Below are 107,500 nucleotides of genomic sequence, written 5' to 3'. Positions count from 1 at the left end.
AGGGCCTCCTTTTGCGGCCAATACAGCATCAGTTCGTCTTGGGAATGACATATACAAGTCCTGCACAGTGGTCAGAGGGATTTTAAGCCATTCTTCTTGCAGGATAGTGGCCAGGTCACTACGTGATGCTGGTGGAGGAAAACGTTTCCTGACTCGCTCCTCCAAAACACCCCAAAGTGGCTCAATAATATTTAGATCTGGTGACTGTGCAGGCCATGGGAGATGTTCAACTTCACTTTCATGTTCATCAAACCAATCTTTCACCAGTCTTGCTGTGTGTGTTGGTGCACTGTCGTCCTGATACACGGCACCGCCTTCAGGACACAATGTTTGAACCATTGGCTGCACATGGTCTTACTGGTGCAATGTGGAATTAATGAAGATTGTCCACCAGGCTGCTCCAATTTAGCCATGAAACCTCCCACACTAAACTGTCAGGTGTTTCAGTTTCATTGTCTAACCCCTGTATATAAATTTATACAGGCACCACACTTACTGAGATGGCATTAATTTAAATATATATAAGTTCTCAGCTTATGACTGTGGCCCTCTAGATCCATCACTTAATATAAAACAGCTCTTCTCTTTAAATAAATATGCAAATTCTTGGAAAGTGTAAATGAAATGACTTGGGAGAATATCAATGAAATGACACTTCAGCTCGAGCTGGAGAACGTTTAACAGCCCGCATTGTAAAAGCACAGAGTCCCTCCTCTCACACTGTTAATATTTATCTAATATTTTCCTGAACCACATCCGAACATCTCTGAAGCCTATGGAATGTTCCCTGGTCCCTGATGGACACTGACCATGGCTCTCAGTCTTTTCTGGGCCGTCCTCAGTAGGGTTTCTAAAGTTGGCTCGTGAGTGGACATTCTCCTGGTTCTCTTGACCATGGGCCATACCGTCCACTGCCAGAGAACAGCTTCCTCCTCATGCGCTTTCCTGGCTCCCTCTCGCCGCTGGAGAAAGACCTGAAGAGAAAATCCTCTCAGTTGTATTTATTCTCCATCCAGTTCTCAAAGAAATCCCCAACCTCACCCCCCACCCATCCGGCAAAATGTTTCACACGATACCTTCAAACAATTATCTACAGCCGCTTACTGCTTCTGGGAACGCTTTCCATCACTCCTCTCTCCATAAGCGCTCTCTCGTGATTAGAGAGAGAATTTACTAATTATTTATAAATGTAATATTGTATTTAGCCAAGCTCCAAGCTTATGTGCTTGGTGGATTTACTATAAATAAATTCACTATGAAACTCATTCATACTTGATTAGAAACACCAACCTTGTAGGTGGATTGTCAGTGAGCTCCACTGACCACACCAGGAGAGCACTGTGGTTCTACAATTACTCAATTACTCAAGCAACCCTGCTGTGTCTGATCCACTCGTACGAGAACAACACACAGTAACACATCGCCAACATGTCACCAGTCTGAGTCATACCTGCTCTGTGGGGGTTCCACTACTCTACATTTCAGTGTGTTTTGAGTGTGTATAAGGCATTCATTCATTCATTCATTATCTGTAAGCGCTTATCCAATTCAGGGTCGCGGTGGGTCCAAAGCCTACATGGAATCATTGGGCGCAAGGCGGGAATACACCCTGGAGGGGGCGCCAGTCCTTCACAGGGCAACACACACACACACACACACATTCACTCACACACTCACACCTACGGACACTTTTGAGTCGCCAATCCACCTACAAACGTGTGTTTTTTGGACTGTGGGAGGAAACCGGAGCACCCGGAGGAAACCCATGCGGACACAGGGAGAACACACCAACTCCTCACAGACAGTCCCACCCCGGAGCGGGAATCGAACCCACAACCTCCAGGTCCCAGTGTATAAGGCACTGAAATGATATTGTAAGTAAATCACTGTAGAACACACTGGAGTGTATCAGTAGACGTCAGGAGACTCAAGACATGTTTAAAATGTTTAAAAGCACCTGCTTTCTAATGACTCTCCAGACCTCAACTTCATTATTTCATCATTATGTAAACCTCAGCCTGTTTAATAAGACGCTGGTTCCAGTTTGATGGTCCTAATTTATCACTCCCTGACTTTTGGATAGTTGGGTATTATCTACTTAAGGAATGTGTAAGTGCTAATACGCTGTGGTGGTTAGTCCTCTGTTTCAAAGGCAGTTTTTAAAAAAGACAAATAAACTTCCATTGCACAGTGAGCACTTCCTCTGAACCCTGCGCTCACAAAGCATTATCCCTGCCTACATTTCACTTTGTTTATCCTCACGGTTGTGCTGAATTTTCTAATCAGTGGAAGGTATTATATAAACAGAGGTAATGTGAAAATGTTTTTTTTTTTTTTTTTTTAGAAAATCATTTTTTTATTCTCTATCATTATTTAGAAAATGCTCAGTATGACAATAAACGCATGGTCTGTTTAAAAAAAAAAAGATATGTGACTACAACTGTTACAGATAATGAATGAATGAATGAATGAATTACTACAACGGTCCTCTAGCTCTGAGACACCTTAGAACACAAGATTCTCTTTTGATTCCCTTTTGCTCCCCTGCTCCCCCCCCCCCCCCCTCTCTCTCTCTCTCTCTCTCTCTCTCTCTCACTGTTTCTCTTTTGCTCTTATATAACAGGGACGTGGGAGACAGCTTGAGGAGGACGCGGTGAGCTCATCATTGTGATGGAGGGATTAAAGTGGTGTGTTGTGCATGATGTGTTCACTGCTCATGGACCAACAGGAGAGGAGAGGTGTGGAGGGAAGGAGAGAGGAGAGGATTGAAGAAGAGCAGAGAGGAGAGAAGATGAGAGGAGAGAAGATGAGAGGAGAGGAGAGGAGAGGAGAGGGGTGAAAAGGAGAGGGGAGGAGAGGAGGGGAGAAGAGAGGAGAGGAGTGAAGAGGAGAGTAGAGAAGGGGAGAAGAGAGAAGAGGAAAGGGGTGAAGAGGAGAGGAGAGGGGGAGAAGTGAAGAAGAGAGGAGAGGAGTGAAGAGGAGAAGAGGGGAGAGGAGAGGAGTGAAGAAGAGAGGAGAGGAAAGGAGAGGTGAGGGGAGAGGAGAGAAGAGGGTTGAAAAGGATAGGGGAGAAGAGGAGAGGAGAGGTGAGGAGAGAAGAGGAGAAGAGGGGAGAGGAGAGGAGTGAAGAAGAGAGGAGAGGAAAGGAGAGGTGAGGGGAGAGGAGAGAAGAGGGCTGAAAAGGATAGGGGAGGAGAGGAGTGAAGAAGAGAAGTGAAGAAGAGAAGAGGGGAGAGGAGAGGAGTGAAAAGGAGAGGAGAGGAGAGAAGAGGGCTGAAAAGGATAGGGGAGGAGAGGAGTGAAGAAGAGAAGTGAAGAAGAGAAGAGGTGAGAGGAGAGGAGTGAAAAGGAGAGGAGAGGAGAGAAGAGGGCTGAAAAGGATAGGGGAGGAGAGGAGAGGAGAGAAGAGGCCTGAAAAGGATAGGGGAGGAGAGGAGTGAAGAAGAGAAGTGAAGAAGAGAAGAGGGGAGAGGAGAGGAATGAAGAAGAGAGGAGAGGAAAGGAGAGATGAGGGGAGAGGAGAGAAGAGGGCTGAAAAGGATAGGGGAGAAGAGGAGAGGAGAGGTGAGGAGAGAAGAGGAGAGAAGAGGGCTGAAAAGGATAGGGGAGAAGAGGAGAGGAGAGGTGAGGAGAGAAGAGGAGAGAAGAGGGCTGAAAAGGATAGGGGAGGAGAGGAGTGAAGAAGAGAAGTGAAGAAGAGAAGAGGGGAGAGGAGAGGAGTGAAAAGGAGAGGAGAGGAGAGGAGAGGAGAGAAGAGGGCTGGAAAGGATAGGGGAGGAGAGGAGTGAAGAAGAGAAGTGAAGAAGAGAAGAGGGGAGAGGAGAGGAGTGAAAAGGAGAGGAGAGGAGAGGAGAGGAGAGGAGAGGAGAGAAGAGGGCTGAAAAGGATAGGGGAGGAGTGGAGGGGAGAGGAGAGGAGAGAAGAGGGCTGAAAACGATAGGGGAGGAGAGGAGGGGAGAAGAGAGGAGAGAAGTGAAGAGGAGAGTAGAGGAGGGGAGAAGAGAGAAGAGGAGAGGGGTGAAGAGGAGAGGAGAGGAGTAAAGAGGAGTGAAGAGGAGAGGTGAGGAGACGAGAGGAGTGAAGAGGGAGGAGGAGAGGAGTAAAGAGGAGAGGAGAAAAGAGAAGAGGACAGGATAGAAGAGGAGTTGAAGAGGAGAGAAGAGAAGAGGAGAGGAGTGAAGAGGAGAAGAAGAGTGAAAAGATTCAAAGAAATAGAGTGAATGAAATTAGAGAAGAGAAGAGGGATTGAAAGAATAAAAAAGACATTCATGTGGAAAGAAAGATCTGGCCTGCAGCAGCCGTCTGAGCTTAGCAAACCCCCTTAATACACATCACTGAGGGCATTGGGCATTGTGTGAGTGTGTGTGTGTGTGTGTGTGTGTGTGAGAGAGAGAGAGAGAGAGAAATGGAGGGGGGTGGATACTTAAGCTAGAATCATTCTGATGATTGTGTGAAGTTAATCATGTGAAAACATGTCTGAACATGCGTGTACTGTTTGTGTGTGTGGAGACATGCAGCTCTGAAGATGTGTGCAGCAATGCAAGTGTGTATTTGTGTTTGCGTGTGTGTGTGTGTGTGTGTGTGTGGTAGGGGGGTGCATGGATCTTCACACTCGTCGGCCTACTGATTGTTGTAGATGGAGAAGAGGGTCAGGGCACATGCTGCTCCAAAACACACACACACACACACACACACACACACACACACCTCGGTCTCTGACAGCACGTTGCCATGACAAATGGGAGCGGACGTGTTCTGCCCCGCCGGCCCTCCCTCCTCCCCCAACCACAATGACACACAGCAGAGACAAATAAATAAATAACACACACACAAACACACACGGGTTGCTGAACCCAATCTTATCTTTTTCTCTCAATGAGCACTGTCCATCAAAAGTTTAGGAGCACCTCCACTTGCTCTTAAGCATGGTTTTCTCAGTGGAATGCAAAAAAAAAAAAAAACACTGTCTTCTTTCCTTTGCTACTCAAAAAAATGGCTGCGCCCTGTTGCTAAGCTACAAAAGCAGTAGTGTTGTAGCTTTCAGTCCACTGAACTAGCTGAGCTCGCTGGGCTCTGTAAGATAAGTGATTGTAAACAAACTAAGAAAATTAATTCATCCACTATTTTTCTGTAACTACTTTATCCTCCTCGATGTCTCAAAGGGTCCTAGAGCCTAGTCCACAATCACTGGGCAAAAACACACCCACGACAGGGCGCCACACACTCACACAGTCACTAACACCTATCAACACTGCAACACACAAGACCCTACTCACAGACAGTGGCTGGGCTGGAACCCAGGTCCCTGAGACCACCACCCAATGCTCTGCTTCCCCTCCAAAGATTCCACAGTAGAGTTTCTGCAGTTGCAAATACACAGGTTCTCTTCTGTCTATTACAGGGAGGTGAAGCAGCATAATTATATTGAAGCTGTAATTTTAAGGTTCAAAAATAAAATATTGCTTTAACACATCCTCCACAGAGGCCCTTGTGCACACTCTAATGCATAATTCAGGTTTGTTTACTCAGTTTTACCTATGGGAAAATAAAGATTAAAAAAAAGTGTGCTGTCAAAAGTAAAGGCACATTTCATATTTTATCCCCCCCCCCCCCCCCCAAAAAAAAAAAACATTAGAAACTCTGCAGTAAAACTTGGAGGATGCTTTTTTAGGTTTGCTCCCCATTTAATTTCACCTCAACATTGACAAAATGGATTATTTGACTAGGGTTATCCAAACTTTGGCATACAACCATGCAGACTGCAGAGTGCCTTGGGGAAGTGTATAATGTACAAGTGTGTGTGTGTTTGTGTGAGCAGGATGTTGACTGATGGTGTTTTCCTGGTCAGATGATTGGGAATAGGGGACAAACTGGTCACTGGCTTTGGCTCAGAACCTCCACTGCAGTGTCTCTGAGGTCGTAAAGTGTCAAACCTGAAGCCAGCAATTCTCTGCTTTTCTAGAAGCTCCTGCACAGCAGCACTGCTCGGGGTGACTTTGGATGCCCTCTTCTCCGTTCTGTCGTTCAATTTGTGCATGACCGCTTGATGTCTGCTGTCCTTTCCCTGAGTTAAATGCTCCTGTCTGTGACCAATCAATCAAGCACACGGCTTTACAGCCAGTAGAACAATGCCTTCACAGGTATTAAAGCCCCAATCCAGAAGAGATGAAATGACTCTGTGGCAGCATAGGAATAATCCTCCCTCTGTTTCCACATCATATAACAAACGTATATTTGCCATAAGATTAAAACCACTGACAGGTGATGTGTATACAACTGCTACTGTATTCAAAGCAGGACGAATGGCCACTCAGAAGGTGATGGGTGATCAAACCAGTGATTTGAGTCAGTGACTGCTATCATTGAGTTTACATCTACAAGGTGAAGCAACAAGGGAGGTGTGTCTAATAGTGAGTGGAAACTCCCGCAGCACTGCTGTGCCTGATCCACTCATATACACACTAATTTATCACCTCAATGTCAGTGTCACTGGAGTTAATGAGCCATCGCCCAAATCATAGCTGCTCTGTGGGGGTCCTGAGCTTTGAGGAGCAGGGTGACATGGGAATAAAAAGTATGCAGAGAAACAGGTGGACTACAATCTGTGATCGTAGAACTACAAACTTCTCTGGAGCTGATAAAACAGGCAATGAGTGTAGACACAAGGTAGGTACCTAATCCAGTGATCATTTAGTCAACATCTGGCCAGATGTGTGTTGCTAATTCGTAGCTAATGCTAATTCGACCAGCATTTTCAGCGTTATCGGTAGGGGTTGTAGGTCTTTACAGTAGCCGCATTCTGCCACACGATCACTGGTGAGGTCAGAGGTTATACAGATGTTGGATGGTTCAGCTCTGGATCTCAACAATCTCCAACTCATTACAAAGGCATTGGATGGAGCTCCATCACTTCAGAGAACAACTGTGACAGCAGCTATCAAGCAGATGTTTAGAAACGCTCATTTCACTGAACCTTTCCATCAGGTTATGTCTGATCAAGTAGGAATTATAGATCGCCCCTCACTCTTTCCTTCTCTCCAGCAAATCTCATTTTGACAGTCTCATCTATGTGAGTGCACTGTGGGATTAATGTAAATGTAGTTATGCAATCCGGTGAAAAATGTTCAGTCAGCTCTTTACAGCACCCTTGATAACTGAGTGAAAAATATGCCCAGTACAATACGACCAGATGAAGCAGACAGTTGGAGGTTCTTTGACAGACGGCACTAACACTCCAGTCTCTGGGGTTTCTTTTTCCTGTTTTGACTCGAAGCACAGTGTAACTTGTTCCTTTGTTTCTCTGCATTTGCAGTTTTTTTTCCCTTGTATTCATCAGCTCGTGTACCCAACTCTCTCCATCTCCCCTTTCATTCTCACACTCCGTCTCTCTATCACAGCTTTATCCAGCTCACTCTTCTCTCATTTGTTCTCTTTTATCTCATTTTGTCTTCTTTCTCTTGCTTTCATTTCTCTCTTTCTCTCCTCCATTATTGTCTCTTGTCTTTTGTGTCTCTCGGTTGTCTCTTAGTTTCTCAGTATTCTGTCTGCTCTCTCTCTCTCTCTCTCTCTCTCTCTCTCAAGGACACTTCTTAAGCAGTTGGGAAATGCAGTCTGTTTGAAACTTTACACATTTCATGAAGCATTTAAATACAATTAGATTTACACTTGTTCAGTTACGATAAACAGAAAACTGCACACACTCTTGTGGTAAGCTGTCGTGATTACAGAACCCAGTGTGTGTGCATGTGTCTGTATGTAGGAATCCTAAACACAAAAGCAGGGAGTGTGGGCACTGTAGTGTGTCTGAATGTAAATTCTCCAGACAGATGGGGTGAAGCTGGGCCTTCTGTATCTAAATCTTTATCTAGTTACAAAAACAGACCCATGCGGTAGAGGAGGTTAGTTTTCTCTAAATTAGTATTGTCCAACACCACCGGTTTCCTTTCTGATTCAATACTGAGTAAAATTCAAGCTGGTATCGGCAACACCGATCCAATACTGATACTTTGTGCAAATACACCTGATGTGTCGGGTAAATCTAAAAAAGAGTAGTATATTTCAAATCATGGCTCTGAAGTGTATTGAGGTAGCGGCCTTATTTAAAATTCAGCCGTGCAATAGTTTAATGACACGTAGTTATGTAATTCACTTTAAATGTTCAATTATTGGGCGGCACAGTGGTGCAGCAGGTAGTGTTGCAGTCACACAGCTCCAGAGGCCCGGAGGTTGTGGGTTTGAGTCCCGCTCCGGGCGACTGTCTGTGAGGAGTTGGTGTGTTCTCCCTGTGTCCGCATGGGTTTCCTCCGGGTGCTCTGGTTTCCTCCCACAGTCCAAAAACACACGTAGGTGTGTGTGTGTGTTGCCCTGTGAAGGACAGGTGCCCCCTCCAGGGTGTATTCCTGCCTTGCACCCAATGATTCCAGGTAGGCTCTGGACCCACCGCGACTCTGAACTGGATAAGGGTTACAGATAATGAATGAATAAATTAATGAATGTTCAATTCTTTAGGATACCTTACCAGAATAAATATAGGCTGTGTGAGATTATCTCAGTGATACACATTATTACTCCAAGATGAACTCAGTTATTTGTTAAAGCATGTATTTTTTTCATTACTAATTTCATAACCGTTTTTATTAATTTGAACAACTCCAATAGCAACAGTGCTTAGTGCCGCTTAAAGCTGAAATACCTCCACACACGAGTCCATTTACGCTCTGCCATTGTGTCTGTCTACAGTGTGAGTGAGTGAGTGACTGAGCAGCGTGCTGGGGTTATGCATTACGCACATAGCCAGGCGGAAGAAAGCGTAGTTCCCACCAACTGTGTATCATTTAGTTTAGTTACTTTCCACTGTGTTCCTGCTAATGATTCACTTTACCTCAAATGACTGAAGTATCAAAAGTCTCAGTATTTTGATTTGAGAATCGATTTTAGAGCTGGTATCGGAGTCCAGCATGGGACATGGGGCCATGTGTCTCTCCTACATATAATTCAATTATAATTTAATAATTTCATTTACATCATAGCTATTCCTAGCAGTACTATAATCACTGATAAATGCATTTGAAGCTGGTATGTGTACTTCACTGTGTTTTTGTATGTCCAATTTGTTGTTTATCCTGTTGTTTACGTATGGAGAATTGAAACCAAATTTCAGAACAGTGGACAAAAGAATTCTATTGTGTTCTGTTAGTTCTATTATTCTTTTCTAACTTCAGTATTAAATGCAAGGTCTACAATTGTAGGGAATGCATATCTTTCATGTGTTTACTTTCAGAAGCTCCATGTCTTTTAGGATGAAATGGTATGTTTGAAGGCGGAAAGAAATGAAAAAACAAAAATGAAAAACACAGATACTCGTTTGTAAAGTGAGTAGATTTGTAGGACTTTTGGCCTGTGTTTAATTGAATTAGTTTCATGCAATCTCCTGAATTTAGAGCCAGTTCCAAATAGAGCAAAAATAAACCTTCATTACCAACCTGTGGAGAGTTTGTGCTCTTCAAAATCTGCAGTTGTCTCTGTTGTCTGAAAACCTCCAGATGCTGTTTCTCTGCAATGAGCAGAGAGAAAGAAAGCCTAGCATAGCAGACTGAGACGCTTTGTTTTATTATTTTTACCCATTTACAGACAGAGTCCAATTAGACACACCACTAAATCTCAAGAGGAGACACGTGAGATTACTGACGTCTTCATCTCAAGAGGCAAATAAGGTCTCCTTTGTTTTTCATCTGATCTCATTGTTGTTGAGAACAAACTACAGAGACATTAAGGAGATCTCAATTTTGATTCTTCTTTCCTCTAGATTCTAGAAGAAATAAATAATTTAGATAAATTTGTTATATTGTTGTTATTTATTTGTGTGTATAAATATATGTATATATATATATATATTTATTTGTCTTACTTTCCTATAAACAGGAGCTTTTTGTCTCAGAAATCACAAACACACACACATACTTATTCTGGCTTGATCACGTGGGTTGGATGTCCCTGGACACTCACATGCTTCGGACGCCAGGGGAGACGCTGCCTGTCACCAGCTCACTATTCACAACACCTCTGTTTTCCCCGCTGTCTCCATAGAAACCACAACAATCCTCAGCGGGCGTTAAGGTGAAGCCTGAAACAAACAAGCAAATCTGCAAACACATACATATGCATAGACCGCTCACACCTGGTGCCCCTCGCCCCAGTCACTCACTGCCACATTTAATTACACTGATGTAGAGTGTGTTTAGCAACCGTTAGCAGAGGGGGCTCTATGGTTAAACCTCCTCTAAGAAGTCAGTGTGCACTTGCAGCCGTACACTGGCATGGCATGTAGCATGGCATGGGAAATATGTTTCCTGTTAAAGAGAGCGATGGGAACAGACTGTACAAACCTTTATCCATTATGCCCTCACTGCAGCCCCTGCTATAAACCCACCTGTTACGGCAAAGAAGAGAGTGATGTCATGACCTTGAGGCCTAGACTTCAAGGCCTTACAAAGACAGAGCAACTACAAACACTCATGACAATGTTAGATGGTTATAGACAGAATGTTGGATTGTGAATTAAAATATGCTCTCCACATACCCAGCATGCTTTGAGCCAAAGGGGAGTACGACATAAAAATATGTTTATGTTATGCTTGCCCTGTGTCTGCATGGGTTTCCTCACAGAATCCAAAACACAAGTTGGTAGGCGGACTGGCTGTGTTTCATTGTCCATAGATGTGTGTATGTGAGCGACCGGGTGATGGACTGGCGCTGGACCTGGCCCATTGTGCAGCCTTCCCTTGGGTCCAATGATTCTGGTTAGGCTCTGGACCCGCAGCGACCCTGAACTGGAAAAAAACGGTTTGTACACTGTTGTAAAATGGCTCTAAATGAGTACTAACCTGTTGAATCAGATCTCACAGTCCGAGGTTCAGAGTGAGAGTTCTGAGCAGTGAGGTAGAGACAGGGCTTGAATAATCAGATTATGTAACAGAGCCAAAACTTTAGTCTCACCTCCAGCCCCAGGGGTGTGGCTCTGGGATGAGGAGGAGGAGCCTCGCCATGTGCCTGCCTCTGCAAAACAATCAAGATGGCAAATTAGCCACTGCGAATTAGACTGTAAGTGTTAGCTAATGCTAATCTCCAAGCGCACTCATCCTCAGCGCTCCTCTTAGCCTCCTAATGTCTCCTGATCTGAGCCGAGCGTGCTGCTGGAGATAACGCAAACAGCTCCTCAGGCGGATTTAAGCTAACGCTGAGTGCGAAAGGCCAATCACAGGAGGTTACTCCATACTTCGCTGAAGGTAAAGAGAGCAGTCAGGCCCAACTCTAACTGACGGGAAGAGTTATTACAGTGTGAGGGTTCACTATGAATGGAGCTGGAAATGGAGATAAGCTCTACACAGGATATTATACCCTTTTTTGGTAGGACTCACTGTTTTCTGTAAGGACCAGTTGTTTGGCTTAGATTTAAATAGGGAGGTGGGGTAGTGCATTTTTCATCAGTGTTTCAGTGATTTTAGTTCCATCAAAATCTCATTAAGCAATGCTCAAGCTCTAAGCTGGATTTCTCAATAGAATAAATATTTCCAATATCACTGTCATCATTTATTTATTCATTATACCATAATACCAACGTGTTATTTGTCTCAGTGAGGAAAACCAAGCACCAGGAGGAAACCCATGCAGACACAGGGAGAAAATACCAATTTCCTTACAGAGAGTGACCCAAGCAAGGGATGGAACCCACAACCCCAGGACCCTAGAACTGTGTGACAGTGCCACCATCATACACCACTGTTGAGTTGTATATGTTTTGCCATGTCAAAGGAGGCAAAATGTTGTGATGTCAGCAGAGGTGGAATAACAAGACTGAGCCATTACTGGGGTTTAAGCAACATTTATTGAACAAAAAACCCTGAAATTACTCAAAAAACGTCCCAAACTAAGGATAAGGGCAGCCACTGAGCGTGCTGGGAGCTTCCCGTTAACCCCTTCCATACTCTGTCCTGCCGCCATATGAATGTTGCTATGAGCAAGCTGACTTTTTATTTACCACCAAAGTGCTTCACAAATCGCATCCATTTCTGTCCCGCAAAATTCCAGCTTACACACAAGATTCCTAAAATCCCATGAGGCTCGTATGGGTGGTCTTCATTCGATTTGAGTGGACCTGAGTGGGGGCAGGGCTCATGGATGTGCACATTTCTTTTAGCGAATGTGTTACGATTGTAATTTAAGACATTTCACAGATGCAGTGAAGGGTGATTGACGTGAAGACAGTCATCATTTCTCCTTTAAGTTGAGTCTCTCATCTACAGCTTGCTTCTCTCAGACTCAGTTTCCTCTGAAGGAAATGTAAAGTGGGTGGGGATTCTGAGCGCTAATGATTTTTTTTCCCCCAATTTAGCACCCTTTTCTTTCCTTTGTGTGGCTTCAATGGCTTGCTCCCATATGCCATCTTTTTGCTGAGACACCACAGTGAGATTTGTGGTGGACCTGCTCCTCTGGTATTGTGCCTTAAATGACTTTTATGTGCTAATGACTCCATTTAATGAAACCTTGTAAAATTCCACGCACAGCGCTATGGAGGAAGTCTAAATTAGGGGCTTTAAAGATTTTTGTCCAGAGAGGTTTGAAGCTGTAGCTGTTTTACAGTGTTTTCCCCTTCTCCTCTACCACCCCCTACTCTTTACACAGCACAGTGTGTTTCCATATAAATCATAGATCTAATAAACAGCTCACGAGCATGACAATTAAAATGCACATAATTACACATAGGCATTGTTGTGTCTGACAAATCAAGGCTGTAGGGTCTCAGAACGTTACCCTTTTGTCTTAAGGCTTAATGCTGCAGATGAGTCTGCACTACTAACCCACAGCATCATTTATAGTGCGCAGCTGCCATATTGTTTGTAAGCTGAAAACAGATAACAGGCTACGCTAGCTTTGTAGTTCCTGTGAAGCAAGGCTTTGTGGCTCTGTAGTCTTTATGAATTTGAATCAATATCAGGTCAAGTACAGAAACGAGTGGGTTAGTTTCTTGTGGTATAGACAGACACTAAGCCTTTACACACTAGGGCTCATTTCCCATTTATGATAAAGCCCGCCCACCCTCAGGCCCATATCCCATTCATAGTAAAGCCCACCCATTAATGATAAAGAGCAAAAATTCCACCATTAAAGGACCAGTACTGCACTATGTAAACACTACGTTTTATGAGTTACACGTATTTGTCCTAAAAGGGGTAAATTATTAACCACAGAGGGAAGAAAAGTCGGAAAGTCGTTCTGAACAAGGCTCGAGATTAGAGAGTAAGGCTGTGGGATTTGATCCTTGTGGTATTTTGACCAAAGCATATTACAGGTATTTTATTAAGACGCCATAACTGTGTTCCCTTCTGGAAAAGTGGTAGAACATGACCCCTTTAAAGGGTACAGTATCAAATGGCTCTGTGAGTGTTTTCATTTACATTGTTCTTTCTATTCATAAAGAAAGAAAAATAAAGTGGAAAAACGTATGATATTTGCCATTTATCGCATTGGAAGAGCAACATCAAGCCTTTCTTTAGTGCTGTAAGATGTAATGTTAATTTGCTGAGAGTGAGTGCTGTGCAGCAGAGCAGGTTAGTTGAGGATTACCCCTGTCGTGGCTGGCGTGGAACCAGATGAGTTTGGATTGGCATTTTTTTTTCCTTTTTTCCTTGACAGCACGGCATATTCATGTGCTCAGTGTGGGATGAGTGGAGGGTTATGGGAGGATATAAAGCAGGATCAGAAGCACCTCAGCAGCTGGGGAACGTCTACAGCATTTAGGGTATCTGACTGAGACAGCAGAAGAACTGTGGATGAGATCCCCACCCGAGCACAGCTGAGCATCGCTGCCACCTAGTGCCAGAGACAAGAATCAACATCACAGCATCTAGAATCGATTGAAAATCCTCAGCGTGGTTTCTCCCCCTGTCAGAATCTCTAATTACATGCTGTATTGCTGGTCGTGAGCCCTACATCAAGTGGCACTGATGCTCGCATTAGTCTTTGTAATGATTCTCTTCGCTGCTAGTGGCGAAGGGCGGCTCGGAATGGCATCACTTTACCCCGGAGAGCATTAAAAGCAACAAGAAAACCCTGGCAAGAAAGCGCTTCTTCCCCATCCTAATCAAAGCCATTCGTTCTCCACAGACAGCAAGGTCTACAGCCAGCATCAGGGACTGTTTAGCATGCTTTAGGACAGGAAGGATAAGTCTCCGCTGTCAAAAAGCTTCAAGGTCCCACAGTGTTATCTCTACCTTCTAAGCTACGTTAGCAGCTGCTTAGGAGGCTAACAGCCAACAGGGGGCGTCCTATTGACTTATGGTTATTAGCATAGTATTGTGTTATTTAATGTAGCATTTACATGTTGGCGTAGATCATTAACAGCAAACTGGATGTTCAGTGGTGATGAATGGCAACGTTATGTGGAGCCGAATTTGTCGTCGGTAAATAGTTATCGCTAACTATTTCAGTCCGCAGAAAGAAAAAAACAAAAACAACTATATTAGAAACAAAACATCTGTTCAAAACACTGGCAGCACCGATGCTATCACTATGGCAACTCTGCATGGGTCAGTTGGTCAAGGGCTGTCATTTCTTTCGTAATGAATTAAAAAACGGCATTTTTTTCAAAGCTGAGATATCAACACACTCAAAAATAACCCACACACCAGACGCTGAAAACTGGAAAAGAATGAGACAATGCTTAAAAATTGTGGCATGGCATTCGCAAGTTTAGGATCGTCCCCAGGCTCCTGGGTTTGTGGGTTCAATCCAGCCCCCTGGATTCTCTCGATTTGAGGAGTGGTGTGTTCCCCCTGTGTCTGCGTGGGTTTCCACCTGGTGCTCTGGTTTCCTCCTGAAATCCAAATACACAACACTGCTGGGTGGATTGGCTTTGAGTATGTGATGCCCAGTGATGGACTAGTGCCTTTGTCCAGTGTGTGTTCCTGCTTGCCTTCGATGATCCCAGGTGGGCTTCAGACACACTGATCACTTACTTTCACTCAGAACATCAACAAAACATACCTTTTGACAATGGGTCTTCGAACATTTGCAAATTGAATGAATATCAATGCCCTTTGAGGTCAAATTCATCCATCCATTCATTCCTCTTCTTTAACTGCTTCATCCAGTTCAGGGTAATGGTGTGAGTCACTGGGCACAACCCTAGACACGGCACCAGTCCACACACACACACTCACAATCACTCAATCCTAAGTAATTTCACACAGTCTGCAGACTGAGAGAGGAAGCTGGAGCACCTGGAGGAAGCCCACTCAGACACAGGGAGAACACAGACAGTCATGGTTTGAACCCGCAACCCCAGGACCCTGGAGCTGTGTGAGAGCAGCACCACGGCGCCCCCTGAGGTCAGTAAAGTGTTATCTAAGCACTGTAGGTTAGTAGGCCCAGACGTAAAGCGACCCCTTGATTACAAACGAAGCCCTTTGCGCATCCTTCACGCTCCCCGCAATCCATTACCCACACAGAAGACCCCTAGAAAGCAGGGTTTAATAGCCATTAACAACTGCGATGGTGATGAAGCACTTTTCTCTCAGCCAAACTGGCACGAGCTTAAGTGATGAGAACAATTACGTTCACCTCGCAGTAAGACCCCCGCAGAGAGGCTTTCTCTCCAAGGCCGGCTGCAGGGGGCTACTTCACACTCTTCTCTTCTATCCCTCTTCTCCTTGAGTTAAGTGTCAGGGCTTTGATAAGCAGAAAATTAGATGTAGAAAAAAAGAAAGAAAAAAAAGAGAGAGAGAGAGAGGAATAAAAGTAAATTCCAGGCCTTTATTAGAATCCGGTGGTCTCCTCCAGGCACTGTCTGGGGTCTCCCAGCCTCTGTGACTTGCATTTGATTGGCAGCTCGTGCGCCTTCACAGTGAAAGAGAGAAAAAAGAAAAAGAAAGACAACAGACAACAGTTCCAGCAGGTCGTCTCAGTGGAGAGTGAGGCAGGATTTGGATGCGAAACGGAAGATGCTCACTCCCAGAGATCTCAGCTAAAGTACAAGATGCTCAAAAAAACCCAAGCCATCAAGCAATCATGTTGCATTTCAGGGAAAATTGCTTAAAAAAATAAATATGTAGCATTTATGCATTAACGTAGCATGTGTTCTTAATGTCTATAAACATAACGTTCACATCTTAGTTCTAATATGTAATCATATATAGAATGTAGGCTACCAAAAAAACCTGTTTGGAACTCCCTCGTTTTGTGATGTCACAAAAACCCCACTTTCAAAACATACTCTAAAATTTCAAAGTTAGCAAACGCAAACGAGATTTCTGTTGGTCCATCATGCCTATAAATAGTCATAGTAACACACAAAATAATGCAAGATGTGGGCGCTGAAATACCGTCTGATAAACGCAGGAGATTTTATTCCATACTTGACTTTCATTCCTAATCTTAAAAGGAGGATTTACACCTTTTCGTTTTTGCCAGCAAAATAATGACTGGGGTAGATGGAGGGGGGGCAACCTCAATTTAAATCTTGCTTAGAGCACTGAAAAGAAAGCCCACTTCACAGCTTACCAAATTAATAACTTATCAAGTGTTTGATTCAGGCCCTCATTTCATCGCTGTTCTGATGTAACAGTCCAAGTGAAAAGAAAAGTATTTGTGCGGCTCATTCGAAATTCTATTAGATCCTTATAAATGAACTCATGAATTCTAATAGCTGTTCCTCACATTGATTTGAAAAGGACAGTAGGACATATTGAAAGGATTTAACACACTCAGTTGCTCCTGTGTATTGAGGTTTTGCTGTTTTTCCGAAGTTTGATGAGAATCCTGCGCACACGGGTCCTTCTGCAGAGGTGAAAATGGTGAAAATATCTCAGACCTCTAAGCTCTAACAGCAGCGTAAAGAGGTCTAATGCGTCTAGCGTCGAGAGATTCATTCTCTGAGATTCTAAAGGTTTCTTGCTTTCAGTTTTTTCAATTCTTCAAAATTTAAAAGTTGGTTACATTTTCTGAATCCCATCCAAACCCAAATATGAAGAGGTGTGGCTTCTATCCCCTTCTTTGTTCAGTTGTTGCTTTCCCTCAGTATGAGATCAGTAAGCTCCACATCCTTTCAGACCCAGAGATATTATTCTAGGTATTTTTTAAAACGCTTTTTTTATTCTGACTTTGTTGTCCCCCGTGTAATTGGACTTTCTCTTTTCTTATTAAAGTAGATTATATTAAATCACTTCACAAATATCTCCAGACACTGTATAACTTGTGCTTGATGGCTGTTTTGACTGGAAATACAATAAACATAAGGATGGTCTCTGACTTTTGCACAGTACTGTACACAGTGTCACACATTTTACAAAAAACAATTCCTTAAAGGTTCATTAAGGAAACAAAAGTGGCTCTGTGGCAATTAAGGGTGTAAAGACCTGTAGAGCAAATACAGACATTAATTGAATCAAATGATATTTAAATCATATGTACAAGAAAGAGAACACAAATCTGCATTAAAACTTTAAAGCAACTTTGTTTATATTGTTTGGTTTACAAAAATTACCGCATACCGTACACAATTTCCTCCCACAATTGGTATAAACTAAAATGTGACATTCAGTGACAACATACAACTACATGTATTTACAAAGGTGAGCAATCATTCAGACACACACACACACACACACACATCACTCTCTCACACTGCACTCTACTGGCAGCCACTACAGTTCCAGAGGTAGCTTCCATGGCTAGACAATGCATCCCATTCTTGATTACACATTTCCTATACAAATAATTTACAACATACTGAAAGACCCAGACACACAGAGAGACATGTCTCAACACACACACACAGATTTGGAATTTGCCAGTTACACTAAACTTTACCTCCAAGGTTTCATTAAGCATCTGCTTTTGGAAGAGCTTATTTGACTAATACGAGTACACAACTAAGTTCAGCAAGAATGCAAATGTATTTTAAAAGGCCTGAAGGAACGTAATGCCATTTTGCATCAAAGCAAAAGCAGCGGAAACATGGAAATAATTTCTGTTCTCTGAAATTCCAGGGGATTCTTGCTATGCCATTACGCGATAGGATGATACGCCATAGGACGGTATCGACTAATTGCATGGACATGGTCCAGACCCACTGCAGATTAAACTGAAATGCCAATGTTTTTGTTTCTCTCTCCAAAATGTCAGATTAGGCCAGGTCAAAGGCAGGCACACACCAAACAATATTTGTAAATAATTATTTACACCAACAACCGATGGAATAAAAAGTACTTTTTGTTGTGTTTAAAAAAAAAACTTTTTAAAAATTAAACAGCAAATGATGAAACTCCATTTCTGAACAGTGAAAACAGAACAAATCTCCTCCTCATACAAGAACTGAAGCTCATGCACCGAACTGCACATAGCTCAGATGAACATACCCCAGTCTGAGCTGCTTTTGGAGATGCCAGCACCACACGTCATAAAGCAGAGGACAAGGTACTCCTACCGATATTCGTCAGAAACACAACTTGTTCATCGTCTTGTTTACCGTTAAAACCACAGTCAGCGGTGACTGGTCGAGTGACTGCTTGACCTCTGTATTTTACTGGAGGCCATATAAAATAATGCTGTGCTTTCATGTTGTTAAGCAATGTGAAAATGCAGCATTGTTTCCCACTGCTTCAGCAGGTTTTAATAAATGTATTCACGTCTGAACACAGTGCACAAATAAATTGTGTTGGTGTGTAAAAGCCTTAGGGCTTAATCTGCATCTGGGAATGTAGCCCAAAATGTTTTAATGACTTTCAAACACTATCCAACTTAAAACATCTTAATTCAGGACCAAGGAGAAATGCACATGAAGATCAGTAAAGAACGTGAATTTACTCTTTGGACCCGTCTGTGCTTCAAAAACAGGGCTCTAAATAAACTTGCACCGCTCTGAAAGTAATCTAGTCAGGATCTTTGGAGATACGGTGAGAGGAGGACATGGCATTACCCTGGGCATTCATCAAAAAAGAGATTACAATCTGGAGAATGTCCAGCACACTATCACTGGCAAATAGCATACGCAATGATTTCATAAATCTGCCTCAATTTATAACGAATTAAGTACCTTGATATAAAGTACCTTGATATTTCGTCAAATAATCATAAAATATTGTTTCTCTCTCCATAAATGTGTTATCATTGAAATAAACAGGTCATTGCTAATGTCAAACCAATGAATCTCCAAACTGAGGCAGCGCTGGAGCAAAAACGGAATTTTTGTGTGTCTTGTCCACACAATTTTTCCAAAATTTAACTTTAAACAATCCAGTTACCCTGAAGGCTTCAGCTGTGGAAGACGGGGTCCGCTGAATTCATTTGCAGTTGAATCCTGAGACAGGATGAACAGTCTGAAGGAATGGCTGCTGGGCAATTCTAAACATTCGCATGATTTCCAAAGAAGGAGAGTGAGTATCAAAATAGACGCATTCTTTTAAAAGCTTCAGCTCTATGTTACATTCTCAACTAAAACTCTGAATAGACTCATGAACGCTGCTACATGGAAGAGGATCCTGTGGTTCTGTCATGCATTGAGGTCATTAGGACAAGGAATGACAACAGTGAAGATCAGCATCATTACAAAAACCATGAACGGTTTCTCATCTGAGAGATGGCACATTTATCCCTGCTTAATAAGAAACATCTCTGCAGATCAAAGTCGTGTTCTCTGATAGAGCAAGAGGCAGGCACTAGCTGTTGGGGAAGGAGTGGGCAGTCAGCTTTTTGTAGCCAAGAATCTGGCTAAAGAAATAAAAACAAGAAAGCAAACCAAGTCCTTGGCTGACAACATTTGGCTCAACGAGTCTTTTGTGTATTGTCAGTTTCCCTTTGTTTTCCTGACGAGCGGTAAGTGTCTGTTTACACACGTGTGTTTGCAGTAAAAAAAAAGTGCTTCCTGACTGGCTGTGTGTCCCCGGCCATGCCCTGCATGTGGTTCTTCTATCTGCCCTCACCATGTGGGCAAAGTCCACTCTGAGTGGGAGAGCCGTAGTGCATGAGTGTGTGACCAAGTGAAGGGCGGAAATGTGAGTGTGTGTATTAGGGCTGTACGATATGTTGAATTTTATTGCTAAACACTGCGGTTGTGAAAATTCTAAGAACATATCCATGAACCCTTGATGTGACATGGTCTGCATTATCTTTCTGTTTGAGGATCACGTGAATGCCCTGATTATTTCAAACCCTCTGCAACTGGTCAGGACACTCCAAGCAAAATAATAATAATTAAAAAAAAACATTCAGTGATTGGTTAGAGGCTCATTTGCATATTGTGGACTTTGGGGATATCGGCAGGATGAAGGCTGATATCGTGTTAAAGACGATAGCAAACGATATATTGCGAGTCCCTACTGTGTGTGAACAATGGCGTGCTCAGTCTTTGACACGAGGGATGTTGTAGGAGTAGTGCACTAAAGGCAGGCCACGGCTCTGGCAGAAACAGGCTCGTCCACATGCTTGGACTTGCTCCGAACTGTCCGACACGAAGGAATCACCCTCGTCGGCGTATTCTGACTGTGCCCACAGTGTGCCGCTGTCCCCCCAGCAGCCCTCTGCAGTCGGGCACTGAGCCTCGGTACTGGCCAGTGCTGGACAACTTTGAGATTTCACTAAATGTCTGCACGCAGAGGAGGAGGATGATGAAGAGGCAGATGAAGATGTTCTGGCCAGGAGAGCTGCCTCGCAGTGCTCGCAAAGTTGAGTGTACATACCACACTCGTAACCCAGCTCTCCCGTCCCGGACGAGCACCCGTTTTCTCCTACGCCAGACGACCCTCCGGATGCAGTCCCCACTGCCACCGTTTTTCCACTTCTTCCATCGCAGACTCCACCTCTGCCCCGCCCTCTTAGGCGGAGCCAGTCGTGCCGGAAGGCGGGGTTGAAGCAGACGTACAGAACCGGGTTCAGGCAAGCTGAGAGGGGGAAGAAAATCAGAGTGACAGACTTGGCCATTTCTGGTCCCCCTGCCGCACTACCTGCACCAGCCAGCAGGGGGGCGAAGGAGAAGGCTGCTACTGGACAGAAGAAGATGCAGTTGGTAAAAATGAGCCAGGCCACGTGCCGCACAGAGCCGGCCTGCTCTGGGTCTGCCAGCCGTGCCCGTCCCAGGCTGCAGTAGAGGCGGGTGTAGACCACAGCACTCAGCAGGTAGGCCAGAGTGTTCAGCAGGACCAGTCCCACTGTGACCCCCAGGCCTGGTCCTGGACCTCCAGAAAATGGGAGGCAAAGTGGAGATTCTGTGGCTGCTCCATGATATAAACTAAGAAAAGCGGCTACCGCAGCCAAGAGTCCTAGCAGGGCAGCGGCCATTCCAAACCTTTTGCGTCCTTCTCTTCGCTCACTTCCACCGCCCCTCAGCACGCCAGCCTTGCCCATCAGAGCCCGAACGGCCAAACTACGCTCCACAGCAGCCAGCGGCAACAACAGGACGGCCCACTCCGACGAGAACACGGCCAGAACGCCCAGTGCCTGGCACCCGGCACCTGTCTCCCACTGGACCCCATAGGTGGCAAATGAACCCCAGGTGACAATGTCCAGCAGGGTGAGGGCAGCCATGTACAGGCCAGACAGCAGGTTGGAGCAGGCAAGTAGAGCCACAAGCAGCCGGGCAGGAGACAGAGGAGAGGCACGAGGGGAGAAGGTGGCAGCCAGCACCAAGCAGTTGAAAAGGAGCGCCACCAGGCAGATGAACCATACAGTCAGTCGGATCATCCAGCTACCCAGCAGGTGAGCACATGGCTTGAAGGCCCCTGAAAAGTCACCAAAAGACAAGGTTATAGTTTTCCTGTAGTTAAGTCACCGAAATTAAATCACAGAATAGAAATAAAAATTCACTATGGAATAATTAGTGACTAATGCAAATGTTTTTCTGATCTACTATTTTTATCTTCAAAATGCAGAGATGTTTCCCCACAAGTTGAAAACAACCTGAATTTACAGCCTGTAGAATCTGATCCACATTGAACATTCATGTCAAACAAAACATTTTATTAACAATAACATCAAATAAATTTGCACTTTGTAAAAGTAAGAGGCATTCCACTTTTTTCTTTACTTTCAAAATCTTTACTTTCACTAATGTTTTCTCACTGCTTCTTGAGAAAAAGCTCCTGAAACTTGCACTTACTGTCTGCAACATTCTGTTATTTTGATTGTAACTTACGTACAAATAAAACTAGGTATAGTGAGAAAAACTAGGCGCATGTTACGTGTAGCACAGTGTATCTACCTGGGGAAGGAGAGCAGTGCATAACCAGAGATACTCTTTCCATCTCCTCATCTCCACCTGTGCACACATAATAGGCAGAAGAAAAACTCGGTTTTGAAAACTGGTGCTGGCCATAAGCACATTCTCATGCTTCAACAATATAAATCACCTGTCATCATTTAGAAACATAAATTTGTCCACGGCACAGAAAAACTAGCTTTGCACTGAAACAATGTAATGTTTTGCATCATATTTCTCAGACACAGATGTCTCATACCGAAGGATTTTCTTTTTTCTTCACTTTCGGCGGGGCTGAGTGTGCTGTCACAGGCCGTAAAAGCGCAACACTGATAGGCATAAGGAACTGATATGGATCTACATACACACAAACAGACATACAGGGAGAGAAAGGGAAAGAGAGATTTTGAATAGAAGTAAAATGGACTTATTCTGAACAGAAAGGCACTGAAGTGCTTGTATAAGAAAAGCTGACTTTAGATGATGGGAGAAACTAATCATTATTCAAACTAACTGAACTAGGGCACCATGGAGCCCTGAATGAACTGTAATCAGTCAAAGCTACTTGGCTGAGCGCACCTTAGTTTGGGCAGGCTCTTGGCGGTTAGGCTGTTCTTCATGTCCGGATTGCCCGTTAGTTTGAGCTGGTTCAAGGCGTCAAGTCCAGCTGTTGGCACACTGGCTAAAGAGTTCATACTCAGATCCCTGTGAAGAGGAAGATGCTGTTAATGTTGTAATAGACTGCTGTATTAGAAAGATATAGAATTGTTTGCCATAGAATAAACCACATTGATATAAGATATGTAAGTTGATTTAATGTAAAAATCCAGATCTTGTTTTTATGATGAATATCACAGACTGTGAGTGGCTGGGGCTCATGGGGGACAGTTCCCCCAGGGACTGTTTAGGGGGTCTTTGGAGGATTATTTCTTGTGTTCGGAGCCTGTTGTTGTTGGGCTTGGTGTTTAGCAAAATGTGTCATCGTGTTGGGACTCTACATCTCACATAATGGTGTTTGTGTGTGTGTGTGGTGCCCTCGAATCTCACTACACAGCAAGCCCAAATGCTGTTGACATCACACTATTACAGCCTGCTTTTCTCCACTGTTAATCGTAAAAGTGTGCCACTCTGTGTATGAAACAATAAAAGGCTATAAGACAAGTGGCATTAAGCCTAGTCCTGGACTACTCAGCATTTTGAATTGTGGATTTTCAACAAAAGAGGACACAGTCAAGGACTAGGTTTAATCCCTGTCTGGGAAGCAGTTCCATGATCTCAATTTTGAACTGAAATCTTGAACAGTTATCTGCTATGTTTATAGTTTATGTTTTGACTGGTGTTTGGGCATGCTGAAGATTACGTGTCTATATTTAACTATTTGACATAACATCAGGTGTTAATGCAGTGTGAACAATGCTAACTGGTGTCCTATGTCTCCAGGACTCTTTGGCTGCTTGTCAACATCATTAGCTTTGTACATCCAGTGCCACACTGAAGCAGGAAATTTAAGGCTCTAAGCATTGTCTTGGTTGACTGACTTTACATAATGTAAAAGAAAATTAAATTGCTCAAATAGACAATGAGCGTCTGATGAGCTCACTATCCTGTCTGTATTAATGTATGGACACTGGGTTTATAGTCCACTTACAGATTGGTCAGAGCACTGAGAGAGAGGAAAGCATCTCGATGGATGAACTTGATCTGATTTCTGCTCAGGTCTCTGTACATATTTGAAACATACAGATGATGTTAAACACACACACACTCAGACAGAAATCTGTTTACTGTTAGAACTAACTGTTTTCTTACAGCACTCTGAGGTTGGTCAGACCCTGGAAGGTGTCCCTGTCTATCTGCTGGATTTGGTTGTGTTGTAGTGTTCTAAAAAAGAAATACATAAAAGCAACACAATGTTATTAAATCCAGTTAAAAACAATAATCAATTGTAAAAGATAAGAAAAAACCTCAAAAAATAGCAGCAATGAATAACAGGCATGCACCGGCATTTCTGCAACTGAACATGGTCAAAAGAGACACTAGGGTTTTCATGTCAGAAAAATATTTTGAATAAAATAAACGCTTATGTATTATAGGATGAGTCAACATTTAATTGGGCCCTGGACCCTAAACACACTGTAAAACTTAACTGCACGTCTTAATGATTGTTTCACTTAGGTTTTACAGTGTGCAAGTTAGCATAACATAAATGCTACAGAAATGTGGGATCACTCAATCTGACTGTCAGTCAGACGACCTTAAAATCTCCTGTTGTGCTTCTGTTTACATGTGACGCATCTGATATGCTCTCTCCCGATTGGCTCTACGCTCTGGCGGCAGTCTTTTGAGAGCTCCTGAACACAATACAACCCATCATGCACTGCACGCACAATTTAAATGAAAAGGTTCAGTCGAGGCAAAGTAAGGGCAGTTTGACTTTGATGAGTAAAACACACATCTTTCTCACTGGCTGGTTTTGTTGGTTGAAAGCCAGTGAAGGTTTTGCTCATGCAGAGCTGTGGTCAAAGTGTTTGTGGTTACTATTGATATTAATTATTAGAAGTGTGTAATTATAATTTGTAGTAATATTACAAGCAGAAACAACTACTTGTGATTTTAAGTAATGTGAACTTAAAAAGACTCCAGTTCACTTAATTCACTTAAAGTTAACCACATATAACTTCTTACAAGTGAGTTGTTTGTACTCAGTTCAGGGCGTTATTTTAACTCAAATGACCGAGTTATTAAACTTAAATGGTTTAATCGGCTTCCGCAATCCATTTGAGTTCACTTAACTCGTCAGGTCTTACAGGGCATGATGCAGTGTTTACAAATGATAAATGTAAAACATTGATTTGCTTAATAGATAAAATACATAAAAAATGTATGTTCCTCCGGGTGCTCCGGTTTCTTCCCACGGTCCAAAAAACACACGTTGCAGGTGGATTGGCGACTCGAAAGTGTCCGTAGGTGTGAGTGTGTGAGTGAATGTGTGCGTGTCTGTGTTGCCCTGTGAAGGACTGGCGTCCCCTCCAGGGTGTATTCCCGCCTTGCGCCCGATGATTCCAGGTAGGCTCTGGACCCCCCGCGACCCTAGATTGGATAAGCGGTTACAGATAATGGATGGATGGATGGAAAAATGTATGTACAGGGGGTCCTAGACTTACGACATTGATCCGTTCCTATGTCGCGTTGTAAACCGATTTTCGGTGTAAGTCGGAACATACGTACATACTGTACGTAAATAACATACTGTAAGCACTTATCTTATCCTAACACCTATCCTCCTCGGTCCCGAGCCGCGTAACCGTGTATTCTTCCGCCGCGCACACCACACACGAAGTTCACGTTACGACGTTTACGACACAAAAACACTTGCGTCGAAAAAAGGCTTTATACAGTAAATGGGAGATGTGTCGTAACCACGAAACATCGTAACTCGGGACTGACTTAACCCGAGGACCTCCCGTATGTGATGTTAAATTGAAAAAAGAAGAAGAAAAATAAATAAATAAATAAATAAATAATAACAAACACATCTTGTCAAAGATATTGGATTTTGTGGCGCTGTAATAATTTTACTAAAGTTTTTTATTAATGATATTTTTTTTCTAGTTTTCAGTTTTTTTCCAAATATGTTCGGAATTTCTCACTGTGGTGCAAGACTCAAGAATATGTCTAAAGTTATGCTAGCGTGACAGAAAAAGGGTCAATCTTACATGTCCTGGAGCCTCACACAGCCCTGAAACGATGGCAATTCTTCAATCTCATTGTACGAAAGATCTCTGCAGAGATATAAACCCACACACACACACATGCGCGCACACACACACACACACACACATTCCTTTTCATTATATTACACTTAACATCTCACATTACATACAATTACACACAGCCATTACATCTCAGACTTCAATGGAAACGAGTCATTCATACAAATAAAATCGGTTTCACGTCAGACAGGTAGTGTGTGCATGTCTGTGGGTGTTTGTATGTGTCTGTGTCTCTGCTGCTCCTCTGGGAGGTCATTAGAGCTGAGTTTATACCCCCTCACAGCTCTGGCTCTGCAGTGCCCCTGCTGCAGAGCACACTGCACTTCAGCCATTAGATGTGTGCCAATGAATGAATGTGTGAACACTGGGATGTGAAACCCAAAAGCAGAGTGTTTGATTATGTGTTTGACTACTCTCTGAATGCACTGACCATAACAGATATTTGATGTTCTAGTCAAACATTTTGTGTCCAAGAACAGAGGTTTTATTTTAGTAATGATGGGATTTTAAGGTGTTTATGAGATAAAGCTAATCTTATGCTTATTATCCCCTCTGTACAACAGTAACAAACAAACGATGACAGTTAAAATACTGTGGTACATCAGTTGAGATAGATATATATTTAGTAAATAAATGCATTGTGGTCTTGTGCTTGTTGATTACTGTCAATGGGTCTATAATAGAATATGCATTTAATGTTTTCTGCTTGTTTGCAAGGCGTGTTATGTCTAGTTTTAATTGACTAGGCTTTTTAATTGTGTGTGTGTGTGTGTGTTATAAAAGACGTCTAACCACAACGTGTTAATGGTCCTCTGAGTGACATTTAATTACAGATTGCTTGAGGTTCTGTCTGACATATTATGTACGTGTGTTCTCTGCTGTTTGACGGATGGCTGTTTGGAGGAGTTATGAGCGCTGGGTCAGTGTGTGAACGACTGTTTCTGTAATGTCAATTTATAACGATGTTGTTGTTAACTGAAGGCTGTTTTTTCAGCATGTGTTAATTTGTTTAGTAAAACTGGGTTTCAGAGTTAAAAGAACAGTCACTTAGACCAACAACAATTGTGATTATTATTTTTATTATTATAAAAAAATATATTATTTTTTACCTTTGGTTTATAAAATGCAAATATCCGTAAAATTTAATTACTCTGTACTCCCTTAAGAAAACAGATAATGATCCACAGAAAGGGTTAACAGCATAAAGGCAGCCATTATAAAGAATCTCTAATATTTCGAGACCACTGGGTGTGAGTAAAAGAATCACTGGAGGGAAATGGTTAGGATGAAAAATCACTCACACACAAACAGTCACACACACAACAAACAGTCACACACATATCCACACAAACAAATAGTCACACACACACAAACAGTCACACACACACACATCCACACAAACAAATAGTCACACACACACAAACAGTCACACACACACACATCCACACACACAAACAGTCACACACACACAAACAGTCACACACACACAAACAGTCACACACACAAATAGTCACACACACACAAACAGTCACACACACACACAAACAGTCACACACACAAACAGTCACACACACATCCACACAAACAAACAGTCACACACACACACACAAACAGTCACACACACATCCACACATACAAATAGTCACACACACATCCACACAAACAAATAGTCACACACACACAAACAAACTGTCACACACACACAAACAAACAGTCACACACACACACACACAAACCCACACAAACAAATAGTCACACACACACAAACAAACAGTCACACACACATCCACACAAACATAAGGTGTAACTCACAGTGTGCGGAGAACAGAGAGGTCCTCACACAGATCTTCAGAAATGGCACTGATCTTGGTGCCTGTAAAAGTTCTAGAGAATTCAAACATGTTTACTCCCTTATCACAATTCTAGAGAACACTCACATATGACAACTGTTACACCTATCAAAACTTTTAAAATGTTTCTACTTTTTAAACTATGATTAGTCAGAAGTATATATTACAACAAAGTATATTTTAATCTGTCTATTTACACTTATGTATCACATTATGTGTGATCTATTTGTGTGTAGAAAATACTCACAGACTCTCTAAGTTCCCTGTTCCAATCAGACTGGGAAAATCCTGCACAAGACTGGCACCACGCAGCATTCTACAACACAATCGCACGCACAAAAACAAACACATGATCATCATCATCAGAGGTTCATTCGTGTGTTGTAATATACTGCAAGGCACAATGCCACAAACTAACATTGTTGGTATTGCTATAGAACAGAAATGCTAATCAGAATATGGAACAACTAAGTAACTGACCTGGCCCTGCTCCACACACAAATATATGCTTCCACAGCAACTGTTGTGAAGTTGTGAAAGATTTACAGAATATTTACAGCCTTCCTGGAATCATTGGGCGCAAGGCGGGAATACACCCTGGAGGGGGCGCCAGTCCTTCACAGGGCAACACACACATTCACACACTCACACGGACACTTTTGAGTCACCAATCCACCTACCAATGTGTGTTTTTGGACTGTGGGAGGAAACCGGAGCACCCGGAGGGTGCCCACGCGGACACAGGGAGAAAACACCAACTCCTCACAGACAGTCACCCGGAGCGGGAATCGAACCCACAACCTCCAGGTCCCTGGAGCTGTGTGACTGCGACACCTACCTGCTGCGCCACCGTGCTGCCACCCGTTATTATAACAATGTTTATTATGATTTATTCAATTCAAAGTCGTTTCTCTTTAGGTTATACCCAATGATTCTGAGAAGGTTCTGGACCCACAAAGACTCTAAAGAGGATGGTAAATTAATGAACATATATTCTGTTCACGGTTGTGGTGGGTCTGTAGGCCCAATGATCTGCCATCACTGGGTGCAGAGCAGGAATACACACCGAACATGGCATCACACACTCACTAACCATATAGCTGGGAGTGGATATTTAAAACATAAAGTGCCAACTCACAGAGAGTGCAGGTCGGACAGATTCTGGAAGGCTGACCTCCCCACGAAGGACAATGGGTTGTCATAGAGATGACTGCAGACATACAAAAAAGTAGAGACATTCAGAGTGTTAAATTTGCAGAGTACTCATGAAACTCATGAAACTCACTTTAATTGCCATTGTTCTGGTTTGTACTCTGTACTCACATTGTGCGTAGCAGTGGATTCTTATGAAAAGCCCCCTCCGGTATGGAGTCTATATTATTGCTATGAAAGCCACTGTAAAAGAAAAAGAAAAATGAAATAAAATGTAAAATAACTGGTAATGTCTGATGCAGAGTTTGGAAGTGCAGCTTATTGATCAGTTCTTCAGAGATGAGTCATCCAGTAATACCACTCACAAACACTAGATGGCGTACTAAAACACAAATGGACAAAACCAGTGCAAAGGCCAGTGAAGTCCGTAAGTCCGTCCAGAAGGGGAAAAAAATCCTTTCCAAACTGCTGTGTAATTATCTCAAAAGGAAAGTAAAATAATGCATCACTTCATATTAAGACAAGCTGCTCTTCTATAAACCAAGGAAATTACAGTTTATCACATATAATGGGAAACATGGCCATGTAAGACACAGTAAAAATCGAAATTCTGATTAAATTCCCATGGTGTGGTGGACATGTAGGGACTGTGGTCTCTATTATTACTGTTGGCTTTTGTTCTGTGAATTACAATAACATTTTTATTCTCTCTGTAATGACATGTGAGATCAGTAACTATGCTACATTTTATCACAAAGATTTCTTTCTTTATTATTCAACTACTGCACTGTAAACAAGGCCATTTAGAATGGTTTGGTGTGTGATGGCTAATTATAGAAGGAAAAAAATGACACGTTTCTTCACTATGTTTTGGAATTGAGGCAGGGGCCCAACAACAAAAAAGGGTGCAAAAAATGTCCCAGGCATCAGGCAATATATTTGCTTCCCAATAGAATAACTGTCTATAAAGAGCATTAAACCCTCTGGACACCAGACTCCCATCACAACCAGTGTCTACAATGCTGTCTGTAGTTTCTCTACAGTGGGTGATTGCTTTGTTTACATATTAGTGATGGATTATACTGAATTGATTGATAAATGGTGGGACTTGTCCTTTAAGTCCTGGCAATCCATATTATTATAAAAATGCATTCTGATGTGACGTGACAGTTTATAATGATAGTGATAAACACTGTTAAACTGCGCCTAAATTTAGGCCACTGATTTACACATTTAACTACTACAAAAAAACCAAAAAACTCCTTTCTTTGTCATTTCCTTCATTCTTCAATCTTTACACTGTGTGAAAAAGGCATGACAAATGGTCAAATATGCGCTCCACAAACGCCTGGAATAAAAACCTGTTACATTACCCTACACATCAGCTAAGAATGTTTCTGTCTTTTCCTGTATAAAGTTACCATTTCTGTGGGACAAGTACATATTGTTGCGATTAAACTGTACTTTTTAAACCTACACTACACTGTAATTTTCCTCACTCTTTAAATGTCAAGAACACAGTGGTACTCCATTTCATGAGCCCGCCCCCATTCTTTCAGTGTGATTGACAGGTTGTGAAGGGGTGGGCGGGTCATGTGCACCTGGCCTGAGTAAACTCACACCTGCTGAACACCTACGGTTTGTTTCTTTTGTCTATTGTCAGGGGGAGGTGGGGAAAACCTGCTTTCTTTTGATCTGTGAGGTAATACGGTCAACCTCTTGCACTTGGCAATTTCCTCTAGAGACAGTGAGAGAGAGACAGCGAGATAGGACGAGAGAGAGAGAGAGGACAATGGAGAAAAGTTAGCAGCCATTACTTACAGTTCTTTGAGTTTGGGCAGTGTCTGGATGGCCTCTGGGAAGTGATTCAGGTTGTTAAAATTGAGGTCTCTGAAAGGAGCACGAAAAGTATGATTACATAACGTTAGCAAAGCTGACACTTCTGCTACTGTTGTCCTCCATCACCTCGTAAAGCTCAGCAGCTGCTTTATGGCCTAGTCTCTGTGTAATTCTAATTCTAATAGAGCACCATATTCCAGCTGAGTTGCTGCTTTTTAGGTAATGGCTTAAGTTTTGGGACCTGAGCTTCCATCCCAGTGGGACGCTCATAAAATTACACTTGGGTTCCTCATCCTTTTCATGTTTAAAACTCTTACAAAACATTTTAGTTTTAAAATACTGGTCCAGGACCATAATTTTCAACGGTTTTCTGTTAGCTGGTGTAACAGAGTTGCCGGTCAGTGTTCTCCAAGCATGTTGAGATGGTCAATATTGTTGCATTAGCTTCAGTTCACACAGATGTTGCAGCCCAAGTCCAACCCCACTACCAGGTCTCCATATCACAGGCAGTAAAGCAAATAGTCTGAAGAAGCTGTCAGTGCAGCTGCTTGCTGTGTTATTGTTTGCTTTAGCTGCCACACGATACTTTCTGGCACTTTGCCCCCTTCTCCCCGTTAATGCCCCCGTCCCCTGTCTGACTGCCCCCTCAAGGGACAGAGGACGTTGGCGTGTCCTTTTCCTGTCCTAATTGCGGCCAGAGTAAATAAAGCAGAGTCAGCGATAGCTATCTTTCTTCCCCTTCCCCTTCCTCCACTCGCTGAAGGGGACAGAGAGGAGAGAGGGAGAGAGAAATGTACAGGGCAGAGGAGGCCCACTATGTTTTTCATTAGCACTATTGGCTTTTCATGTTCATAAAAGACATCTCTTCAGCTCCATGGACAGAAAGTTCAACTGGACCCTCTCCTTAAAGGACACAAGGGGGGAAAAAAACAACAACTGTGTTCTTTCTATACAGAAGAAGACAAAGCCATTGTGACACATTGGGAATTAGATGCCAATGGCTGTGTGTAACTGCACCCAGCAGCAGTAGCCAATATTTTACAGATTTGCATAGCTGCTGGCTATGGAGTAATATATATATATATATATATATATATATATATATATATATATATATATATATATATATATTTGTAATTTAAATACCCAAAAATGATCTGAATGTGATGATCTCATAGAAAAAAAATACATCTGAGAGTAACTTACAGAGTCTCTAAATTTTCTAGGCCAGTGAAACAGTTCTTCCCAATCTCCTGGATCCTATTATTGTGCAGATGTCTGAAAGAGAGTTATCAAATAAAGCCAGTCATTACTTACAGGCTACTTAACATTTGAGGGTTCTGAAGCATTATTGTGTTTTGCAAATATTCACTCATTTTTAATTTGAGAGCTGCAACACGTTCCAAAAGAGTTGGGACAGGGGCAACAATCGGCTGGGAAAATTAAGGAATGCTCAAAAAACACCTGTTTGGAACATTCCACAGGTGAACAGGTTAATTGGAAACAGGTGAGTGCCATGATTGGGTATAAAGGGGGCATCCCTGAAGGGCTCAATCGTTCACAAACAAGGACAGGGCGAGGTTCACCACTTAGTGAACAATTGCATGAGCACATCGTCCAACAGTTTAAGAACAATGTTTCTCAACATATAATTGCAGGGAATTTAGGGATTTCATCATCTACAGTCCATAATATCATCAAAAGATTCAGAACATCTGGAGAAATCTCTGCCAGTAAGAGGCAAGGCCGAAAAAAAAAAAAAAAAAAAAAAAAAAAAACATTGAATGCCCATGACCTTCGATCCCTCAGGAGGCACTGCATTAAAAACCGATATCATTCTGTAAAGGATATTACCACATGGACTCGGGAACACTTTAGAAAACCACTGTCAGTGAACACAGTTCGTCATTCCATCTTCAAGTGTGAGTTAAAACTTTAACATGCAAAGCGAAAGCCATATATCAACAACACCCAGAAACCCGAGCTCATCTGAGATGGACTGACGCAAAGTGGAAAAGTGTCCTGTGGTCTGACAAGTCGACATTTCAAATTGTTTTTGGAAATCATGGACGTCGTGTCCTCCAGGCCAAAGAGGAAAAGGACTGTCATGATTGTTATCAATGCAAAATTCACAAGCAAGCATCTCTGATGGTATGGACGTGTGTTATTGCCCATGGCATTGGTAACTTGCGCATCTGTGAAGGCACCATTAATGCTGAAAGGTACATACAGGTTTTGGAGCAACGTATGCTGCCATCAAAGCAACGTCTTTTTCAGGGACCTCCTTGCCTATTTCAGCAAGACATTCTGCACGTGTTACAACAGTGTGTCCTCATAGTAAAAGTGTACGGGTACTAGACTGGCCCTGCCTGCAGTATAGACCTGTCTCCCATTGAAAATGTGTGACGCATTATAAAGCGCAAAATATGACAACGGAGACCCCGGACTGTTGAACAACTGAAGTTATGCATCAAGAACAAATGGGAAAGAATTCCAAAGCTTCCAAACCTTCACCAATTAGTGTCCTCAGTTCTCAAATGCTTATAGAGTGTTGTTAAAAGGAAAGGTGATGTAACACAGTGGTAAAGCCCCTGTCCCAACTCTTTTGGAACGTGTTGCAGTCCATCCATCCATCCATTATCTGTAACCGCTTATCCAATTTAGGGTCGCGGGGGGTCCAGAGCCTACCTGGAATCATCGGGCGCAAGGCGGGAATACACCCTGGAGGGGACGTCAGTCCTTCACAGGGCAACACACACACACACACACATACACTTTCGAGTCGCCAATCCACCTGCAACGTGTGTTTTTGGACTGTGGGAGGAAACCGGAGCACCCGGAGGAAACCCACGCGGACACGGGGAGAACACACCAACTCCTCACAGACAGTCACCCGGAGCTGGAATCGAACCCACAACCTCCAGGCCCCTGGAGCTGTGTGACTGCGACACTACCTGCTGCACCACCGTGCCGCCCACGGCTGTCCTCAAATTCAAAATGAGGGAATATTTGAAAAAAAAAACCAATGAAGTTTATCCGTTTGAACATTTAATATCTTGTCTTTGTAGTGTATTTAATTGAATATAGGTTGAAAAGGATTTGCAAATTGTATTCTGTTTTTAATTAGGTTTTACACAATGTCCCAACTTTATTGTATATATATAAATGCAAAAGAAATGTGCTTTTAATTTTTTTTACTTATTTATTTGAAAAGTGTCTGAGTTATATATTAATATAATTTCAAAAATGTACTCATGGAATCCTCTCTAATAAAACTAAAAGTGCAGAAGAGTACTGAGGTTGAAGTTGAATAAACCCTGCTTGTTACCACATGAACATTTTTTAACAGAGATGCAATTTATTTGAGGTACGTTTATTTGGGTTCAATTTATAATGTGTTTTGACTCAACAGGTTGTTTGGCAAGAAGAAAAGTTGGAGTTGTCTGTAATAACAGATCATACTCTCCAGATACTTAAACATAGGCTGGTATTTTGTAGGGTGTAAGACCACTGTCTCAGGTTCACTTCATAGCTCAGACCCCTAACACTACATGCTCCTGCCTGTGACCTGTAATAGTAAGTCGCTCAACTCAATAAATGTAAATGTAAGAACCAACAAATATAGACGGGTCAAAAAACGCTGGAGTTTCCTATTAAGGGTTTCAGTTCCTGTTCGTTCCTGATGTACTGTAGACTATAAAAGACTGACAACACTGCCTGGAAAGCCAAAAAAAGGACTTATGGGATACCTGAAGAAGCTGATCCTGATCTGTTCAGGATTACCTTAATATACACATACACAATTGATCGGCTTTGAGATGACAACAGATGTCTGTTTTCCTGTAATTTTCCAGTCATTAAAAAAGATGCACGGCTCAGCAGAACCCCTACCCAAACAGTGGAGCTCTGGGGCGGTCTCTCCGAGCGGAGAACTCATCAGCACTCGCGCACGTCTGCCTGTTTGTTCAACCTACTTAACGGATTAATTGGCCTCCACTCCTTAGACAAATATTTTCCAGAAGAAGGAATGTAATTGGTAAATCAGACCCACAGAGAAGCGTCCAAAAAAAGAGTGAGGGAGGGAGAGGGAGGGAAAAGGGGAGCAGAGGGGTAGAGAAAGAGGAGAAAAATGGGACGAATGGAGAGAGTCAGGGATAGAGACAGAGAGGGAATTGAGGAGAAACAGAGAGGTACTCTGATATCTAGCCTGGACACTTGGGTACATTATGGATTTCAGTTTACTTTTATTAAAGGAAAAAAAAATGACAGCTTTAAGAAAAGCAAAGGCTGAAAATCTAGGTTGTCTGGGTTTTTTCCTGACACTGAAACTTAAATAACGGGAGGGAGGTCTCTGACTGCGCGCTGTACTATCTTCCCTCTCATAAAAGATTCAGGACATCTACAAACAAACGTGGTTAAACGTACAGCACTGCAGCAGAATGCTTTAAAAACAGCTCTGTGGGGTCACTCACAGTACGACGAGGCTGGAGAGGTTGGCGAAGGCGTGGTCAGGGATGTGTGTGATGCGGTTCAGGGCCAGCGTGAGGGCCTGCAGGTTGCCCTGGTGCTGCAGGGGCCCCACAGGGACTTCACTCAGGCTGTTATCGTCCAGCCACAGGTGCCTGAGCTGCTGCAGGCCTTCAAAGCTGTCCTCTGGCACCACCGTGATGTGGTTGGCATCCAAGCGCCTGCAGAGAGTGAGAAAGAGAGAGTAAGACAGTGAGAAAGAGTGAGAGTGTGTATGTGAGAGGAGGGAGAGAGTGGGACAGTGTGTGGGTGAAATAATTACTTTGATGAAAACATGGGACAGAAACACATTTTTCTCATCCTGTAAACGAGTTTGTGTGTGATATCCACTGAAAGTCTATGGCAGTAGTCTGCCTGTAAAATCGTAGAGTGAGACGTAAATTAGTTTATGCTTGGGCGAGTTAATTTTACACTTCTGCGGTGTGTCTTGGCAAACTGGAGAGATCCAACACGCAGTGAGCAAACACACTATTCAAACACATGTAGTATGTTTGCAAAAGAATTTTTAAAAAGTGTTTTTAAACCACTGGCTGCATGGTCACAGTGTTGTGGATAGCATTACTGTAATTCTAAATAGTGGCATGGCATGTTTTATGAGGCTAAATGTTTGTTGTTTTTGGTACTCAATATGGAGCCCATGGGGCGGCACGGTGGTGCAGCAGGTAGTGTCACAGTCACACAGCTCCAAGGACCTGGAGGTTGTGGGTTCGATTCCCACTCCGGGTGACTGTCTGTGAGGAGTTGGTGTGTTCTCCCTGTGTCTGTGTGGGTTTCCTCCCACAGTCCAAAAACCCACGTTGGTAGGTGGATTGGCGACTCAAAAGTGTCCATAGGTGTGAGTGTGTGTGTTGCCCTGTGAAGGACTGGCGCCCCCTCCAGGGTGTATTCCTGCCTTGCGCCCAATGATTCCAGGTAGGTTCTGGACCCACCGCGACCCTGAACTGGATAAGTGGTTACCGATAATGAATGAATGAATGAATATGGAGCCCATGCTAATAGCAAAAGTGTGAAAGCAAACCACGGATAGCATTTAATGCATTTCAAATGACAGACACAGTTAATAGACCAAGTAAACCCTAAGATAATCAGTTTCTGTTGGAAAAATTACAGATAAAAATAATAACTAAACTTAAGATTACTTTACATAACTTCATAAAGAGTAAAGTGATCATCCCAAAGCATCCCATTACATTTTAAAAGAATTAGTCATTAATTATATATATATTATCAGCCCTGGACTGTATATGACCAGTATACACACACAGTAAAACACTTTCCTTCTTCCCATCTATCCACACACAGGCCTCAACATACACGCCATCAGTCAGGTATGTGTATGTGTGTGTGTGTGTGTGTGTGCACGCGCATATGTCCGTGTTTGTTTGGAACAACTGTGTTCTGTCTGCTAGGTGCTAAAGCATCATTTACCACTCGTCTGGGTGTCACTGAAGCAACGCAGGCCTTTTTCCTGTGATTTCCGTGGGTCAGGGGCCCTTTGCACCAGGCTTTACCAGAAAGGGGCCCACACCTTCTGGACCCCTGAGGGCTTGTGGCCAAAGCAATCTGAGCTGTGGCAAATACTGCAGGCACTTTAAAATGCTGTGAGTCACTGTTTGTGTATTTACTGGCAGATGGGTGCTTGAGCTCAGAGGTGAGGAATGTGTTCAGAAGAAGGGAAAAAGCTTTTAAAACATTAGCTATATGACCAAAAATGCTCCAGGAATTTCACAGCGCTGATTATACCTCACAAAAGCCACACAGCTAATGTTCCACTAATAAACACAGAGGTTTCGACCCTATGGACCATTGCTGGCCATGAACTTCATTTCATTCAGAGCCATTCAGGGTATGGAGCAATATCATTACTAATGTCAACTCCAAGTGTCATTACCATGTCCAAGGAAAATAAATCTCTCCTCTATTTGACCAGTATGCTCATTGGTGGTCTGCGTTTGGCTTCTCACTCAGCGTGGCTCCTCCTGTCCACCCACAGGGACCACTGTAACATCGGCCGATGCTCATATTGCTAGAGGCTGCCATATGCAAATGAGCACACGCAATAAACAAGGCAATCAAGCACAAATGTCTTGTGGGTGAAATATGTTTGGCTAATGTTTCAACTGCATCATAGAGCCAAAGGTTTGTGGGTCATCCACCAAGGGTTTTGTGTTTAATCAACAATTCTTCTGAAATGAAGGCTATTAACAGGCAGTGTGTCCCCTGTTTATCTACAGTAAGAGTCTACTGTTCTGGGAAAGCTACACTAGATATTGGGGCATTTCAAAGAGGATTTAATGGCATTAAGCCCTGAGAACCTTTATAAAGGTCAGGTACTGATGTTCCATAAGCACTACTGCAGCACCAGAGGACACAGGTCCACTGCTACACAACCCAGTGCTGGGCATGTGTGTGTGTGTGTGTGTGTTATATTATGCTTCTAGTGGGCATGGTGCATTGAGCATGGTAAACTTAGGCTTTTTAGGTTTTTATTTCTTTGTTTTATTAAATGAACACATTTTAAAGTGACTTTGTCCAAAATTGTTCCACCCTAGTAAAGTACATTGGGGTGGCGACATCCTGTTTATGAATGGAAGACTGGACTGGAGCTTACTCTCCCTACTCACGGAAAATTATGTGGTTTCAGCAAAAAGACCACCATGAGCAAAGATGAGGATTTTAAAACTGTTACAGTACTAACACATCCATCGCACTCAGCACGGGCGCACGCACACACACACACACACACACACACACACACACTACATGACAATATCATCAAAAATATAATTTCTTATTTTAGTAATTAAATTCAAAAACTGAAACTCATATAGATGCATTACAGAGTGATTCATTTCAAGCGTTTATTTCTTTTAATGTTGATAATTATGGCTTAAGCTCTTGAAATAGACCACTCTTTGTCGCAGTCACACACACAGCTCCAGGGACCTGGAGGTTGTGGGTTAGATTCCCGCTTCGGGTGACTGTCTGTGAGGTGTTGGTGTGTTCTTCCCTGTGTCCGCGTGGGTTTCCTCCGGGTGCTCGGGTTTCCTCCCAGAGTCCAAAAACACACGTTGGTAGGTGGATTGGCGAATCAAAAGTGTCCGTAGGTGTGAGTGTGTGTGTGTGACTGTGTTGCCCTGTGAAGGACTGGCGCCCCCTCCAGGGTGCATTCCCGCCTTGCACCCATTGACTCCAGGTAGGCTCTGGACCCACCGTGACCCTGAACTGGATAAGGATTACAGATAATGAATGATATTCCAAATTATTGAGGTAATGCTCTGTTTAAGTCTCCTTGTAATGCACAGGTAAATTACATTTTACTTTAAAAAAAAAAAATGCACAAATGCACATACCACACACACACACAGGCCTTGAAGGTTATCAATAAGCACAGTGTAAAACCCTTCATATTTTTGCTTAATCAAAACCCATTTCCTACCTTGAGCAAACACAATCCACAGTTGTTGACAACAGCCCATGTCTACAATGTTGTACAAACTGCACTGGTTAAACATTTCCTTGATGGGGAGATTAACACACACTCTTATTCTTCCAAAGCTTTCTGGGAAAGGAAATGTAAAAACTAAGGATATAGTATTTAAATGTTTGCCACTTCAACTGCACTTTTTCTTTTTTTGGATTGAGAACTGTGAGTTAAAATAAACAGATAATTATATCAATTATATATATTTATATTGAGCACATGCTACAAGAACTGTGTGTGTGCGTGCATGCGTGTGTGTGTGTACTTGACTGCAGGACTGTATGGCATTACCTAAATTGAGTGACACCTACTGTGGATAAGAGTTCTAAATCACGTTCTCTCCTCAGCTCAATAAAGCGTACTTAATTCCCTGCTCTATACACTCACATACGACAGAGCTTATACAGTTGGGGCAGAGTAGGGCTTACAAAATAAACTTTAAAAAAAAAATCAGTGACCTATACCCTATGGTAAAGTTAAGGGAATGTTTATTTTTACCCTTCACTACTAAATAAAGAAAAAAAAAAAGTAAAGTAGATTTGAGAGCCTTTGAGAGTCTATGGCTCTAGGAGGAACATTAATGGGTTAGCTATAGCTCAAGGCATCAACATACAGATCTAGACATGCCCTGGAAAGCCAGTCCCACATTGTAAAACACATTCACGCAAGCACATAACACACAATTTCTATACTATACATGCAGTACTGTGCAATCATCAGAGCCCATCTTTGGTTTACTTCATCTGTGCCATAAAACGACCAAGTTATTATCAAACCAGGGAAATCAGAAGACTTCTTTGACAGAAAACTACAAAAAATTCTCCCACACCAAGTGCTGCTCTAGCACTATCAAATCAGTCATTGCTGACCTAGCATAACTCTCACCTTCCGACCTTAAAACCAGCCAGCTACAACTGTATCCTCCAAACCAAAGCTGTTCCCGGAGACTCTGACATTATGTTACTCTCAAAGAGAACCTAATGTTCCCACAAGCTACAACCCACACACACCTCAGCTTCTAGAGTTTTCTTTTCTCTCCTGCATCTACAATGGCCAAAGGAGATATATTCAAGAACAACAGCCCCTAGCAGACGCTAGGCATTGGGTAAGGTGACCACAGACTGACATGTGATTGCTTGCAAGTGGTCTGCATAACTGGCAAAGCTTTTCTACTGAGATCTATGGAAGGCATGTGTTTTGTTGGAGGTGGTCTTACTGTGATCCATTTCTGTTGTTTGATGGGGAGGATAAAATGTGGTTGTCGTTTGGACTTGTACAGTAAGTTTTAATAAACAGGCCACTGAATATAGATATGAGAGAGAGAGAGAGAGAGAGAGAGAGAGAAAGAGAGAGAGAGCGAAAGAGAGAGAGAGAGAGAGAGAGAGAAAGAGAGGGAGAAAGAGAGGGAGAAAGAGAGGGAGAGAGAGAAAGAGAGAGCAAGAGAGAGTGAGAAAGGGTGAGAGCGAGAGAGAGAGAGAGAGAGAGAGAGAGAGAGAGAGAAATGGAATAACTTCATCCTTTTGAATAGTCTAACCTAATTTTCTTTGGCCGAGACTTGCATAAACACTTGATTTCAACGTAATCTAACATTACAGTAAACTCTCAGATGTATAATTGCCTTCTTGTCATAGGACTGAATTTTAGTCCAACCAATACTTCAGCAAATCACCGTTTCTGACTTGTTGACACGGGTGACACTTTAAGCGCACAGAGCACTGTGAAAGTCAAACTGTGGTTAAGGAAGCCGTCCCTGCCAAGAACATCAACTGTATTCAAATAATACGCCAAATGTCTCAGAGTCCTCAGATCTCTCGCTGTGAACCCCTTCTCTATGCGGGTTCACCCTGGGAGAAGCACTTGTTCACTGCTGGACTGGGTGAGACACTGGAGGGAAGAGGTGTGGTCAGCTGTGGCTAAACTTTGACAATAAATAGAGTCAGCTATAACTCGTACATTAATTATGTTAGCATTTTCACATTTTGCCCCTGACACAGGCGTTAGTAACATTTCTGTGTTCTTTTCTACTGCTATTTTATTATGTTTCCACTATCTACATCTTTATATACTGTGCTTTGCTTTGGTGTCTGATATCTCTGTTAATGTCCAGTGATCACACTGTTTTTCCAGTGAGCTGTGGTGCTATTGATGTCGCTGTAATGAGGCATTTTTTTCCCTCTTGTAAAATGATTAGAAGAACCAGCCTGTAGTGGGGGGGGGGGGACATTCCTGAGAGACAGACCCTCTCCTTCTTTCTCTTTTTCTTCTTAATTCATTTCATAAATACTTGTTTTCAGTCCTGTAAAGTGGCATGCAAAATTTGGGGAACTCCTGGTCACATTAACGAGTTAACACACACATCTCCTACAGGGAACACACTGCTGCGTGTTTAATGCACAAATAAGCAAAGAGGTGTTTAGTGGTGGAGTATAATATTTGAATAAATATAATAAACACTGACCTCATTAGGTAATTTACATAATATTTATGCAAATGACGCTTTGGAGAAAAATACAGAGCACCCTTGTCGAGGACGTGTTAATATTTTATCCTCATTTCTGAAATCAGAACATGTAGTTTGACTAAGATTGTCCCAACTTTTTCTCTGTCCATCTGCCTCGCTCTAGTCCCCGCGTGAGGGCAGAAGCCGTGTTGATTGACAGCTAGCTCAGAAAGTCCTAGTCCAAACTCAGGCCGAGAGTGTGTGCCAGAACACATTAGTTCGGCTCCAGAGCCTCTGCCCCAGCCCTGCGGGGACACAACTGCAGAGAAAAAGCAAAGTGTGCAGGGGAAAAAAAAGAAGGGGGAGGGAGCGGGCGATGGGGTCTGGTGATGTGATAACGACTCTGAGCAGCTTTTTCCAAACACACAGCTGGACAAACTCACACACACACACACACCTGAGTACATGGACAACACTCACCACAAACACACAACATACACACAAACACAACTCTGCAGATTTAATTCTGGAAGCCCTGTAATCAATCTATAGCATGATTTATCAAGGTCAACACTTAGGTCTTTGTCTTATTTCATTTGTGTATATCACATGGACCTTTCTGCAATCCTAGTATTGTGTCTGTATCATTTAGTGTGTGTGTTTGTTACTCACAGAGACTGCAGGGCATGGAGGTTTTTGAGGGCAGCACTAGGAACAGTCTTCAACTGATTATTCTGGAGCATTCTTGTAAAAAAGAACAAAAGAACTGTATTTCAGAAATGTCATAATCGTAAATCACCAATTTTCCATTTGCAATGAATTGCAACTCTTTTTAAAGTTACAGATAAACTATGATTCCTTAAAAAGACTGAATGATTGGTCTAACAACATTAACTATATGGGGTAACCATATTTAGGTTTCTCTCTCTCTCACTCTCATAACCACTGTCCAATTAAAATTACATCATTGGAACCCAACAGCTGTCCTTCACAATGTGTGATAATTTCATGGCGAATGGACCAATAGAAATGGTCCCTTCCACTGAAAATTAAGAAGTTGTTTTCCTTTTCCTGTAAAGTTACTATTTTGGGAGATAATTTTTTTTTAATTGGCGGTACAGTGGTGCAGCAGGTAGTGTCGCAGTCACACAGCTCCAGGGACCTAGAGGTTGTGGGTTCGATTCCTGCTCCGGGTGACTGTCTGTGAGGAGTTTGGTGTGTTCTCCCTGAGTCTGCGTGGGTTTCCTCCGGGTGCTCCGGTTTCCTCCCACAGTCCAAAAACACACATTGGTAGGTGGATTGGCGACTCAAAAGTGTCCGTAGGTGTGAGTGAGTGAGTGTGTGTTGCCCTGTGAAGGACTGCCGCCCCCTCCAGGGTGTATTCCTGCCTTGTACCCAATGATTCCAGGTAGGCTCTGTACCCATCTCGACCCTGAAGTGGATAAGCGCTTACAGACAATGAATGAATTATTTTTTTAATTGGACAGCGACAATATATAAAATACATCCTCTAAAATATGAAGAATTTGTGCACTATTTCTTCATAAGGAAAGGGCTGTCCATGTTTATCAAAAGCAGCTTGATGCAAGGTTTTGGTCTCCATTTGGGTTAAATGTGATTTATCCTCAGATGTTTCATGTTATGTTCCATACTGAGTAGCTATGGTCCCCAGATTCACCACAAATATATGTTTTCCAGTGAATGATTTAGTCCTGGTACATAATCAACATCCACCAGCTGCTAGTCATTAGCACCAACCTTCAAGCTACTGGTCCCTTCCTTCAAGCCAAACAGACCCAAGACGGAATCTGGCACCGTGAGAGCCTGAGGACTGACCAGATCTGATCCAATCTTTACATTTACATTAATAGCCTGGAGTTTCATACACACATTATCTCTCTCTCTGAGCAGGATGACCCTCACTCTCTCCCCTTTTACAAACTGAAGCATCTGTGGGCTGTTAAAGAATGAGGTAGTTAGTGTTCTCGCCCAACATTGTTGAGTTGATGCTTTAAAAGCAACAAGGTTCATTATGTGGCACTAGTTTCTCTGTGCTAGCCTTTGGTAGAACTGTGTGATAGGGAAGATTAAAAAAAAAGAGACTGAAAGGGGAAACTGAACTGCCCATAGAAGCATTCCTTCCATTCCTAGAACTACTCACACCAGCTCATCCAAGCCATCCTACCCAGCCTACTCTGCCACAATATTTACTGCTTACACACTGTACAAGGCCAATCAGATGAGCTCTCGAAAGGCAGCACATCTTTAGCAGATCAACATTTCCCTGCTGACCTGCTGCTGACTGGTTCTCACAGTGAGTACACACATTTCAATGAGGTTTAAGTGTGAGCTGGTCCTGAGTCAGTCTGTAGAAGCAGGGGAAGGTCTAGAGGCAGGTTAGCCGGTCAAAAGACAGGAAGAGGGAAGAGATCTTTATGCAAAGCGGAGCCGCTGTGGCGCGGCTGGTGGATAAGCAGCATGTAAATTGGCTCGCGAACACCTCAAGGACAAAGTTGTTGCATCATTATGGTCACATACCAAAAAAAGAAAGAGAAAATGTGTCAAGGAGCTTAGTCTTAATCAGCAGAAAGGCATGCTGGGAGGCCCTTTATCATCACACTGACAGAGCTGCTAATCCTGTAGCTGCGAGATTCCTGCCATTTTTCGTTATGGAAATCAATTATAAAGCTATTATTGGTTATTAACAAGCATTACTCACCGTTTGATCCTTGAAGTCAGATTTGGTAATAAATGGGTTATACTGTTAGAGCCCTAACTGATATGACTATGGAGATATATATATATATAGTGTATATAAAGTGTGAACAGATCTATAATTTTAATACAACAAACTAACAAAGCAATGCTCAGATAAAACACTCCAGACAAGACAGAAGACAGAAGAAGGATTAGAACAAAATTAGTGGCAGAAAGGATGAACAACTTATTCTTTATTCATTTTAATAAGGAACAGAAGGGAAACAAATGCTGATAAGATAGAGGCCTAACAAGGAAACATGTTCTAGAAATCCTGACAATGCCAGCGATGACGCGTGTGTGTGTGTGTGTGTGTACCTGCCTATCTAGTACTCACAGGACTTTGAGTTGGTTGAGTCCAGACAGAGCCTCAGGGTGGATGAAAGCAAGGTCATTACCTGCCAATCTCCTAAAGAGAGAGAGAGAGAGAGAAATATAATGACCAAAAAGCAACTTTTGCCCTCTTAGATTAACAGCAGGAATGAAGGGGTGGAATGAAGATTGTAACAAGAAACTCCACCCACTGAGGAGCAGTATTTCAGTAAGAAAGCCTTCAGTGAAACAGGATGCTCTGGAACAGCTGCACATGAGCTACACGAGTGACAGCCATAGGCGAGAGGAGTTAAAAACAAACTAATAATAATAATAATAAAACCCACACTGGGCCGATGAGCAGTTGTTCTGTGTTCTCTGTAGGTCTCTTGCAGACCCAGCCATTCTATGTTGATTTCAGTTATCAACCTCTCACAGACATTTTCCAACATCTAGTGTACACTCGTCTCATAATTCTAAGGTTGTAGCAGAAAAACTCATTTTAGAAGACATTTTTCTAAAAGTAGGAGAACTTTTTCAGGCATATGCTCTCAAAAAAGAAAAAAACTCATCATGATGCACAATATTTATCGTGGAAATGTCTTGAATTATCTGTAACGTTTTAACAGGCTCATGGTCAGATGATCAGATAGAGTCTCCAGCTCCAGTCACAGCTCGATGAGAGCCAGTCTGCATGGCTGCTATCAGTACCGGGCTGTCAGTGTGTGTGTGGCTGGGTGAGTAGTGTGCATGATAAGCTCCACACACTCCTAGGGCACAGACTCTTCTCTATCAGCGTAGTGTTCTACTCTGCTTGTGTCTGATTGGTTGGAGTAAATGCTTGGCGAGGTGGCAGAATGTGATGGCTCTATCAGCGCTGTGATGGGATCAGTGTGAGCAGATGTGTTTAAGGCCAGTAAACCGCCAGCTAATGAAATCCCGAGCGCACACACACATTTACGCACCAACACCTGCTATTCATAGAGAGGTGAGAAGAATTCTTTAAAGTATCTCTGCATGAGATATGAGTTTTGTTATGTACCCGAATGTGAGATTGTGTGTGTGTGTGTGGACATGTATATCTTGCTGCACAAGTACCACGAGCATGTGTTATTTCACATGTATGTGATGTAGGGTTGGGTGGTCTCTAAATTCCTATACCACGTTGTGGGCCCTAACTTAATTACTCAGTAAATCAGGAGAGTATGGTGAGTAAATAATATAAAAGCTGCATTAACGCAACATTGAACAACAAAGCTAAAGAGTATAGTGGGATATTAAAAGTGGTTAAAAATTATATGAGTACAGTGTCGCTGATTAAATGTGCAACAAAAACTGATTCTGGCTTCTTATACTGATGCAGGTTTGTTACGACAGTTACATTTGTGGTGATCAAATCTCTTACTTTACATGAGAATGCTTTGGAACCAAAAATTAAAAAGGTTCAGAATTTAAAATGATGTTTTTTCTCTAACCAGAGTAAAGTTAAAAACCATTTTCCTTCCAATATTAGGTTACCTTTTTGGAGATATTTGGGAAGATACCATTTCGGATGATATATGACTCTGTGTGTGTGTGTGTGTGTGTGTGTGTGTGTGTGTGTGTACTGGGGCCAGGTGGAGGATCCACATACTTTTGCCAAATGTGGCTTGAGAGATTAACAGCAGATTTATCACTTTTTGCAACTGGAGTCAATATCCACCCCCCCACCATCTCTCTTTAGTGGGTTTTCCATCCACCAAGTTTTCTGAATTACAAAAATGACCATAAAACCCCCCCAAAAAACGTTTTCACGCACGGACAAAGTAGCAAAATTTGAATATTGAAATGCTATAATGGAAAACGTTGTTTTCAAATAAACAACTATATTTCAGCTGGTTTGTACCTACACAACACACAGTACAGCATGCACCGGAGCCCTGGACTGACCCCAGGACCACAGGCTATTAATTAACGCTTCAGGTCCACTCTGTTTATGTACTACCTCCACTAGCTGAGCTCCTTATTTTAGTGCATGTGTAGATTATTGTACATTTATACAGCACTGAACAATGCTCAGAGACCACAAGGCATTTATTTACTTTCCTGTCCAAACATTAAGAACAGTTCTATTCGACAGAATCCACAGCAAATAAATATTAAATCAATCAAACTCCTATCGAAGTGTGTTTTGACATAATACAGCTGTACAAACATTCCTGATCAGATCAAAATAAATAAATACTCAAATCTAGATAGAAACATGATTCGTTTTGCATATTTATCCTGCCAGTATTCCGTTTGCTGATATTGTTGCACATAATATTTGTGAAATTTTTGGAGGGAAACCTGGCTCTTGTGTTTTTCCTCCCTCACTCACTCCATCTCCATCTCTCTTGCATACAAATAGGTCTTAGCAGTTTTATAAACTTGGGAGACTGCATATAGCATCCTTCTTGTACACCGCACACTTGAGTACAGCAGACGTGAGCCCTACATTTGAACTCCAGCTGCGCCATGTGCGGTATCCTCTGGGAATGGGAGCTGAGAGTCGGTGAGACACTCGCGAGCAGCATTTCCATTTAGAGGATAGCTCACATTGCCCTTACCCTTCCTCTGCGCTGCTGTGTAGTGTGCCATCTGGCCATCTGCCGACTCCAGCACACAGAATCTGTTTGCTGCGAGATGCCTGGGAACTGGTGAATATTTTAAAGAACAAGTCTAGAATACAGTGTGTCAAAATTCATACCGTTAACCCAGCAAAATATTTAGACAGCTCATCCAAGTAGTCCTTATACTCTTAACAATACACTTTCTATAGTGATATAAACAGAGGTATAGAGGAGAAAAAAAACATGTTTCTCCAAATATTCTTAGGGCAATGCAACTAGTAATTGTTTACACCTGATAAGTAACATAACAGACTTGGACAGTTAGCACTACAAGAGCGCTGAGTGATCGAGTTGTTGTGTTACCACAGTTTGAAAAGAAGCAATGGCTATATCTCTGAAAAAAGCATGTGTTTTTTCCTCCCAGTTATAGCACCGTGTGACTGCAGGAGGCATAGCAGAGCAGCACACTAACTCTAATCCATGTTGTCAAACACATCTGCATGATTCCTTATGTGCAATAACCTTCTCCTCACCTGAGGGTGTGTCTCTGAATATTCAGTATAGAGGGCAATTAACCTAAGCTACCATTTCTCATGCTCTGTCACTGGGCGAGAGAAATCATACTCCTCTGCTGCTTTGGGACTCATTCATTGGTGAAGAGTAAGAGGGGGAGACAGGGTGGAGAGGTGAAGAAAAGAGTGGAAAGAAGAGAAGACGGCTTTAATTGGGTGAGTGAGGACATGACAGAAGCGCCTTATCAGCTTGGACGATCATAGAGGTGCAGCTCTACAGCAAAGCACAAAGAACCACACACAGAGAGAGAGAGAGAGAGAGAGAGAGAGAAAGAGACAAAAAAGACTCTTCAAGGGAAGTGCACAGAGTTTCCATGAGCAGCCATGATATCTGGAAAGTTTTGTTTATATGTGTAGGAGTAAATGTGGATAGAACACTAACACATCTGGTGGTCGGACCCGTGTTGTGCACTGCTCCCATGCATTCAGCAGAAATTCCACCACAGAGTGTCTATTCAGCCCCAGCGTTAATTTACAAAGAACATGTGCACAAGATATTAAGAGAAATAGAGCCAGCGTTCTGGATGTGGTCCAGACTACTTCCTGTGAACTAACCTGTAATGTCAGAGTCAATCTACCATACATACCATTAGGGCTGGACGATAATTCAATATTGATATATATCGCAATATAAAATGTTTCAGTAACAATGATATATTCAAGAATATTAATGATACGACACATTAAAAATGCAGTTTAAAAATATTAATATTGACAACACCAATAGGAGGGTGGCACGGTGGTGCAGCAGGTAGATGTCGCAGTCACACAGCTCCAGGGACCTGGAGGTTGTGGGTTTGATTTCCACTCCGGGTGACTGTCTGTGAGGAGTTTGGTGTGTTCTCCCTGTGTCCGCGTGGGTTTCCTCTCGGGTGCTCCGGTTTCCTCCAATAGTCCAAAAACGCACGTTCGTAGGTGGATTGGTGACTCAAAAGTGTCTGTAGGTGTGTGTGTGTGTGTGACTGTGTGTCTGTGTTGCCCTGTGAAGGACTGGCGCCCCCTCCAGGGTGTATTCCCACCTTGCGCCCAATGATTCCAGGTAGGCTCTGGACCCACCGCGACCCTGAACTGGATAAGCGCTTACAGATAATGAATGAATGAATGAATGAACAACACCAATAGGTTTATGTTTGATGGTGATGTCATTTGTTTTTCAGTGGATTCTTTTTATTGTTCTTATTGATATCTGAATATTATATTATATATAAATTTTGGCCATTTCGCTCCGGCCCTACGCACATATATTTAATTGCAAATTATAATTTATTTACAGATTTACAGAAATTTATCCTTAAAAAAAAATTAACTTTATTTATACCGGAAGCTTACAGTAAGATTAAAATAAAAAAAAACAATACACAATCTCTCATCAATAAATTAATACAATTAATTAATTATTTAATTAATCCAAACAGTAAATCATCGCTCTATACTGGGCCACACTGGCATTTAAAATTCTTTAAAAATAATTAGCATACTTAAATAATGTTAATTAGATTAATTACAAATTGCAGGAGGTGGTCGTATATTTTGCCCAGAGTCATGACATTTAAGTGTAGGTTAAGCAGCAGCAAATGTAGAGAGAGAGCATTTACCCCAATTAGCATATTTAAATTCATTTAACTTGATAGTAGCAAAAAGCTTCTGATTATGTATGCCCTTGGCTCATTAGAATTTATTTAATGAAGAAAAATATTCAAGAACTGTTTTCCTCCTCTCTCTCTTGGCCATGCTCTCTCTGAAAGTCTGTTTTACAAGAATTAAAAAGTAATCTGCTGGAAACACTAAACCTGTCAGACTTTTTTAAAATTATTATTATTTTTTTTTTTTTTGGTTTTGTTTTTCCTTTCTTTTTTTTTTTAAACAGGATTTTTTTTAAACACAGCTTACAACATGCTTTTCTTATTCCTGCATCTTAGAAGAAAAAAGCAAGTTTATAGGAGGGATACGCAAAAAGCAGCATTGCTCATGTAGTTTTTGGAAAACCATGTAAAGGCTCAGTGCAGTTGTGCCTCGAGATACAAGAGCCCGTGGCCTCTGTGGCTTTTTGTCTGGTTTGGCCGAGTCTCAAAGCCACCAGTCGGGGTCACACACACACACACACACACACACACGCGCGCGCGCACGCACACACACACACAAACACATGCGCGCTCCTGGTTGCTGGGTGGTTAGCTTGGCTGGGCTCTGGAGATGACATCCCTGATCTTTTATTTGCCCGGAGCGTGTGTAATCTGTGTTCTGTGGTCACTGTGCTCAGCTGGAGTTTGCCAACAGAGCTCTGCAGCTCTGCTGCTCTGCTGGCCCGGCCTGCTACAGGAACAGCTGTCCATTCAGCCAGCGCTGCATCCAGCTGAGCAGTGGGCACTCCAACACACTCTCCTGGGAATAAACTGCACACCAGACTATTCTCAGGAAGAAAAACTAGATGCCAGAGGCACCTGCAAATCTACAAGGCGTTTCTTACTATAATTAATCATATGTGATATATAACAGCAGCTCAATTGTTGCCTTAAAAAACAATGTATTGGTATTTTAAAACAGAAAAGCCCCTAAAAAAAGCTTGTTAGATTTATTCGTTTGTCAAAAAGAGCTTCGGCTCCGCACCCCTCACTCCTGGGCTCTTGCGCTGAACTGAGCTATGGCTTACTCTCATTTAAAGAACATTTAAAGACAACAGGTAACTGTGGTAACGTTTGGAAAAGAGGTAGAATATGTCCCCTTTAAAAGATCTATTTGAATGAGAGGTTTGCAATGATTTTATGATTTTTAGGTTAATGCCCACATAAATTTAAAAAATAAAAAACACAGTCAAATACAGTCAAAATGAGGCAAGCAAACACATGCTCACACACAAACAACCTAACTTATCTACTAAGAGAGACACAAATCTGGGGGGATTAGAATCTGACAGTTTTATATCTATCAGACCGACTGTGCTGTGAGTGGGAGGTGTGTGTGTGTGTGTGCATATGTACGCGCATGTGTGAAGGAGGATTGCGTGACTGTGAGGTAGAGAATGCTGCTGCTGCGGGTGTGTCCCTCCCTCTTCCTATGACGGCCTGGAAGACACCAGCCATGGGTCATGGTCACTCTGAGGCCACACACACACACACACATTCACAACACTCAAGTGTAACAACATAATTGCTGGACTAATGGCTAGCAATAACAGACAAATCACTCGCAGGAGTCGCTCTGTAATTGCAGTCTTTCCCCCAGTTCCAGTACCTCATCACTACTCTACACTGCTGCACAAAATCTGAAACTATTAAGGATGCATGACGATATTAGTTTTGTATCCAGAGGCTTTGGCTCTGTTAACCCAAGACAGTTGTTATGATACATGTAGAAAGATTTATCAGGACGTGGACTTTAAACTTTTCACATTACTGTGTTGTATATTCCTGTATAATGTACCTTTGCTCTAAGACTTGTGCATAGTTTTTACATTTGTTGGCTCCTAAGGGTCCCGGGCCAAGGGCCCCTGTGATTCTCCTCCAGACGGGACTCATTCTCCAAACCACTGGTTGCCATGGAGACCATTGTTTTGCCCTCTTCCTTCCTGCCTCACATTCCTCGGGACAATGCGCTGAAAAGTAAATTGCCCTCTGACAAAGCCCTGCAAGGCTGTGTTTGGGGGAAAAAGGGAGCGGAGACTGGGGCGGCTGAAAGACACGCATGGGGTAAGAAAACACACTCCCCTGGCCCAAAGAAAGAGAAGGGGAGCAGAGAAGAAAAGCTAAAATAACAAAGGAGCGGCTTTCAGGAGCTGGTCATCTGAGGCATCGGGGGGGTGGAGGTACCTGGTATCAGGTAGACTGATGTAGGCCGATGTTATCTTCATCACAGTGCAGTCGGCCAGATGTAGAGTGATGTGGAGCACAGAGAGAAGACATATAAATGCTGGAGGATTAGACACACCTTTTTTGTGTGGTTTTGGGCCCGCGTGTGCTGCCGGCAACTTGAAAAGATTTGTAGCCAGTAATATTTGGCTCATTACAGGTGAGTTTGCACTGCTAGGACCCTTACTCCCGTGGCTGATAACAAAACGCAAGAGGAACTGAACGATGCAGTGGGCTCTAGCTGAACCGAGCAGCTCACGTATGCATGCCGGTGTAGAACCAAATTAAATGTAAATTAAGCTTAACAATTTAGACTTATAATTCCCTTTACAACAGAAAAAAAGTATATTCAATAAACACTACTATGAACATCATTTGTAAACATTATTTTGCACAAGTCTGATGTCAAAATAATACAGGGGGTCCTCGACTTACGGCGTTGAAACCGATTTTCGGTGCAAGTCGGAAGATACGTACATACTGTAAGCACTTCTATCTTAACACCTATCCTCCTCGGTCGTGAGCCGCGTAACCGCGTATTCTTCCACCGCGCACACCAAACACGAAGTTTGCCTTACGACGGCTTTATACAGTAAATGGGAGATGTGTCGTAACCACGAAACATCGTAACTCGGGACTGACGTAACCCGAGGGCCTCCTGTATTTATATCTCTGAAAAATGTTCCGAGTTTCTGTTTTGTGCTGAACTACTGCATTACTCTCCTATAGGTTCGCAGCACAAAAAAACAGCTACATTAAATCCCTGTACATTCCAGTATTGTTCAGTCCCATTAAGACTGATGGCCTGATTCTGCCTCTCCTGAGAAAAGCTGCATTTAAAAAGCACTTATTTGCTTGAAGAGAAGCTTTTCTTTTTTTTCTACGCTAATGTTAAACCGATAATTGATCTCTTCATGCAGCACAAGAGAAATGATTTCCTTTGCTAAGGAGATGTAGACTGATTACTGAAAACAAAGGGAAATAGAAAGAAAAGAAAAAAAAGGAGTAAGGATATTTACAACTGAAACAAACACAACAAGACTTACAGTTCCTCCAGGTATGGCAGGTTCTTGAACACATTTGCAGGCAGCTCTGTGATGTTGTTCATGCTGAGGTCACTAGAATAACAACAAAACAAAGCATGTTCAGTCACAATGTCATCAGTGCAGTGCTTTCCACATCCTATACTGAAAAAACTAAAGCACGTTGCCAGGACATGGACATCTCGATTAGTTCCAGTGAGGTAACAGCCATCAGGAAAGAGAATGAATAATTCCTGCAATATAAACATAAAGTACTAGAACAAATCTGGTGGATTTCTAACTAAAGCTGTTTATGCTGCAATAAATAATCATACAACATTCAGACCAGAAATGTATGTCCTCACAACTGACACTGAGTTTGTTCTCATTTCTCATGATATGTAAAAAATAAAGCAATGATAAACATTTCTACATGCTACTTACTGTAAATGCAGTAATGCAATACAAATGGGGACTATCAGGCCAAAATGAAAAACTGCATGTGGGGTAAAGCAGGCTGTTTGTATCCTACAGAGCTGGGGCAGTGATCACTTCAGAGAGATTTTCTACATTAAAACCCTTCAGATGATGTTTCATGAAATGGGAGGGACATTTGAAAACTCTGTGCTGGGTCCACTGTAACGTATAATAACAAATAAATAAATGAACAGAAGGGAAAATGGCTAAAACCCAGAGTGTCTGCTTCTCGCTCCTCACCCCTGGGCTCTCTCGCTGAATCGGGCTGAGGCTCATTCTCTCTTAAAGGAACCGGTCGTTTGTTTTGATCAAAGCATGTCATAGAAGTCATTAAGACCCCCTTTGTGTTTGGGTGTAATGCGTCCCCTTTAAAAACGTACACACACAAGGCACCGGTAAGTGTTTGGCCAGCTGCTGTCACACTGTGATCAATGCACAATAATCAGTCTTTAAAACAACACTTTACCAATCTATTCTACTTCAGTCAAACCCCAATACACCCTTTCCTTCACCTGTTTACATCTGTGGCTCAGCCTCTCAACAGCCGTGTAATGGTTTTCTAAAAATGCTGGTGTCATGGTAGGGGTGTGTTCCAAAATAAAGATCGCAGAGATTGAGTTAGATTTGATTGTAGCACTGTTCAGACTTCAAGGAGGAGATCGGATCCTATATCAGATAGAAGGACAAGCCTTGGTGCACTTTCGAGACCTCTGCTTTCCTCCATGCGTCAGAATATGTAGCCGCACGTGATGCAAGTCCGTAAATCTTGGGAGGAGCAGTTTGCGCTCCCATCGGTGAGCAGGAAGATGAACTGTAATCACTGGGGGAATCTACACTTTCTACTGTGTTCTGCTCCTAATCACCACATAAATCACTATTAGGGCCTTGCACGTCCCCAAACCCTGTCCCATTTGATGTATCTGTATCCGATACAGCACTGCTTGCTTCTCCGAGCCGATGTTCATGCTTTACAAGTTCAAACAGAGAGCACTATGCCTGAGAGTGGAGATAAGAGGCCGATTCCAGATCTCTGCTGTAGATGAAGAGCCATGCTACAATAATAGAAAGGAATCCTAAATGAGAGCTTATCACAGTCCCTCATCGCCGGCAATGAGCTGCTGCATGATACAGTACCGCTATCGTTTAGCTCCCTTGTCATGCAAGTATGACATCAGAAGGCCGCATACAGCACACAGGCCTTGTTCTGTTGGCTCGCCTGGTCCTGCTCCTCACCAGAGTGTCACGTTTCTACAAACGAGGGGGCTTCACACTCGCCCAAAAGGTCTCTTTGCCTCTTTGACCTGCTCTATCATTGTCCCTAACTCCTTTACTCTCTCATTATCTGTCTCTCACCTTCTCCTTCTTACCCATTTTCTCACCTTCTTTCTCCTGTTTCTCTCTTTTGTGATCCTCAATCTCTCATATCCTCCTCTTTCTGTTTCTCAATTCCATCTCTCATGTTCTATTTCTCGATTTCTCTTATGTTATTCTTTTCTCTCCGATTTCCACTCACTCATTCCTTATCCTTCTTCAGCTTTGACGAGAGACACATAGACAGCGTGTAGAATGTACAGCATGTAGCAGCATGACAAAAATGTAGTTCTTTCCTTTCTCTCATTTTCTCTCAGTCTTTGGCTCTTTCTATCTCTATTTCAGCATCAAACATCTCTCTTGCTCTTTCTATTTCAGCATATCAAATCTCTCTCTCTCTCTCTCTCTGTCTCTCTATTACAAACAGGTTGAAGATGTTGGAGGTAGACATGTAAACATGGAAAATGGTCTGAAACGAGCACTGGAATGTAAACCATAAAGCAAAAGAAAAAAAAATATCACAGGCAAAAGTCACAATCAGAATGTAAGCAGCACGTAAAATCAAAATGACCAAATTAAATTAGTTAAAAATAGGAAAATGAAACGTAAATGTTAATTTAAATCATTCTCTAGCCAATGTGAACACTCCCTGATGAGGGATGTTACAAAAATAGCAATATCCAATGGGCATACATGCTTATGTGGGCACAAACATTTGCTACAAATATAGGTCAGTGAAATTCCTGGATTAACATTTCAGTGCAATATAAAATGTAGTGTTACAGATGGAGGCTTTATTATGAATAGGTAGACAGTTTAGCACTAAACAAGCCATCAATACATGCACTGAAAAGGGTTAGAAACAGTAATTAAACCTGAATATCTGGCCAATACCCAACAATACGTTTTCTATGATTCCCACAACACTGTCCATGCCTAGTTTGTTAATGATTTAAAAATAACTGCTTCTCCAACACTGTCTTTGGATTCCTGCTGGAATGTCTCCATCTATTTCACAACATAGTATCACGAGTTCTTAATGGGATTTAAATGTGTTGACTGTACTGGCTTTGTCATCACCTGAACTTCCTGGGAACACTCCCTCACTTTATGAGCTGACGGTGGTTTGCTTTGTCTTATTGGAACATGGTGTTATTGTTGTGCCACATCTGTGGCTTACTTGCTTTTAGTGAACAAAAGGAGCCTTCAGAGTCCTTCTGTTGCTAAACAATGACATGTTCCATTGACATGTGCATTAGAGTATTTTTTTTTTGACTGCCGGTGTAACAGTAGCTCAATTCCTAGGCTACACTGTGATGATGTTATACATAATGGAAAGTCTAATAGACTCATTAATAGTCTAATAGTTTTCTTAAATGACTTCTTTAAAGTGTTTTGCTGGAGTCTATAGACTGAAGCTGAAGTCGGGTCACTGTGCTGTGGTGGACTGGGTCTGGGTCACTATTAACAGTATTTACTGGTAATTGACAAGCGATTGGTCAAAAAGCTCAGAGACTTTAACAAATGAGGTTCAAAGTGATATCAGTGTTGAAGTGAACAAAATCACGATTGTTATTAACAAAAGATGTATTTTTCAGCCCTGCTTCACACACCCTGCAGGAAAGACTTCACTCTTCCATGTGGGTGGTCTTACTCCATGGAAGGAATGAGAAACAAATGACAAAGCATGGACAAAAATGGGGAAAATGATTTATTATTGTAGGGCCCATATTGACGCACCCCTGATTTGTATATTGTTATTGGAATAATGTTAGTCTGATTAGCTTCTGAGGCAGACTGTAAACAAAGACGACGTAATATTCCATCAGCTTCCTGTAGGCCATTTTTTCTCCATCCTGGGCCCGATGAGGGTGCATTCAGGAGGTCTTGCCGGCGTCTTGGGCTGTTGGGCCCAAGATCTTGATTAGAAATCCATTCTCCGGCTTCAAAAGCATGGCTCCACGCGGTAGACGTGGAAACAGGGCACAACAGAGCTGAACAAACATCCTACGATAGCTAATGAGCCGAATCACCCCAAAAGGATGGAAGAAGAGGAGAAGAGAAGAAAAAAAAGGAGGGAGAGAGGGAGTGAGCGGGCAGCCATCTTGGATTTCACTGCAAGGCCTCTTTTCAAGCTTGAAAGTGTATATGTGCATGAGGGCCTCTAGTCCCCCTCCGAGTATCAGATTACCCCCCCAAAACACACCCCGAAGCACTCGCACACATTTACTTTTGTTTTTGTGTGGAGTGAGGACATGGAGTAGAACATAAAGTACCACAATAATTTCTATTTCCAGTTTAACTGCAATTTTTCAGTGAAACCAACTATTAAACACACTATACATTATATCAAGCATGTCAGTGTTAAATGTGGCTGCCCTTTGCCAGCACCTACCATTCCTTACAGGAGCCATGCTTTCTAATCTCCTAAGAAACCTATAGGGATTCTTCTACACCTCCAAATTTCAGTCTTTGATAATATTTTCTATTATATTCATATATTCATATTTCTAACATTCACTGATGTTGACATTTAGGCTTTGAGTCTGAACACCAACAGCTACTTTGTCTTAGTCTTATCTACAATTTTAATCTCCTTTTCTAAGTGACAGCTTCATAGATTTACAGTATTTTCACTGTAGAAGGATGTAAAGAAATTTGACTTTCTGACCTACTTATTGTCTCATGTATCAGCTAAACTCTAACCCACCCGTAAACAAGAATCAAAAACTGTTTATAAAAAAACATGCCACTTTTAACTGTCTTTTAAAAATGTACAATTTTTTCTCTTTATCCATCTACAAATTCAGGGCAATTTTGTACTGGAAAGAGATAAATACACACACACACACACACACAAAGTGACTGTTGAAAGGGGCCTCCCCATCCCCCTCCTGGAGCTTTGACCCTTGTCCTGTCTCCCTGTCCTTTTCTTCATCCGCAGGTCCACAATTACCCTTCAGTCTACTTTCATTGGGCCATGTAGCATCAGACTTTTCTCTCTCTCCCTCTAGTGTTGGTGTCCCCGGGCCCCTATTTGTGCAGCACCCTCGGTGGTCCACTGGATACATTATGTCTTGCTGACAGTCCTCCCCCCCCCCTCCCTCCTCCTCTCTCTCTCTCTCTCTCTCTCTCTCTCTCTCTCTCTCAGACATAGACAGTCTTGCATGACCACTGCCCCGGCCCGGCTGCTATCGCTCTTATTCTGTTGGCTGAGGTGTCCAGGGGCAAGATGAGAAGGATGTGTGAGCATGAGCATGCGTGTGTGTGTGTGTGTGTGTGTGTGTGTGTGTAGGGGTCTGTGAATGTGATCTCAGGCCTCTGAAGCAGTTTTCCTCATCAGGGCTTTGGGGCTGCAGCAGAGTCACACACTGGGGGACAGACGTAGGGGCCATGCACGGGTCACTACTGCAGTCAGCTCTTTTACCTCCGTATTCATCAACCCTTAGCAAACAGGGATGTCACTTTCAAATCCACGGTTCAGGCAAAATCCAAAAACAAACCCCATTTTCTCCTTCACCCCAAATGAACCGGAACATTTGGTGTCTACTATTAGCTTCTTTAGACTGGCACTGGAGCCTTGACTAAACTAACCGAACGTGTCTAGGCTTTAAAACTATGACTACATTTAAAGTTGTGCTTTGGACACATCTGGCATTTCTCTCAAGGTGTTTTACGGTGAGCCGCCTGCAGTGCTTTTCCACTAATTAAAAAAGTTTAGGATAAATACATTTCTATATTATGTTTTACTAAAGTGCCTGGGGCCTGCAAACTCAATCAGATTTGTCCAAACTTGTGACAGGCACGATAAATTAATTAGATCCTGGTGTGAAACGTGAAAAAGTACACGTCCAGAACACCATGAGGAGTCCAAAACAGATGCCCAAAACACATTGATTACAGCCAGTAAACAGATGACTCCACTGCTCATTTGTCACAGCCTGGAATCAAATGCAGTCATCAGGAACTAAACACCGCTGGACACTTACTCAATTGGAAAAACATAGTGGAACTTTGTGCGCTGTCGAATTTCATTAGAGAAAATGATGTCTAAAGAAAATACAGGATCACCAGACCTCTGACTCCTCACTATGAAAAGTGCTTTGCTTTTGCCAGCAGACTTTAAACAAGGCGTGAATAACATCCTGTATTAGTGGAGTGAATGATACCAGCAGTACTCAAGGTTCGCGAAAACACTTTTCTGTGATTTTCAGAGAGCTGGGAGTTCCAAAAGAGAGACGACAGCATGGCACAGCCTTATCTTTAAATGACTACCTTGCTGAAATAAACAGGGACCACCCTAAGTGCTGCAGACAGGCCGTGTCCGAATGCAAAGTACACACCGCAGACGCTCAGACAGAGAGAAAATCCTCCTGTTAGTCTAAGTGGGAGAAGGTATCAAGTCTCAACAGAGCCCGTACGCAGCAATGCAGGCTTTCTGGCCTGAGAGCTGAAGAGAGAGAGCAGGGAAAGGGAGGGGGGTGAGACACTTGGCTACACTAGGGAAAGCTACAAGAGAGATCCCAGGTTGTTTACAATCAAGGAAGGCCAATCACTGACCTACACTGATCGAGGGCCCCAGTCCGGCATATTCCAGAGCTCAGGTGTTCAGATAAATAAGGCCTTTCTAGTTAAAGTGGGAATGAACATGACAACAGATCTGTCCTTAATCTACAAATCTTTAGATAAACAACACTCAGACCAATTCTACTGTCTAGCGAATAACACGAGGGTGCGTAAGCAAGGCAACAGTTTTGTACATCTTCTATGAGAGTATGTGTACAGGAAGACCCTACGAGAAAATCGTAAGAGTAAGCAATTTACAAAATTGACCTTACTTTAAATTAAATGTGCAGTTCACGGTTTGTAATCAAAAAGAAGATGATGTTTCCTTGCCATTTGCTGTCTCTCCAGTCTGTCTGAGTGCTGGAAACCAGTCTAATGTTTTTATGAAGCCCCAGTGTCTCTAAATGAGTGAAATTACAAACAGTCTCAGTCCGGTATGTCTCTCTGCTCATGGCAGAGGCATCTGGAGTATTTTTAGACAACGGAGAAAACCCCAAATGTTGAAAAGCATTAACTGAATTGAGGATATTGCGCTATTCCTGCTCAATATGTGGGTACTATTGACTTGTGGCTGCTTTGGATCACTTAAAGTGGAAGTGTCTCCAAACTCAGGAGACGGCCAACTGCATTACCGAAAGTGCTACAAAACTAAACAGTTACAAATGAGTTACTGTGGTAATTCAATCAGCGAATCAAAACTTACAGACGAGTTAAACTTCAGCCATGTACAAACAACAGTTGTTATTTTTTTCCCCTCAAATGCACCGTTCCACTTCAAAAGACACTTAGCTTTGGAATGTAAACAACCAGAGAGAACTGTGATTGCCCACAATCACAGACATTGCCTTTAAATCACTGGCTACATTCATGCCCTGTAAAGCAGCCAGGTAACAGAATGGACAAACTGATTAATTCAAGTCTTAAAAAAAGGGTGCTCAGTAAATAAGTAAAAGAAATGCAAGCAGTGTTTCGATCAATCCAAGTCTAAATGAAGTAAACAACGAGTGTACAGCAAAGGAGGTTCAATTATAGACTTGACAGTAGTGGGTCGGTCCAGAAAAAAAGTCCAGAGCCAAATTTTATTCCTGTTCATCATGCCCTCTGGGGATCGGCTAGATGGCTGCTTCCATGTGGCTACAGAATGATGTTAATATGTGATATTTGAGTAGCTAACAAGCTAGTGAGAAAACCAATTTACTTCAGTTTGAATAACAAGACCTTAGAATGAACATGAAAGAGTGTTACTAGGATTCAGCTGCCCTGAACGAAAGGTCAGGGCCAACTTTTAATTCCTTTTCACTCTTAGCGGAGTGCTTCCATTTCCTCTGAGACATGCCATGGTGGCTGCTCAAGGCTGCATACAGAATCCTGTTAATATGTTGTGTTTGACTAGTAACAAACTGAAAAAGGAAGTGGATTTATTTCAGTTTAAACAAAGCGACCTATGACTGTACTAACGCTGGGTACAAGGATGGTGGGTGTTAAGCTGCTCTGAACAAAAGGCCAAGACCAGGATTTGAATATAATCTACCCCTTCACTCTCCTTTGGGGAACTGCACAGTGGATGCCTCCATGTGGTCCAGACCTCAGCTTGACCACAGCAGGGTCTCTCAGCTGCATGTGGTTGCCCACAGAGTGTTCTCAACCACCCCAGCCTGGAGCCATCCGCTGCCAAGCCCCGGAGCCTGCCTGGCTCACGCGTTAAACCCGGAGATGCGGTATGTGCACGGGCAGGTCTCGCTCGCTGCTTGGCTCCTGGCCAAAAATGGGCGGGGTGTTCCTGTGCCAACAGCCGGATGACTGACAGGTCACCGGCAGAGCTGAGCTAAGGCAGTCAGAGGTACGTGAAGAAGGACAGGTGTGAACAATGGCACCGGTGTTGGTGTTTGTCTAAGCAGGACCTCCACCCTACAGCAAGAAGCCCATTAGTCTCAGACAACGTGTCGAGAACTTGACGCGTTGCTTTCATTGCCATGTCACGAACAGTGCGGTGCGTGAACCAAAAACACAGCAAATCGCTAAAAGCCTATGAGGTCATCCCTGATACATTCCAGGCTTTTTATCCTGTGCTGAAGAATAGATCCGAGTCATTCTAGATCATTCCTTACCATTCATAACAGAATAATAGACAAGCCATAAAAAAAATAAAAAAAAACCTACTGCGTACTAGTCCAGCCATACAGCACGAATCTCCATTCATTTTCACCTCCCTTCATTCTGTAGGAAATACTCTGTGGTAAAGGTCACCAAATGCAGGCTTAGGCCAGATGAAGGTTAACTAAGAAAGGTTAGGTAAAGCCTCCAGTCAGGACATTTACACTCTCAGTTCAAAATACTATTAATTTAATCATTTATTTGATGCTAATCTCTTTGCACGACTGACGAATCACACCGGACTGAGGTGAATAATTTAATACTCGATAAAGTGGCTTGTTTTGATACCAATATATTGAAGGCAAAAAGTTGCCTACTGTTTAGAAATAAAACATATGTTTATTTTTTAATCTTTTAACTGTGTGATTAATCCATTTGAACCTTTTTATTGCCACATTTATGATTATAACACTATCAACAGCGACAGCCACTGTTTATCCATCATGCCAAATTCTTGAAAGAGGCCAGAAGAACTCAATCTTTTGGTACTGGAAAAGAAAATGTATTCTGTGCACAACTAATAAGCTGATATCAAGCAAATAAAAGTTACCATTTACCAATTAGAGTAACCATTCTCGTTTAAAACAAAAATGCATATAAAAATTTGTAACTCCCTGTACACAAAACAGAGCAATGTTGCACAGTGGAACCTCTACTAACGAACGCCTATACTAACGAACTTTCCAAGATACGAACCAGGCATTTGAATATTTTTTTGCCTCCACCAATGAACCATGACTCTAGAAACGAACCAGAGCCACTGAGCCCAATAGGCGAGTCTCCCAGCGCGCCCAGATTAAGATTAGCAAATTGTAGCTTTAGCAATTTAGCATTAGTGTAAATAGCAGACATCGAAATTCGTGCTAAGTTAAGCCGTATCTACGCTTCGTCTCCCCACATTCACCGCCTACTCTCCGTTATTCCACCCACCCCCCACCTCCCGTCATACAGCCAGTGCCTGTGTTACTCCTCCAGCCAGTCGTCACGTCTTCAAGGTAGTGCTGTGTAACCACTTAAAACTTTATTACTGTTACCACTGTAAATCTTTTTTATTTTTAGTAACGCTACATGTATTTTTTTTTACTAATTTGAGAGTGTTATAAACATATATCGGTGCAAAAAGGGTGACTTTCGGGGTGGGGGCTGAAACGCATTAATTGCTTTTCCATTATTTTAAAAGGGAAAAATTGACTCGAGAAACGAACCTTTCCACTTACGAACCGCGTAACGGAACAGATCAAGTTCGTAGGTAGAGGTTCCACAAATAAATTAATTAATTAAAACTAATATCATGCCTTTCTGTAACTCTATCTACCTATATACTGTCACTCAAAACCTAGTATTAGAATAGAAAAATCTCTTCTTTGTCCAGTATTATTAGAGATTATCATCCAATACATAGTTTTACCAGTTAATAAATAATTCATCATGTTAAATTAAGCCTGCTGTTTTTGAAAGAATCTATAAGATCATGGAGAATATCTAGAAACAAACTTTGTTCTTTACATTCGTACACAGCATTTAAACTTTAGATTTTACAGTATTTATATCTTTGTATTTACTGTAATTATAATATAACGTGTCGGCAGACAGGTGCCTCCTTACTGACATGTTTTTGCTCAAATTATGTCTATGTATTTAAAAACATTTGGAATTTTGTAACAGAACCGTGTTTCAATACCCAACCCAACAGGGCTATGCGACATCAATACACTTACTCACAGCGGTAGAGATGTGGCTGCTGACCTGCACTGGTTAACTGTACTCAATACTACATCTGTATAAAAGCTGCCTGTTGATATGGTGTAAATTTCAGAACATTCTCAGAACACAAACTTCATGTTTCATCAATCAGACAAAGCATATTGTCTCAGGGGAAAGAGAAAAAAACCCACATCTCAACTGTTGTACGTCAGTGAAAACAGCCTCAAGCAAAATGTCTTCAGGAAAGTACTTCTACCATATTTTATGTTCTCAATTCCCACTTAACCATTTCCAGAACTTTCCACAGTTATCTGAATATGAAGAGTCCATTAGTGGCACAGGTTTAACCACGAGACATGAAAAATACTCCTTGATTTGGGCAGAAACCTAAACAGCTACATGTTGGTCCGTGATTACCTTGAAGTGCGTGGGAAAGCGGTGCTATTTAGTGTCCTCTTACACAAATCTCTAAATCTGACTGGTCATTCAGTGGGGAAATCCTAGCCACAGGAGGAGTGGGCCGTTTCGAACACACAAGAAGAAAGGACCAAAAATGAGCAAGTAGACACAGATACCCACATTTTAAGAGTTTTACAGAGGAAAAAGCAAATGCACAGAGGCACAAAGGCAAATGGATCCACACATAGGTCAAGGTGAGTGCAAGATGAGTCCCTCATCACAATTGTAAAACAAATATGCAATCACACACAGGGCTAAGGGGTTAATAAACACATCCTGGACCTGACAGAGAGAGAGAGAGAGAGAGAGAGAGAGAGAGAGAGAGAGAGAGAGAGAAGGGAACATACCTCATGTCAAACAAAAGACTGCAGTGTTAGGAGAAAATAATGGAAAATACAGAACTACCATATAATGTATGAGAGAGAGAGAGAGAGAGAAAGGGGGGAGGCAGAGAGAGACAGAGACTGAGAGAGATATTGGGTACTTTCACCTCCGCTGCCCAAGAACAAAAATGTCATTCAGTGTGTGGTGGCCAGGGGGCAACGAGAGAGAGAGAGAGAGAGAGAGAGAGAGAGAGAGAGAGAGAGAGAGAGAGAGAGAGAGAGAGAGGGAGAGGGAGAGGTGGGGGTAATATTTTCTTTGTTAAATACATATATGTTTCTTGTTGAAACGCTTTTACTAAACAAACATTCATTTGTCCTGTTAGTTAAGCAAACAGTGAACTGAACTGAGAGAGTGTGAGGGGGAAACGAGGAGGGGGAGGGGAGGGGGGGGGCAGAGAAATTGGAGGCACATAGAGATGAAAAAAGGATAAATAAAAAGAGAAACAAAAGAAATTAACCAAAGAGAGAGAAACAAATCCAGAACTGTAGATTGCAGCTCTCTCTCTCACACACACACACAAAAAAAACACAGAGGCTGTGGAGATACTTTATCTTAATTGAGATAACGGACAAGGCCAGACACACTGCCACCTGACACAAGCAGCATAACCCCCCCCCCCCCTTGCTTTCCACACACACACGTACGTTGTGCAGTAGGGCTGGCAGCTGGTCAAAAAACTGAAGCTGAAAAGTTGCTGGTTCCTGTAACAGATCATTAATCCAAAATATACATCAACATCCAAAACGAACTTCACTGAACTTCAGGAGCTGAAGCATGAAGGAAGAGTGGCTGAAAATTCTTTAAAAGGGACATATCTCAAGCCTTTTCCACAAGTTAACACAGTTCCCTGGGTTCATAATCAAACATCCATGACATGCTTTGATCAAAATACTACAAGTATCAAACACCACAGTAACGTACTCCCCCTGCTCAGAACGACTGGTTTCAGGGCCTGTTCCTTTAAATGAGAATGAGCCACAGCTCAGTTCAGCGCGAGAGCCCAGGCGCGAGGAGCGAGGAGCAGAAGCTCTAGACTTTAGCCTTAATCCCCTCCGTTCTCTTTTTCTCCATTGTTGTTTTCACCCTGTTTAATCTGTACTCTTCCTTGAGTGTGCTCATTGTGTTTATTTTGCTCTGTTTAACTTTGTCTTTGTGATCTCACAAACACAAGTGTCCAGGGCTGTGATTGGAGAGACTCAGAATAGGAGGTGGGACAACTCTGAAGTCTCTGTACTGTGTGTGAGATGGAGCACAAAAATAAGTGTTTTAATAATTTTTTCCTATGTTTTCAGACACTACCAGAAAAACTGTCACTGTGGTGGTACCCTCAAGTGTACATTTCAGATCCTTCAGGTATACCTCTACCTACGAACTAGATCCATTCCGTGAGCCAGATCGTAAGTGGAAAGGTTTGTTTCTCGAGTCAATTTTCCCCTTTTAAAATAATGGAAAAGCAATTAATGTGTTCCAGCCCCCACCCCGAAAGTCACCCTTTTAGACATATGTTTACAAAACTCTCAAATTAGTAAAAAAAAAATACATGTATCATTACTAAAAATAAAAAAGAAATACAGTGGTAACAGTAATAAAAAGTTTTAAGTGGTTACACATCGCTACCTTGAAGACGTGACGACTGGCTGGAGCAGTAACACAGGCACTGGCTGGATGACGGGAGGTGGGGGTGGGTGGGTGAATGTAGGGAGACGAAGCGTAGATATGGCTTAACTTAGCACAAATTTCGATGTCTGCTATTTACACTAATGCTAAATTGCTAAAGCTACAATTTGCTAATCTTAAACGCTCACTCCAGTCTGGGCGCTGAGAGACTCGCTTATTGGGGTCAGTGTCCATTTCCAGCCGGCGGCTCGGCAGGGGCTCGGGTTCGTTTCTAGAGTCATGGTTCGTTGGTGGAGGCAAAAAATATTCAAATGCCCGGTTCGTATATTGGCAAGTTCGTTAGTGTAGGCGTTCGTTAGTAGAGGTTCCACTGAATGTTGTTGCTTCATTTTACAGCTCTATAACAAAATCATACTGGAGACGCAAACGTAATGTACTTTTAGGGAACAGAGCTGGACTTTAAAACCACTGTTGCACCTTTAAAGGAGGTACGTTTACGCTGTTGTACCTTTAGTGACCAAAAATGTACCTCTACCATACCTTTTATTTTTGTCCTAAGAGTGCAGGCAGACCACAAAAAACCTGGCCGCATTGTTTTACTTCACAGTTTGTGGGCTTCTGGGCTCTAGATCCTCAAATTAAACTAGATCCTTTTCAGTAATGCACTGAAAAAGCGATTTTTCATAATATGCCTCCTTTAAATAAGAAAAACAAGACTGATGTCCTTCTACAAAAAAAGCATTTGCAAGCTGTAAAATCTGGCAAAGAGGCTGACAGTAAATATTGGCTTGGCAGGGTGTTCAATTGTATATGTGCCACAATTTCTACTTTATTAGTTTTTAAAAACTTCATTTATCTAAAGCAACAGTGCAATAACATTTGTAGATGATAAAACGCCATGACAACTGTATTTTTCAACAGAACGGAATAAGTGTGGTGGAATAAGTCCAGAAGGGTGATTAGAAATGTATTAGAAATGAAAATATACTTGATAAGTGGTGTACAGGAACTGATATTGATCATTTTTATGGCTTGTATTGAAGCACAAACACAGAAAAGCCAATCGGATTCCGCAGGTGTGCCTTTAAGACCTTGGCGTTCTGCCTTTACACTTTCAAGCGCTTGAAGATTAACGACAGGCACCATACACTATACACTGGTTAGCCATAACATTACAACCACCTGCTTGTTTCTACACTCACTGTGCATTGTCTCGGCTCTATGGACCATACAGGAGCATTTTATACTTCTACAAGTACAGACTGTAGTCCAACTGTTGCTCTGAATACACTTTTCATTGTCAAGAACCTGAGAGGTAGTGTATTAGAGTGTGTTGTGCTGGTACAAGTGGATCAGACACAGCGGTGCTACTAGAGTTTTCAACCCCCTCAGTGTCACTGCTGGACTGAGAATACTTCACCAACCAAAAATATCCAGCGTCCTGTGTCCACGTAAACTGTGCAGCGACACGAGTTACTGTGTTTAACAACTCCAGCAGCACTGCTGTGTCTGATCCACTCGTACCAACACGCACTTACACCACCACCACAGGTGCACCAGAGGTTTTTCAAAGCTTATATAATCTCCACAGAGCAATATGTACTGATATGGGAGGCTGTGGGGTAGCTGCAGATGTGCCTGAGTATGGACACCACGCTCAATGCCAAGGGTCAGCTAGGTTATAGCTAAAGGTTATAAACTCACAGCCAATGGCTCGGGGAACACTAGAGCTGAACCCTCTGGAATGTTGGAGCACAATTCAATAGCTATAGGATGAGCTAGAGGGCTGTTTGTTACACAGAACCAACCAACATTAACATCAGTACCCAATGTTTTGTGGCTGAATACTCTCAAATCAGGACATGCTGGGTCTGGAGCCTATCTGAAATCACTGGGAGCGAGGCAGGAACACACCCTGGACAGGGTGGCATTCCATCACAAGGGATACACTGTATACAGCCATAGTAATTTCAGTCAAAGCACTTATCCTCTCCTCCTCATTCCACTACCCACTCCACAGAGTTAAGTGGACAGCACCAGTTTCGTACGCAGGAATGAGGTTTAGATTCTAACCTCATGTACCATTTCCAGTCAGAAAACTCAGCAATTTGATGAATGTTGGCACAGCGCACACTGACGCCTTTCCAGACAGGTTCTCCAAACATGGCTATAAATAACAATTAGTCTCATGAGAGGTATGGTTAATTAACGTGTCTATAAAAAGCTCCTGTGGGTGAACCTGCCGGAAGATATCCCTCTAATCCACGGAACCTCTTCCTTCAACAGGAGTGTGTTTGTATTGCTGAAGTTAAAAAAAATGTGAAGTGGTGTCTGCATCCATTTCCTTCCTCTTTCAGCTCAGTATTAGTCTATTATTATACGCATTACTAATATTATCAATAGCAATAATGTTATTTGTAAACAGCTGCCTGCTAACGGAGCCAAGCGCGGGACACGGTATAAGCAAAAGTTTGCAGACACCTGCTCATCCATCATTTCTTGTGAAGTTAATTATATGAATGGGTAATTAATGTCGTTGAATTCAGTAATTATACTACATTTCTACAAATAGCTTGTGCTAACTGGTAACTAAATAAATAAAGCAATAAATACATAATGCAAAAACTCTAGGCCTTGGACAGTAGCTTCTATTAACAGTCTCATTCATCTCTCATATGTGTGGTGTGTGTGTGTGTGTGTGAGTGAGAGAGAGAGAGAGCGAGAGGTGAGCTGGACTGGACGGAAGCTCTGCAAGAAGCAAACCCAAACACAGCCCATCTTCTGGGAAGCCATTTCACATTCCACTGAGACCAGAGAGTCACCACCTCCCTGTAAGTCTGTGAGTGTCTGTGTATCTGTGTGTGTGTGTGTGTGTGTGTGTGCAGCCTACAACTGCCTGCACCTATTCCTGAGTGTGTCTGTGTGTGACAGCTTCTCCGTGTTCATCCTACTGTTTATTATTCCGGACATTTCACTCTCTCACAGTCAATCTCTTTTACACTCCTCTCTTTCACTGTGTCTCTACAGCCTTTCTAAACTCTCTCTCTCTTCTCCATCTTTCTTTTTTCTTCTCCTTCTCTCCTAACTCCATCCCACTCCTTCTCAATCTCCATTTCTGTTACACACTCTTTCACCGAATCTCTCTCTCGTACTGTTTGAGTTATGTATGTGAGAGTAAAAGCAGCAGTGATGGAGGACAGTGTTTTCTAATGCACCGGCTGGTTTTCTTCACTGAGAGCCACCAGGAAGCGCACATTCAACAACTACATTAACTGCCATAGCAACGCTGCCGGGACACAACAACACTATTTACAACCAATCTGCACTGAATAATCATACATCTCTCTCTCTCTCTCTCTCTCTCTCTCTCTCTCTCTCTCTCTCTCTCTCTCTCTCTCTCTCTCTCTCTCTCTCTCTCTCTCTCTCTCTCTCTCTCTCTCTCTCTCTCTCTCTCTCTCTCTCTCTCTCTCTCTCTCTCTCTCTCTCTCTCTCTCTCTCTCTCTCTCTCTCTCTCTCTCTCTCTCTCTGATATAAAGATGGCTCTTCTGCTGGTGACTCCTTTGCTTCATTTAGAGCTCTTCCATGCTGTTATAATTTACAAAGGAGCCGTTACAGTTTCCCAAATGCTCTGCATAGCGTGGCCTACTTTAACTCCCTCTATCACCAAGTATTAGTAAAAGACTAAAGGAAAAGTTTGATCATGGTCTCCATTGGTCATCTCCTTATGGCTCTCTGAGGTGTACAGACCCTCATTTGAATTCCTCTTATATTTCTATGTCAGTTTTGTAGACAATTATGAGTGTAAGATCGTCCTAAGCAATGCCAAGAGCTAGCATTGATCCTCAGTGTGTCCGTGAAAACAGCATTTTAGGGCAAACAGTCTCATCCATCACGACTTACAACTCCAATCACGCTACAGATGCAGACGAGAGACGCGTTAGGACGCTTGCTCAAGGACACATCACGTTGCGGGGTGGGATGATTTCCTGGGTCAGGAAGCAAATGCCAATCTGCCAATCTTTGGAAAGTAGCAGCATTACCCATGACACTGTACCAACCGCTATAAACACAACATCGTATCACTTTCAGCTTTGGTTCAGACCATGAACTTCCCAAGTTCCTGAAGATCGGGCTGGTGTTTAAAAACAGTGCTAAACAATTTATAACTTTAATTAAAGCACAAACAGATCATTGCTCTTTAGTTTATTTATGGTCAGAAGTATTTGTTAGTCGATGTGTGTGTGTGCGCACGTGTGTGTGTGTGTATTAACTTCATAAACCTCCTTGCAAGGCAGGTACTAGGTAAGACAGCTTTTAACTTTCACATGTGCACATTTTTCATTGGATTCAGTAAAAATATGACTTTAATATCTTATTTTGACAACCTTTTACACAACAGCTTGTTCTGCTGGACAGTTACAGGAAGATGAGGCCTGAAATAAACTGCTTTATTCAAACAAGGACCCTAAAATTAGTGAGTGAGAAAGAAAAAGACGAACTGAGAGCGACTGTTTATTTAACTATGCTCTTAATATAATGTCTCTTTCAGTTCAGTTTAAATAAATTCGTCACAGGCTCTCTCTCCTGCTCCCTTGTTCATACCTGCGTAAACACACGGACACACACACACACACACACACACAAACACACACACAGAGTCGTGGACACTGTTATGAACCAAAAACTGTGCTTTTTCATGACAAGACCATGTTGTGATTACAACTGTATGACCGGAGGTCAATGAGGGTCAGGCAAAGCGGGCAGACAGGAAATGCCTGACAAGTGGCACCATGCACACGCCCCCTACACACACACACACACACATTACATATATAAACACATATATGCTTGTGCAGGAAAGGGAGAGGTGCCACATTAAACAGTGCTTTACTGAAAGAGCTGTTAAGGGAAGACCACCAGGGCTCTACAGCTGCCCCCCACCCCCTCCACCAAACAAAACTGTGCACTGTATGCACATACAAGCAAGCACACACAAGCTTGGGCTTAAAATTAATCTCCACGGGAGGCAAACGGCCACACGGCACATGTACAAACACACACACAAGCCTAGGGTTATAACTGGGCTCCTCCGGACTGTCTGGACTGCGGGGGACTCCCTGTCTCTGTCCCCGGCAGCAGACCACACGGCTAAACGCTAATCGACGGTCACTCAGCCGTGCTCGCTAAAGAGACTTTTCCGTCTCAGATGACTGTTATTCTGTAATTTAATGAAGCACTGCAGTCACTGTCAGAGGAAAAAAGCTGTCTGCAGGCAGTCGTTCCCACAGGCCTTCAGAGGCCCCACACCTCAGCTAATGCTCAAACATCTCACTCAGTAATAGATGGACCGTATTGGCGGACCGATTAGAGGGACCCTTCATTTGTTTTCCTGCTCCGAGCCGAAGTGTCCCACTTCATAAGGTCGATAATGACACGTGGGTTTATTGTAAAAAAGAAACTCAATGGCAATTATATTTAGTTAATCAGAGAGAAACACAAATAATAAGAAGAAAATTAGAGGCTGTAATGATTTCACACCGGACTTTAAAGGGGAGACTAGAGCACCTACCAACCCACACTAAATAAGGGATAAAACGAGCCATTCTGATGTTAACGCTATGGTGTTTTGATCAAAGCATGGCACAGACGCCTCAGAACCGTGTTCCCTTGTGGAAAACTAGTAAAATATATCCCCATTAAGACAGAATCTCAAAGGATCCAAGAACCCAACTGTAATATGAAAAGAGGCTCTTTTTTAGAGGCGCTAATGATTTCACGCCAGTCATTAATGATATGTTTAAAATGACATCATTAAGCCTCAGAATTTACCTCCGTCTATCACAGTAAAACAAGATGTACATCCAGCAGAACCTTTACGTAGCAACTTGGCCGAGCAATGAAAGCCCTTGAAGGTGTTTATATGCTTCTCCTGGAAGGTTTAGGCAAAGAAGAGAAAATATTCACAGACGGAGGGGGCTCACACATGATTCGTCAGGACCGCTACGATGCTTGTTGCAATGCCTCTGTAACGAGTAAACAAAAGTCCACCAAACGATTTGATCATTATCATCGCTGCACTGGGCACCATCAAGTTCACCCAATTATCAAAATGTTATTGTACAACAGTATATTCAAAGTGGCTTTTAACCAAAACAAGTTATTTGTGGATGTTAACAGTTAGGAGTTGGTCGGTTAGATGCTTGTGCCAGATTTGAAGGCCTATTATCCGAGTCTCTGTGTGAAATGATGTTCAAAATAGGATAACTATCTTATTAGACTGCATAAGGCAACAAAACAGTTGTCTTCACTTTGCTTTTATCTGATAAACCCAGCAACTGTTACATAAATGAAACATCTGTGACATGCTTTGGTCAAAATACAACTAAAATCAAACACCGCTGCAGCGTTCTGCCCTGTCTGAATAGCCCTGTTCAGAAGGACTGGTTTCATCACCTCGTCCTTTAAATAACAACAAGCCACAGCTCAGTTCAGCGCGAGACCCCGGGAATGAAGAGTGAGGAGCAGCAGCTCTGGTTTTTAGCCGTTTTCACATTGTTCTCTTTCTCCACATTTAAACAGTACTCATTTCTTTGTGCTCATTGTCATTCTAAAGCCTTTGTCCTCTACAGAAGACGCAGCACCCAATCAGAATGGCTCATTTTATCCCATGTTGTCTCATTAAGCCGGCTCATAAAAACTGACTGGATGGTCTTGTTTCACAGTTTGTGACTTGGTAGGCTTCAGATTCCTATTTTAATGTTCCAAGTTATTTTTATTCAATATTAAATCCACTTAAAGTAAAATTAAGTTAATATAAAGTCATTTTCAATTGGATGCAATTAGTTCAGCAGTAACCAGCCTCCCTCACACATATTCTGTAATACTGAACCTGCACTATCCTTTAGGAACAGAAAGATAGGGTAACATTTATCACAGTTAATTTCAGATTAAAATCCTCTCATTGCTATTAAATTCCTATAAATTACAATTCAGCAAATACACCAACATAATCGTACATTCATCTGTGAGGTTTGTAAAGACGTGTCTAGAAATTTCTCACACACTTATTACTAAAAATAAATATCTACACAATAATAACACAAGGAGAGTTGTTGCAGAGCAATGAAATACATTTTTTAGAATGTTGTTCCCCGATAGAACATTTCTGACTGAAGTGTGGGACGTGGTGTGTGAACTCATGGGAAAATCATGACATAATTTATAAACATGGTCCTCGAGACACTAACAAAACCGTTAAAATGAGGTGGTGGGGGGCAGCACAAATTACTTTTGCAATCATGTTTGATAAACAACGGAAATAACCTCAATAAATGAGGCTTCAAGTTAAACACACAAAAGGTAATTAGCAAGAGGAAATAACCGTGCAATACCTGGCAACCAAACTTGGATCTAGCCATCAATCCATCTTTCATGCATCTATCAGTCTCTCCATCTGTCATGCGCTTATCTATCCTCCTATCTGTCCATCCATCATCCTCCAAATGGTCTCCATCAGTGAGAAACCTCTCTTTCATGTCTTATAAATCCTCATAACCCATCAGGCTGTCTGCATCAAGGACTTAAAGAGGATAAAACCCCAAATAAAAAAGAAGAAATGAGGTTTGGAAGGACAGAGAGAGAGCGAGAGACTGGGAGTGAAAGGCAGGGTCACAGCTGCATTGTGTCCACTCTTCGGAAATCTGAGAGGTTTGAACTGACTTTGTCTTTGTTACAGAGTAAAAAACAGTACGTCACGGTGGTGTGCAGGAGTTAACCTCCAAGAGAAAAACTGAAATCTTGCATATTTCACAAATCTCCTTTTCACCATCCGCTTCCCATGAACCAAGCTTGTGTGTGTGTGTGTGTGTGTGTGTGTGTGTTCTTATGATAGCTCTGAAAGGGTGCCTGTGTTCATGCAGGTAAAGAAAAATGTCCTGTTTAAAAGTCTAGATTGAACACATATATTTCTTGGCATCCGCTGGTGCTCTGAAGCCACTGGCTAGCGCTACAGAAATAAACTAAAATTACTGACCAGTAACTTGAATATCAAAATGTCTCTCAGACTGAACAATACTGCACAAAATACAATATTTTATTTTTTAAAAATCATGAAATTCAATAAATTTAACAATATTTATTTTCTCTGCAATTTGAAAAGATGGAATAAAGTCTAATTACACCACCATCATCGACCTTTCAAAAAACTGTAAATGTTATAACAACAAATGTATAAAAACTGTAATAACATACTAAATATTTATATATACACACACACACACTAAAAATAAATAACTGCAATTATTTCTTGTAAATATATTTTCATTAAATTAAACTACAAGTTTGAAGTAATCAAAAACCCTCAAATAACTTTTCTAATAAACAAATATTACTCACCACTGCCCTCTGAAGGTGAGCCAAGATGTGTTTATTTGGTCTATCTTTTTATTTATATTTACCTGTTGTTTCAAAGAAATCGAGTTTGTTTGCACAGAAATTCACAATGACTCTTGTGATGCTGTTGTGGAGACATTTAACTGTGAGAGTTAACAATGATAGAAAACAAATTCAATTATCTAAATAGGACAAAACATCGTCCCACCCTTAGTATGTAGGTGGAAACGAAGCTCGAGTCTATTAACCACTCCTTGAAGTTAAAGGGATTAAACACAGTCCTTCATTTCACATTTCCTACAAGAAGCAATAAAGCACAACAATAACCATAACTATAAAAGCCAAGCTATTGTTTAAGACAGCCAGAAATTCTCAGAATCCTGAGTCCAGTGACCTTCAAACCCGCTCCTATCAGAGCTCTCGTTAGCACTATTAAAAGTGCATTAGTCCAGCCTTGTCGTTTTCCCTTTCAGCCGAGATTTGTGCACAAACACTCTATTGTGCTGGAGTCTCTTGTGCAAATCCGTGCGAAGGCCATGTGCAGGAGGAAGGTGCGGAAAAGCTGAGGGGCCGGTTCCGTCTGGCTGACCGTCCCCTGAGCCTTCAAGACGGACCACAGTCCGGCGCCTCTGTTTTGTTAATGGGACACAAAGCCACATTCCTAACTCTCAGCAGAATCACTTGAGTGAGTCTGAGACAAGGGGCTGCTAATGGCCTGAGGACAGACGGCCGAGGGGGGGACGTCGCTCTGAAGTTGGGTGAGAGGGAGAAGATGAGATGGGGTTAGCGTGAACGGGGTCAAACGTGTCGAGCCCTGTCCTCTTTATTGCAGCTCGAATCATTTCAATGCCCCAAATTAAACTCTACACACTGCCTGAGTCTGTTAACTAAACTAACCAGTAACATCCCTCTCCGCTTTTATGGCTACATTATAAGTGTCAGAATCCTTGTAGAACAATGAGCAACTGCAGGCATCATAAAAGATATAGAAACCAGCTACAGTCTGCAAACAACAACACTGTACAGTAACTGTAGCTATAGCAACTTTGACTTGTGTATAATGTATAATTTAATAAAGCTATTTCACTGCATGGAACTACACGAATCGACTTGATTGGGCTCCTTTTGCTAACCCTAACCACTGGCCAAATCTGGTGCCTGAAACCGGGTACTTTTGTAGTCCCTGCTCTCTTACAATCACCACAAAATGCAGAGCTCCAGGACAAACTAGAGGCATTCAAAATCTCTGAAGTTACAGCAGCCGAGCCGAGCTGAGCCGATCCCATGCAGTGGAAAAGCACCATAAATTATGCTTTGGTCAAAACATCAGATATATATTCAAATATCAATATAAAATGTTTCAATAACAATGACACGACTTTTATAAACATTTTCAAGATATTTTATTTACAGCATCTCTCACTGACTGATGTTAATTACAGGGCACTGCCGTCAGTTAATTGCACTTAGTTTTAAAGTTAGTTTAAAAATATTAATATTGACAAAGCCAAGGGGTTGTTGTTTCATGGTGATGTCGTGCTGCTTTCAGTTCTTGGCAGTTTTTCTGTGGCTTATTCCATTGTTCATGTCGATATCGGAATTATATCGTACTGAAATTAAGAAACATATCGTGATATAAATGTTGGCCATATCGCCCAGCTCTACTATGTAGCTAGATGTTAGCATATTCAATGTGTTGCCACAAACAAACACACAATTCTTGTTTACTTTCAGTTCTTTCAAATCCAAATGTGAGAACAGTGAGAGATAAAGAATTAAGAGAGAGAAACACAAGCACGAGTCACTCTATATGCTGCAGCGAGACAGAAAGAGACAAGAGAGAGAGGGGAGGACGAGGAGGGGTGGGAGACTAACAAGAATACAGTCATCTTAGCAATACTCCTAAACCACCGCAGTTACACAGTACCACTCAAATCCAACAGGTTACAGCTTAAGGTTTCCAGGTGGCACCCTCCTTCGTGGAATTAAAGATCGCACCTAATAGCCTAATAGTCACGTGACTCTGTGCACTCAATTGTGAAGTACCGCTACACCCCCATTAGGTAGTCATCTTAATTCTTATATTTTTAATCCAAAGGAAATCTTAGATAGTGCAGATTTAAACAATAACACCTCCGACATATTACAAAACGAGCAAAACAACAGGTGCTCCAGATTTCTAAGGGTAAATTTTATGGCGAATGAATCATGTTGCAATATCTAAATACCCCAGTACATCATGCACCCTATACACAATGCATTCTTTGTTTGAGTTATCTGGCAAGGGCAGGTCCTGTGGGCAATATAATAAATTATGATCTATTTTCCCGAACAATAAGCTCAAGGTCAAGGTGAAGGATTTGTTAGTGTTGAGGCTACAGTGGTGCATTTCATCTGCTGGAGCCATAGCTGTGCTCTGGCTCAGTGAGCAGTGAGCTGCCCCGCCTGCAGTGGATCATTAACCTGAGGCGTTGCGCAACAACCTGCTGAACTGCGCAAACTTTATTAAACACACAAGCCTCAGACCTGCTATCTGCGCCAGGGGGATAAATTATCAACCAGATTCTTCTACCCTTGCTTTCGGTCTTACACTCACAGGTTTGTTTTTATAGTATCTTCAGGTTATGGAGTCGCACATCTGTACCATCTGTATTTCATTTACGAACATCAATCACTTTGTGTGGAACAATTTATAAATCAGACAACACTCTTGAACAGTCTTTAAGTTCAAGATAAAAATGGTTGTAAAGGACAAGTTATTCATTTTCAGGAGATAATTCTGAGATTAGATAGAAGACATTCCACTTGTGTAAAGAGTGACAAAATGGAGCACATAAAATGATAAAAATAAAAAAAAAAGATATAAAGAAACCTGGACTTCTGACAACAATGCAACAATAGTCACCATCAGATCAAATGTACGCAAGGCTTTCATCTTTGAGAAAGAAGAACAAAACCATGCTCCGGTGGCTCAGATCTGCAAAGAAGACAACTCCATGCTGTGGGTCTGAAAGGATGTGGAAAAGCAGAAAGCATGCACCTAGAACATGGATCTGAAATGTGGAGTAAGGCTTTACGGACTATGAAACAATATTTAACTGCATATAGGTTATAAGATTTTTCTAAAACAAAACCTAATCATAACCTTAACCTGAATCACCAAACAGTAATGAAACATTCACTCTTCCATATCTCTTCATTGCTTCTCTACCTCCCTCTCATCAATAATCCACCACTCTTCTTCACTCATTTACACACAGCCTCACTTTGCCTTTGTGTGCATGCCATTTCTTAACACTCAAGTCCTTCTTGTCCTGTTATTCCATTCCCTCGTTTTCCTTGTCTTTCCACACTTCTCCCCCTCTCTCCCTCTCTCTCTGCAGGAAAAGACAGAGCGGCGGCGGCAGCGAGGGACAGACACACAGAGTTGCCCTACTATTATCAATTACATAAATAAATACCAGAAAGGCAATAAGGCGCACAGCACGGGGAGCCTCAGAGAAACACAGGCGGCTGTGTGCCAGGGCATTTCTCACATCACGCCAAAGCCTGCCATTCATGCCATGACTGGCACTCTGCTGACTGACAGATGAGCTGCTTAGCCTCCAGCACTGCTTCTGTAACATCTGTAATGCGGCCTTGTTTTAACTGCATTTTACCTTATATTTACTCTATAGCCCTAGTTTACATAGAGGGATCCTGGACTACAGCAAGTGTAGAGCAATATCACTGTGGGGTTAAAGTGCCCATATTGATCTAATGGGGTTGGAGCTCTCGAAGCTCATAAGATGAGGTATAAGCACCCTGCTGGAGCTCCTAGAGCTCAGGGAATGGAGCGTAAGCACCCTGCTGGAGCTCCAAGAGTGAGGTTTAACTGCCCCACCACTGCTTAAGGCAGTAGGTTTAATTGAATGGAGTTCAAGACACCAGCCAAAGACAGAAAGGTGTGCATTCCTCTCTTGCTCTGATCCTCTAAGACAGAGGAGGTTTTCCTAACTTATTTTGAGGCGATACAATGTTGGGACGAGGACAGTCTCTGCTCTGTTCTTTGGCAGTTTACTGGATAGATGTGGAATAGAAATGGTACTATTTTTTTAATACTCTATGATAAGGTATTGTTGTCATAACCAAAAAAACAGGCTACAACTTACTACAAACGTTATCAAGAGCTGGGACAAGCATGTGGTATCCGTTAAAAATGGTGTGTAATTCGTTTAATTCGTCATACTAAATGTTAGTTAGCTTGTTGTAGGAAGGAAACTTCTTTTCTAATGTAATAACGGAAGCCAATGGAAAGTTCATCCATTCATTCATTCATTTATTTATTATCTGTAGCCCCTTATCCAGTTCAGGGTCTCCCCTGGAGGGGGCGCCAGTCCTTCACAGGGCAACACACACACTCACACATTCACACCTACGGACACTTTTTGAGTCACCAATCCACCTACCAACGTGTGTTTTTGGACTGGAAACCGGAGCACCCGGAGGAAACCCACGCAGACAGAGAGAACACACCAACTCACAGACAGTCACCCGGATCAGGAATCGAACCCACAACCTCCAGGTTATGTGCTCCTCCCTAGCAGTTATGTGCGTTTTAGTCCTTTTAACCTTATCTTTATGCTCTCAAATAAATGCAGGTCTAGTGCTGTGATTGGAGATACTCAAATGAGGAGGCAGGACAATTCCAAAGTGTCTGCACTTGACATAGGATGTAGCACAGAATCTGAAAAACTCAGACACCGACTTCTGGGTTGGTAGGCTTAAGATACCCAAATGAATGTGCATATGCACTGAACAAGAATTTCTTTTCTCCCTTTAATGCAAGTTAATGCATTGGAGTTTTAGTCATTTAAATTCTACTGGGCCATTTTCCAAGAAGTTGTGACACAGTGTAACATTCAGCTAATGTTTTTAAATACATATAAACTTGGGAAACATGGAAAAACATGGGTCCTGTGACCTAAACCTAACCCTAGGTTTCAATACAGCACAACATCCCAACATTTCCAATAGCTATAATTATGATTAATATAATTATAGTTGGAATAGCATTGTTTTACAAACAAAAGACTGAGGTTTGATTCCCAGCTCATTAATGAACACACTACACTTATAAAAAGGTCCTTATACAAGACCTTTAAAGCTACCACAGTAAATCACCCTTAATAATAGCATCTCCCAAAGGGCATTAATGTAATGTAAAGCACTGTAAGTATTTAGTAAGCACTGATAGGGTAACGATGGCTAGGCCTTTGCTATTAAAAACTCATTAAGATAGGTAGGTTGCCAGATAAATGTCTGCACCGCACAGGGCCTGCGACTGCACGGCTTTTGCATATCATTCAGCGATATCTAAGATGGCCACTACCACGACGAGTGTTAACACTCCGGCTTTATTTCTGGCCTTATCACTTCCGCAGACTGGACTTAGCCTGGCATTGGGTTACACGCTGCTGCTTGGCAAAGATATTTCTAGATCGCCGTCAAGCTGTTTTCAAAATATGAGGCCTCAGAAAGATCCACTGCACTGTGGAGGCTACTCTACCTTCCAGGACACACTTATTCCCTACTGGCGCAAAAGTGAGGCACCTGATCGCAGCACAAGGAAAAGACAATAAAAAAAACAGCGGAGTCTAAAGAGGAGGAGCTTCTGTAATTTATGAGGCCCGTTTTGCCTTTGGCTTTGGCTGAGACCCTTGAGTTCATCCCCAGAGCTGTCAGGAGAGAAATGTGTGTGGAAATGTGGTTCCCCACTCAGCTAGTAACACGGCAAACCACCAGACTTGGTGAAAATGTTCCAGAGAGAGACTGTAGATCAGGAAATGATTGATGCTGCTTTGACTGTCTGACTTCAAACAAGCACTTAGACTTTCGTATATCACTTTTCTACCTTTCCTTCCCTGCTACAGGCACTTTTAAAGGGCCCATACCTGGAAAAACACTTCCCTCACTTTTCTTTTTAATAAAAGAAGCTGATATAGTTTGTAAGCATTGTTAAAGGACAGTTTGAATGGTAAAAAGCCCATTTTGATTTCAGTTTTGTGAACTTTACAGCCTACAGCAGTTAGGCGAGGATTACTCATGTTGAAGTAATAAGGATTGTTTCAGGACTGACCGCTTTTGAAAGCAGGCACGATGCATTGCAGCCGATCAGAGCAAAGATGATTTATATGTCTGTTTAAAGAGTCACGAAAACAAACATCCTGTTCACACTTAAGAGATATCAGAAAAACGTTGTGTAATAAAAAATGATATTAGCATTTAATTAGAAATTGAGCTTAGGGAAAGAAACAAGATAAACCTATGATACCAGCCCTTTCAAAGCACCTTTATCCCGGGTTAGACATGTCTAAGTTCAATAATAGCCCTTTTCAAAAGGCAAACAATTTTATCTGTGAGAAGAAACATGTCTGAAACGGTCCAACAGCAGATGTCATAGTTTAATACACAGTAAAAACCAAACAAGTACAAAACACCACACATGTGTTTTATATCATGAACATCAGCCTTGTATAACACAGAAACTTTACAGTTTTCCCCAAATGTGTGGAGGTGTGGAATGGAATAATACACGGTGGTTTAAAAGCAACCAGTCAGAAAATAACAGGTTCACAGATAAATCTATGACTACCTTTCTTGGATAGCTGAAGTTCAGTTAAGAGTTTGAGAGGTGTTTAATAAAGCAGGAGTAGTGCTGCATACTACAACCCAACACATCCCCCCCACCCCCTTTCCCCATGCTCTACTCAGGGAGAGGACTCTTAGGCTGGTTATTGGCCAGAAAATTCACTCGCTCCAGTTCTGTCCAAAGAAAACAATAGTCATGTCACAAAACTTGACACGGTGAACACAGCACTGCACTGCACTGGCTGCCCTTTCAACCGGCCAAGGGAATGCACCAAGCTGAAGTGCACTGTTCTGAAAGCAGCAGCTACCACAGCAAATCAGATGAAGCAAAGAATATGATTTTCTGTGTCTGATAAGCAACTTTTCATGGCCTGTAAGCACAGCCTACACCCACAATAGAAGTGCACTGGAGTGAGTAAACATGTCATAATATCTTAAAGGCTTCCAAAAATATATATAAATAAATAACCACCCTTGGTTCTGTTTCCTCAGAAAGAAGTAGCCATTCAGCTGTGGGAAAAGTTAAAGCAAATTCACTCTGGCTCATCAACTTCAGAACTCAGATCTGTGTGTTTTCTAAACAGAAATATACTTCTGTAGTCATGATTACATAGGCATCCCGTTCAAGCATTTTTAAAAGGAGGATTTTGGCCAACAGAGTTGTCAGGCACATTTATCCAGAGTGTCTTATGGTCTGATGTCAAACAGAGAAACTGTCACAGTGTCAGGACTCTTGTCCAAGGACTGGTTCATCCCTGAAACACCCAGGCTGACTGGACAGCAGCAGCGTCAACCAAACTGAAATCTGAAGACATGATATCATACAGTTTTAGGGCATGAAGTGTGTTTGATATTAATGGCAACCGTTATATCCCTCTTAACTGTACTTTGTGAAGCACAGTGGTTACAGCAGGCTAACGTCCCTGCTTTCCATCAAACCAATTAACAAAGGGGAGGGGGGGTCCTCATGGATCAAGAAGACAATTTTTACTATTTTAGTACGTCACTTTTCAAGAACTTACCAATCCATTAAGAGGGTCAAATTAAACTGTAAGGGAACAATGTGTGTGACTGGCATACGTACCATGAAATCACACTCATTATTGCGATTCAAAATCGTTTCCCCGCCACTAAAGCTTGACCAGTCCACTTTAACTTAGAAATGTTTATGGCGCTCAAAGTAGTTTGCTAATACTGCCAATGTTTAACAAGCTGAGAATGAACAAAGCCTGCTGGACATTTTCTCCCAGTTTTGCTCTTTCAAAAAGAAGACAAATAAGTATGTTTCTTTAGACCATACGTGTAGCGAAACTTTTTATGGCGCTGACATTCCTGAATGCAACCTAATCATCCTTGGGCAAGACTCCTAACACTACATTAGCTTCAGTGTGATGAAACCCTCAGTGGTTCCCTGTCCAGGCAATAGCTACACAACCACAAAACGTCCCAGTAAACAAGGAACGTCTAAAAGTATTCTGTCCGTCAAGGACATATTTTAAACATCAATGGACGTCCAAAATCCATCTAAGTATGTCAGTTAAGTGGTGACCAATCGATAACGTCAGTGGACGTCCAAAATGCGTTTTAAAAAAGTCATTTATTTCGGGACCAATTAATAACGTCAGTGGACGTCCAAAATACGTCTAATAGTCGTCTTTTCAATGTCTGTGTTTGGACGTCTTTTCAATTTTCATTTTCAACCTTAAGAGAACGTTGATTAGACGGCAGTCATTACGTTATTTCAACGTTGAATCAACGGCTAAATGTTTACTGGGGGGACACAATAATTATCAAAAACTGTTATGTTTTCCACTCTGTAACTTGAGTAGATTGAAATGTGTCCTGTTTGAGTGTCTGTCAAATTCCATGAAAAAAGAGGAGGGTAAGTTTCTTTAATAAATAACATATATTTGATTATCTAAAATTGAATTAACCTAAGTAAGAAAATTTACAAATAACATTTAAATTTCTTTAAGCGAACAATTACTAGAATTTTTGTTATTTATAATATATATAAAAAAACAAATATTTTTTTTTTGCACAGAATAAATTACGTATTAATTCCCCCACTGTGTTGAATTTAGATTATGAAAGGTAACTGTGCATTAAAACGTGCAGTGTATTCTCTGTAGAGTTATATTCTATCGTTTAATCAACAGTACATGTCAAACTTTTGCACACCGCTGTAAGGAAGAGTTCTCTGTGCAGGTTTAGTGAGACTCACAGATAGTAAGTGAAAGCGCTGAGTCCAGTTGGGACGGTGCTGAGTCCTTTTCCAGAGCAGTCTGCGCCTCCGTCCTCGTCGCAGCGGCACAGGGGCGAGCATGCAGCCGGGGTGGAGTGCCCTTGGCCGGCTACACTCAGTAAGCAGAGCCCGAGCAGCAGCACCAGCAGCCGGATGGCCACCAGCGACGGCATCGTCGTCCTTAACCGCACAGTAGCTTCAGAAACCTCTTTAGCCCTCCGTCTTTTATTGTAGGAGTAAAGAGGGATGCTAGTTCGCTCACCTTAAACCGGAGGAAATCCCGAGTGTGACTTTCTTTCTTTCCCCACTCGAGTTCAGCAGACCACGGTGTGGCGAGAAAACGGACCCCCGAGCGGCTCTTTGTTTACGGCCGAGGAAGAGGCATGCTGTGACTGAGAGCTAAGCAGCAGCACCGCGGCAGAAGAGAAGCCAGCGTGTTACCGACGAAGTGAAAAGAGCAGGGCCAGCGAGGGTTTCATACCGCACAGAGTCCGCCTCACACCGCCAGCCAAACACCAGCACAATCACCTTAACACCTTTCCCGTATTTTCTGTTCCCGTCACAGCCTCAAAAAGCGGGAAACCAGCCCGTGCAAAGTCTTCAACGTTCACCGAACTACGACAACACGGCAACGACGAAACCCGTCCGCGGCAGCGTTCACAGCGTCTTTAACCGCCTCGGGTTTGTTTCATGTTGAAAAACACGAGCAGCTCCGCTCCAGTCAGCTCAGCTCTCTCGGCCGCTGCTGAATGTATCCTCCCCCTGCTCCCTCCTCCACCCCCAACGATACTACACCACGATATTGCCTAACGATACAACACGGTATACGAGTGCTACACAATATTCATGATACCAGACAAGGATATTATTCTTGACCTCCTGATAAAACACCACAATAAAACCTCACAAAACTGTCTAAACACAAACCACCTACTGTACAATAGAACACCAAGAATTTACCTCACGATAAAACACAACAGTTTCACCATTAACCACCTCTTACTGTAAGAAAATCAAATATTAACACGGGATAAAAAAACACAGTATTAACTTGGGATACCAAGATTTTACCTCACCGTAAAACACCACGATATTATTTCACGATGAAACACTATTTCCTCACACTACAGTATATTACCCGTATGAACACCAATATTTTACCTCACATTGTAACACCACACATACAACGAGATTTCACCTTACGACAAAACACCACATTATTAGCGAGAGATGTACAACAAGAGTTTACATCCACGACATTACTTCACGAAGAAACACCATATTTCCACAAAAATGCCACAAAATTACCTCACAGTATAACACCACATTACCCCAACAACCACACATTACCTTAAGATTACACACCGAGATGTTACTTCATGATGAAAAAAATACTACTTCATTGTAAAAAAACAATACTACCTCAGGTTGTAAAAAATAATGGCATGACAATGATATTATTGCACAATATGATATAATACTTCATTCCAAAATAGCATTTTACTTATTATTTACAATACAATTTTTTTATTATTTTATGTAATAATTTGAATAAAATAATTATGGCTCTAAAAATGTGAATTATTTACATGTAGCAAAATGAAGCCTTCTTTTCTTTCTTTTTCGCTCAGTTGAAACACCTGTGGGTCAGCCAGTTCAGCAAGTCAATTATGTTAATACTAAACTAGGTTTTAGTGAGTTTTACACATTAGTGATTGTTTCAAGTGAATGAGGTTTGAAAGACATCATTGGTGATAATTATTAACAGACTACCAAAGGCAACATTCAAGAGGTGTTGAATTTCTCATCATAAGCTGTTAGCTCTGAAGATCAGGCCTCACTTAGAGCTGTCTCTCAAAATGATGTTATTCATAGTCTTAAAGACATAAAATATGCCATTGAATTTTACATTATTTTAAGTCAATTTTAGCTGTGTTTCTGTCATAAATCTGTAAAGTATTAACTACAGAATACTACTGCTACTAATAATAATAATAATAATAACAATAATAATAATTAATATTCTCTAGATTTAACTGATTATACACATTTTCAATATGAACAGACTATAATGCGATTTCTCTCCTATTAATTAAATGTTTTTTTTGGCCTTCAAACCAAATGTATTTGTGGGACTTTATTATTCGAATGTCTAAGTTTGCAAGTCATAGCAAAGTTTTAACATTGGCTACTCACTCTCTCACACAAACACACACACACAAGCACTCTACTGTAGCACTTCAGGGATTAAGTATTCTGACTCACAAGCAGACATGCCAGAGAGAGAGAGAGAAAGAGAGAGAGGCTTAATTTTTGGCCAGTTTGCTTCTTAGCTGTAAAATCTTCCATATATGTCACCTCAGTTCGATACAGTCAGTTCTCCACTGACGTCAGGCTTTTCTGAACTCACTAAAGCTTGTTTTTACAGGCTCATATTTGTCTAGACTTTGCAGAATTATCTTATCTTCTAACATTACACCCTCAGCCTATATTGTCATATTATTTTTCACTATGTTATTTTTGCAGAGACGTTTCTAATCATCTTTCTTGCAAGGCACAGGCTCCTTCAGTTTGTACTGGCAGAATAATCTAAAAGTGAATTCAAAGCATTGACCATTGGTTTAATTATTATATTGAAAATATGAAAATGTTTTATTTGATGTAGATTTTTTTTAAAAAAATGGCCAAGGACATTGCAGTTTGAACTTTGAACTTGGCATTTGAAGTTTGGCCTTTAAAACCACCTGCAGTTGGCAAGCTGGAGCTCCAGTGCTTATACAATATGTTGCTATGATACAATCTGTGAATGTAGCTCTCTTGATCAAATACAGGATTGTAATGTGCTTTTTAAGCAAAAATGACTTCTGAACACTACACCTGGGACAGAGGTGTTTGTATAAATATTTGAGCAACAGTGGGAAATTCTTCACGTTCTCTCCAGAGACTTCACTGTGGAAATTTAATGATGAGTGAGTAAGCGACTGGGTTCACATATTTGTATTAAAACCTCACTTAATAAAAGAAAAAACAAATGATCATGTAGTAAATGTACATTTCTTGTTATGCTCTGTACATATTCACTGTATATTTTATTACATATTTCTAACATTCTTAATATAGTAGAAACACTGGTCCTGTTTCCAACAGTAACCGAACTTGTCATCACTATACAAGTCATCCATGTAATGCTATAAGGACATGTGATGTGCTCGGCTGAGATGGTGTAGTGGACATGTGGGATTCATTTCCATCTGGAGCAATGAAAATTGGCTTTTAGCGCTGAAGCTGAGGCCCAAGCCTCAGTCCAGTACGTAGCCTCTGTGACCAGAGCCTCATAAACTGCCAAGTGTTCCGTGGGACAGGAAAGGCCCAAAAGGCAATGAGTTTTCATGCAAATTCCATTTGCATAAGCAGCAGCGGAAGGGAGCGGTGAAAAGGCACTTGTGCTACTATTTATGATAGATGGCCACAGGAGGAAAGGACTGAGACGAGAACACATTTGAATGGCACATATCAAGATGGATCCCCTCATAAATAGTCACTGGCTATCAAAAGAGGATTATCAAAGTTTTATGTACAGAGAGTGAGATAGAGAAAGACAGAGAATGAGTGAGTGAGAGAGAGAGAGAGAGAGAGAAAGAGAGAGAGAGAGATCAAGAATAGGTCACAGAGAGTCTGTACTCTAGCCAAATATTTTGGTATGGACAATAAGACCAGATGAGCACTATCAACCTTCATTTAATTGTCTGTGATTTGTGGTCACATTAGACAAAGCCATTCATTGTGGTTTGTTCACTGGAAAGATTAGTTATGGGCTCAGATTTGATATAAAAACACTCCTGGCTTTTCATTCATCATTTGTAGTAGATGCAGATTTGAATGCGTTTTCTGTATTTATTATGTTTTTGCACCCAGTACTGTCCCATTTTTTATTCATTGCCAATTCCATACACTGCTTGCTGTACTAGCGCTCCCCCAGTCACAGATGACAGTGAAAGCTAACACATGCTTCCCAGGAGTCTTGTGAAGCCAGCCCCTACATCTTTTACATCTGTTATTAATGCAACATCACCAGATAGCTCAACACACTTGGTGGAGAATGCTAAGCGCTCTGTTATGCTAGGTAACAGAAACATGTGTTAGCTTGCATTATGCTAATTGTAATTTACTACAGTCTTATAATACAGTTTCTAAACTGGCATATTATTCTAGCAAATACTTTTGACTGGTAAAAAGTCTTAGCCATAAGTATAATAAATTAAAGGTTATAAGACTTATGTAACAAGGGTACAGCCCCTGAAAAGTTGTGTCAGTTTTTTTTTTGACATGTTATATATTACTCGTAGCAGACAACCTTTCAAGACTTTTCAAAACGTTTGAGAGTAGAGTCTTCTATTATTGTATTATGTGGAGGTTCTTTAAACTTATTTTTTTTACATTTATCGTATATAACAATGTTTCTGGAAATGTTTGAAAAGGAGGCCCCTTTTTGGCAGCGCTGCTCTTAAAACATTAAAAAGCATTTCAGGAATTGGGACAATTAAAATAGAAAGAATGAGACTCCACATTTGATTAACTATAAATATATTCATATGAACTTGTATTTAAAGTTAAAGACAGTAACAATATTAGTAAGTTTTAGCGATGAAAACATGAACCCCAAATGGAACAAATTACTGGACGCACGTCTGAAAATAGGAGCTTGAACATAATGGTCAACAAGTAGTCAACTAGTTTTTCCCCTAATTTCCAAAACAACCACTTCATTTCTAATCTGATCTGGCCTTCAGTGAACTCACACTGCAGATGATGCAAAGAGAGTCCAATAAATGTCAACATGCTCTACAAAACAGATCAATGCTGCCCCCCAGCGGCAGGAGCCACACTCGCGCGCGCGCGTGCGTGCGTGTGTGTGTGTGTGTGTGTGTGTGTGTGAGAGAGAGAGAGAGAGAGAGAGAGAGAGAGAGAGAGAGAGAGAGAGAGAGAGAAAGAGGAGACTGAGCTGAATATTGAATAGAATATGAAACAAAGGGAATGAAAATGAGAAATAGGTGCTTAGAAAGACAGAAAAAGGGTGAAATAAAGAAAGAGTATTAGACAGAAAGGGGAAAGGGAGTTGAATAATGATTAGATCGAAACAAAGGGAATGAGGGAATCAGAAACTGAGAGAGAGAGAGAGAGAGAGAGAGAGAGAGAGAGAGAGAGAGAGAGAGAGAAGAGAGAGAGAGAGAGAGAGAGAGAGAGAGAGAGAGAGAGACTGTAGACTTCATGTGTATGCCTACCCTGACATCTGCTGGTAGGATTGAGTACTGTATCTTCAACAGCAAAACCCCAAAATACAAGGCCCTCTAAACTGGAATATATCAGTGGACAGTGGAGTGCTGAGGGGCACTACAGAAAAGAGAACATCCTCCTGTACACTCAACTCTTTAAGGGCCATTCCGCAGTATGGGTGCCTTCTGTGTCCATTATAAGTATAAATACATACAATAATTAATTGTGTAATTGTCCTGCACCTTGATCTAAATGCAGCTTAAAGACATATTATTTAAAATATTAATAAAAGCTACATAGAACACCAATAAATAGCATTTGCTACCAGGCCCCTACAATTACATTTTTTACTATGTAAAATAATGAATGAAATCCTTCAGAAATCTTTTTCTTTTTTTTTTTTTTGCAAGGTTGTGTGATTTCAGATCTTAACTATTTTTACTTTTAATAATTTTGTTTCAAAAGAAAGTGAAAAATTTGAGTCGTGTCCCCAGGTTTTTACTCAGTCCTTTTACACTAACACATTACTCTACTCTAAAAGCAGTGAAACAGCCGTGGAACAAAATCTGTCTTCCACATTTAACCCAGCCATAGCAGTGAGCACACACACTCTAGTGCTCTAGGGGCAGCGAACACACACCCGAAGCAGTGGGTAACCATCCCCAGCAGCCAGGGAGCAGTTGGATAGGGGACTGTGCTGGGTCCTTGTGACATCACAAGGACAACAAATGTACAGAATGCCTTTGATCCTGAGATTGTATATATGAAGTGTACAGAAGGTATATTTTATGTATTGGTAATTTCTTTTAATTAAAAAGCATAAAAAAAACGCCCAGAAACACATGCAGACCAGCGCACATCCCTCTGCCCTCAGCTCCTGATGAAGATATGACAGCTCTGGGCTGTGTTCTCTCCTCACCACACAATAAAAACACTCACAAACACAGCAGTGGTTTGAAACCCTGCACACACACAGCAAACCATGATGAGTCCAGAAACGCTAGCCACAGCAAACAAGGCCTACACACACATCACTAATTACCGTACCCGCGTCTTCACTCATCCCAGAGCCGCGCTGGCCCTCCGAGAACCGTCCCACCCACAGCTCTCTCCATGGCCCTGGATTCATGCCCAGTTCCTGACCACACCCAATCACAAACCACTACACACTGCACCGGCCACCAGCAACTGGCAATCTGCAAAACTGCGAGACAATCACAGAGCTTGCATATCAAATGCTGCACTCTGCAGAGAGGAGAACAGCACACAGAACCAAGCTAAACATTGACTCACAGAGGAGTGATGTCACAAACACACATTGATGTCACAAACACACATTGATGTCACAAACACACAGTGATGTCACAAACAAAAGCATTATCAGCAGAGTGTAAGTTAATAAGAATAGACTTTTGCACCGTCTGTCTGCTCTCTTTCTCTCTCTACATTATCAAATCCTCTTTTTTCTTTTCTCACTGTTCTCTCTCTCTCTCTCTCTCTCTCTCTCTTCATTTTTCTCCGATTTTATATCACCCCTTTCTCTATGAAAATCTCTCTCCTTTTCCTTTCTCTTTGCCTCTCTCACCCTTTGCCCATCTCTCTTTTTCCCTCTCCCTGTTGTCCTCGCTCTTTCTCTGTATATTAATCTCACTCATGCCCTCATTCCTTTTCTCTCATCCCTTCTCCCCTCTTTTTTTGCTATGAAAGAGCATGACAAATGGAGAATGCTTTAATAAAAAGATGAAATGGTGGATTCATGGATGAAAAGGTAAAGACAGAAATAGAAACAGATGCTGATTTTCACCGTGCTTTTGTGAGGTTAGCCTTCAACAAGTATCTCTGACTATGGCCTTTTGTGGTCAGAGTGCAAGCAGAGAGGGGGAAAAAAAGCTCACTGCAGCAACACACCCACCCCCTTCACTTACGACTATACATACATCAGCAGTGAAGCACACAATCAATTATAATGATAACAACTACATCCTGATAACAACTGGCTGTAAAATCTATTGCTTATAGGTGATTACTGAATGTTTTGTACAAGCTCAAGCCCTCTCTCTCTCTCTCTCTCTCTCTCTCTCTCTCTCTCCCCCCTCTATCTGTCGGGCTGTGATCGACAGTAATCAGATCGGGAAATAAAGCCCCTCCGAGCACGTCACACTGTGAGCGTCAGACAGCCCACCCCACCCCACCCCTCCGTCATTTAATCCTCGTTATCCAGCTTCAGCCTCACCAAGGTTGACTCATCCCACGTCCACCACCCCCTACCCCCCACCCCGCCTCATCCTCATCCAGAGGATAACTTCTTCCCCTCGGCCCAGAGAAGCCTCCAGTCATCACCCTCTACATCAGGAGTTCAGATTCTGTCTTATTCGTATTTTGGTTATGGGAATTAATGTTCAAACCACAGTGACCACTTCACTGCGGAGATAAGATTATTGTTATCATTGCTGTAATTGGTCGTCCTCCTTGTTCAAGTATCCATGCTCTCAGACAGTAGAAATGAATGTTGTGTTATCAAAATAAAACAGTTCCTTCATCTTCAGACTGGATATAGTTTACAAATACCACCTGCTGTTTACACTCAAAATTTCTGATGTATAAACTAATAGATGACTTCAAATGTCATCTTAATATATTCAAAGCTATGAATTGTAATAAAGTTGCTTTTTCAGAGATACAAGGTTTTGTTGTGACAGGGATGACACAGGTCAAATGATATAAAATAGTAGCCACAGGACAGTCAGAAAACCCCGCCCAATTATGCAGTCAAACAGCTCCAGGGACCTGGAAGTTGTTGGTTCGATTCCCGCTCCTGGTGACTGTCTGCGAGGAGTTGGTGTGTTCTCCCTGTGTCTGTGTGGGTTTCCTCCGGGTGCTCTGGTTTCCTCCCACAGTCCAGAAACTCAACTCAACTTTATTTATAGAGCACTTTAAAAAACAAAACAAAGTGCTGTACAAAAGATGTTTATAAAAACAAACTAAAACAAAATAAAATAACCAATAAGGAAAAATAAATTACTTAAATAAAAACAAAACTAATAAAACAAAACAAAAGTCTCATGCTGGGTTGAAAGCCAAGGGATAAAAAACACACGTTTGTGGGTGGATTGGATCTCAAAATTGTCCGTAGGTGTGAGTAAATGTGTGTGTTGCCCTGTGAAGGACTGGCGCCCCCTCCAGGGTGTATTCCTGCCTTGCGCCCAATGATTCCAGGTAGGCTCTGGACCCACCGCGACCTTGAACTGGATAAGCAGTTACAGATAATGAGTGAATGAATGAATGAATCAACCTGTCTACATGTGTGGACACTGCAGTGTGCAAATGTACTTATTTGCACATGTACAGAGGTCTGTACACAAATTATTGACCTAATTGCAAAAGAATGACAAAAGTTACACTGATACCTGCAGCAGCGGTTGTATTGCTCTTTCCAACACTCTGTCTCTGGTGGACTCCTCCAGCTGTAGTCAGGCTGTGTGTGTTCCTGTGTTTTGAGGAGTGGCTTTGAAAGGACGGCTGAAATTATGAAGTGGGAACGTATTCATTTGGATATTTACAAAAGATAGTTTACACCTTGGTCTTTACAAAATGACTGGCTCCAGCTTTAACATGAAAATTGATTTTTTACACAAGCAGAATTTCCGAGATGAGGCTTTGTTGGTTTGACTCTAAATGTACAGATTTATACAACATTCATTCATTCATTGTCTGTAACTGCTTATCAAGTTCAGGGTCATGGTGGGTCTGGAACCTACCCAGAATACACCCCGGAGGGGGCGCCAGTCCTTCACAGGGTGACTCACATGCATACATTCACTCAGACACTCAAACATAGGGACACTTCTGAGTCACCAATCCACTTACCAACGTGTGTTTTTGGACTGTGGGAGAAAACCGGAGCACCCGGAGGAAATCCACGCAGACACAGGGAGAACACACCACAATCCTCACAGACAGTCACCCGGAGCGGGGCTCAAACACACAACCCCAGGATCCTGGAGTTGTGTGACTGCGACACTACCTGCTGTGCCACTGTGACATCTAAGGATGTATATGGGATAAATGGTAATTACAAATGTTTAATGCCCCCTATATGTCACTTATATGATTATATATTATGCTTATATATTTCTGAATTTTTTCTTTCATAAATGCATCTTCAGATAATGTTACCCAATATGTTCATATGTACATGTTCACTTCAATTGAATGAAGCTAGACAATGAACTAACAAAGAACCACACATGCCTTTTATGAAACACACAGCACTTTAATTAAATGCACATGTGAATTTCAATGTTGACATTGATGCTACTTCTATTTTTAACTGAGTAATGTTGAGATGTTGAGAGCCGTATTCACTCCAGGCCTGGAGGATCCTCTGGGTGGTCAGAGTGGGTCCTTTCTGGATTAATCATGACATAAACCATGCCTTCATTAAAGATTATTGAAGGGTCTGCAATCCCAAAAAAGGGACATAAAACCAAAACTCGATTTGCTTTCGATGGAAAGCCCACAAGGGTCCCAGAAGGTCTTGACCACTAGGTGGTGCTCCTCATCCTCTCTGATTGAGCTGCCCTTCACCTCAAAGAACATTGACCGCGCCGAAGATAAGATGCAAGACAGACAGTCAGTTTATGACATATATCCCCACAATGCTGTTATTGTGCTGTCAAACGATCACCAGAAGTGAGGGGGAGAGAGCGCAATGGGGGACTTGGGAGGGGGTCGAGAGGGGAAGAGATGGACGACCAAGAAACAGACAAGTGCATCTTTCAAATTGCTCAATTAATAGTTTCAAAGGAGAGGGTAATGACCATGAAAGTAGGAGAACCGCAGAACACTTGTGGCATGGCTCAATCAGCATTACGTAAATATCCTTGAGGCATAGTGACCATGTTCTTATCCTCCGGTCCAGTGAATGAAGCCATTGAGGATTCTGATGTCTTCTGTGAATGACGAGCACTTGTTGTTCACATGATGCGTGTCTCATTCAGCAATTATACTATTCTGTCTCTATAACAGCACTTTTTTATTGCCCTAGATTCAGTTGTCAGGGAGAAAAACACTGATTGATATATATGGGAATGGTCAGCTGAAGTTATGAGGGATAGCTTCAGGCGACAACCGTCACTGTCCACCACACTGTCACACTTGTGACTAAAAGATAAGTGGCGTTTTTCTCATCTCCCTCCTCTTCTTTTTACTCAGTGTGGTCCTGTCAGTTAAGTCTTGGTTGCCTGGGCGATGACTGGATGGTTTTGGCATCGTCCGAGCCCCTCACGAGGCGGACACGCTACAACACTCACCCAAACCGCAGAGTGACCACAGTCTTCAAGCATGGCTGAAAAACCCGCAGAGTGAGGGGCAGTTAACCATCAGACAGACGGATGTTTGTGTGAGTGATGATGGGAAACGGGGTCTAGGTAGCTTCCCTTCAGATACGCTCCGCAGACTTGCAGGAAAGGGATGTCATCAGCATGAGCAAGCATGTAAATATCACACAACCCTCCCTTTTGGATCAGACGGCAACAGTGAGAATGTACTTCAGGAGGCCATTTTGAATACGGGTTTTTGAATGTAGTAGGACAGTGGTTCTCAAACGTTTTAGACCAAAACCTTCAACCAACTGTGATTTGTACCACAGAAACATGTGCACAGAAGTTCTCCCTCTGTTCCGGGGGCATACGGCAAAATCTTGCTTGAATTTTTGCATGTTTTTGTTGCTTTCTTAACACAAAATTATCTAAAATAATTACTAACAATTATAGAGAGAATAGAGAGAAAAAAATTAGGCCTAAACTGAATGTTTTAAACCCAGCGGGGGCTTGGGGGCTCTCTGCGCTTGTAACAGGTGACGGAGAGGCGGCGCTGTCTTAAACCTTGTTTTATGGCTGTAACTGTATGAAGAACGGTCATGTTTTCCTTCAGCCGAGTGTTTTCTTCTATTTTGTCTTCACGTGTACAGCTTAGTTTTTCTCTATTTTCGCCTCTGAATTTAGTCCTTCAAGGCTTTCTCAGGCTTGGTCTTGGCTTGTTTTTCTCGGTTTTGCTTTGCCCTTTTTATAATAAACTCCAAATTGCTCACGTCTGTCTCTAGACTTTGCTCACGTCCAGTAAGCAACTGAAACTGGGCTTTGTTAATGGGGATTTCTCCAAAAACTGGGGGATCGAGTTCCCTCCCTGGAAAATAAGCAGAGGAACACTGTCTCCACCCCCAGCTGCCGTTCCCTTACAGATGTAATCAACTATTGTGAATGCATAGCATGTTGTATTTTTCTACAACACAAATTAATTTCATTTGGGCATAATTATGAAAACTGAAACATTATGTAATTTACACATAAAATCTTAATTACAAATAATCACAAATAAATACCTTAATTAAGTAGTATTTTTTTCATTTGGCGTACCACCTCTTGGTGCTTCACATACCATTAGTGGTACGCATACCACAGTTTGAGAACCATTGTAATAGGACATAGAGTTCTCTGCTCGAATTAAAGTTTAGTCCGGGCTGATTTTGTACATATTTTCACAAAATATAAGTCCTAGGATTTGTACAATGTATATGGAATATGATTTGTTGGCACTTGTAAAATGTACTTGTGCATGTCCATGCAAATTTCTGGCAACCCAACATGAAAATTCAGCCGTAAAACTTCCCTTAACATTGACCTGAACCCTAAACCTAATACCAAGTTCCTGAAGTTAAACAAAGTGTTTGTAGCACTTCTTCGGGCACAAACAGAGAGTGTATTCGTTAAACAGCACCACCAGTGCCAGACTTGTCTCCAATAATCAAATCAAATTTATTTGTATAGTGCTTTTTACAACTGATGTCGTCACAAAGCAGCTTCACAGAATTCCAGTAATGACTTCTCTGCTTACGGCAGATCGTTGAACTGAATTTCACACGATCAAAACTGAGTTTGCATCCAAGCTTGCACATTCAGATCAATCCAATGGCCATGTTAAATGGAGAAAATATATTGGGTTTGATCAGAACAGAAACAAATAAATAAATGAATTTATCCCATGAATGGGTTAGATGTAAAATAATATTTACATAATCATAATCAGTCACTGTTATAGGTCTGTGTTAGTCCGTTATAAAAATTCCTGCCTGATTCCTGAATTAATTGCACTTTTGAACCAACTCTATTCAATAAATTTTCATATTATTACATCCATTATGATTTAAATAACTCTAAAACTATTTGCCTAATAAATTCAATTTTGTAAAACCATAACACAAAATATGGCGGCACGGTGCTGCAGCAGGTAGTGTCGCAGTCACACAGCTCCAGGGGCCTGGAGGTTGTGGGTTCGATTCCCGCTCCGGGTGACAGTCTGTAAGGAGTTGGTGTGTTCTCCCCGTGTCTGCGTGGGTTTCCTCCGGGTGCTCCGGTTTCCTCCCACAGTCCAAAAACACACGTTGGTAGGTGGATTGCTGACTCAAAAAAAAGTGCCTGTAGATGAGAGTGTGTGAGTGAATGTGTGAGAGTGTGTTGCCCTCTGAAGGACTGGCGCCCCCTCCAGGGTGTATTCCTGCCTTGCGCCCAATGATTCCAGGTAGGCTCTGGACCCACCGTGACCCTGAACTGGATAAGCGCTTACAGATAATGAATGAATGAATAACACAAAATATCACATTAGTAATTACCTATTTAAATTAATGTATATGTGCTCCATGTTTTCTTTAGCTTCCACTGTTGTGACTGAGTCAGAAGCAAGCTTCACGTTCAAATGAGTCAGTTCAAATGTGTCAGTTTGGAAAAATTAATCAAACTTTGGATTCCTAACATTTCTGACAGCTGCTCTTTTGTCAGGAAGTGTTCTTTAGACCAAACACTATAGACAATTTTCTCTTAGGTTATTCAAATCACATCATCAAAACACATTCATGTGTAGGGTCAAGAACCTCTACATAAAATTCTAAACTTACTAAATGTTTTTATTCAAAGCTCTCTCTGGATTGTTTAAATTCAGAAGCACCACATCTTTTAAGGTGGCCTGGAATGTTTGAAGAGAAAAATTACGCAGAAGTTTAACTAATTTGCAAGTTTTTATTCACTGTTTGAATTGCCACGGAAATTCATTTGTAACTCGAGTTGTTTTGTTTTGTGTATTCATTTTAAGTCTGTGTCTACTTTCATGCAGTTAGCAGTCTCCCGAATTTAGAATGGGTTCCTACCTAAATAATTGGAGCCATCAAAAATCAACATTACCCACCTATGGAGCAGAAATAAAGCAATGACCTCATCTCTTTTCAAGATTTTCAATGTTTTGAGGTCTCTCTTTGCTGTTTTTATTTTTTTGTCTTCCAGCTGTGAGCAGAGAGAGAAAGCATAACATGTCTGACCAAGCCACTTTGTTAGACATGTTCCCAGTGCACAAACAGACTGGAAAGCAAGCAGTTGGTGAAGAAACATCTGAATTTCATAAAAAGTGTTTTTGATTCCAATCATGAAAGTCGGCTTTAAGAAAATAACTTAACTATGAGTAAGAGAATGTCGTGTTGTGGATACTTTAAACAATGACGACTGAAGTGAAGGCTAGCACACCCGGAAATAATCTGAGTTAGTGCCGAAGCCATGGAAACGAAAGTCACTTAGCAACAACTCTAACGTGACGACGGAATGGAGTGTTGGCTCACCTGAAGACATGTCTTGAAAAAAACTGGAAAACTTTACTGAAATGAACCTGTGTCTATATGAAAAATCTGGTTCCCGCTTTATAAAAAGTGTAATTAAACACAAATGACCTTTATAACAAGTGTGTTACTTCTGTAGTTCTACTCAATGTTACAGGGGAATATTACAAATAGCAGTTACGCTTGTGTAATTACGAGGAAAGCCTGGGGTTTACACAAATGTAATTAGAGGTTGTACTATTGTATTTCTCCTGTAACAGTTACTACATCACCAAATGTTAGTGTTACTACATATGTTGTTTATCTGTAATTACGTTCTTATTATGGGATGTTTAATTTATAGTCATGCTAAAATTGGACAGGTCCATGTCTGAAAAATAAATTCTTAATCAGCACATGACACAAACAATTCATGAATTAATTTAAACTCAATCCAAATACATCAAAGTGGTATTTAGTTGAAGGCTACAGAGACAGGAAGTAATAAGTCAAATAAACAGTAGAGCAAGTTTTTTCCAGGTTCCATAGCTGTCACTTTTGTTGCTTATTGTTCCTTATTGTTCTGTCCCAGTGGAATGCAAATATAACAGTACTGTCCAAAACCAGCATTTCATAACATGAAACATGAGTTGACATTCGGGCAAACTTCCCTTTGTGGTACCCACAAACTCCTTGAGGTTTTGAGTGTCATAGCAAGTGATGAAATATTAATATTATGTGAATTAATGAACAAAAGCAAATGTCTCCACACACTCACATAATGCTGTTCGTGGATGCCAGCCTGGTTATAGTGTCCATCACATGAACCTGTCAGTCTAGCTCAGTCCAGTCCCAGTGGCTGCGCTCTGTATTACCTGAGATGAGACTCCAGGTCAGATCTAAATTATTCTATTTGCGATTGCAGCTTCATCTCACGGGCAACCGTCTGCGAGTCGTGCGGTTTGTGTGCTGCGTTAATGAGCTGGACTAGGCTTGAGCCCCTGAAGAGTTCACTACTCTGCTGGTTGGGCATACTGATTATTAGGAGATCAACATGGATTGCCTTCACCTCACTGACATGCACATGTCCGACAGGCCCAAGGCATTTATCCTGAGCCGTAAGATGGGTGAAAAACAAGGATGAGTGTTATTTTGGCAGCTCATTCTCATCAAATGGTTGGTTGGTTGATTAGTTTTTTTTAAAGAAATGGGTAGCATCTAAATTCTCAGAAAAAACACACTCATGGGACCCTCAATTATATGCCTGAGTACCTTTCATTGGAAAGCATAATTGTACCAAATTTAATAATAATTGTGGATTTTCTTTCAGTAATCACTTCCCTGAAGGAACTCATAGCACATGCAGTGACGTATATATTTTTCTCACTTACCATTTTCAAACAACTTAGTTTTAAGTTATTTGTTTTGTTGAATAACGTGACAATAGTCATTTTAAATACTACGCAACCGTTTTCATAAAATGACAAAAAGAATTGGAAAATTGATTAATTTTGAATTCCAAAATGATTTAAAACCAATTTGTACACCTGATATGTCGTGGCAGTGATGTAACTTAAGCATCCAGTCTCTCATATGGTCCCCAGCACACCTGAATGCTATCAAATATGATTTGATGATGCTGCAATTATATAAATATGTAAATATGATAATTCAAGTGCATAAAAGTCAGGTTAGTTTGCTTGGTTAGAGATATAATGGTTACCCTCCTCACCACACACACACACACACACACACACACACACACACATGGATACACTAAGCTCTCCCCTCCTACATGATTTGGGGAACACAAACAGGACAGGAAAGGTTGTCTCCTGCAGCAGGCAGCTACACGACAGATCCACCAATTAGGAGCCTCCCAGGGCCTTGTTAACCCCCCACCTGCTCTGCTCAGCTCAGCCCACTGCCCTAACATACACACACACACACACACACACACACACACAACCTTCTAACAACCACAGAACAGCTTTGCCTTAGTGTCTTAGCCTTAAACAGGAACTGGTCCAGCCCAGGAGAGCACAACCTTAAAGTGTAGCAACAGCACGCAGAGCAGAGGCCTGTAATAGCCTGCTTTAGTGAAGAAAGCAGCGCTGAGAGAAAGTAGAAATGCTTGTGTGTGTGTTTGTGTGTGTGTGTTGGTGTTTGGGTAGGTTGTTGGTGAGTGGGCAGTCATTTCTTATTTGTATGGCAATGAAAATAGCAACAAATCAGAGTTTGGACCATCTATATTTTGAAATGTTTACTGCTACAGAAAATTGACGGTAGACAATTCTATAACTAAGTTCAAATATCAAGATTATAAATGAACTCTGGATGATTCTCTAAACCAAAATAAATATCCAGAGGTTAAGCTGGTCTGAGTTATGAGGCCTAACTGGACAAATAGGTCTAGTCCATCTGCGTTTACTTGCTGCAGATTCAGGCGTGCGAAGGTTAATGTGTGTATGCAGGTGTACTGCTATACACTTACACTGGTAAATTATGAATTATACATTTATCTACAGTAGCCTCACAGCTCCAGCCCCAAACCGAAGATGACACCAAACACGTCTTCTCTGATTGGTTACGTTTAGGAAAAGGAGGAGACTCTTTGATCAGCGAAACTAGTTCTTTAAACTGTTGATGACTGACACTAGCAGCTGAACAAGATGAATGGTGATAAGAGCGTAGTGTTGGAAAAAATATTATAATGATGCATTCCAGGCTAAATAAAGCAGCATCTTCTACAGTACAAGTACGTACTTGGCAACAAGAATAAAAATGAAAAAATAAAAAACAGCAGCAAAACCTGGCTCTCCAGGGCCCACTTTACTCACAAAGAGAGAGAGAGAGAGAGAGAGAGAGAGAGAGAGAGAGAGAGAGAGAGAGAGAGAGATAGATAGAGAGAGAGAGAGAGAGAGAGAGAGAGAGAGAGAGAGAGAGAGAGAGAGAGAGAGAGAGAAAGAAATCAATAAATCAATAAATAAAAAAAGTACCAGTCAAAAGTTTGGACACATCTTATTCAGTGTTCTTTCTCATCATCATCATCATCATCATCATCATCATCTTTTCCCCTTGTCCATTTCAATGTCGTGGATGTTCTTTCTTTGTTTTTTTGTTTTTTATTATTATTTTCTACATTGTAAATGAATATAGAAGACATTAAAACCAGAATGTGTTTTATACTTTAGATTCTTCAAAGTAGCCACCTTTAGCTTTGACGACAGCTTTGCACCGTCTTGGCGTTCTCTCAAACAGCTCCATGGATGGTTTTGAGTGAACAGCTGTGAACAGCTGGGGCTTCGTCAAGAGTTAATTTGTAGAACTGCTCGCCTTCTTAATGTGTTTGAGACCATAACTTGGGTTGTGCAGAGGCAGGGGCTGGTACACAGTTGTATACCGTGAACAGCCTTATTCCACCAATGACTAATGAGAAGATGTGTCCAAACTTTTGACTGGTACTGTATATGCACAATACTGTGGAAATGTTTTAGACACCAGAGCTTATGAGGTTTAAAAAGTGATTTATCTGAGCAGTAACAACAAATTTTCCTCCAGGTTTCCTCTGGGTTTTCTCTGGGTGCTCCGGTTTCTTCCCACAGTCCAAACACGTTGGTAGGTGGATTGGCAAAAGTGTCGACTGTGTGAGTGAATTTGTGTGTGTGTGTGTGTGTGTGTGTGTGTGTGTGTGTACCTGTGAAGGACTGGTGCCCTCTCCAGGGTGTGTCCCTGCCTTGTGTCCAATGATTCTGAGTGGGCTCCGGACCCACCGCACCAAAAAAAACACCACACTTGCAGTAGTTTAAATATATATAATGATATTAGGTGCCTACGTTTTCTGCATATATATATATATAGAGAGAGAGAAAGAAAGGGAAAGAGAGAAAGAGAGAAAGAGAGAGAGAGAAAGAGAGAGAGAGAGAGAGAGAGAGAGAGAGAGAGAGAGAGAAGACTGGAGACTGAATGAGGTGTGACAGGGATTTACTTTGCCTTCCCCCTCCCTCGTTGTCTGCGGCGGCCGCTCTGTGTTCGTTAATTTCCTTTAATGAAGTTTTATGGGTCAGAGCTGGTCCTTTGAGGCAGAAACACAGGCAGCAGAGCTTGACTGTAGTGTGTGTGTGTGTATGTGTGTGTATGTATGTGTGTATGTGTGTGTGTGTGTGGTGGGTTGCCAAGAATGAAGGAAAGGGGAATAAGCTTCAGGCTGAATGAAAGCAAGGCGACGTCTTAATCCGAGGCTGGTGATTTATCACTTTAGAGGTGTGAAGCTTTTAGGAGCTGCAGGATCATGCGAGCTGGTGTAATGTTTTGCTGTAATGTCATTTTCATGGTCAGAGCTGATGCTGGAATGGAGTGAGATGCACGTCATCCGCCCCTCGGAGCCCAGCGTGTTCGTATGAGGCTATTGAGTTTGAGTATGACTCACCTCTCTCTCTCTCTCTCCCTCTCTCTCTCTCTCTCTCTCTCTCTCTCTCTCTCTCTCACACACACACACACACACACACACAAAAACACACACAAACACACACACACTCTCTTGAGGTCTCTCTACCTCTCTCCCTCCCATTCACACCAACACAGTCATAATGAAAAAGAGAGAGTCAGAGAGAAAGAGAGAGAGAGAGAGAGAGAGAGAGAGAGAGAGAGTAAAAGAAATACAAACAAGCCCAGGAGCTCTATCTCAACATCCAACGTCCTCCCAGAGCAAAGTCCACGGCTGAATGAAAATCCGTCCCATTCAGGTATGCGCTTCATACCTCTGAGCGCTGGAGCACACCCAAAGAAACAGCCTGAAGCTGGCTCACGGAGGAGTGTGTGTATATGGATGTGTTGACATCCAGTGCCACTTGCGTTTTCATTTGCCTCGCATTCCATTCCATCGCTGGAATAATGCCCACAAGCCGATCAGATGAATAATAAATAACTGGGTAAAGGATTCTCCGCCGCACAGGTGTTGGTTACGATGAATAAATGCATGCACCCAAACATTATGCCTTTCAAAGCATCAAGAAATCATGCCCAAGGACAAAGGCTTGGACTCGTGATGAGTGCTGTAGTGTGTTTTGCTACCGAGTGGGAGTTCGGGGTGGTGCCGGAATGGATCATCTCTCATTTACATTTCTGTATAATTGTGTGCATATCCCAAATGCTCTAATCACAGACCCCTAGTAAAGTTGGACTGTGGCATGTTTGTACCGATGTTGGGTGATTATTTCTGCATAATAGACGTGTAGAAAGTGATACTTTCTGCAGCTACACTGTGCACCAGAGAGCTATGGATAATCAATGAGCAGCAAACTAACAAAAGTAATAGCTAATGCCAGAATCTAACTGCACAATATTCACTGTCTCTCCCTCTCCCTCACACTCTCTCCCTCTCTTTCTCTCACTCGCTCTCTCCCTTTCTCTTTCTCTCTCTCCCTCTCCCTCTCCCTGACCCTCCAACTCTCTCCCTCCCCCTCATTCTCTCACTCTCTCTCTCTCTCTTTCTCATTAGTGTGGGTGCCATCTCTCGCACCTAAGCCAGTCCAGGCTCCAGGGGGCTGCTTTGGGTATTGTGACCCCCGTGGTTGCCATGGCGCTCGTCTGCCTGTCATGTTGGTCTTTAGGCGGCTTCAACACAGAGAGAAAGTGTTGGTGCTGAGAACGTGCAGCTCCCAATGTCTGTGTCTGAACCAGTGATACCACTCTGAACATGAAGAGACTCTCCCAGTCACAACCTCAACACGCACCACAAACAAAACACACACACATCTGTCTATCTGTCTGTCTGTGTCTCGTTCTCTCTCTCTCTCTCTCTCTCTCTCTCTCTCTCTCCCTCTCTCTTTCTCCCTCTACCATCCATGCACACACACACACACCACACCCTGTGTCTTTACAGTGAGATTTAAACTGGACAAATTCACAAAAGTATTTTCTGTAATGTGTCATAACCTTTTACAGATGACGTTACAATAAAAGTTTTTCTGCAGATTTGTAAATTTAGACCGGTTCCTCACTCACTTTCCTACATCATGAAGTTTTTGTCCCAAAAAGATATGAAAACAAACACAAATGCTCTCACACAGAGGGCCCTGATGTTCCTTTATTCTCTTGTTTCCCCACGAGAACCAATGAAAGAGCTGCTCTGTTTCAGAAGATCCAAGGGGCATGATTCACCTCCCTATAGTACAGCGATCCTATAGCTGATCATCTCTCTCTCTCTCTCTCTCTCTCTCTCTCTCTCTCTCTCTCTCTCTCTCTCTCTCTCTCTCTCACACACACACACACACACACACACGCACACACACATTCTCAGGTCTCTAGGGTAGACCAAATGTCCTCATCCACTTTTTGATTCTATTTTGGTTTTCATCTTCTCCTCCAGACGTTCCTCGCAGCTTGAAGTCATCCGCTGAGCTCCTCTCCATCAGGTCTTCGTTTAAAAATGGGGGGCTCTTCTCCCTCAAACTGTCTCAAAGTACTCAACAGAAAATGACAGCTGGTGTCCTTCTGTCACTCGCGTACAGTAGTATTATGTATCATATTATTATTATTATTATTATTATTATTATTATTATTATTATTATTATTATTATTATTATTATTATTAAGCATATACATTATCAGGGTGGCACGGTGGTGCAGCAGGTAGTGTCGCAGTCACACAGCTCCAGGGACCTGGAGGTTGTGGGTTTGATTCCCGCTCCGGGTGACTGTCTGTGAGGAGTGGGTGTGTTCTCCCTGTGTCTGCGTGGGTTTCCTCCGGGTGCTCCGGTTTCCTCCCACAGTCCAAAAACTCACGTTGGTAGGTGGATTGGTGACTCAAAAGTGTCCGTAGGTGTGAGTGTCTGTGTCTGTGTTGCCCTGTGAAGGACTGGCGCCCCCTCCAGGGTGTATTCCTGCCTTGCGCTCAATGATTCCAGGTAGGCTCTGGACCCCCCGTGACCCTGAAATGGATAAGCGCTTACAGATAATGAATGAATATACATTATCACATAAACTGTCCATGATATAAAGCACCTCCTTTTCCTTGCATTTTCACAGACAATACATTTCTACTTTTACAGACTGTAGTCCATGTATCGTGTAAAGCTTTGACCCTGTTCTTTATTGTTCAGGAGTCTCACAGGGCAGGTATGATTTGTGTGGAGGTTCACTCTCAGCGCCGCAGAGACACTGACATGGTGGTGTTGTGTTAGTGTGTGTTTTGCTACTAAGAGTGGATCAAACATGACAGTGCTGCTGGAGTTTGTAAACCCCTCACTGCTGGACTGAGATTAGACCACTGACAGCGTCCTGTGGGCAGCGCCCTGTGATCACTGACAAAGGACTAGATTAACACAAACTGTGCAGCAACAGGTGAGCTACAGTCTCTGACTTTACAACTACACTGAGTGGGCACAGTGCTTTATATAAACTGATTCTCTTGGTCCAGCACACACAAACACACACACACACACACACACACACACACACATACACACACGTACACGAAAGGATGTGCTTCTGATGATTCTCTAGAAATGCTTTTCTGTCTGGTTGGTTTGTTTGTACGTAGCTGAACAGAAACTCATTTGTTGCTCGAGCTTAGTTTTGTAGCGCCGTTGGCCTGTGTTTACTTTCATGCAGTTAGCACTTGTCCCAGTTTAGAGTCAGCTCCACATGAAGTAATCTGAAACAGCAAAAATGAGTCAATATTACCCACATACGGAGCAGGAATAGAGCAATATACGCATCTTGATTTGTGCTTTTCAAAGTTTGTGCTTTTCCCCCATTTACAGACGCTGGGGCATGATAAACACTCGGTCCAGCACAGTTTTTACGCCGGATGCCCTTCCTGACGTAACCCTCCCTTTATCTGGGCTTTGGGACCAGAACTGCAATGCAGTGGCTAGGGACACGCACTCGCACCTCTGGACCTATCTTCAGAGTCGCCAATCCACTTAATAATGTGTGTTTTTGGACTGTGGAAGGAAATCGGAGAACCCGGAGGAAACCCACGTGGACAAGGGGAAAACACCCCAGAATCCTCTGAGACAGTCAGCCGAAGCGGGACTCGAACCCACAAATCCAGGACTAATAATAATAATAATAATAATCCATCCATCCATTATCTGTAACCGCTTATCCAATTTAGGGTCGCGGGGGGTCCAGAGCCTGGAATCATTGGGCGCAAGCGGGAATACACCCTGGAGGGGGCACCAGTCCTTCACAGGGCAACACACACACACTCACACGTACGGACACTTTTGAGTCACCAATCCACCTACCAACGTGTGTTTTTGGACTGTGGGAGGAAACCGGAGCACCCAGAGGAAACCCACACAGACACAGGGAGAACACACCAACTCCTCACAGACAGTCACCCGGAGCGGGAATCGAACCCCCAACCTCCAGGTCCCTAGAGCTGTGTGATTGTGACACTACCTGCTGTGCCACCATGAATAATAATAATAATAATAATAATAATAATAATAATAATAATAAGAAGAAGAAGAAGAAGAAGAAGAAGAAGAAGAAGAAGAAGAAGAGTACATTTTATTTATATAGCCCTTTTTTTAGAATACTCATAGTCACTTTACATTCATGAAAACAATCACATTTAAAGGCCAAAAAATGCAGTTCAAAAAATAAAATGAAATACAAAAATCAAACAGCTTTGAAAATGAAACAATGAGAATGAATATGTTGCGTATCGCTCAGCAGTGCACCTTTTTAAAAATGATTTTAAATAATATCAGAGGGTCCTTTTATTATAACAAGCTGGATATTTTAACTGTAAAATAATTACTTTCAGTGTTACACATAGAACCATTTAAAGAGTGCAGATACACATAGACACCACAGCTTAACTGTATTAGATTAGAACAAACAAACCCAGTACATCCTCATGAATATTCATAGTGCGCTCAAAGTTTGTGAGTTCTGTTCTGAAATTCACACACATTTGGCAGAAGTTTCTGGATGGAGTTCAGCTGAATCAGTGGCGCTGACCTTGTGCACATAACCTCCTTGATGAAAATAGTGCTGTTGTTTTTTTAAGCGCAGCACAACTATTAAGTCAGACTCCTGGATTATGTTAGGGTCCGGCCTCAGGGGATGCAGAGGGTCAGAATTGTGTATGCGTGCCTGTGTTTGCGTGTGCATGTTTGTGTGTATTGACTAGGGCGAGTGTGTCGGAGCCGAGGAGTGTGTAGGTTATGTGTGTGTATGTGTGACTTGTTGATTTTCAGAGCGCCTGGCTTCGTGACAGCAGAGCTAGCACCCGCGTGAAATCTCGTCTTCATTTACTCACAGCACAGCAGTGAGAGGGGGTGAAGATTTATGGAATATTATAAATGAGTTATGAGCGCGGGCCCGGGAGTAGGCACCAGATGACGTCGCTCTCAATATTGACTTGTGGGAGTCTTGAAGTTAATCAAGATTCCACAGTCATTTTAAAACTGCAGAATTCTCTGGTGAATGTGGCCCTGATATGCTTTTTTTTTTTTTTACTTCCTTTCTTCCCGGTCCCCCCCTCCCTGCTTCTTTCCTGCTTTATATTTCGTCAAGGCGTTATTACATTTCAGAGCTGCACAACTACATTTAAAAGTTGCTGGTTCCATCAATTTGTAATGAATCTGTTTTGAGTCCCTTCAGGTCTCTCACATTTCTTCCTGCTCTCTTCTTCGACTGGGACTTTATTACCCAAGCCATGCTTTAGAGCTTTATTAGTTCTTTCAAGACCTCTCCAGAGCTTTAGAGGCAGATTTGTGCACTTTTGAACATCAGCGTCGTGACACTACTGCCTCAGCATGCAGCGGTAATCACTAAACTGACTTCACAACTCACATGGGCTCTATACACTTCTAATTAACTATGCAAATCATTCCCATTGACCAATGGGCAGACACCCGTGTATGTCAGTGTTTATCTGAGTATATATGTGAGAAAGTAATATGTATATGAGTGAGTGAGTGTGTTTGTATGCATGTAACTCATGTTAGTCATAGTCATTGGGCCTGTGAGTGGGTAAGTATGTATGTGAATGAGTGAGCGAGTTAGTATGTATGTGAGCGAGTTAGTATGTATGAGTGAGTGAGTTAATATGTATGAGTGACTGAGTTAATATGTATGAGTGACTGAGTTAATATGTATGAGTGAGTGAGTAAGTGAGTGAGTGAGTTAATATGTATGAGTGAGTGAGTTAATATGTATGTGAGTGAGTTAATATGTATGAGTGAGTGAGTTAATATGTATGAGTGAGTGAGTTAATATGTATGAGTGAGGGAGTTAATATGTATGAGTGAGTGAGTTAGTAAGTGAGTGAGTGAGTTAATATGTATGAGTGAGTGAGTTAGTAAGTGAGTGAGTGAATATGTATGAGTGAGTGAGTTAATATGTATGAGTGAGTGAGTTAGTAAGTGAGTGAGTGAGTTAATATGTAAGTGAGTGAGTTAATATGTATGAGTGAGTGAGTTAATATGTATGAATGATTTAATATGTATGAGTGAGTGAGTTAATATGTATGAGTGAGTGAGTAAGTGCGTGAGTGAGTTAATATGTATGAGTGAGTGAGTAAGTGCGTGAGTGAGTTAATATGTATGAGTGAATGAGTTAATATGTATGTGAGTGAGTTAATTAGTATGAGTGAGTGAGTTAATATGTATGTGAGTGAGTTAATATGTATGAGTGAGTGAGTTAATATGTATGAGTGAGTGAGTTAGTAAGTGAGTGAGTGAGTTAATATGTAAGTGAGTGAGTTAATATGTATGAGTGAGTGAGTTAATATGTATGTGAGTGAGTTAATATGTATGAGTGAGTGAGTTAATATGTATGTGAGTGAGTTAATATGTATGAGTGAGGGAGTTAATATGTATGAGTGAGTGAGTTAGTAAGTGAGTGAGTGAGTTAATATGTATGAGTGAGTGAGTTAGTAAGTGAGTGAGTGAATATGTATGAGTGAGTGAGTTAATATGTATGAGTGAGTGAGTTAGTAAGTGAGTGAGTGAGTTAATATGTAAGTGAGTGAGTTAATATGTATGAGTGAGTGAGTTAATATGTATGAATGAGTTAATATGTATGAGTGAGTGAGTTAATATGTATGAGTGAGTGAGTAAGTGCGTGAGTGAGTTAATATGTATGAGTGAGTGAGTAAGTGCGTGAGTGAGTTAATATGTATGAGTGAATGAGTTAATATGTATGTGAGTGAGTTAATTAGTATGAGTGAGTGAGTTAATATGTATGTGAGTGAGTTAATATGTATGAGTGAGTGA

The 107,500-nt window shown here is 41.9% G+C and overlaps 1 protein-coding gene across 2 annotated transcripts; it reads right to left on the bottom strand.

The window, feature by feature from the left end:
* Positions 1-17,508: 17,508 nt before the first annotated feature.
* LOC136676950 (leucine-rich repeat-containing G-protein coupled receptor 4-like) lies at positions 17,509-83,109 on the bottom strand. Of its 2 annotated transcripts, XM_066654264.1 has the most exons (19): positions 82,611-83,109; positions 82,328-82,528; positions 52,435-52,506; positions 44,406-44,477; positions 41,984-42,055; positions 35,333-35,548; positions 32,067-32,138; positions 30,843-30,911; positions 29,193-29,264; positions 29,008-29,079; positions 28,117-28,185; positions 27,832-27,903; positions 25,963-26,028; positions 24,056-24,127; positions 23,895-23,966; positions 22,826-22,951; positions 22,506-22,603; positions 22,250-22,306; positions 17,509-21,770 (listed from the first exon to the last, which is right to left on the bottom strand). In XM_066654264.1, the coding sequence occupies exons 2-19, from the start codon at positions 82,519-82,521 to the stop codon at positions 20,395-20,397; spliced, it is 2,919 nt and encodes a 972-aa protein (XP_066510361.1). In that variant the 5' UTR covers positions 82,522-82,528; positions 82,611-83,109; the 3' UTR covers positions 17,509-20,394. The 2 variants fall into 2 exon arrangements, with proteins under 2 accessions (XP_066510361.1, XP_066510360.1); XM_066654263.1 differs by having other exon boundaries at positions 82,328-83,109.
* Between the last annotated feature and the right edge of the window lie 24,391 nt (positions 83,110-107,500).

Source organism: Hoplias malabaricus, chromosome X2, assembly GCF_029633855.1.
Source record: "Hoplias malabaricus isolate fHopMal1 chromosome X2, fHopMal1.hap1, whole genome shotgun sequence".
NCBI classification, from domain to species: domain Eukaryota; kingdom Metazoa; phylum Chordata; class Actinopteri; order Characiformes; family Erythrinidae; genus Hoplias; species Hoplias malabaricus.
The sequence above is the reverse complement of the archived record's forward strand: the minus strand, read 5'-3'. Positions and strand labels throughout refer to the sequence as shown.

What these genes read in the sequence shown, in the direction of transcription:
- LOC136676950 (XM_066654263.1), bottom strand. Translation starts at nt 82,521, where the DNA reads ATGCCGTCGCTGGTGGCCATCCGGCTGCTGGTGCTGCTGCTCGGGCTC. An exon ending in AAGAGCCTGCCCAAACTAAG is followed by an intron (nt 22,604 to 22,825) that starts GTGCGCTCAGCC and finishes GTGTGTATGTAG; the next exon opens with ATCCATATCAGTTCCTTATG. An exon ending in GCACTGCTCTCCTTCCCCAG is followed by an intron (nt 21,771 to 22,249) that starts GTAGATACACTG and finishes GTGACTTTTCAG; the next exon opens with GGGCCTTCAAGCCATGTGCT.